Source organism: Capra hircus, unplaced genomic scaffold (assembly GCF_001704415.2).
Source record: "Capra hircus breed San Clemente unplaced genomic scaffold, ASM170441v1, whole genome shotgun sequence".
Lineage (NCBI taxonomy): Eukaryota > Metazoa > Chordata > Mammalia > Artiodactyla > Bovidae > Capra > Capra hircus.
Window position 1 is genome coordinate 5,985 of NW_017189885.1, and position 144,179 is coordinate 150,163.

General features: G+C 39.3%; 2 protein-coding genes and 1 pseudogene across 6 annotated transcripts; 1 reads left to right on the forward strand and 2 right to left on the reverse strand.

Annotated features, from left to right (window-relative positions):
* Nucleotides 1-2,681: 2,681 nt before the first annotated feature.
* LOC108634720 (zinc finger Y-chromosomal protein) lies at nucleotides 2,682-80,010 on the reverse strand. 3 transcript variants are annotated; one of them, XM_018044895.1, is made up of 10 exons: nucleotides 79,918-80,010; nucleotides 28,596-28,663; nucleotides 27,603-27,691; nucleotides 23,122-23,177; nucleotides 21,359-21,928; nucleotides 8,123-8,272; nucleotides 7,573-7,716; nucleotides 7,049-7,204; nucleotides 6,226-6,366; nucleotides 4,123-5,456 (listed from the first exon to the last, which is right to left on the reverse strand). In XM_018044895.1, exons 5-10 carry the CDS (start codon nucleotides 21,909-21,911, stop codon nucleotides 4,273-4,275), a joined length of 2,328 nt encoding a protein of 775 aa, XP_017900384.1. In that variant the 5' UTR covers nucleotides 21,912-21,928; nucleotides 23,122-23,177; nucleotides 27,603-27,691; nucleotides 28,596-28,663; nucleotides 79,918-80,010; the 3' UTR covers nucleotides 4,123-4,272. The 3 variants fall into 3 exon arrangements, with proteins under 3 accessions (XP_017900383.1, XP_017900384.1, XP_017900382.1); XM_018044893.1 differs by lacking the exon at nucleotides 23,122-23,177; XM_018044894.1 differs by lacking the exons at nucleotides 23,122-23,177; nucleotides 28,596-28,663; nucleotides 79,918-80,010 and having other exon boundaries at nucleotides 2,682-5,456; nucleotides 27,603-27,693.
* LOC108634719 lies at nucleotides 55,093-56,528 on the forward strand (annotated as a pseudogene).
* Nucleotides 80,011-97,165: 17,155 nt separating the features above from the next.
* LOC108634721 (eukaryotic translation initiation factor 2 subunit 3, Y-linked-like) lies at nucleotides 97,166-142,253 on the reverse strand. Of its 3 annotated transcripts, none has more exons than XM_018044897.1 (12): nucleotides 142,122-142,253; nucleotides 141,429-141,492; nucleotides 140,010-140,137; nucleotides 139,797-139,918; nucleotides 132,584-132,678; nucleotides 130,846-131,004; nucleotides 129,836-129,970; nucleotides 128,097-128,191; nucleotides 127,724-127,859; nucleotides 125,255-125,424; nucleotides 111,563-111,735; nucleotides 97,166-97,574 (listed from the first exon to the last, which is right to left on the reverse strand). In XM_018044897.1, exons 1-12 carry the CDS (start codon nucleotides 142,191-142,193, stop codon nucleotides 97,511-97,513), a joined length of 1,413 nt encoding a protein of 470 aa, XP_017900386.1. In that variant the 5' UTR covers nucleotides 142,194-142,253; the 3' UTR covers nucleotides 97,166-97,510. The 3 variants fall into 3 exon arrangements, with proteins under 3 accessions (XP_017900386.1, XP_017900385.1, XP_017900387.1); XM_018044896.1 differs by having other exon boundaries at nucleotides 127,724-127,868; XM_018044898.1 differs by lacking the exon at nucleotides 111,563-111,735 and having other exon boundaries at nucleotides 127,724-127,868.
* Nucleotides 142,254-144,179: the final 1,926 nt, after the last annotated feature.

Here is a 144,179-nt window from a genome sequence, read left to right on the forward strand (position 1 = left end):
GAGTCACAGAGTTGGACATGACTGATCATACAACATGCTTCTAAGTAATGCAGATACTAGACATCTTGGCTGGCAGTTCAAAAATAACTGTTCTGAAATAGTGTATCTTTTAAGGTATCAACTGGTTGTGAATTTTGATTTCAGATAATACAGCTATAAATTATCTGGGAAGTAGGGATCTGAAAAGCAAAACTGGCTCAGTTGTGTCCAATTCTTTGCAACCCCACGGACTGTAGTCCATGGACTTCTCCAGGCCAGAATACTTCAGTGGGTAAGCTGTTCCTTTCTCCCAAGGAACCAGTGCAGGTCTCCTGCATTGCAGGTGGATTATTTACCAGCTGATCTGCTAGGAAAGCGAAAGAACACTGGAGTGGGTAATCTTATCAGGTGTTACTTACAAAGGCTGTATGTGTGTCTGTGTACATGGGTCAGTTCTGTACAACTCTGGGACCCTCCAAACTGTAGCCAGCCAGGGCCTCTGTCCGAGTGGTTCTCTAAGCAAGAAGTCCTCTCCATTGGACAGTGGATTCTTTACCTCGGAACCACCTGGGATGCCCATTTATAAAGTAGTGTATTATAAATAAGTTATTCAGTTGCCATGGTCTCATCTGACTTATGACAAAGTAACATTCATCATTTCAATAATTTTTAACTCAAATTTAAATATTTATGGTTTGAGCTATCAGACAAATACATGTTCCTGTAAAGGGGAAGAACTTCAAGATCCTTATTTTCAAAATCAAAGACTTTTGAAACGAAATAGAGGTGATGGTTGCAAAGCACTGTTTATGAATTAAAGGCCAACTGTACACTTTAAGTGACTTAGGGACATCCCCGGTGGTCTAGTGGCTAGGACTCTGCACTCCCAATGTGGGGGCCCAGGTTCCATCCCTAGGCAGGGAACTAGATCTCACATGATCCAACTAAGAGACAGTAGAGCCGAATAAGTAAATAAAAATATATATTAAAAAAAAATCTGACATATATTGGGTCAATTTTATCTCAATAAAAATCTGAATGTCCCAATCATTTTTTAAAAATTTCCCTTAACTGTGACACCATAAAATTATTATGTTTTCATGTGCTAATTCCAATGTGATGGTATTAGTAGGTGGGGCCTTTAGGACCCAATTTGGTCATGAGGATATAGCCCTCACAAGTGAAAATATGCCCTTCTTCATATCTCCCTCATTCTACCATCATGTGAAGACATAAACAGAAAATGGCGGTCTGTGAAGGAGCAGTCAGTATCTGTCTTGACCTTGAACTCCACAGCCTCTGTAACTGTGAGAAATACTTCTCTGTTGTTCATGAGCTAACCACTCTATGGTATTCCACAACAGCATTCTAAATGGACTAAGACAATTCCTGATAATTTAAGAGTCTAGCTTCTAATTTTACCATGACAATAACCCACTCTGTCAGTGTTTATAACGCACCTCCAAATTGGGCACAAAAGGATAACTTAAGGACAGGTTCTTTGCTGTGAATATAGTAATCATCACCACTGATTCTTGTGCTCTCATACTGAAATGAACTCTAAGTGCTCTAAAACAATTTTATACATGGGAAACCACAGAATTTGGAAACGTTGAAAAAATAAATCTTTTCCAAAAACGAAAAAAAAATTCAAAGACATGATAATTAACAGGATTCAACAATCAACTACTGTAAAGTATTACCTGCAAAATCACAGGAAACATTTCTAACCAAGTCAAAAAAGGAAGGGCAACTAAGTATTTTGAACACATTCCACTGCTACACAGAGAATTTAAAAATCCAGAAAAAACAGTCCACTGTTTTATGTTTATTAGATTTAACAAAATTGTATTTTTCCCCCCTTAAAGAAGTATTACTTTGTACTGGTCACAGACTAAACACTGATATCAGGAAAATAAGTCTGATTTTTATTTTTTCATGTTACTCTTACGTACACATTTATAATAGTGTCACATTTCTCTGTATGAATTTCTTATTAAGTATTTTACAATGTACAGAGGAAGGAACATACAATATTTAACAAGTTATTTCAACAAATAACTTACGTTTTCTAAAAACTGGTACCTCTTTAAAACATTACACTGAAACATACTTTTTTTTAGCTTTGCTATCAGTTGTTTTAAGACAACTTCAACTAATATCAGCACATAACAGTAAGTACAATTTAATTTTTTCTTTATGAAGAGAAATATTTTACCATATTTACTTGACCAAATCCTTAAATACCTTTTGAAGGTTTCAATGTGCTTTAAAACAACTGTGACTCCAGAATATATGAGAAATATGTAAAGTTCTGTGTTCTTTATCTTTCAGTGTATTCTTGAAAATATAAATAGCTATTTATCTGTATTAATTTTACAGAATGTTCTAAAATTCATAAATGTAAACTTTCATTAAACATTTTCTGTTACTTAAGGGATTAACAAATTCAAGGGAGATTTAAAAGATTCTTACACACAGAAACAATTTTCCAGAACAGGACAACAGATGGATACTAAAACATGTGGATACTAAAACAGGTGGGGACATACATGGAGGCCAAGAAGGCAGAGGTTCCAAAATCCATCCTGTGACTGTGGCTGGCATTAAGTTTAAATTCCTATGTACCTAAAGCACTTGATTTAGAATGAGAATAAATTAACTTAGCCTTGAGTGGCTGTCAATAAACCCAAACAATTTGATTTCTAACCCTATTAATATAACTTTTGAACATGAATATTAATGGCACACAGAAAGGCAGAAGGTGAAACTTTTACAGGCGTAGAAGAAAGCACCGTATGATGAAGTTGTAAGGTACTTATCCCAAGAAAAAAAAAATTTCTAATCTCCCCCAATGTGCTAGTGTATATATGCCAGTAGCTAATTTGAGCACTAAAACACTAAGAAGAGTTTAACTGTGGTATAAAATTTGTATTAACATAACCAAATTGTAATTAACTGTTTGAATTCATTTTATATGTTAAAATGTCAACACTTGTCAAGTTATTTTGCAGTAATCTTCAGTATATAGAGCTACTCTTTTGTTATTCTACCTTCTTATTCACTGAGATGACAGTTTTTTTTAAAAGCTTCTCAGTCAGAACTGAGAGACAAATGTCTTGATACTTGATACTCCATTAGCTTTTCAGAAATTTTTTAATGTATAAAAGATGAAGCTGTTAAATAAGCATTCTATCTAGACATTACTTTCCTTTTCCAATTACCAAAGATGGTTATTGTAACTTTTTACAATAACTAGTGTCATTCCCCCTACACCAATTTTTCCGCTAAATTTTAACCTCTGAATTACAAGCTAGGGAAAACACTCTTTGATATACCCTGAATCTTCCAGGTTATAGTACCTTTAATTCTCCCCATTATAGACTTAAAATTTGGGATTGGGTGCGGACATACATAAAGCAAGCAACAAAAAGGTACACATAAAATTTGGGGGTACCTTACACATGTAGTTGTGCAATCTATGAGACACATACATCTCTAAAAAAATTTCAACTTAGTTCAAAGTATCATCTGCAGAACACAACTATTCCAAAACAAAGGAGTATAGACAAAAGAATAAAAAAACAGGAAAAACAAAACCTTTCAATATGACTTTCTAAAAGCATGCCATGCTGGCAAAAAAAAAACCCACAACACTACAAAGAGGGTAAAACGTAGCACACTTTTTCTGTTAAACAGGTTAAAAATTAAACACAATCCTAGCCAATATTCTATATTCAGCAAATGTAGAGTTTCAACTGGGAAGTTTCATGGTCATGTGGCCTGAAAATGTTAAGCCAGACAAGGAAATGACTTTCGTGCTGTAATTTAGACCTGACAGTAAAATCTCTCATTGAAATTAGCAGATGTTTCTGTTTAATGCTAAAATTTGTATGGGGAAAATGAGAGAATGACTACTTTTAGAGTCACCAATACTATGTTTTTTTTAAATCTTTACATGGTCTTAGAAGAGTACCATACAGGTGAATAAAAAAGAGTAAAACTTTTAGGACTGAAAAATTCAATATAGACTCAAGAGATTATTAAAAACAAAATTTTGGTTGCTACTCTTCCTCATTTAAACTGAAGAGGATGCAGAACACTCTACACCAGTAGAATGTACTGATGTAGGGCACTCTACACAGTAAAATGAAAAGTTAAGAAGAAATAATCCTATCTGTACACAGTATAAATCAATATACAGTACTGTATGTGAACAAGACTGACTAGCTTTAACATGAAATTTCTGCTTTCAAGGCCAATGTCTCTACAAAGACTGTAGAAGTATTGCTGTTAGGGCAGGCCAACTTCTTTATGATGTCGCGTTATGTGCTGGTTCTTTTCTGAAGGTCTTCGGAACCCTTTCTTGCAGTACTCACAACGATGAGGATAGTCTTTCGTATGAATGGAAATAACATGCCGTTTAAAGCCTGAGGCATCTGTAGTGCTATATTCACAGTACTCACACTGATATACTTTTCTGCCACTGTGTGTCTTCATATGCTTTTTAAGCTCATTCTGTTGCCTAAATCCCTTTTTACATCTCTTACACCTAAATGGAAGATCTTTCGTGTGAATTGAGAGAATATGGCGACTTAGAACAAACGGATCTGCAATCTTAAAGTCACAATGTCTACACTGGTGCATTTTTTTACCCTTGTGGGCAGCCACATGCTTCTTGAGTTCTGATGGCCTGTGAAAGCCTTTATCACACATGTCACACTTATGAGGGTAGTCCTTTGTGTGAACTGAAATTATGTGACGTTTCAAATCGCTAGAGTTTGAACTCTTGTGGTCACAATGCAAGCACTGGTGTGTTTTGCTTTCTTGGTGGATAAGAGCATGTTGCTGAACCTCTTTGGTATCTGAGAAAGTCAGAAGACAAATGTCACACTTGAAAGACATTTCTTTACTATGCTTAGTTTTCACATGCGTTTTCAAATTAGAAGAGTCTGCAGACCTATATTCGCAGTACTGGCATTGGTACGGTTTCTCTCCAGTATGGATTCGCATGTGCTTTCTAAGCTCTGATGGGTGACGAAAACCTTTACCACACTCTACACATATATGAGGAAAGTTCTTGCTGTGGACTGCCAAAAGGTGGCGATTTAATAACCCTTGTTCAGCTGTCTCATACTCACAGAATTTACATTTATGCATTTTGCTGGCTCCTTTTTCCTTATGCACCATTTTGTGAGTGAACAAAGCCCCAGCATGGGAGAAATGCTTCCCACATTCATCACATTCGATGGCCTTCTCTGCCTTGCTGGTAAGCTTGTGGCTCTCCAGGTGATTGTGTAAACTTATCTTCTTATTGGTAGTGTAATCACAATCAGTACAGCGGTACTTCTTTTTGGTAAGGTGTTCAGGATGGTTTTTCATGTGCCTTTTCAAAAAACCTCTCGACTTAAATTTTTTCCCACAAATCATACAAGGATAGACAGTCAAGGGATGTCCATCAGGACCAATAATTATTGCTAAGAAACGAGAAGAAAGGAGCATGAGTGATCAAATGAAGATCAGTTGTCATCTCTTCAAGCATATAAAGTGAGTTCTGAACACATTTACAAGCACTCTTTCTTATATATTACACTTTTCAACAAAAAACATAGTTAGCATAGTAATAAAGTGAATTTGGTCCAGAAAACTCAAAATGACTGTATTAATTAAAATATAATAAAAACCCGATTAAAATACATGAAGCAGGAAAAATTGAAAGCCATACTTGCTTAGATATCTGGGGAAAACATTCATAAACCTCAACCATTTTGGTTTTGTCAACTGTCAAATTTATATTGACAGTAAGCTACAATCAGAGCCATAAAAAATTCTAATGTGCAAATCACTAGACAAGCAATACAGGAAAGAAATATATTCAATTAACAGCTGTAGTATTTGTCCTGCTACTCTGTGACTGTGCCTGCTTCATGCTGACACAAAACAACTTTAAATTTTTTCATTTAAAGTTAACCAACATAACATTTTAGTGATTTACTTGCATTTCCAATAAAGTAACCTGATAGTTTGCAATGTTTTTCCTGAATTACATTCTGATTCAAAACTGTTTATTTTTATGAAAGGAAATCATTCATGAATATCACTTAATTCTTAAAAACTGTATTTTCAAATTCAGTGCATGTATTCTAGCACCTAAAATGCCATCACAACACCTTTACGGAATATATACTGGAATTTCTTCTGAGAGCTCGCAAAGCATGCTGTGCTGTGGAACTCATGTGCCCTCACCTGTTTGGTACTGCCTGGAATCAGGTCTTCTCCTTTTCTTTGGCTTTTGTTTAGCCAGTCTGCCAAGTCCAGCAGACTCATCTATGTGCAAGAGAGCACTTGCAGTGCCATTCCGATTTTCAATTCCATCAGAATTATTACCTAACAATGTGCATTAAAAAACAAAATTATACAGTATTATAAATGATAAAGAATTAGGGACTCTTTATTAATGACAACAATGTAAAGCCATGATACTCATGAATGAGAGAAATTCCCTATCTAGGTATAAACATTGGGCATATTTGTTTAAGATGAAAGAAAATGCCTAGCTTCCAAATATAGCATCATTTTCCCCCATTAACTTTCATTCTCATTCAAACAAATTACATACTAAAGATGAAAAATATGGGTCTGAAAATCTACGTGCATGTATGCTCAGCCATGTCTGACTCTTTGAGACCCCACAGACTGTAGCCCACCAGGCTCCTCTGTCCATGGTATTTCCCAGACAAGAATACTGGAGTGGGAAGCCATGCCCTCCTCCAGGGTATCTTCCCAACCAAAGGATCAAACCCAGGTCTCCTTCACTGGCAGATGGATTCTTTACCACTGAGCCACCTGGGATGCCCTCTGGAAGTCTTCATACTTCTTAGAAAACATAAGCATAAAGTAAGTTCCTATTAAAGTTAAAGACAAATGATAGACTATCATTTTTCTCAGTTTTTACTTAAATCAGTTCACTGATATTCATATTTCTGAAACCTATGACAATGAAACCTATTTTTTTATTCTGAAATCATGTTCAAGAACCATACAATCCTAAAGTCGCAATGTGACTTACCATAAGCTGCTGCCCATGCTATTGGCATGAAGGTTTTGATTTCACTGTCATCCATTTCCTGTTCATGAACAGTGGTAGCAGCTGCTGCAGCAACAGCAGCATCTTCCTCTCCTACAATCACTTCCATATAAACTTCATCTGCAATTTCAGCAACATCTGAATACAAAATTAACAGAACCACTTTTGTGACCAAGTTTACAGATGAGATAGGAAAAATATTTTTATTTGAATTCTGTTAATAAGCAGAAAGTTCAAGTGTTACATACTTAGAATATTACTTTCACATAGTAAATACACTATAAACATTTATTCAATGAATTATTTTCTTGGTTTTCACCATAATTTGTTTATAAAATGATATCTTGAGTAAACATCAAGAATCAATGATATTTTCTTTGTACTATGACAGTACAATAATGTTTGCCATAGTACTACTTTTCTTCCTTCAAATAGTGGTACAGTTTTAAAAATTTAAAGCATATAGAAACATAAAATGCTCTCCCACAAAAAGGCCACCTACTTACTTAAATCTTCATCTTCTTGTTGAGAGTCACTGACAGTCATATAAACCATCTTTTCCCTTGGCATACGAATACTGTTACTCTGATCAAGGAGTTCAACTCCATGATCATTCTCAGGCTCACTCTCCACAATGTCAACAGTCCCACCTATCAGGGAAGATGACAATTCCAAGTATTTATGTGAAAAGTTCATTTCCTCCTGTTTCATCTTAATAAGTAATTAGCTCTTTCAATACTTTTGTATATTAATACAATAAAAACCTGTTTTAAAAGTTATCTTCAGAAACAATTACAAGTATTTTCAGCCTAAAACACCCTAAATTAATTAGGTTAAAGTGTTTGATGGGAATCTCCCCATGTTTAGCAGGGGAAAAGAATCTCTCTCCCACTGCAGGAGAGGCAGGAGATGCAGGTTTGATCCCTGGGTTGGGAAGACACCCTGGGGAAAGAAATGGCAACCCACGCCAGTATTCTTGCCTAGAAATCCCCTGGACAGAGAGCTGGACACAAGTGAGCACAAAGCACACATAATGTGCTCAAGGTTTCTCCTTACCTAAGTCATCCTCTCCAGGGTCAGCTTTAAAAATATACACCTTGATGACTTCAGGGCAAGTGCCATCCACCTTACAAGGATCAATTTCCGACTCTCTGTCTATGGTCATACCAGCAGAACAGTCCTGTTCAATTTTGCCATCATCATCCACTAAAAAGGCAGGAAAAGACATAACTTACTAACAGCAGAAACTTAAATATTACCATTTTCAAAAATTCTCTTTTTCCAAATATAATCTCTAAATTGATTCATGTAAAACTCAATGATTCTACCTAGAAAGTAGATGATTCAATGAATAAATCTTGAAAGTTTCCTAAAATTCTGAAAATTCTGCAAGCTATTAAGGTAAAATACTTAAAAGTAAAATGCTGGCAATTTAGGAAACCAACACAAGTAATGAAATAATATATTTTACCTTTAGATACACATATCAGTAAGGTTAAAAGCATTTTATAATCTCAAAGATCTTGTGGAAAATGTCCTATTAGAAAAATCAGCAAGTAATAGCCTTAATATAAAGATTTTTATTGGTGTTACCTCATGTTTACTACTCCTGAGTATGGTCTGGTTTTATCAGTTTGTATTAGAATTATATGTATTTTTTAAAATTCCGAATATGTTTTTCAAAAAAGCACACTGCATTGGTCAGGATAAACATCAAACTGTTTCAAGTAGAACTATATACTCACAGACATGGTATGCACATGCATATAATACATACAAACACACATACTTGAGTTTTGTAGAAAGTGGTAAGTCTGGGTCACTGCTTGAGAATGCAGTAAATCCATAATTCAACATACTCCTATAAACCCTAAAGAAGGTTAGGTGTTTTGCAAAAAAGAGAAACAACTCTTTCCTATAAACTGACACTCACATGGTTTCCAATATTAGAGACTTGAATACAAAGAACAAATACATCCTATTTTGGACTTTATAACAGAAGAAAAAATATGTGGCAGCATTATGCTTAAGGTTTGAGAACTTAAAAATCTCTCAAAGAAACATTCTGGATAAAATTAATATGAAAAATATAATTCCCAAATCATGTAATCTTTCATGCATTGCTATCTGTGGCACAAAAGAAACTCTGGCAAAGACTGATAAAAACCAAGCCAGTAAAATTCAATTCATCATCAACATGTGCATTAAGCAAAGACTAAAGGAGTCTTCTCTCTGCTTTGGCCACTAACTCATCTATCTCATACAACTGCAGAGAGAAACAGAACCAAAGCATAGAAAAAGAACGTGATAATGCTAATAGCATACCTAACATTTATTAAGTGATTATCTATCCAATCACTGAATATTTAGCCGGGAGATTTTAAAGTATTTTTAAAATTTTAAAGGAGAGGAAAGATGTTTGTGCAAGTCGGATGACTTTTCTGAGGTCACACAGCTAATGATTTAAATAAAGCATGTGTGCTCAGTTCAGCTCAGTTGCTCAATTGTGTCCAACTCTTTGTGACCCCATGAATCACAGCAATCAGGCCTTCCTGTCCATCACCAACTCCCAGACTTCACTCAGACTCATGACCATCAAGTCAGTGATGCCATCCAGCCATCTCATCCTCTGTCGTTCCCTTCTCCTCCTGCCCCCAATCCCTCCCAGCATCTAAGTCTTTTCCAATGAGTCAGTTCTTCGCATGAGGTGGCCAAAGTACTGGAGTTTCAGCTTTAGCATCATTCCTTCCAAAGAAATCCCAGGGCTGATCTCCTTCAGAATGGACTGGTTGGATCTCCTTGCAGTCCAAGGGACTCTCAAGAGTCTTCTCCAACACCACAGTTCAAAAACATCAGTTCTTCAACCCTCAGCCTTCTTCACAGTCCAACTCTCACATCCACACATGACCACAGGAAAAACCACACCCTTGACTAAACAGACCTTTGTTGGCGATGTCTTTGCTTTTGAATATGCTATCTAGGTTGTCATAACTTTTCTTCCAAGGAGTAAACGTCTTTTAATTTCATGGCTGCAATCACCATCTGCAGTGATTTTGGAGCCACCCAAAATAAAGTCTGACACTGTTTCCACTGTTTCCCCATCTATTTCCCACAAAGTAATGGGACCAGATGCCATGATCTTTGTTTTCTGAGTGTTGAGCTTTAAGCCAACTTTTTCACTCTCTTCTTTCATGTTCATCAAGAGGCTTTTAAGTTCCTCTTCACTTTCTGCCATAAGGGTGGTGTCATCAGCATATTAGAAGTTATTGATATTTCTCCCGGCAATCTTGATTCCAGCTTGTGTTTCTTCCAGCCCAGCATTTCTCATGATGTACTCTGCATATAAGTTAAATAAGCAGGGTGACAATATACACCCTTGACGTACTCCTTTTCCTATTTGGAACCAGTCTGTTGTTCCATGTCCAGTTCTAACTGTTGCTTCCTAACCTGCATACAGATTTCTCAAGAGGCAGGTCAGATGATCTGGTATTCCCATCTCTTTCAAAATTTTCCAGTTTATTGTGATCCACACAGTCAAAGGCTTTGGCATAAAGCAGAAATAGAAGTTTTTCTGGAACTCTCTTGCCTTTTCCATGATCCAGCAGATGTTGACAATTTGATCTCTGGTTTCTCTGCCTTTTCTAAAACCAGCTTGAACATCTGGAAGTTCACGGTTCACGTATTGCTGAAGCCTGGCTTGAAGAATGTTGAGCATTACTTTACTAGCGTGTGAGATATGTGCAACTGTGCGGTAATTTGAGCATTCTTTGGCATTGCCTTTCTTTGGGATTGGGTTGAAAACTGACCTTTTCCAGTCCTGTGGCCACTGCTGAGTGTTCCAAATTTGCTGGCATATTGAGTGCACCACTTTCACAGCATCATCTTTCAGGATTTGAAATAGCTCCATTGGAATTCCATCACCTCCACTAACTGCTCATAGTGATGCTTTCTAAGGCCCACTTGACTTCACATTCCAGGATGTCTGGCTCTCGATGAGTGATCACACCATCATGATTACCTGGCTCGTGAAGATCTTTATTATACAGTTTTCTGTGTATTCCTGCCACCTTGTCTTAATATCTTCTGTTTCTGTTAGGTCCATACCATTTCTGTCCTTTATCGAGCCCATCTTTGCATAAAATATTCCCCTGGTATCTCTAATTTTCTTGAAGAGATGTCTAGTCTTTCCCATTCTATTCTTTTCCTCTATTTCTTTGCATTGATTGCTAAAGAAGGCTTTCTTATCTCTTCTTGCTATTCTATCTTTCCTCTTCTCCTTCGCTTTTCGCCTCTCCCCTTTTCAAAGCTATTTCTAAGGCCTCCCTAGACAGCCATTTTGCATTTCTTTTCCATGGGGATGGTCTTGATTCCTGTCTCCTGTACAATGTCATGGAATTCCATAGTTCACCAGGCATTCTATCTATCAGATCTAGACCCTTAGATCTATTTCTCACTTCCACTGTATAATCATAAGGGATTTGATTTAGGTCATACCTGAACGGTCTAGCGGTTTTCCCTACTTTCTTCAATTTAAGTCTGAATTTGGTAATTAGGAGTTCATGATCTGAGCCACCCACAGTCAGCTCCTGGTCTTGCTTTTGTTGACTGTATAGAGCTTCTCCATCTTTGACTGCAAAGAATATAATCAATTTGATTTCAGTGTTGACCATTTGGTGATGTCCATGTGTAGAGTCTTCTCTTGTGTTGTTGGAAGAGGGTGTTTGCTATGACCAGTGCATTTTCTTGGCAAAACTCTATTAGTGTTTGCCCTCCTCCTTTCCGCATTCCAAGGTCAAATTTGCCTATTACTCCAGGTGTTTCCTGACTTCCTACTTTCGCATTCCAGTCCCCTACAACGAAAAGGACATCTTTTTTGGGTGTTAGTTCTAAAAGGTCGTGTAGGTCTTCATAGAACCGTTCAACTTCTGCTTCTTCAGCGTTACTGGTTGGGGCATAGACTTGGATAACTGTGATACTGAATGGTTTGGAAACGAACAGTGATCCTTCTGTCATTTTTGAGACTGCATCCAAGTACTGCATTTCGGACTCTTGTTGACCATGATGGCTACTCCATTTTTTCTGACGGATTCCTGCCCGCAGTAGTAGATATAATGGTCATCTGAGTTAAATTCACCCATTCCAGTACATTTTAGTTCGCTGATTCCTAGAATGTCGACCTTCATTCTTGCCATCTCCTGTTTGACCACTTCCAATTTGCCTTGATTCATGGACCTGACATTCCAGGTCCTATGCAATGTGTGCTGTCATGTCCAACTCCTTTCAAACCCCTGGGCTGTATGTATCCCATCAGGTTTCTCTGTCCATGGGATTCTCCAGGCAAGAATACTGGAGTGGGTCGCCAGGTCCTCCTTCAGGGGATCTTCCTGACCCAGGGACTGAACCCAATCCTCATGTCTCCTGCACTGGCAGGAGCATTCTTTACTACTGGCACCACCTGTATTCTGGCCCTAAGCCAGAATACAAAACTTGACCCATGTGACTCCCAACTAACATTCTTCAACTTTCATTATTTTAAGAATATTTTCTCTGATATTTAAGGTGACTTTCAGGAAAAGCCAATAATCAGTATATTTAACCCAAGATGGCTTCTCTGAAAACTGATCAGTTAAATATGCTCATGACTCAAGTACAATTCACCTAAGGCTGTGGTGATGGTTTTGACTATGTAATTTTTTATGCTTTAAATTCTTAACAATGGTTTATAAAGAATTTATAGTTTGATATGTTTAAAATACTTTTGCAAATCACCCATCATTTCCCTTAAAAGATCAGAAAATTACCTCTGTTTAAGCTAATTCTTACACAGAAGTGAAGAATATTCTTACGTAGAATATTCAGATAAATTTGGTATTACACTCATGAAAAATGGACACTTTAGTTTCTTGCTTACTACAAATAAACACTATCACCATCCCTAAGAAATTACTTCATAAAACTGCTTTGAAACAGCATTCTGAAATCTTATGGAAGGGTAAATCCTGCTATAAACCCATACAGTAACACAACACCCAAACAAAGATAAGAATGAACAACTACATTGGCCTACAGTAACTCAGAGATCACTGATGTTCTTGATGAAAAGTGTTTTAGTGAACGCTGTGGGGGTCAGACTGAAGCAGGTGTAAGCATCTGATGTAAGATGTAAATTTCTTTAATGTTTAGTTTAAAAAAGGAGGACAAAGGAGCAGTAATCCAAAAGGACTGCAAAATCAAAGTGATTACTATCTGATAAAAAAATGTATCAGCATGTTCAAAGTCTGTGGATAATAAAGAAAATGAGATTCTGGAATTAGAAGACTGTGAACTGCTACATCAGGATCTGGGATAGAAAGAGAGACTAGAAACAAAGATCAAGAAAATTTCTTTATACTGGAGGATGCACATTATTTGAGTCCTGGAAGTAAACAGCAACAGTAAGGTAGGTGCATTGTTTGGGGGCAGAGGGCTGGACAGTAGTGAGAAATGTAGAAAGCAAGAAAATTTTTAAAAAAGTCCTGACTTGTGGTTTCAAGCACATATACACAAGAGGAGGCAAAGACTCAAGTTTAACAGAGACTGGTAAGACTGGGATAAGTACTTGATGACTGTGGGAGAACAAGTTGGTAGATGAAGAAATTAATGATGATACCAAGATTCAAAAAGCCCAGCTTGTTGAACTCTTGGCAATTATTAATAAATACACATACACACCCACTCCTCCTTCCCTGAACTGTGAGTTTATCTAAAATGTCTTGATAATATTTAATAAATACAGCTTGTGAGGACAAAAAGGTATGGTGTCCTTAACTCTGGGTCTGATGTGTACACAGCCTTTTTTTTTCCAAACCTGAGTATTTTTGCATGACTACGTATCAAACTACTATGGTATATCAGACCTAATTAAGATTATTTCCCTTAAAGTGGCTTGGGGGTTTCAAACTAAGATAGCATTAGAGGGTGAAGATCTCAGCAAATAAGGTAGGAAAATCCAGAATAAATTTGTAATTCTTTGAAGAACCAACCACTAAGACCCTTAATTACAGATGAAGCTGGCCTCTTTGGGCATACTGAAAAAAATGATTCTAAGTGTGAGTGACAGTTGCTCAACTGTGTCCAACTCTTCGACTAGAGCCCATGGAATTAGTAAGGCCACAATACTGAAGTGTGCACCTGTTCTCTTCTCCAGGGGATCTTCCCAACACAGGGATCAAACCCAGGTCTCCCACAGTACAGGCAGACTCTACCATCTGAGCCACCAGGGAAGCTCAATAATACTGGAGTAGGTAGCCTATCCCTTCTCCATGAATCTTCTCAACTCAGGAATCGAACCCCGGGCTCTCCTGCACTGCAGGCAGATTCTTTACCAGCTGAGATACCAGTGAAGCCAGGTACTGAAAAATCTAATGTTCGGTGTCTGTGAGAACATACCTGATTATTTTACAAGTGGTGGTTTGCAGGGAATCATAAAATAAAATTCTTGAGGACTGGGAAATTTAATAATTTTCAAATTCCAAAATATCACATATTTACCTGTAGCTTGTAAAAGATTCTTCCAGTTGTGTCTATGGTTTTAAAAATATGCAATAAACGGAGTTTCCTAGTGGCCAAGCAGTTAAAAATTTCAGGCTTTCACTGCTTGGGCCTTGGCTCAATCTCTGGCCAGGGAATTGAGATCCTCCAAGTCCTGTGGTATGGCCATAAAAACAAACCAACCAACCACAGCAGAGCTCTTCCTCTGCACCAAATTAAAAAAATAAAAATTTAAAAATATACGTGTCCTGTTACTACTCAACTTCTGATTTTAAAACTGACTTTAAAATTAAAATTTAAAGCCTGCATTAAATTGAGTCATGTAACAGGAAAGAAATAGAGCTTTCGAATCAGGCCACTCCAAACAGAAAGTGTAATTTCTAGAAATTAGGACTGCTTCTAATCAGAGCTACCTTCTACACATGGCATTTTAGAATTTCTTTGGCAGTTCTAAACATTTTGTCTCCCTTCTCACAGATAAAGAAATGTAAGTTCCGGGGTGGCATGTTAACTGCCGAAAGTTGGTGAGCTTACTAAGTAAAAGCCGATGGAGAAGGAATGAGAAAGATGTCTTCAAGAACTGTTTCATTATACTTTTCACCAGGTTATGTAATCTTACTTCTCTAAACTTCCGGAAAAAATTGTTCATGATTTTACATGGAAAAAAATGGTATCAAATTTGCACTGGTACTGTACTTTTTCTAAACTAACCTCATAAACTGAGCTATCTTTTACCATCTGTTATGATATGTTAAAATATAAAATGCAAACATATGGCTTATCTCTCCATTTACTTAAACTGCCTAATCCTTCAAGATCAGGTCATCATTAAAATTTATCAATCACTGCTCAGATCCCAGAAACCTAATGATTATCTACTGGATCTTCCCTCTCCAGGGTTCCCACTTATCACCCTGAGACTGCTACCAATTTATCTTCCTAAAAACATCCCTGTTCTCCTTTTCTACCAAGTAAAATAGAAATCCGGCTTCCCCATCAGCTCATCAATTAAGGAATAAATCTGTAGAAGATCCAGGTTTGATCCCTGGGTAGTGAAGATCCCCTAAAAAAAGAAATGGCAACCCACTCCAGTATTCTTGTCTGGGAAAACTCACATATAGACAAGCCTGGTGCACTACAGTCCATGGAGTCATAAAGAGCCAGATAAACTGAGCAGACACACTGCAATGACAAGTAAATGGGCTTCCCAAGTGGCTCAGATGGTAAATTCATCATCTGCCAATGCAAGAGACCCAAGTTTGATCACTAGGTTGGGAAGATCCTGTGGAAAAGGAAATGTATTCCACTGGAGTATCCCACTCCAGTATTCTTGCCTCGGAAAATTCCATGGACAGAGGAGCCTGACTGAACCCTTCTGTGGCTGGGGTCACACAAAATTTGGGCACAACTTAGTGGCTACTTAATGACTACTACTAACAATGACGACTAATAACATTGATCTTCTATATGCTTACTTTTTCCTTTGGTTAAATATCCACTCAAGTTCTTTGCCCATTTTCAAAATTAGGTTGTCTTTTTTTTTTAACTGAATTGTAAAACTTTAATATTCTGGTTCCTAGACCCTTGAATACAGGCTTCAGAAATACATAGAAAAATTTTCTCCAACACTGAGTTATGTTTTCAGTTTCTTGATAATGTCTAAGAAACAAAAACAATTTCAAATTTGACTTAGTTCTATTCATTTTTCCTTTGTTGTTTGTGGTTTTTGGTGCCAAACCTGAGAAGCTACTGCCATTAATAATTCAATTTAATACGTTCACCTAATTTTCTTCTCAGTATTTTAGAATTAAAACTCCCACATTTAAGTCTTTTCTTTTTTAAGGTTAGTTTTTAAAATACTCAACATTTTGTTTTTTGGTACACTGGGTCTTCCTTGCTTTGCACAGGCTTTCTCTAGTTGTAGTGAGAAGGGCTACTCTTCATTATGGTGCCCAAGGCTCTCATTGCAGTGGCTTCTTCTGTTGCAGAGGACAGGCTCTAGGCATGAGCATAAGCCGCTGTAGCATGTGGGCTCCATAGTTATGGTGCATAGACTTGGTTGTTCCATATCATCTGGAATCCTCCCATACCAGGGTCAAATCCGTGTCTCCTGCATTGGCAGGTGGACTCTTTTCCACTGTGCCATCAGTGAATTCTACATTGAAGTCCTGAGTTATTTTTGCATACGTTCCAGATAGTGGCCCAACTTCATTCATTGATATGTGGATGTAAAATTATCCCAGGACAGTTACAGTTATCCCAGTATTTATTATTATTGGCTGAAGAGACTATTTTTTACCTTACTGAACTATCTTGACAACTTTGTGAAAAATCAACTGACCACAGACGTACAGATTTCTATGTGGGGACTCTACTGCATTCACTTACATGCCTATCCTTATCCAACACTAGTCAAGTCTTGATTACTTCAGGTTTTCTTTTAACATGTGAAGGCCTTAATGTCCCCTTTATTTTTAAAACTTTAGTTAGAGAATACTTGGTTGGCAATCTTTGTTCAACTTTTAACATGTTGAATACATTATCCATTGTCTTCCAGCCTCCATTTTTCCTAATGAGAAAACTGCCGCTACTTTTTGAGGAAAGACCATTTGTATAAGAATCAACTCTGCCTGGCTTTCAAGATTTACTGTCTTGTAACAATTTAAAAGTCACCTCTTAGTTTCTATCAATTTTCTGATAATGTTTAATTCAATTTTTTAACCACTTCATTTTTGTAATTTTCTAAAACATGACCAGAAGATTGATAATTAATGACACATTTTAACTCTTATTCCTACTTCTAAGTGTTTTGCCAACTAGTTTACACATGGTATAAAGTTCAAACAGTACAAAGGGTATACAATAAAAAATGTCACCCTGCAAGTCGTATCTGCAGTGGAAATGGCAACCCACTCCAGTACTCTTGCCTGGAAAATGCCTGGATGTAGAAGCCTGGTAGGCTAGACTCCAGGGGGTCACAAAGAGTTGGACACGACTGAGTGATTTCTCTTTCTCTGCAGAACAATTGCTGAGAGCTTCTGGGTAAATATTCAGAATCTCATGCATATGCAAGCATATCTATATGAATTCCTAAAAGTATAATTTTTGTCATGGGTAAAATCACTGCAGATGGTGACTGCAGCCAAGAAATTAAAAGCTTATTCCTTGGAAGGAAAGTTATGACCAACCTAGATAGCATATTCAAAAGCAAAGACAGTACTTTGCCAACAAAGGTCCGTCTAGTCAAGGCTATGGTTTCTCCAGTAGTCATGTACGGATGTGAGAATTAGTCTGTGAAGAAAGCTGAGAGCACCAAAGAACTGATGCTTTTGAACTGTGGTGTTGGAAAAGACTCTTGAGAGTCCCTTGGACTGCAAGGATATCCAACCAATCCATTCTAAAGATCAGCCCTGGGTGTTCTTTGGAAGGAAGGATGCTAAAGCTCAAACTCCAGTACTTTGGCCACCTCATGTGAAGAGCTGACTCATTGGAAAAAGACTCTGACGCTGGGAGGGATTAGGGGTAGGAGGAAAGGGGACAACAGAGGATAATATGGCTGGATGGCACCACCAACTTGATGAACGTGGGTTTGAGTGAACTCTGGGAGTTGGTGATAGACAGGGAGGCCTGGTGTGCTGCAATTCATGGGGTCACAAAGAGTCGGACACTACTGAGCGACTAAACTGAACTGACATGCATTTAAAATATTGTTATCTGTAGGTAACTTTCCTGACAGTCCCAGTAGTTAAGACTTATGCTCCCACTGTAGGGGGTGCAGGTGTAATCTCTAGTTATGAACTAAGATCTCGCACGTCATCCAGTACAGCCAGAAAAAAAAAAAAAAATCAATAAATAGACTTTTGTACACAGATAATACAGTGGATTAGAGTGACAACACAGTGACCTTTACCTTGATGATGATTTCCTGAATTTAACAGTTTAGTATTTACTTTCTTTTATTGCTGAGTAACAGTTCCTTTGACACAGTGTACACCTGGTATACATTTCCTAAATACATTTTAGAGTCCTTATACCAAAAAACATCAGTTTCAGCCTGACAAACAAAACCTTGTTTCTGTATCTTATCAGAACAAACTTTAAGAAACCGATTAAGACTTCCTTGGTGGTATAGTGGATAGAAATCTGCCTTCCAATGCAGGGTACATGGGTTCTATCTCTAGTCTAGGAAGATCCTACATGCTATGGAGCTACAAAGCCTGTATGCCACAGCTGTCAAAGCCCCCAAGCCCCAGGGCCCACGCTCGGCAACAAGAGAAGCCACCACAATGAAAAGGCTGCATACCACAACTACAGAGTAGTTTCCCCTCATCACGACCAGAGAAAGGCCATGTGCAGTAACAAAGACAGAGTGAAACCAAAAATAAAGAAAGTATCTGAGCAGGATATAATCCCTAAAATATCCTTATTCATTTTTCAGAGACAATTTCTATGTATGTTAAACTGTTATTCTCTTTTACCATTTAAAAATAAATTCTAAAAACAACAGAAAGCACCTGGTAGTGAGCTTACAATGGTAAGGTATATAACATGTCCAATTAGCTACTGAACAAAGGAATAAAAACACAGAATTTAAGAATATCAGATAAGTGAAATAAACATTTTATCATCCTTTGTATTCTTATAAATACTAAAAGCAATAAACCATAAATTGTATGCATCATCTAAGTTTATGCATTAGGTAAGGTTTGGGCTTCATTTACTCACTCATCACAGAACCTCTTTATAGGAAATGTTCAATATAACCAGCCATAAATTGGAAACTAATACCGTACTACCAGGTCAATTGATTAAAACATCTAAACTAGATGGCGCTGTAAGGGTCATGATAATGATGGAATTTCAGCCATAAAGTTAATGTATTCAATATTCAATAAATATTCATACCTAATATGCTTAGAGTTTGATGGGAGAGATACCTAAAACAAGTAAGATGCACCAAATTCTATCCTCAAGAAAGACATGGTCAATTTAAAAGCAACAACAGCATCTAGACTGCAAGTCTATATATTGCCATTGTGCTGTAAAAGTAATCATTTGTGTCTAGATACATTACTATATAATAAAAAATGAGAATTCTTAGTCATTAAGGGAGATCTTCAGAAGGAAGAAAATTGATGAGATCAACACTAAATGTATAAAAACTTAGGCATTTAGATTTAATAACATTAACATTTCTAGAAAGAGAAGAGACATCTGTTTACATTCTTTGATCTACATATGTTGAATAAATACATTCAAAGAACTGAGATACATCCTATTATTATTAAAAGTTAATAACAGTATCTCAGGTTTCTCTATCATGTATAAAATCAGATTAGACCATAACTTCACTGCATTCATAACAAAACAGGTGCCAAGCATTTCTCTTCCCCATAGTTTTAAATAACAATAGAGAATAAAAAGTATATTTCATAGAAGGCAAAAACAAATACATACCAATGAAATAGAAATCTCTAGATAAAATCATCTTTAAAAATTTTATATTCTAATTAAATTTTCATCAAAATTAAAACCTAAATTAGTTGTAATAAATATTAACCATATCCCATTTTCTTCAGAATATACAATCAAGGTCAGAAACTGTTAATTATTAAGAACCTCAACACTTAAATCTAGAATAAGGTTTTATACACAGAAGGAGTTTAATGAATATTTATTAAACCAGCACAATTAGATTTGTGACAGCTATTAAGCAAGTTCAGTTGAGTATTAAAAATTATAATTATAAAGCTGGGCCATATGATATGCCTGATTACAAAAGAAATGTACAAATGCTTATAATCTCTGCCCCCCAAAATTGTGCAGTAACTTTTAACAGTGCTATGCTCAAGACAAAGGGATAAAGATTTATGCTCAGAATTAATGGGAATCTCTTAACTGCATCTACACAGTAGAACTTGTTTCCAAAGAAAACAATTGTCCCATGACCTAGCAATTTAGGATATCAAATAATTTAAATCAGCAGCTAGATGACAGAGCTAGTCAACAAAGTCAACCTCATTAATAAAAGGAATATATAGAAAAACTGAAGTTAGAAAAGAGCAAACTCCTACAAACTGTGATTCTACTATTACAAGTATCACATAAAAGTATAAGCTAAACTCTATTTATTTCCCAGGTGACTTTGAACAAAAAACATTTTTTTAAGATAAATACAGTGAAGAAACCCAGTATTCCATTAACAGCTATGAGCAGAATGCAAAATCAATGGTATTAAATTCCTAATCAATCTAAAATCTAAGTAAAGTAATTGTTTACACTCTTGTACATTACTACTTTATTCCACAGCATTAAACTAATATAATTCTAAGCCAAAAGAGAATTTATTTTTTAAAATATAATCACTCAAGGAGAAGAGGGACACTGGTGTGGATAAAGACCATAAAGTACAAAAGTAACTACATTTATAAAGACACAGTTTATTTTTCAAGTTGAAACTCTTTCAAATTTCAGTGATAATTATAAAACAGCAGGTAACAGCCTCATCACATCTTCCATGATTTCAGCTTTTATCTTTCTACTAAATCCTTATATAGAAAAAACTATTTATTTTTGTACCATTTAACTTTCCTTAATTCTGGCTTATCTGAGAGAAACCAAACTATAACAATAATGCAAACAAGCCTAAGAGATTTATCTTAATTTTATATAAGTTTAAGACAAGAAAATATTCCCCGGATGTAAGTTAGGAAAGATAGCCTTTGAAAACACCTTTGACAATCACTGTACCCCAGGACTTACAGGAAATCATAAGGTAGTCCTCACAGTTGCCTTTGTCATCATCCTGCTGGTCCACAGGGATCCCGTTGGCATCTATGACTGCTTCTGAGGCACAATCTGCTACCAATACTTCTTCTGACACTACGTCGTCTGTCAGAGGATCAGTGACAATTTCTGCCTCTACTACACTACCATGAACAATGTGTTCAACATGTCCAACATCAGACACATGTACAGACTCACTGGTCAAGACATGTTCTGGCATAGACATTGAGGCTGAAGTAATATCAGAAGCTAAGACGTCATCTGGGACTGTGCAATGTGCTAAAGACACTTCTTCTGTTACATCTGAGGAAAGCATTTGCTCAGGAATGATGACATTTTCAGACACATCTGCTTCTTCTAAGATATCTGAGCACTGAACATCCTCAATAACAACATTCTCAATAACATCTTGGATTACAACTGAGTCTGGATCATCAGGAACAAAATTATGCACAGTTATATCTGAATCCACAACATCTGAAACAAAAACAGTTTCTTGTACTTCCACAACAATTTGATCACCATCCATGTGTGTAGCATCAGTTCCTTAAAAATACAAAAATTAAAATGACAAATTTCAGGTAGGCATGAATGACAATCTCAAATGATGTTAATGTTATTTCATTTCCACCAGGAAAACAGACCATATACTTCGCTTTCTCAAACATTGAAACAGCTTTAAGAAATAAGGTATTAACACAAATACTGTTTTTACTCAACCCCAAACAATTAACATGTAAAGAAATAGAAAAATAAGAAAGGCAGTCATAAAAGAAAAAGTTCCCAGCAACTAAAAGGACAGGCACATGAATGAAAAGAGACAGAACACCACAGTTACAGAGAAAGTAAGAAAGACAACTAAGAATCTCTGAGGACCCATAAGACGAAAAAATGCGCAGCTGCATGAAGCAGTGGAGGTTGAGGTTGGTCTCTGTGGGTCCTGACCAAGTTCACAGTATTTTGCCTCCACTGAGCCTCTTCCTGAGCCCTTACCCTTCCATCTCCAGGGTAGTTTCCCAGAATATAAGTAACTCTAGTGTATTCCATTCTGTAGTTAAGGAGTGAAGATAGAGAGGTGAAATCAACTGGAGCTCAACAAGATTAAAGGACTTCACCAAGTTCACAGTTGTTTGCACAACACAAGAATGTCATGAGTGAGAAAAGAAGAAAATATCCCTAACCAAATATGACATAGATAAATGAAAACAAATTTGGTATCTTGGCTCTTGGACCAGTAAAAAAGATATGGAAGTCTTAGCTAACTAGCTACTCTGAGTGTTCCTGGCTGTGACTTAGAGAAGCTGAATTTACACAGATACCTAGCCCAATAACCCTACGTCAATGAGCACACTGAGAGCAGATTCTTTAACAAACAAAAAAGATCAAGAATGACTGAAGCATAATATAACATGCAATAACTCTTTAAACAAGTAAATACCCATCTAATTAGACATAGAAATAATAACAAAAGGACATTTTCTTTTTATAAAACTTCTGACAAAATATTCAATGATAATTTGTTTTCAATGTTTGTAATAATTCACATTATGCAATAGATAACTTTAAACTCCATCTTAAAAACATGACTGTGAAAAAGCATTAAAAGAGAACTGATTTTAAAAGGTCTAAATCAGAGAACAGTTAGGACATTCAATCTGTGACCCTGGACAAGTCATTTACCCTCTGAGTTTCTGTTTCCTCATCAGTGAAATGAGGACAGTAATATTTGCCATGCATACCTCATGGGACTGTTGTGATGACCAAATGCAAGTGTAAGGGAAGTGTTCTGAAAAAACTGTAATGAGAGGTTTCATAATTAGGACACGTGAAAATGGAAGACCTGATAAGATGAAGTGCCTGGCTCAAAGATAAACAACAGAGTGTTAATAAACAGGGTTAAATACAAAAGCTCCTCCATCTACCTTGGCTAATGCTCACCCAGGCTTCCTTGTGCCCTTAAGTTATTATGTGTGTTTCTCCAAAGACTGTGACTTCTTTGGAGAAACTTGTGGAGAAACACACATAGTATTTACAAATTTAATTAATTTTTATATTTTAAATTTAAATTTAATTTAAATTTTAATTTAATTTTATTTTTGTAACTGTAATTCAACTACCCTTCACTATGTTCAAGTGATCAAAGAGGGAGGCACTATTATCAAGCAGAAATTACCAAAAAGACTATCCCACACTGTTTAAGAAACATACACACATACATAGGACTTAGAAACCTCATGTTAAAAATCCCCATATTTCCTACTAAAGTTAATTACTGTTACATTAATATATAGCAGTATGATCATATAAAATTCAATGAATGAAATCCTTAAGATGAGAATGTGTAAGAGAACTTGTGTTAATCATTTTAACAATATTCTGTACTTAGAACCATGGGTAATTTGTAAATGTCAATATATTTTTTCCCACTATTATAACTTCATGAACATCATCATTCTTGTACAGTTGGAGGAATAAAGCAAGAGTCCATCTGCTTGATGCACAAGGCTCCTTTCAGGAAAACTTTTGAGAAACAGGGCTGTATAAGTAGGACACTATCAAAACAAAAGATTTCAGGTTTATACTTTATCTCTGGATCCATGATGAACACACATATGACACCATCCATATGTTATTTTAGATTAATTTTCTAGTGGCAAAGTTAATGAAAAAAATAACTTTGAGGAAAATAATTTAATAGGTTAAGAATGAGATAAAAGCACCTGGGTTAAGTGGTAAGACTGGTATGAAAAGCAGTGTGGTACACAGAGTGCCCTGACCTATCCTCCTTGCAAAATGTCAATGTCCCAATGGCTGGAATTGTGAATGTATCAAACTACGATGTATGTAGGACATGAGTAGTTTGGGCATATAATTAAAGGAATTTTTAAACAGTGTGATATCACTACAAAATTTAGGTAGGTCCAATCTGATTACACAAACCGTTAAAGCAAAGAAATTCCCTAGACTAGCATTAGAGAGTTGAAGCAGAACATTAGTTTTGAGAGACATGCAATTCTATGTTCCTGGAGGTGGGCACGGGAGGGAGGTATTGGCACATGAAAAGCAGAAGGCACACAATTAGCAAGGAGCAAAGAACAGCCAGTAAGGAAATAGGGACCTTGGCCCCACAAAGGTAAGGAAGTGAATTCAGCCAACCACATAAATTAGCTTGGAATCAGTTTCATCCCCAAAGCCCCAGAAACACTCTGCTGACACCATGATTTCAGCCACATGAAATCCAAACCAAATAGCATAGCTATGTCACAACAGATTTCTGACTATGGAAACTGTGAAATGTAGAATTTCACTGTGTTAAACTGTTATATTTGTTTAGAGTTTGGCATAGAAATGAATATAGATTTTGGATACCAGAGTGTGGAGGGGTACTCTAACAGATGCCTACAAATGTCAAATAGCTTTGATTTCCCCTTGAATAGACCACAAATAGGAATATGGATGTTAACAATTCACATTAGTGAGAACTCAGAAGGATGAAACAATCAAGGCAGAAAATTCTTGTATGGACTTAGAGAACACTTAAGTCACCATGTACAGATAGTTAATACATATCTAGACTTTAAAATACTGCTGATACTGTTTACAACAGCCAGTACATGGAAGCAACCAAGATGTCCATTGGCAGACGAATGGCTAAGAAGGCTGTGGTACACATACACAATGGAATATTACTCAGCTATTAAAAAGAACGCATTTGAATCAGTTCTAATGAGGTGGATGACTGGAGCCTATTATAGAGAGTGAAGTAAGTCAGAAAGAAAAACACCAATACAGTATATTAACTCATACATATGGAATTTAGAAAGATGGTAATGATGACCCTATATGCAAGACAGCAAAAGAGACACAGATGTAAAGAACAGACTTTTGGATTCTGTGGGAGAAGGCGAGGGTGGGATGATTTGAGAGACTAGCACTGAAACTTGTATATTATCATATGTGAAACGGATCACCAATCCAGGTTTGATATATGAGACAGGGCACTCAGGGCCAGTGCACTGGGACAACCCTGAGGGATGGGCTGGGGAGGGAGGTGGGAGAGGGGTTCAGGATGGGGGACACACGTACACTCATTGCTGATTCATGTGAATGTGTGGCAAAACCCACTACAATATTGTAGTTAGCCTCCAAGTTAAAAAAAAAAAAAACAGTGCTAATAAAAGCTCAAAACGTAGAAAGGAACATGTTATTCAAAAACCAAAAGGAACATACTGTTATGTTGTGATGGGTAGCTTATTAGCAAAACTCTATCCTGCAATTCCATAGAAAGAGTCACTTATAAAATTTAACTCAGATATTTAGCTCAGGAGCTTTCAGTGATGTTGCTGCTGTAACCTGGTTTCTTTCTGCTGGTATGCTAAATTCAAGAAAAGAAAAGTAAATTATAGAAGAATAAATAAAAAGCTAGAAGGACTTAATTTGGCATATTCTGCCTCAACAGATGAAAAAAGAAAAAAGAGTTAAACCTGGGGTGATGTGATGTCAGGACAAAACTTTCTATAGAAAAAGTAGTTTGTGACTCTATACCTCCCTGAAATTTCAGACAGACCAAACTGTCTGAGAACAAGGTCTTTCTGAGGCTGTAAATGGTGTGTCTCACACCATTTAAACAAACTAAAATGTTTCTAAGGTGTTTAGGGTATTGTCCCTCAACTATCTTGGCAAAAGTCAAAAAGAAGTGATATTATTTCTAAAAGACACATAGATAAATCTACATGTAAAGAATCTAGTAAATCTAGTAAACAAAATGCCCATGAAACACAGTAGAGACTCACAAAATTCGTACGTTCAGAGTCAATACTAGTTTGGATTATTAGCTTGGAGTAAAGAAGACAGAAAAAATACAACATAAGGAAAGTTGGCATTTCAAATTCTAGGAATAAGAAGCACACAGACAAAACTACTCAGTTGAAAAACACTATCTTTGATGAAAAAGGGAAGGATAACTCAAGGCAGCCATTAAGTGCCCAGGATCTGAAACCTAATGGTGAGTACTGCATTAACCTACCCAATTATTTTTGAACATTTATTAATACCATTTCACCCTCCTTTCACCCTGTTTGAGTGAACCAGGATATTCAAGGCTGCCCTTCCATTTACATTGAGAGTAGATAACTTGTTTCTGTATAGGACTGCAGATGAAGAGGAACTGCAAACCTTGAGCTATACCTAATGAACTATACCCAGAGTATCATGAACATTTGATTTAGATGCTATTTTAGATTTTTTTCTAAATGCGGGAGACCCAGGTTCAATCCCTGGGTTGGGAAGATCCCCTGGAGAAGGAAATGGCAACCCACTGCAGTACTCTTGTCTGGAAAATCTCATGGAGAATCCTGGTAGGCTCCAGTCCATGGGGTCGCAAAGAGTTGGACACGACTGAGCAACTTCACTTTTTTTCTCTAGATTTTTCTTAACTTCAGATGAGCATTTTGGATACCAAGTCTGAGACCCTCAGGAGAGGATGAACAGATTTTAAGCTTACGAGAGGCTTAAATGTTTGGGAACCAGTGATAGGCAAAATGGTCCCTCAAAGACATCCAAACTAATTCTTGGATCTAGAAAATATGTGTGTGACATAAAAAAGAAATCTTGCAGATGGAATTAACGGTGTCAATAGAAGATACAGGCAGATTATCCTGGGTGGGTTGCTGGCTAGAGTCAAGAAAATGTGACAAGAAGGAATGTTAGATTCAAAACATGATAGGGGCTCAATTTGCTCCTGCTGAAGAGAAACACATGTAAAACATGAAAATGAATATAGGCAGTCTCCAGAAGCAAATGAGAAAGGCAATCAGCAAAGAAATGAAGCCCTGCCAACACTCTTCAGTTTGGCTTTGTGAAATTCTACATAAATGACAGTTCAGTAACACTGTATATGAATTTCCAACCTACAAAAATGTGAAGTAACAAACTGATGCATTTTACCGGTCACCAAATTTGTGGAAACGCATTACAGCAAAAGGACAAAACCAATACCAGCAGAAATAACTAACAGGACTTAAGTGGGAAAAATGAAAATGAAGTCAACAGCTAAGAATTTGATACTGATGGTATTGATGACAAGACTGAGCTGGCAACGAGATTTTTACAGGATAAGATACCTAAGTATGAATTAATTACAGATCTGAAAATCCATCCTATAGATAAACAATTCCAAATCTGGCAAATGGAAAGTGGAACAACCAATAAACAGATATACCTATTCCATCAAAACATGAGTTTGGCTCCTGCGGCTGTAATTCAAGTTCATCTTCATCCATGGCCTCTGATTCTCATCAGTCACAGCTCCTAAACCAGGGAATAAAGTATACCAAATATTAAACTATTTAATGTTAAATAGCACATATATATTAAATATTAATTAAACATTACATTAAATATTACATATGTCATCATATTTATACTTCTGAAATGGGCACATTTATCAATTAATCAGAAACCTATCAATGTAAAATAAAGGAAACATCATGATTTCCCAAAGTATTTGGACAATTATATCATAAGAAAGGGTAGTAAGTCAATCAGGTTGACAGTGTTTGGGGACTTTCTCTTTGTTTTAATCACAGTATAACCTATACAAACAACTTTTTTTAAATTGAACAGCTGAGTGCAATTATTATGTAAGTTTCAAGTATACAAAACAGTGATTCACAATATTTGAAAATTATATTCTACCTATAATTTAAAAATACTGACTGTGTTCCCTGTGTGGCACAACATTTCTTTGAGCTTATTTATTTCACACGTAATAGTTTGTACCTCTTTATTTCCTACCTTATCTTTCTTCTCCCCTTTGCACTGGCAACCCATAGTTTGTTATCTATGAGTCTGTTTCTTTTCTGCTGCAATTCAGTAATTTCGTTTATTAAAGTGCATAATATTAAGTGTTTAATTTATATATGTGTATTTTTGTATTAGCATAACTCAAGAGTAAGATACAGAACATTTTTGGACCCCAGAAAGCAACCTCTAGCTTCCTCTCCATTAACAGTAACTGACTCTTTTAAGATTCAACTTTAACAAACTTTATATTGAGGGAATTCGAGCCAAATTCTTATTACATCTTCGAATTTAATACAGACTATCATTTTTCTACCAATGAATTACAGAAGGGTAAAAGATAAAAATTTTATTACAATGATAAACATGCTTGAGATTTCTGCTTAGCTTACAATCACTTCCCTTCACTGACCTTCTGACTGCAGAAATAATTCTCAGAGTGTATCTATATTCTCCAGGAAACAAATGATTTGGTAGCAGCTAGAAAGAAAAAAAAATCATCTTTGAACATAATAAAATCAAGGTTCTACTTGTAGGATGTCTGAAACCATAAGCAAGAGTTTCTCTTTCTCCTAGGGACTGAAATCATAACATCTAAACATAAAGATGATGGTCATCTACAAAAGTTAATCTATGGTAGAAGAAATAGCCAGTTAAAAAAGAAGTTAAACTACAAGAATGCAAAGTACCTAGCACATGCCTAAAAAACAAGTGCGTAAAAAGAGGAAGCAGAAAGCATGATTTACTTAGCACCAGTTCAGTTCAGTTGCTCAGTCGTGTCCAACTCTTTGCGACCCCATGAACTGCAGGTATCTCTGTCCATCACCAACTCCCGAAGTCCACCCAAACCCACATCCACTGAGTCAGTGGTGCCATCCAACCGTCTCATCCTGTCATCCCCTTCTCCTCCTGCCCTCAATCTTTCTCAGCATCAGGATTTTTTCAAACGAGTCAGCTCCTTGCATCAGTGGCCAAAGTATTGGAGTTTCTTAGCACCAAGTACCACATAAACTTAAGGCTGGTTTTTCCTATCTCCACTCTCTTAATTCACCTTCAATCCTGCTATCACACATAGCATTATTTTTGTTGACAATATACAGAATGTCTGCTTGTTAAAATTTCAAATAATGTAGTGTAGTGGAGTATATTTTTCTCTTTTGGGTCCTTAATCCTGGAGGAACTGCCCCACCCACATGTAGGTAAATCCTACTGAAATCAAGTCTCCTTTTTGAGTCCACCTTTGATATGCAAATCAACCAATCAAAGTCTGCAAGCCTAACCATTATCTACCAAACTGCAAGCAGGCTTCTTTGCTAAGACTTCTTGGGGTTCTGGACAGTCAACATCCACCTGAGAAGGAGCGCTGGTTGTACATCCAGAAAACCAAGCGGCAGGGACGCGGGAGGCGAAAGTCGCAGCTACTGCACTCGCCAAACACCTCATCAGCTGAGCTGCTCAGACGTGGGAAGGGCACAAAACCGAGTCTGAGCCTCTGAGGACTACCTGAGTGCCTGAACCTGAGTGGCTTAGACCCTGGGAGGTGCATGCAGTCCAGGGCCGGCCTCGGACGGTTCCAGGCAGAGCAACCTCGAGCCTGAGCAGTGTGGGCAGGGAGGGTACATGCACCATGAGTGGGGGCAGGCCCATGTGGCTGAGGCACTGCAAGCACACGCAAGTGTTATTTGCTTGCAGCGTCCCTCCCTCCCCACAGCGCAACTGAACAAGTGAGCCTAAAAAGGTGTCCACCACCGCCTTCTGTCAGGGCGGAAATCAGACACTGAGGAGACCAGCAAACAGAAGAAGCTAAAACAGAGGGAACCACCTTGGAAGTGACAGGTGCAATAGAGTAAAACCTTGTCATTAGTACCGACTACATAGGAAGGGGCCTATATAAGCCGAGGAACTAGCCGAAAATGTAAGCCAAGGAACTAGCCAAAAATGAACTGACCCCCAAACTGCCCACAGCACCACCAGAGAAAGTCCTAGATATATTTTTACTATCATTTTAAAAAATTTTTTATTAATTTTAAGTCCTCTATTACTCTTTTAATTTTTATAACCTACTGTTACTTTGCAGAAAGAAAAGCGACCCTATTTTTATACGCAAATTTCATATATATATATATTTTATAATTTTGTGACATTTTTTCTTTTCTTTAATATTGTATGTTTGAAAATCCAACCTCTACTCTAGATTTCTAATCTCTGCTTTTTGGTATTTGTTATCAATTTTGTACCTTTAAGAACCCGATCTTCAGTACCCATTTTCATTTGGGAGTGAGATTACTAGATTGACTGCTCTCTCCCTCTTTGGACTCTCCTTTTTCTCCACCAGGTCACCTCTATCTCCTCCCTCCCCTTCTCTTCTCTGCTCAACTCTGTGAATCTCTTTGCGTGTTCCAGATGGTGGAGAACACTTAAGGAACTCATTACTGGCTGGATCTGTCTCTCTCCTTTTGATTTCCCCCTTTATAGTCCTGGCCACCTGTCTCCTTCCTCCCTCTTCTCTTCTCTGTGTAACTCCATGAACATCTCTGAGTGGTCCGGACTGTGAAGCAAACATAAGGAAGTGTTACTGGCTAGGTTGCTCTCTCCTCTTTGGATTCCACCTCACCTCATTCGGGTCACCACTAACTCCCTCCTCCCTCTTCTCTTCTCCATGTAACTCTGAGAACCTCTCTGGATGTCCCTCACTGTGAAGAAATTTTTCATCTTTAACCTAGATGTTTTATTAACAGTACTGTATAGATGGAGAAGTCTTGAGGCTACTGTGAAAATATGACTGAAAACCGGAAGCAGGAGGCTTAAGTCCAAATCCTGAGAACATCAGAGAACTCCTACCTCCAGAGAACATTAATCGACAGGAGCTCATCAAATACCTCCATACCTACACTGAAACCAAGCACCATCCAAGGGCCAACAAGTTCCAGAGCAAGACATACCATGCAAATTCTCCAGCAACACAGGAACACAGCCCTGAGCTTCAATATACAGGCTTCCCGAAGTCACTCCAAACCCACTAACATCACGTAACTCATTACTGGACACGTCACTGCACTCCAGAGAGAAGAAATCCAGCTCCACCCACCAGGACACTGAAACAAGCTTTCCTAACCAGGACACTTTGACAAGCCACCTGTACAACCCCACCCACAGCGAGGAAGCTCCACAATAAAGAGGACTCCACAAACTGCCAGAATACAGAAAGGCCACCCCAAACACAGCAATATAAACAAGATGAAGAGGCAGAAGAATACCCAGCAGGTAAAGGAACAGGATAAATGGCCACTAAACCAAAGAGAAGAGAGAAGGAATCCACCTGAAAAAAAATTCTGAATAATGATAGTGAAAACATCCAAAATCTTGAAAACAAAATGGAATCGCAGATAAATAGCCTGGAGACAAGGACTGAGAAGATGGAAGAATGGTTTAACAAGGACCTAGAAGAAATAAAAAAGAGTCAATATATAATGAATAACCCAATCAAAAACACTCTGGAGGAAACAAACAGTAAAATAATGGAGGCAGAAGATAGGATTAGTGAAGCAGAAGACCAGTTCAGTCGCTCAGTCGTGTCCAATTCCTTGCGACCCCAAGAATCACAGCACGCGAAGCCTCCCTGTCCATCACCAACACCTGGAGTTCACTCAGATTCACGACCATCAAGTCAGTGATGCCATCCAGCCATCTCATCCTCTGTCGTTCCCTTCTCCTCCTGCCCCCAAATCCCTCCCATCATCAAAGTCTTTTTCAATGAGTTAACACATTGGCATGAGGTGGCCAAAGTACTGGAGTTTCAGCTTTAGCATCATTCCTTCCAAAGAACACCCAGGACTGATCTCCTTCAGAATGGACTGGTTGGATCTCCTTGCAGTCCAGGGGACTCTCAAGAGTCTTCTCCAACACCACAGTTTAAAAGCATCAATTCTTTGGCGCTCAGCGTTCTTCACAGTCCAACTTTCATATCCATACATGACTACTGGGAAAACCACAGCCTTGACTAGATGGACCTTAGTCAGCAAAGTAATGTCTCTGCTTTTGAATATGCTATCTAGGTTGGTCATAACTTTTCTTCCAAGGAGTAAGTGTCTTTTAATTTCATGGCTGCAATCACCATCTGCAGTGAGTTTGGAGCCCAACAAAATAGTCTGACACTGTTGCCATTGTTTCCCCATCTTTTTCCCATGAAGTGATGGGACCGGATGTCATGATCTTTGTTTTCTGAATGTTGAGCTTTAAGCCAACTTTTTCACTCTCCTCTTTCACTTTCATCAAGAGGCTTTTTAGTTCCTCTTCACTTTCTGCCGTAAGGGTGGTGTCATCTGCATATCTGAGGTTATTGATATTTCTCCTGGCAATCTTGATTCCAGCTTGTGCTTCCTGACATTGCCTTTCTTTGGGACTGGAATGAAAACTGACCTTTTCCAGTCCTGTGGCCACTGCTGAGTGTTCCAAATTTGCTGGCATATTGAGTGCACTACTTTCACAGCATCATCTTTCAGGATCTGAAACAGCTCAACGGGAATTCCATCACCTCCACTAGCTTTGTTCGTAGTGATGCTTTCTAAGGCCCACTTGACTTCACATTCCAGGATGTCTGGCTCTCAATGAGTGATCACACCATCGCGATTACCTGGGTCATGAAGATCTTTTTTGTACGGTTCTTCTGTGTATTCCTGCCACTTCTTAATATCTTCTGCTTCTGTTAGGTCCATACCATTTCTGTCCTTTATAGAGCCCATCTTTGCATGAAATGTTTCCTTGGTATCTCTAGTTTTCTTGAAGAGATCTCTAGTCTTTCCCATTCTGTTCTTTTCCTCTATTTCTTTGCATTGATTGCTGAAGAAGATGGAATAGCAGAAATAAATGAATCAGAGAGGAAAAAAGAAAATAATTAAAAGAAAAGAGGACAATTTCAGAGACCTCCAGGACAGTGTTAAACGCCCCAACATTCAAATCACAGGCGTCCCAGAAGAAGAAGACAAAAAGAATGTCCATGAGAAAATACTTGAGGAGATAATAGTTGAAAACTTCCTTAAAATGGGGAAGGATGTAATCACCCAAGTCCAAGAAACCCAGAGAGTCCCAAATGGGACAAATCCAAGGCAAAACACCCCAAGACACATATTAATCAAATTAACAAAGATCAAACACAAAGAACAAATATTGAAAGCATCAAGGGAAAAACAACAAATAGCACAAGAGGATTCCCATAAGGATAACAGCTGATCTTTCAATAGAAACTCTTCAGGCCAGGAGGGAATGGCAGGACATACTTAAAGTGATCAAAGGAAAAATCTACAACTCAGATTACTGTACCCAGCAAGGATCTCATTCAAATATGAAGGAAAAATCAAAGCTTTACAGACAAACAAAAGCTGAGAGAATTCAGCACCACCAAACCAGCTCTCCAACCAGCTAGAGGATCTTCCTTAGACAGGAAACACAAAAAGAATGTATAAACTCGAATCTAAAACAATAAAGTAAAAGGCAATGGGATCATACTTACCAATAATTACCTTAAACGTAAATGTGCTGAATGCCCCAACCAAAATACAAAGACTGGCTGAATGGATACAAAAACAAGACCCCTATATATGCTGCCTACAAGAGACCCACCTCAAAACAGGGGACACATACAGACTGAAAAGTGAAGGGCTGGAAAAAGATATTCCACCCAAACAGAGACCAAAAGAGAGCAGGAGTAGCAATACTCATATCAGATAAAATAGACTTTAAAACACAGGCTGTGAGAAAAGACAAAGAAGGACACTACATAATGATCAAAGGAGCAATCCAAGAAGAAGATACAACAATTATCAATATGTATGCACGAACATAGGAGCACCGCAATATGTAAGACAAATGCTAACGAGTATGATAGGTGAAATTAACAATAACACAATAATAGTGGGAGACTTTAATACCCCACTCACACCTAGAAATAGATCAACTAAACAGAAAATTAATAAGGAAACACAAACTTTAAATGATACAATAGACTGCTGCTGCTAAATCGCTTCAGTTGTGTCCGACTCTGTGCGACCCCATAGACGGCAGCCCACCAGGCTGCCCCATCCCTGGGATTCTCCTGGCAAGAACACTGGAGTGAGCTGCCATTTCCTTCTCCAATGCATGAAAGTGAAAAGTCAAAGTGAAGTCGCTCAGTTGTGTCCAACTCTTAGCGATCCTGTGGACTGTAGCCTACCAGGCTCCTCCGTCCGGGGGATTTTCCAGGCAAGAGTACTGGGGTGGGGTGCCATTGCCTTCTCCTATACAGCAGACTAGTTAGACCTAATTGATAGCTATAAGACATTTCTCCCCAAAACAAGGAATTTCACCTTTTTCTTAAGCATACAGGTAAACTTCTCCAGGATATAATCTAGCCTTGGTAAACTCAAAAAACCTGAAATCATTCCAAGCATCTTTTCTGACTACAGTGCAGTAAGATTAGGTATCAACTACAGGAGAAAAATTATTAAAAACTCCCAACATATGGAGGCCGAACAACACACTTCTGAATAATCATCAAATCACAGAAGAAATCAAGAGAAATCAAAATATGCATAGAAACAAATGAAAATGAAAACACACAACCCCAAACCTGTGTGACACTGTAAAAGCAGTGCTAAGGGGAAGGTTCACACCAATACAAGCTTACCTCAAGAAACAAGAAAAAAGTCAAGTAAAAAATCTAACTTTACACGTGAAGCAACTAACAGGGAAGAAATGAAGAACTCCAGGGTTAGTAGAAGGAAAGAAATCTTAAAAATTAGGGCAGAAATAAATGCAAAAGAAAGAGAAGAGACCATAGCAAAAATCAACAAAGCCAAAAGCTGGTTCTTTGAAAGGATAAATAAAATTGACAAACCATTAGCCAGACTCTTCAAGAAACAAAGGGAGAAAAAGCAAATCAATAAAATTAGAAAGGAAAATGGAGAGATCACAATAGACAACACAGAAATACAAAGGATCGTTAAAAGACTACTATAGCGATTATATGCCAATAAAATGGACAACTTGGAAGAAATGGACAAATTCTTAGAGAAGTACAACTTTCCAAAAATGAACCAGGAACAAATAGAAAATTTTAACAGACCCATCCCAAGCACAGAAATTGAAACTGTAATCAGAAATCTTCCAGAAACAAAAGCCCAGGTCCAGACGGCTTCACAGCTGAATTCTACCAAAAATTTAGAGAAGAGTTAACACCTATCCTACTCAAACTCTTCCAGAAAATTGCAGAGGAAGGTAAACTTCCAAACTGATTCTATGAGGCCACCATCACCCTAATACCAAAACCAGACAAATATGCCACCAAAAACAGAAACTATAGGCCAATATCACTATTGAACATAGATGCAAAAATCCTTAACAAAATTCTGTCAAGCAGAATCCAACAACACTTTAAAAAGATCATACACCATGACCAAGTGGGCTTTATCCCAGGGATGCAAGGATTCTTCAATACCCGCCAATCAATCAATGTAATATACTACATTAACAAATTGAAAAATAAAAGCCGTATGATTACCTCAATATGCAGAAAAAGTCTTTAACAAAATTCAACATCCATTTATGATAAAACCTCTCCAGAAAGCAGGAACAGAAGGAACACACCTCAACATAATAAAAGTTATATATGACAAACCCACAGCAAACATGATCCTCAATGGTGAAAAATTGAAACCATTTCCCCTAAAGTCAGGAACAAGACAAGGGTGCCCACTTTCACCACTACTATTCAACACAGTTTTTGAAGTTTTGGCCACAGCAATCAGAGCAGAAAAAGAAATAAGAGGACTCCAGACTGGAAAAGAAGAAGTAAAACTCTCACTGTTTGCAGATGACATGATCCTCTACATAAAAACCCTCAAGATTCCACCAGAAAATTACTACAACTAATCAATGTATATAGTAAAGTTGGAGGATGTAAAATCAACACACAGAAATTCCTTGCATTCCTATACACTAATAATGAAAAAATAGAGAAATTAAGGAAACAATTCCATTCACCATTGCAACGAAAAGAATAAAATACTTAGGAATAAATCTACCTAAAGAAACTAAAGACCTATATATAGAAAACACTGGTGAAAGAAATTAAAGAGGACCCTAATAGATGGAGAAATACACCATTTCATGGATCGGAAGAATCAGTATAATGAAAATGAGTACACTACCCAAAGCAATCTATAAATTCAATGCAATCCCTATCAAGGTACCAACAGTATTTTTCACAGAGCTAGAAGAAATAATTTCACAATTTGTATGGAAATATAAAAAAACCTTGAATACCCAAGTCAATCTTGAGAAAGAAGAATGCAACTGGAGGAATCAACCTGCCTGACTTCAGGCTCTACTACAAAGCCACAGTCATCAAGACAGTATGGTACTGGCATAAAGACAGAAACATAGATCAATGGAATAAAATAGAAAGCCCAGAGATAAATCCACGCACCTTTGGACACCTTATGTTTGACAAGGGAGGCAAGAATATACAATGGAGAAAAAACAATCTCCTTAATAAGAGGTGCTAGGAAAACTGGTCAACCACTTGTAAAAGAATGAAAATAGATCACTTTCTAACACCATACACAAAAATAAACTCAAAATGGATTGAAGATCTAAATGTAAGACCAGAAACTATAAAACTCCTAGAGGAGAACATAGGTAAAACACTCTCCAACATAAATCACAGCAGGATCCTCTATGACCCACCTCCCAGAATATTGGAAATAAAAGCAAAAATAAACAAATGGGACAAATTTTAATTTTAATTAAAATTAAAAGCTTCTGCACAACAAAGGAAACTATAAGCAAGGAGAAAAGAGAGCCTTCAGGATGGGAGAAAATAATAGCAAATGAAGCATCTGACAAACAGCTAATCTCAAAAACATACAAGCAACTCCTGCAGCTCAATTCCAGAAAAATAAACCACCCAATCAAAAAATGGGCCAAAGAACAGACATTTCTCCAAAGAAGACATACATACGGGTAACAAACACATGAAGATGCTCAACATCACTCATTATCAGAGAAACGCAAATCAAAACCACAATGAGGTGCCATTTCACACCAGTCAGAATGGCTGCTATCCAGAAGTTTACAAGCAATAAATGCTCGAGGTGTACAGAAAAGGGAACCCTCTTACACTGTTGATGGGAATGCAAACTAGTAGTCACTATGGAGCACAGTGTGGAGATTCCTTAAAAAACTGGAAATAGAACTGCCTTATGACCCAGCAATCCCACTGCTGAGCATACACACCGAGGAAACCAGAACTGAAAGAGACACATGTACCCCAATGTTCATCGCAGCAGTTTATAATAGCCAGGACATGGAAGCAACCATCTGTCCATCAGCAGATGAATGGATAAGAATGCTGTGGTACATATACACAATGGAGTATTACTCAGCCATTAAAAAGAATACGTTTGAATCAGTTCTAATGAGGTGGATAAAACTGGAGCCTATTATACACAGTGAAGTAAGCCAGAAAGAAAAACACCAATACAGTATACTAATGCGTATGTATGGAATTTAGAAAGATGGTAACGATAAACCTGTAATGTGAGACAGCAAAAGAGACACAAATGTATAAAACAGTCTTTTGGACTCTGTGGGAAAGGGAGAGGGTGGGATGATGTGGGAGAATGGCACTGAAACACGTATATTATCATATGTGAAACGAATTGCCAGTTCAGGTTCAATGCATGATACAGGATACTTGGGGCTGGTGCACTGGGATCACCCAGAGGGATGGTACGGGGAGGGAGGTAGGAGTGGGGTTCAGGATGGGGAACACATGTATACCCACGTGGCGGATTCATGCTGATGTATGGTAAAACCACTACAATATTGTAATTAGCCTCCAATTAAAATAAATAAATTTATTTTTAAAAAGGTCATGGTAAGTATAGTAATAAATCTGGTTCAATCATAAAAATATGGTAGATACTTCTAAATATATTGTCACTGCTTCCTCTCCCAAAGCTTTCTAGCTTGTCTTCTTTTTCCTCTCAAAATTGCAACTACAAAAGACAACTGAGAAAATGTCTTATGAGCATAAGAAAAAGTAAAATAATGTACTATTTAAGGCATTTTCAAATTTCCCTTCAAAACTCATTTTATTACCTCTAATAAAAGTTTAATTTGGATACATCATGGTAGAGTAAGTTTTCTACAATTCTCACACAAAAAACACTGCCACTACTCTGTGACCACCCAGAGTGGGATGGGGAGGGAAAAGGTAGGGAGGTTCGAGAGATGAAACATGTGTATCTATCGCTGATTCATAGGACATATGAACATCTATGGCTGATTCATGTTGATGTATGGCAGAAATTAAACAATATTGTAAAGCAATTATCCTTCAACTAAAACTAAATAAAAATTTTAAATATATTAAAAACAAATCAAGGACACATAACAACCAACAGAACACAGTAACTTTCCAGTAATCAACCCAAAAGACATGGAGCTCTGCAATATGCCATAAAGAATTAAGAATCAAGTTCAAAGTGAAAAGACAGCCTTCTGAATGGGAGAAAATAATAGCAAATGAAGCAACAGACAAACAACTAATCTCAAAAATATACAAGCAACTTATGCAGCTCAATTTCAGAAAAATAAACGACTCAACCCAAAAAATGGGCCAAAGAACTAAATAGACATTTCTCCAAAGAAGACATATGGATGGCTAACAAACACATGAAAAGATGCTCAACATCACTCATTATTAGAGAAATGCAAATCAAAACCACAATGAGGTACCACTTCACACCAGTCAGAACATCTGCGATCCAAAAATCTGCAAGCAATAAATGCTGGAGAGGGTGTGGAGAACAGGGAACCCTCCTACACTGTTGGTGGGAATGCAAACTAGTACAACCACTTTGGAGAACAGTGTGGAGATAATTGCAAATAGAACTACCTTATGACCCAGCAATCCCACTGCTGGGCATACACACCGAAGAAACCAGAATTGAAAGAGACACATGTAGCCCAATATTCATCGCAGCACTGTTTATAATAGCCAGGGCATGGAAACAACCTAGATGTCCATCAGCAGATGAATGGATAAGAAAGCTGTGGTACATATGCACAATGGAGTATTACTCAGCCGTTAAAAAGAATACATTTGAATCAGTTCTGATGAGATGGATGAAACTGGAGCCAATTATACAGAGTGAAGTAAGCCAGAAAGAAAAACACCAATACAGTATACTAACACATATATATGGAATTTAGAAAGATGGCAATAACGATCCTGTATGCAAGACAGCAAAAAAGACACAGATATGTATAACGGACTTCTGGACTCAGAGAGAGAGGGAGAGGGTGGGATGATTTGGGAGAATGGCATTGTAACATGTATACTATCATGTAAGAATCGAATCACCAGTCTACGTCCGACGCAGGATACAGCATGCTTGGGGCTGGTGCACGGTGATGACCCAGAGAGATGTTATGGGGAGGGAGGTGGGAGCGGGGTTCATGTTTGGGAATGCATATACACTCGTAGTGGATTCATGTCAATGTACGGCAAAACCAATACAGTATTGTAAAGTAAAATAAAGTAAAAATAAAAATTAGAAAAAAAAAAAGAAATCAAGTTCAGTGAACTAAAAGAAAACACAGAAAACTAAACAAAACATTGGAAGCTACACATAAACAAAGGAAGTGCAAGACAGTGATCATAAGAGAGAACCTAACATTTCTGAAAGAATACAGAGAGCATCAACAGTAAAATGGATTGAGGAGAAGAAAAAATTTTGATAACACGACCTTCATATATATCAGTCTGAGATAAAACAAAAACTATGGGATATCATTATAGAATGCAACTTACATACTACTGGCATCCCAGGAAACGAGGAGAGAAATAGGGGAACAATGGCTTCAAAGAACTAATGGTTTCTCTAACCTGTAAACATCTAGATATCCAAATGTCCTATATCCCCTGAATTTCATCCTAAATGATGAAATTGAGATCATCCTAAAATGATCTCAAGACACATAATTCAACTTTCTAAAAGGAAAACAGAATTTTAAAAGCAGCAAAGAGAAAATTTTCTCTAATACGTAATCCCCATCAAGTGTATAGATGTGTTGCTCAGACGAAACAATGTAAGCTAGAAGCTAATATTAAAAGAAAATTTTTTAATTGGAGAATAGTTGCTTTACAGTGTTGTGTTAGTTTCTACTGTACAACAAAGTGAATCAACTGTATGTGTACATTTACCTCCTCCTCCTTTTGGAATTCCTTCCATTTAGGTCACTAAGAGCATTGAGTACAGTTCCCTATGTCTTACAGTAAGTTCTCATTAGTTATGTTTTTATACACTGTATACACTTTCAATAGTGTCTACCTGTCTATTCCAATCTCCCAATTTATCCCATTTCTCCCCTCCCCAGGCTATTTTTCATGTTCGCCTGAAGAACTCCTTTCAGCATTTATTATAACACAGCTGTACCGGTGACAAACCCTTTTGCATCTGTTTGGTAAATTCTATCTTTCCTTCATTTCTAAAGGACATGTAAGACAATAATAAATTATTCTATAAATCATAGACAAAAACTATTAAAAATAACATTAGCTACAATTTTTAGATGAATATACAACGTAAGAAAGATAAACTGCAATAACAGAAACATCAATGTGAGGAGTAAATGAACAGACCTTTTCTATGCAATAAAGTTTTAAGTTGACATCAGCTTAAAACAGGTCATTAGGTGCATGACATTATTGCTAAGCCTCATATCGTTAATCAAAAACCTACAGTAGATATACAAAAGATAAGAAAGAAAAAAGTTACCACTATGAAAACTAATCAGTTCCCAAAGTGAAGTGAAGTGAAGTCGCTCAGTCGTGTCCAACTCTTTGCAACCCCATGGGCTGCAGACTACCAGGCTCCTCTGTCCATGGGATTTTCCAGGCAGTAGTCCTGGAGTGGATTGCCATTTCAAAAGAAAGCCGCAAAAGAAGGAAAAAACAAAGAAATCCAGGAAAGAGTAAGATACTAAGTCTCCAAGTATCATTAACCACCCTGATGTTAAATGGACTAAATTTGCCAATCAAAGGACAGAGTGGCTAGATCAATTAGAAAAGAAAAAGAAAAAACAAAAGACTCAACTACCAACTATATGCTGCCTACAGGGCACTCAGTGCATGAGTCAAGGATAACACAGGTTAAATGTGAAGAGGTGGATAAAGATATTCCTTTCAAGTGGAAATTAAAAAACAGACAGATAGCTTTACATTAGACAAAACAATAGTAGCTCAAAAATGGAACAGATGGTCTTTGCTGCTGCTGCTGCTAAGTCAGTTCAGTCATATCCGACTTCAGATGGCAGCCCACCAGGCTCCTCCATCCCTGGGATTCTTGAGGCAAGACCACTGGAGTGGGTTGCCACTTCCTTCTCCAATGCATGAAAGTGAAAAGTCAAAGTGAAGTTGCTCAGTCGTGTCTGACTCTTAACGACCCCATGGACTGCAGCCCACCAGGCTCCTCCGTTCATGGGAATAATGATAAATGGTCAATGCAACCAGACATACATCAAAAATATGTATAAAACCAACACTGTATCTTGCATTGCATACTTCAATATATTAAGCAAATATTAAATGGTGGAGTCTTACTATTGTAATGTATTTCTTGTTTCAAATTCATTAGTATTTGTTTTGAAGGAAGAAATATACTAAAATAATTTATAAGTCTCCAGGGGCTTCAATATTACAACTTTTAACAGATAGATCACCCAAATACAAAACCTACAAGGAAACACTATTTGAACTACACATCAGATCAAATGGATCTAACACACATACCATCCAAAAGCAACAGGATATTCCATTCAAAAGCAACAGGATCCTCATTCTTCGGACTATTTTTCACACAGACCGTAACATATGTCCCAAATCTTAACAAATGTAGGAAAAATTAATTTATAGCAAGTATCTTTCCTTACAACACTGGTATGAAATGAGAAATCATCAAAAATCTTTCAACAAACCAAAAAATCTTTCTAAAAACAAAACAAAATTTGGTAGCATTTAGAATTCTACAAAACATTTAGCGGCAGACTGAGTTATCCTACTCAAACTCGTCCAGAAAATTTGAGAGATGGGGAAACTCCCAAAAGCATACTTTAAAGCCACCATCATCCAGACTGCAAAACAAAACAAAGATGCCACAGAAAAATAAAACTACAGGCCAGGGGATCGTACTAAGATGGCGGAAGAACAGGACAGGGAGACCACTTTCTTCCCCACAAATTCAAATAACATTTGAACACTGAGCAAATTCCAAAGAACTTCTGAATGCTGGCAAAGGGACATTAGGCACCCAGAAAAGCAGCCCACTGTCTTCGAAAGGAGGTGGGACAAAATATAGAAGATAAAACGAGAGACAAAAGGGGGATGGATGGGAGACCCTCCTGGGAAGGGAGTCTTAGAAGAACTTTCCAAACACCAGGAAACCCTGTCATGGGGGCGGGGGTGGGAGGGGCGGCAGGTCTGTGGGGAGTTTTGGAATCTCAAAGGGAAACATAACCAGGAGGAAAACAGAGAAACAAATAAATAAAATAAAACCCACAGATTATGTGCCTAATGGGCAACTCCCAGTGCTTAGATATGCCACCAGCACGCAACAGCTGAACAGGGAGGCACGGGCTGCATTGTTTAGGGTGAGGACATGGCCTAAATGTCTGAGGTCTATCTGAGGAACCTAAGGTGAGACAGCAACCCCAACTGTGGGTTAGCCACAGAGAGAGGGGGGGAAAAAAGAGAGAGAGAGAGAGAGAGAGAACTATCCAGCGAAAAGCCCTAAAGTGATGGGAATCCCAGACCCCCTGACCTGCCTCCTGAGAAATCTGTATGCAGGTCAGGAAGGAACAGTTAGAACTGGACATGGAACAACAGATCAGATCCAAACAGGAAAAGGAGTACATCAAGGCTGTATACTGTCACCCTACTTATATAACTTATATGCAGAGTACATCATGAAAAACGGTGGCTGAAGGAAGCACAGGCTGGTTATCAAGATTGCCGGGGGAAATATCAATAACCTCAGATATGAAGATGATATCACCCTTATGGCAGAAACTGAAGAAGAACCAAAGAGCCTCTTGATGAAACTGAAGAGAAAAGTGAAAAAGTTGGCTTGAAGCTCAACATTCAGAAAACGAAGATCATAGCATCCGGTCCCATCACTTCATGGGAAATAGATGGGGAAACAGTGGAAAGTGTCAGACTTTATTTTGGGGGGCTCCAAAATCATTGCAGATGGTGACTGCAGCCATGAAATTAAAAGACGCTTACTCCTTGGAAGGAAAGTTATGACCAACCTAGACAGCATATTCAAAAGCAGAGAAATTACTTTGTCAACAAAGGTCCATCCAGTAGTCATGTATGGGTGTGAGAGTTGGACTATAAAGAAAGCTGAGCACAGAAGAATTGATGCTTTTGAACTGTGGTGTTGAAGAAGACTCTTGAGAGTCCCTTGGACTGCGAGGAGATCCAGCCAGTCCATCCTAAAGATCAGTCCTGGGTGTTCATTGGTAGGACTGATGCTGAAGCTGAAACTCCAATACTTTGGCCACCCGATGCAAAAAGCTGACTCACTGGAAAAGACCCTGATGCTGGGAAAGATTGAGAGCAGGAAGAGAAGGGGACAACAGAGGATGAGATAGTTGGATGTCCACCGACTCAATGGACATGGGTTTCAGTGGACTCTGGGAGTTGGTGATGGACAGGGAGGCCTGAATACTGCAATCCATGGGATTGCAAAGGGGCGGATACGACTGAGCAACTGAACTGAACTAAAACGAAAAAGAATACATCTGAATCAGTTCTAATGAGGTGGATGAAACTGGAGCCTATTACACAGAGTGAAGTAAGCCAAAAACAAAAACACCAATACAGGACTAACACATATATATGGAATTTAGAAAGATGGTAATGATAACCCTACTTGTGAGACAGCAAAGAGGCACAGATGTAGAGAACAGTCTATCAGAGTCTGCGACGGAAGGGAAAAGTGGGATGATTTGAGAGAATTACACTGAAACATGTATATTATCGTATGTGAAACCGATCGCCAGTCCAGGTTCAGTGCTTGAGACAGGATGCTCAGGGCTGGTGCACTGGGATGACCCAGACGGATGGGATGGGAAGGGAGGTGGGAGGGGGGTTCAGGATGGGGAACACATGTGTATCAGTGGCTGACTCATGTCAATGTATGGCAAAACTACTACAATATTGTAAAATAAGAGATAGCAAGGGTGAACATCGACATTCTAGGAATCAGCGAACTAAAATGTACTGGAATGGGTGAATGTAACTCAGATGACCATTATATCTACTATTGCGGGCAGGAATCCCTCAGAAGAAATGGAGTAGCCATCACAGTCAACAAAAGAGTCCGAAATGCGGTACTTGGATGCAATCTCGAAAACAACAGAATGATCTCTGCTCGTCTCCAAGGCAAACCATTCAATATCACAGTTATTCAAGTCTATGCCCCAACCAGTACCGCTGAAAGGCAAACCATTCAATATCACAGTTATCCAAGTCTATGCCCCAACCAGTAACGCTGAAGAAACTGAAGTTGAATGGTTTTATGAAGACCTACAAAACTTTTTAGAACTAATACCCAAAAAAGATGTCCTTTTCATTATAGGGGACTGGAATGCAAAAGTAGCAAGTCAAGAAACACCTGGAGTAACAGGCAAAATTGGCCTTGGAATGTGGAATGAAGGAGGGCAAAGACTAAGAGAGTTTTGCCAAGAAAATGCACTGGTCATAGCAAACACCCTCTTCCAACAACACAAGAGAAGACTCTACACATGGACATCACCAGATGGTCAACACCAAAATCAGATTGATTATATTCTTTGCAGCCAAAGATGGAGAAGCTCTATACAGTCCACAAAAGCAAGACCAGGAGCTGACTGTGGCTCAGATCATGAACTCCTTATTACCAAATTCAGACTTAAATTGAAGAAAGTAGGGAAAACCACTAGACCGTTCAGGTATGACCTAAATCAAATCCCTATGATTATACAGTGGAAGTGAGAAATAGATTCAAGGGCCTAGATCTGATAGATAGAGTACCTGATGAACTATGGAATGAGGTTCATGACACTGTACAGAAGACAGGGATCAAGACCATCCCCATGGAAAAGAAATGCAAAAAGCAAAATGGCTCTCTGGGGAGGCTTTACAAATAGCTGTGAAAAGAAGAGAGGAGAAAAGCAAAGATATAAGCATTTGAATGCAGAGTTCCAAAGAATAGCCAGAAGAGATAAGAAAGCCTTCCTCAGTGATCAACACAAAGAAATAGCGGAAAACAACAGAATGGGAAAGACTAGAGATCTCTTCAAGAAAATCAGAGATAAGGGAACATTTCATGGAAAGATGGGCTCAATAAAGGACATAAATGGTATGGACCTAACAGAAGCAGAAGATATTAAGAAGAGGTGACAAGAATACACAGAAGAACTGTACAAAAATGATCTTCACGACCCAGATAATCATGATGATGTGATCACTAATCTAGAGGCAGACATCTTGGAATGTGAAGTCAAGTGGGCCTTAGAAAGCATCACTACGAACAAAGCTAGTGGAGGTGATGGAATTCCAGCTGAGCTGTTTCAAATCCTGAAGGATGATACTCTGAAAGTGGTGCACTCAATATGCCAGCAAATTTGGAAAACTCAGCAGTGGCCACAGGACCGGAAAAGGTCAGTTTTCATTCCATTCCCAAAGAAAGGCAATGCCAAAGAATGCTCAAACTACCACACAATTGCACTCATGTCACACACTAATAAAGTAATGCTCAAAATTCTCCAAGCCAGGCTTCAGCAATACGTGAACCGTGAACTCCCTGATGTTCAAGCTGGTTTTAGAAAAGGCAGAGGAACCAGAGATCAAATTGCCAACATCCGCTGGATCATGGAAAAAGCAAGAGAGTTCCACAAAAACAACTATTTCTGCTTTATTGACTATGCCAAAGCCTTTGACTGTGTGGATCACAACAAACTGTGGAAAATTCTGAAAGAGATGGGAATACCAGAGCACCTAACCTGCCTCTTGAGAAATCTGTATGCAGGTCAGGAAGCAACAATTAGAACTGGACATGGAACAACAGACTGGTTCCAAATAGGAAAAGGAGTACGTCAAGGCTGTATATTGTCACCCTGCTTATTTAACTTATATGCAGAGTACATCATGAGAAACGCTGGACTGGAAGAAACACAAACTGGAACCAAGACGGTCGGGAGAAATATCAATAACCTCAGATATGCAGACGACACCACCCTTATGGCAGAAAGTGAAGAGGAACTAAAAAGCCTCTTGATGAAAGTGAAAGAGAAGAGTGAAAAAGTTGGCTTAAAGCTCAACATTCAGAAAACGAAGATCATGACATCCGGTCCCATCACTTCATGGGAAATAGATGGGGAAACAGTAGAAACAGTGTCAGACTTTTATTTTGGGGGGCTCCGAAATCACTGCAGATGGTGATTGCAGCCATGAAATTAAAAGACGCTTACTCTTTGGAAGAAAAGTTATGACCAACCTAGATAGCATATTCAAAAGCAGAGACATTATTTTTCCAACTAAGGTCCACCTAGTCAAGGGTGTGGTTTTTCCAGCGGTCATGTATGGATGCAAGAGTTGCACTGTGAAGAAGGCTGAGTGCTGAAGAATTGATGCTTTTGAACTGTGGTGTTGGAGAAGACTCTTGAGAGTCCCTTGGACTGCAAGGAGATCCCACCAGTCCATTCTGAAGGAGACCAGCCCTGGGATTTCTTTGGAAGGAATGATGCTAAAGCTGAAGCTTCAGTACTTTTGACACCTCATGCGAAGAGTTGACTCACTGGAGAAGACTTTGATGCTGGGAGGGATTGGGGGCAGGAGGAGAAGGGGACGACCGAGGATGAGATGGCTGGATGACATCACGGACTCGATCGATGTGAGTCTGAGTGAACTCTGGGAGTTGGTGATGGACAAGGAGGCCTGGCGTGCTGCGATTCATGGGGTCGCAGAGAGTCGGAGACGCCTGAGCGACTGAACTGACTGTAAAATAATCAGCCTCCAATTTAAAAAAAAAACCCACAGGCCAATATCACTGATTAACATAGATGCAAAAATCCTAAACAAAATTCTAGCCAAAAGTATCCAAAAACTATCAATAAGACCACACATCATGACCAAGTGGGCTTCACTCCAGGGATGCAAGAATTCATTCCATTGATACAAGGATTCATTCCAGGGATGCAAGGATTCTTCAGTAATTGCAAATCAATCATGTGATACACCATAATACAAATAAAAGATAAAAATCATGCGATTATCTAGTAGATGCAGAGACAGCCTTTGACAAAATTCAACACACATTTTGATAAAAATTCTCCAGAAAGCAGACAGAAAAGGAACATACCTCAACATGATGAAAGCCATAACCACAGACCCACAACAAACATTTCCTCAATGGAGAAAAATTGAAAGCATTTCCTCTAAAATAGGAACAAGACAAGAGCGCTCACTCTCACCAGTACTACTCAACGTAGTTTTGGAAGTCCTAGTCATAGCAATCAAAGAGAATAAAAAGAAATAATCAGATTGGAAAAGAAGTAAAACTTTCACTGTTGGCAGATGACACAATCCTCTACATACATGTACATGTGGCTTATTCATGTTGATGTATGGCAAAAACCATCACAATGTTGTAAAGAAATTACCCTCAAATTAAAAGTTACTTTTTAAAAAGAAAAAAAAAAAAGGAAAGAAACAAGAAATTAGTAATAAGAAAGTGGGAAACTAACTTAGCAAAATACCTCTGAAATAATCAACTTGTCAAGGAAGGAATCATATTAAAATTCAAAATATTGTAAGGCGAAAAAGAAACAAAACATACTAAAACTTATTAGATGCAGCAAAAGCAAATGACAAATTCACATGAAAAATAAACATCTCAAATAGACAATGTTATATTCCCCCCTCAAGGAACTAGAAAAGGAATAAAAACTAAGCTCAAAGTTGGCAGAAAGAAAAAAAAGAACATAGCAGAAAGAAACAAAATAGCAACCAGAAAAGAAAGACAAGTTAAGGAAACCTAGGCACTGTTTTTTAAGTAAGATTAAACTGCCAAACATTTAGCAGACTAAAAAAAAACCCTAAATAAAATCAGAAATAAAGAGACATTACCATAGACATTAGAGAAGCACAATCACTAAGAACAGGTACATGTCAACATACTGGATAACATACAAAACATGGATAAAGTCCTAGAAACATATACTTCCTAATAATACTATACAAGCCAGAAACAAATAAACGAATAAGGCAGCATAAAAGACAACACCTGATTCCCTTCAACCGCTGGGACTTAGCAGTTAAGACCCTTCTTGACCCTATTAGACCAGAGGTAGACTGGCAGATTAAGTGTTTCATCAAGTGGAAATACCAAAATACCTGGGATACCAAGTGCTTCTCAAACCAAGAAAGAAACATCAACAAGAAAGTAGGATAAATGGAAGGAAGCTGATCTAAGGCAACTGCACTAGAAAACATGATTGAAAACTTCAAAAAGGGATTTAATGGAGACTACAGGACAAAGATGATGCCCAACCAGCTCTGCATTCTCTGCTAGGCTCAATGGCCTGCAATGGGAGTCAGCAGACCACCACAGCGCATCATGGACTTAAATTTAATAAAGGCAGTCTATGCCATAGTTGGGCTTCCCTGGTGGCTCAGAGGTTAAAGCATCTGCCTACAATGCGGGAGACCCGGGTTCGATCCCTGGGTCAGGAAGATCCCTTGGAGAAGGAAATGATAACCCACTTCAGTATTCTTGACTGGAGAATCCCATGGATAGAGGAGCCTGGTGGGCTATAGTCCATGGGGTTGCAGAGAGTCATGAGCGACTTCATTTCACCACTTCTTCATGCCATAGTTACAGGAAAACCTGAACATCCCAATCAGTTCCCATACATAAAACTCTTGGCTAGGGATAGCTCAGGACCCACAGCCCCCCCCCCCCCACCACAACCACCTGCCCCCCAAAATGGGCTCAATTTTATATCCAAAATGAAGAAAATAAGATATTAATGGCCTAAAAGGTAGCCAAAGATGGAAAGGAGATCTAAAAGGATCCAGAGGGGGAAAGAACTTCCCACGCCACCATACTGGATGATGATCCCATCAACCAATGTTCCTGCAGTGCCAGGAGCCTCCCCACAGAGAACTGACCAGAGGCCGGTAAGCATCCCAGCACCTCCACCTTCACCAGTCCTCCTGAGAGCCTCACAGGTTGTAGAGCTGCCGTTTCGGCAAACTCCGACCTTAGCTGAAGCTATAACCCACTGGACTCAACAACTGCTGACGTCATGTAACCCAAGCTCAATCCTTTGCTCCCGGTAAGTACTACCGTATGAGAGGAGGGAAACACTGGGATTAAGCAGAGACTGCTCCAGCAGAGAGTCAAGGGAAAAGGCACCACAACAGATGCCTCTTAGAGAAGTTCAACAACCTCTGCTGCAAGGGGAGGACAGTAATTACCATCAAGCTCCTGTAGCTTATTACTATCAGCCTTCTCATCAACTGACATACTAAACTGGCAAGTATATCCTACCCCCTTACTCAGAAGACCCACATATATGACCAGCTGGATGGAAACCATCTTTTGCACCCACTGACCAACATGGGATGATGTCATGCAATTACTGACATCTCTCTTTCAGTACTGAGGAGAGGTATAGGATTAATACAGAAGCAAAAAAATGGTTATGAGAGATGGTTCCAGAAGGTGTTGCAAATCGAGAAGCATGGACAGAGCAACCCTTCCCCACTGATAAGCCTAACTGGGACTATAACACAGAAGAAGGGAGGATTCAACTAGACAGATCAGACAGCCATTATACAAGGGCTGAAGTGGGGAGCCCATAAGCCAATGGATGTGTCAAAACCTGCTGGGGTAATTCAGAAGGGGAATGAATCACCTTCTGAATTTTATGAGAGGCTCAGCAAAGCCTATAGACTTTATAAACCTATAGACCCCGAAGCTGTGGGCTCTCAAGACTGTTGTAAACTTGGCATTCATCTCACAGGTATACCACAGTATTAAGCGAAAGCTTCGAAAGACAGAAGGGGTGCTATCTATGTCCAGCTCACAGTTAACTGAAATAGCAGACAGTGGTCTTGAATAAGGACACAGAAACAGAAAAGAAATATGAAAAGAGAAAAAAAGAGGAACAAAAAAGAACAGTCCAAAGATTTGCAATGCTAGCTGCGGCTCTGGAAAAGTCTATCTCCAGCCCTCCAAAAAAACCTCCTCCTGCCCCAGGGACGCGACAGTCCTTCAACCAGTCCCACAGAGGCCCCAGGCCCTGTTACAGCCAAATTAGTGTGCTCAGTGCCGAGGTTTTAGCCACTGGAAGAATGAATGTCCTAAGGCAAAGAGGGAAGGGGAAGCTCCGGCAGTTGTGGTGCTTGCTGACTTGGAATTAAATAGGGCTGCCAGGGTGCAGAGATCATCAGGTACCCGAGAGCCCATGGTAACCTTAAAAGTGGGGGACCGAAACACTGACTTTACGGTGGATACAGGAGCAGAACTGTCAGCAGTAACAAAACCTGTGGCACCATTGTCCAAAAGACTACCGCTGTAACTGGGGTGTAAGGAGAATAGATATTAAAACATTTTGCCAGCCCAGAAAATGCCGAATGGGAGGGACACCAAGTGATTCATAAATTCCTCTAAATTCCTGAGTGCCCAGTACCCATGTTGAGAAAAGAACTGGTCTCCAAACTGGGAGCACAAGTGACTTTCTCCCCTGAGAAGAGGCCCCCCTTCCAAGTAGGCACTATGACTTATTTGCTCTCTCTCTCAATACACCCCCAAGATGAGTGGAGGTTGCATAAGCCTCTGAAGAAAGTACAGGGTGGGCTGGAAGAGCTTGAAGTGAAGTCAGGTCACTCAGTCGTGTCTGACTCTTTGCGACCCCATGGACTGTAGCCTACCAGGCTCCTCCCATGGGATTTTCCAGGCAAGAGTACTGGAGTGGGTTGCCATTCCTTCTCCAGAGGATCTTCCCCACCCAAAGATTGAAGCCGGGTCTCCTGCATTACAGGCAGACGCTTTACCGTCTGAGCCACCAGGGAAGCACTTAAGAGAGAGCTAACTCAATCATTCCCCGAGGTCTGGACAGAAGACAACTGCCCCTCTCCCGCCGGCTAAACATCAAGCCCCAGTGATAACATAACTCAAGCCAGGTGCCATCCTGGTTAGAAGGCGCCAGTACCCGCTACTGATACAGGCCTGGGCTGGCATACTACCTCACATCAACAGATTGAAACAAACTGGCATTCTGGTAGAGCACCAGTTGGCTTGGAATACACCCATCCTGCCAGTCTAAAAGGAAGGAGGACAGAACTAGAGGCCTGAACAAGATCTCAGGCTAGTCAACCAGGCTACTGTGACTTTACAACCCACTGTTCCAAACTCCTATACCTTACCTAGCCTCTTCCCGCTGAGGACTAAAGTTTATACTTGCCTGCATCTCAAGGATGCCTTCTTTTGTATATGCCTCATTCCAGCGCAAAGCCCATCTTTCCCTTTGAATGGGAAGATCAAGTAGGGGATACCAAACAACAGCTCACCTGGACTCATCTCCCACAAGGGTTTAAGAATTCACGGACCATCTTTGGGGAAGCCTTGGCTTCTGACCTGGACTCATTCCAGCCGGAATAGTACAGGTGTTGGCTCCTACAATACGTGGATGACCTGCTACTGGCTGCTGAGACCAACGAAATATGCTGGGAAGGGACAAAAGCCCTGCTCCAATGCTGACGGAAGCAGGTTACCAGGTGTTGAAGAAGGTAGCACATATCTGCAAGGAGGATGTAAGGCATCTAGGATTTGTTTTAAAGAAGGGCACAAGGTTATCAGACCAGTCCAGAAAAGATGTAACCCTGAGAATCCCAATACCTAAGACTCGTCAGCACCTCTGAGTGTTGGGGAGCTACTGGGTTTTGCAGAATTTGGATTCCAAGGTATTCCCACATGGCCCAGTCATTGTATGAACCCCTGACAGGGCCTGAGAAGAATCCACTAAATTGGACCAAAAAACAACAAAAAGCCTCTGATGAACTAAGGTTGGCAATTACATCACCCCCTGCTTTAGGGCTGCCACACCTTACCAAGCCATTTACTCTATATATAATTGAAAAAGACAAAGCAGCAATGGGAATGTTAACTCAGACTGTGGGAACATGGGAGAGACCTGCAGCCTATCTCTGAAGGTGGCCTGACCATGTCGCCACTGGGTGGCCCGGATGCTTGTGAGCAACTACAGCAGTTGCCCTACTAGTACAAGAAGCTACTAAATTGACTCTAGGCCAAGATCTGGTCATTAACAGTCCCACATGAGGTCAACACACCCTTATAAGGAGACCCCACAAATGGCTATCAAACTCAGGGATTATTCAATATCAAGGGCTGTTACGTGAAAATCCTAACCTCCGTACTGAGCACTTTACCAGACTTTAGACCAGCCACACTTCTTCCAGGAGAAGGAAATGGCAACCCACTCCAGTATTCTTGCCTAGAGAATCCCGTGGACAGAGGAGCGTGGTGGGCTGCTGTCCATAGAGTCACAAAAAGCTGGACACAACTAAGGCAACAAATGGAGAAGGCAATGGCACCCCACTCCAGTACTCTTGCCTGGAATATCCCATGGATGCAGGAGCCTAGTAGGCCGCAGTCCATGGGGTCGCTAAGAGTCAGACACGACTGAAAAGACTTCACTTTCACTTTTCACTTTCATGCATTGGAGAAGGACATGGCAACCCACTCCAGTGTTCTCACTTGGAAAATCCCAGGGACGGGAGAGACTGGTGGGCTGCCGTCTATGGGGTCGCACAGAGTCGGACACAACTGAAGTGACTTAGCAGCAGCAGCAAGGCAACTTAGCATGCACACATGGACTGGAGAAGGAAATGGCAACCGACTAGTGTTCTTGCCTGGAGAATTCCAGGGACAAAGGAGCCAGGTGGGCTGCCATCTATGGGGTCACACAGAGTTGGACAGAACTGAAGCAACGTAACAGCAGCAGCACACTCCTTCCAGTGGGAGAAAGTGGACCTTCTCATGACTGCGGGAAGTCTTGGAGGAAATCTGCAATAGCAGACCCGACTTCCAAGACAGATTCCAGACCCTGACTGGGTCCTATATATTGATAGCATTAGCCTGTTATCAGTGGACAATGGTTGTCAGGTTACCCCATATCACAGAAAAGACTGTCACTGAAGCTGGCTCCTTGCCACAACACTGGTTTGTTCAACAAGCTGAGTTTGGGGCTTTGATTCAATCACTCCTTTTGACAAGAAGGTAAACATCTACACTGACTCCAAGTATGCTTTTGCCACACTACATGTACACAGGGCTCTGTATAAGGAGAGAGGCCTTTTGATAACTAGTGGAAATGATATTAAAAATAAGGAAGAAATTCTGACCCTATTAGATGCTGTCTGGGAACCAGAAAGGGTTGCAGTCATACACTGCCGAGGACATCAAAAAGAGGATATCCCCCTGGGCTCAGGGAAACAGACTGGCAGATAAGACCACTAAACAAGCAGCTGAGGACTTGGGGGTGACAAGTAAAGCCCATATTAAAGCTTTCATATTGGTGAACTGCCTGAGCTAACGCTAGACTCTCCAAAATACACTGAAGCCAAAAACCAATGAGCCACAGCAGAAGGGGCCATGAAGACTGAAAAGGGATGGTGGGAACTGCCAAGTGGCAAACTACTGGTACTGGAGGAGCTAGCACCCACTCTGGTAAGCCAAACACACCAAGCGACCTATCTAGGCCATGATAAACCAGAAGAGCTAACTTGAAAATATTTCCTGGTTCCCCATCGTTCTTCCCTATGCAGGACAGAATCTCAGAACTGCACTGCCTGCTCATAGGTCAATGCCGCCTCTTGGCACAGACAAAAACCTCCAGGGATTCAGCTAAAAGGCAAGCTGCCCTTTGAACACCTGGAAGTGGACTTCACTAGAATGAAACCTCACTGACACTACCGTTACCTGCTGGTATAAATGTTCTCAGGATGGGTAGAAGCTTTTCCTACGCGGACTAAGGAGCATCAGAAGTAGCCCAGTGCCTGCTTAGGGAGGTAGTTTCCAGATTTGGATTTCCTACCAGCATTGAATCGGACAATGGCCTGGCTTTCACAGCTGATTTAGTACAAGAAAGCAGAACTTTAAACATTAAATGGAAACTACACACTGCATATAGGCCCCAAAGTTCTTAGATGGTAGAACAAAACCACTGCACACTTAAAGACACACTCTCCAAATGGATCAGACAGACAGACTGCTCCTGGGTGGACTTGCTTCCCACGGCTCTGCTCAGACTCAAGATGACCCCATAGTCTCATGGCTACTCTCCGTGTGAAACTGTACATGGGAGACCCCCTCCCATAATAAAACAGGTGTCAACCACTTTGCCTCAGGTAAGGGGGCATTAGATTTCGTGGCAGATGAAGCAGTTAGATAAGGTAATTAGTCATTAAACTTAAGTTTATAGAAGAAAGCAAGCCATTCCCCTTGGGGGAACAGATTCAAGAGTTTATGCTTGGTAAGCAAGTATGGGTCAAAGACTGGAAACATGATTCACTCTTGGTGGAAGGGCCCTTATACTGTTATTCTAACTACCCCTACTGCAGTTAGAGCTGCAGATATTGTCCCTTGGATCCATCATATGAAGGTGAGGAGGAACCCATGCAGACCCAAAAAACACTTAGCGGAGTGCACAGAGGGACCCCACCAACCCTTGAGAGATTAAGATCATCCTTAAGAAGAAGGAGGAAAAGAAAATCCAGGATGAGCCCCTTCAAGATGAAGCTGCATCATCAACTCCTGCTGCTTGGCCTCATCAATGTGATTTTGAATTTAACTTCCATTTCAACTCAGGACAATGCTTTCATCTCATGGACACAATCCTATGCGAACTTCCACAACACCTCCAACTGCTGGGTATGTGGGACTATGCCTCTGTCTGTGATGGATAGACTTTCCTGGTGGGTGTCACCTCTCTGCCAAGGAGAGTTTAAACCACTCTTCTCTTTTCTGGAATGACAAAGAGACTTTCCTTTCTCTTGTCAATCATAATCTCTCCCTGCTCTCCTGGTGCTAATTCAGAGCTACAGTCAATAGACTCAGGTCATGGGGTTACATCTGATGTAAACACCAGTTTCACAGAAATAACAAAAGCCTATACCTCATATTTAAAAGCGAAAGGAAAAACACTCCTAGACCAGCGAGAGAGGATAGGCCTCTAGGTTGAACAATTCTATCAAGTTTGAGATGAATATTTCTGGATGACACCAGCAAAGGGTCAATTAATTACTCCCACCATTAAATGCTGGGAACAAAAAGACAAAAAGTTAGCATTTGGTGACTGTCCATTAGACCCAAAAGAACTAAAATATATGGGGCACATATCCCACAAACAACGTAAACGAACATTTGAGGTCACATACCACACCAACCAGTCCATCCACTGGCTAGGCTCTGATTGGAAATATAACTCTAGAATACCCTGGGTGGCACCCAACAGAACCCAATGGCTTTGCAGGCTTAATCTTTGGCCTTGATTACCACTTGGCTGGGTAGGATACTGGCTGCACACTGGGATTCACTTTTGCCCATGGCAGCATAAAACCTAACCTACAACAAGCCCCAGTAAATCTACCTTATTTACAGGCTAGGTGGACAAGGTCTGTGTTTCAATGGTATGAGTACATTGCTGCTTTATTCATACCTTCTATAGGGACAACAGATATTACCATTAAAGTAGAAGCCTTGACTAATTTCACAAAACAGGCCCTTCTAGATAGTGCTAAAGCCATTTAAGCCTTAAATGAAGAACAAATCCAAATGAGAAAAGCAGTAATTCCAAACAGAATGGCTTTGGACATGCTCACAGCTGCCCAAGTAGGGACCTGTGCTAGAATTAAGGTTGAATGTTGTGTATATATTCCTGATTTACCTGACAATGTATCAGCTTCTTTAGATGACATGAAAAACCATGTAAAAGCAGTGTCAAATGAAAACATTTCTTTCTGGACTTCAGTCCAATCTTGGGTGAAGGGTAATTGGCAGAAAACTGTATTTACCATTGTTACAGATGCCTTGATAGTTCTGCTTTCTGGACCCTGCATTTTACAATGTAAAATGAACTTTGTAACCCAAAGGTTGGTGTCATTCTCCCAAATTGGCAGAGACCCAGGGTGCAATATATTCCTATGAATGATGCTCATACACTGAGTTAAGAGCATGAAGAGGGGCAAATGAAGATGGAAACAGACAGAACAGGCTCCATCTTGAAAGCAGGATTCGATCTTGGGATGGACTATGAACTTTGAGCTACATGCCCAGTATGTGTGGAAACGACATACCTACTGGAAAACCAGATCCCCTGGATGGAAAAACTCCAGGGCGCATACCTAGACTCTCCGTCGTCTAAAAGAATACCCTAATTTTCTGTGTAACCAAATAGAATCATAAATTCTATTATGCTTATTGGGATATGACTACAGGCCTATTGATAACTGACCAGTGTTAACTACCTAGGCCTAAGGCATATGAATCATGGGTTAACTTTGGTCATATCTTTCTTTTCATTTGTTCAGACTAGTTCCACAGAATTTGGGGAGATGGGTTTGGGCACATACACTTAGGGTACATAAGGTTTTCACAAAAACTGGTTGAGGTCCTTGGCTAAGAGGAGACACTGGCTTACCGGTGTAATACACTGCTCAGATATGCAGTTGACACCACCCTTATGGCAGAGAATGAAGAAAAACTCAAGAGCCTCTTGATGAAAATGAAAGAGTTAAGTGGAAAAGTTGGCTTAAAGCTCAACATTCAGAAAACTAAGATCATGGCATCATGGTCCAATCACTTCATGGCAAATAGATGTGGAAACAGTGGATGACTTTATTTTCCTAGGCTCCAAAATCATTGCAGATGGTGACTGTAGCCATGAAATTAAAAGACACTTACTCCTTGGAAGGAAAGTTATGACCAACCTAGATAGCATATTTAAAAAGCAGAGACATTACTTTGCAAACAAAGGTCCGTCTAGTCAAGGCTATGGTTTTTCCAGTGGTCGTGTATGGATGTGAGAGTTGGACTATACAGAAAGCTAAGCACAGAAGAATTGATGCCTTTGAACTGTGGTGTTGGAGCAGACACTTGAGAGTCCCTTGGACTGCAAGGAGATCCAACCAGTCCATTCTAAAGGAGATCAGTCCTGGGTGTTCACTGGAAGGACTGATGCTGAAGCTGAAACTCCAATACTTTGGCCACCTGATGCGAACAGCTGACTCATTGGAAAAGAACCTGATGCTGGGAAAGATTGAGGGCAGGAGGAGAAGGGGACGACAGAGGATGAGATGGTTGGATGGCATCACCGACTTAATGGACATGGGTTTAGGTGGACTCCGGGAGTTGGTGATGGACACGGAGACCTGGTGTGTTGCGGTTCATGGGGTCACAAAGAGTGGGACACAACTGAGTGACTGACCTGACCTGAACCACTATCTGCATTGTCCTTCTGAGTGAGTTTGATTCCCAGAATGCATGGCTACAACATTACAATAGTAGTTCCTGGTAAGGAACACAGAACTAATAAGCAACCACCAACCGAAAGAATTCTGGAAAGATCACAAGGAGACACCATGTGTTCAACCACCTTCCAGAATCCCTCTTGCTAGCATCCATCTTGGCTGAGCAATGCATGCGCCACCAGGAAGGACTCCCAGTCAGAATGACTGGCCAGAGACCACCGGAAACTTATCCCATCACCATAAAACCCAAGACTGCAAGCCACATGGCAGAGCTATTCCTTATTCTGCTGCTCTCTGCCCAGGTGCCCTTTTCCAATAGTCTCTTGCTTTGCCAGCACATATCTCCTCAGACAATTCTTTTCCAACTGTTAGACAACAGCCCACTCTTGGGGCCCTGGAGGAGGAGCCCCTTTCCTACAATTGGCAACCACGAAGGGACCATTTTCTTTTTACTGCGGCTGACATCCCAATCTCTCAGGGTACTCCAGGACCAGCTCACCTGCCGACAGGCTCAATCCAGCAGCTGCAACTGGGACCGTTTTGTCCCTGGTCTTCCTGACATGGCCAACTTGTCAGAGTGCCCCAACCAGGTAAGAAACAAGAGATTTTTTTTGACCCCTTCTACCTCACCTCTCTTTTCAACCCCTCCTATCCTATCCTATTTTTTCCTGTGCCCTAGTCCCAGATGAAGGAATCTGGTCGAAAGGCCTCAGCCTAAGCTGAGGACTGGAGGCTGATCTCCTCCTGATAGAGAACTCAAATTCTGATTTTGGTAGGGCCGAGTTCCAGTCCTCCCTTCTCTGGAGGCCCAGGGAAAAGTCCCATAACGCCTGGGTATCTGCAGGTGGCTGGTGACTTCTGTAAGGTTGCCCATTTTTTTTCCCTTTCTCTCCCTGACTCTTAGACTTCTTTTCTCTTCCCAATCCTTCTCTTTTAACCTGGCCTCCTTTCCTCTCTTTGAAGACCAAAAGTATTTCCACTTACTCTGTTAATACTCAGGCCTGAGGTTCTGGGTCTTTGTAAGAGATTTTCTGAGAGGCTACACTCTCTCCTCCCCATTAATTGTGCTTTCTGCTCTTGGGGAGAAAATCAGGCATTAGAAGCGCTTCATCAGGTGCCGTTTCTATAAATTCAACCTTTGTGCATTTCACTGAATGTTTCCACATTAAGTGACTGACGGGTGGAAACAGTCACACCTGGCGTTGGGTGAAAATTAACACCCTAGACATGTGTTGTGGGGTTAATTCACCTTTCGGGACCTGTCCTACAGCCCCGCTGATTGTGCTTACCACTAAACATTTCCTTGGGTGCATATACAATCAGGCAATTTGGGACCAAGAGAGAGCTTAGACTGATTCCCTGGAATTAATTATAAACTATACCACTGTTGAAATGGGAAATAAGCCTAGCTTCCCTTTAGATACCCCACTGGGTCACATTTGGCCCACTGGGAGGGATATGGTCATCCCCACCCAGTGTTATAATGATGAGAAAAAAACCTAGAATCCTGGATCAGGCTAGAAAAGTAGCTGGTGAAAGACAGCAGTATGTCAGTCTGACCCCTGCGGAAGAGATAATCCCCGGAGTCAGAGTGGGATGCTAATACAAGGGCAGCAAACACCCTAAGACACCTCATGACTTGTCTTCTACGGTCCCAGGTGTCCAAAAAGTTATTAATTATAATAAGGTAAAAGAGGTTACACAGGGAAAGAAAGAAAATCCAGCTTCTTAGGAAGACTCAAAGAGGCTTTTAAAAACTTTACCCAGGCAGATCTACAAAGTATAGAAAGAAGAGTCCTGTCGGCCTACTTCTTCACAAGCAAGGCAGCCCCAGACATAAAGAGAAAATTGTAAAAACTAGGAAAAGAACCAGAAACCCCACTCTCTGACATGGTGGTGGAGGCAAATAGGGTGCTTTTTAATAGGGTCCTGGGATAGAAAGCCAAAAGGGAGCAAAAGGAAGCCCAGAAGGATAGAAAAATAGAGAGGCAGATGCAAGACATGACCTGACAACAGGCTAAAATCCTGGCCTTGATTCATCCTGCCACTATGAGAGTCAAATGAGAGAAGGAAGAAAAAAGGATCTTAGAATCCACCATGACTAAGATGCACCCACTGTGCCTACAGCAGAGAGGATGGGCACTGGAAAGGGCAGTGTCCATATCACCCTAAGGGAAGGCATAAGGAGACACCTCCACTCGCTCCCTGTGTGTCAATCCTGGGTAACCCAGACTGAGGATGACCAAGGCTCGAGAAACCCCCATGGATGGTGAGATCCAGATCATTCCTCTTGACCCTTGGGTGACTCTAAAAACAGAAGGTAAGGATGTGAACTTTTTTTTGGACATGGGCCTGCCTTCTCTGTTCTTCCTTTCTGATTAGGACCTTTAGACTCCCTGACTAAAATGGTGACGGGGGTAGATGGAAAACCCCAAAGCCGAAATTTTACTAAGCTCCTCCACTGTAAGGTGGGCAATTGGTAAGGGACCCATCCCTTCTTACCTATGCCTGGCTGCCTGCTCCCCTAATGGGGAGAGAACTTCTTTGCCACGTCCAGACCAGAGTGACTTGGGGATAGCTAAAACTGGTAATTTCCTTTGCCTGGTGTCTGAATATCTGGAGTCATATGTAGAAAAGGAGGAGTCTATCCCTTTCTTAGATGACATTAATCCTCAGATGTGGGATGTTTCCAGCCATGGCTAGTCGTAAATGTCCCACCAGTGAAGATTTTTGAGGCCAAATGCTCCCTAACCCTGGAAAAGACAATTATCCCCTAAAACCAGAAGTTCTCAACCATCCTAGACCATTAGTTAACAAATACCAGACTACTGAAAGTCTAATCACTTGTGAGTCTCCCTGCAGTACCCCAATCTTGTTAAGAAACCGGATGGATGTTTTCGATTTGTCCACGACTGAAGAGCTGTTAACGAAGCTGTGGTTCCCATTCACCCTGTAGTCCCAAACCTGTATACCCTCCTATCCCAAGTCCCAGGAAAGGCTAAGTACTTCTCAGTCTTGAGCCTTAAGGATGCTTTCTTTTGCATTGCTCTCCATAACCCACTCCAGTACTCTTGCCTGGAAAGTCCCATGGATGGAGGAGCCTGGAAGGCTGTAGTCCTTGAGGTCGCCAAGAGTCGGACAAGACTGAGCGACTTCACTTTCACTTTTCACTTTCATGCATTGGAGATGGAAACGGCAACCCATTCCAGTGTTCTTGCCTGAAGAATCCCAGCAACAGGGGAGCCTGGTGGGCTGCCGTCTATGGGGTTGCACAGAGTCAGACATGACTGAAGCAACTCAGCAGCAGCAGCCATCCTCCTCCAAAATGCCAAAAGCTCTTTGCCTTTGAGTGATGGGACCCAAGAATAAAGCAAGGCACACAACTTTGCTGGACTCAACTACTACAAGGGTTTAGGGACAGCCCTCAGGTTTTCAGGACTTCCTTGGGGACAGAACTAAGGGAATTAACCTTATAAACAGTAATCTAATATTCTTTGTGGATGACTTGCTTATAGCTAGCCCAGATTCTCCAGCTCTCAAATGGATACTATTAAAACTTTAAATTTCTCTATGAAAAAGGGTTATCCTGTATCCCCCAAATAAACTCAAATTAATTTAACCCACATTAAGATACCTTGGATTTATAATTATAAAAGGGAAAAGAATGTTCGACCTCCAGAGGAAGTCCCTCACCTTAAATACCCCGTACCTCCAAACCAGAAAACGGCTTAGGAGATTTTTAGGAATGACTGGGTTTTTCCAGGTCTGGATCCCTGAATCTGGCTTGACCCCTATACGAGAAGTTGAAGAGGGAAAGAGGAGGAGCCACTTGACTGGGATGAGACCCAAAAGTTTGCCTTTAATGCCCTGAAAGCGTCTGTCACTACAGTTGTAGGCCTCCCAAACCAGGGAAAGCCTTTCAGGCTGTATGTCTCTGAAAGGGTAGGAACTACCCTTGGGATGTTAGGCCAAATGATGAGTCCTGAATTACAACCCACAGCTTACCTCTCAGAACAACTAGATGAGGTGGCCTGAGGGTGGCCCACTTGCCTCTGGGCAGTAATGGCCACCACTTTTACGGTTAAAAAGGCATCTAAGCTGACCCTGGTCAGCCTACCACAGTGTATATATGCCTTACCAGGTGCAAGCAGTCTTGGAAACTAAAAGGGATAGATGGATGACAGGCGGAGGGATCACCCAATAACAAGCCCTCCTCGACGCGCCAAAAATGAAATTAAGTGAGTGTCAGACTTTAAAATACCACCACCTTAAAGCCAGATCTCCATACTTCCCTTTTGACCACCATCACATTCAAATCATAGGTGAGTTAAACTCTTCTTGCCCTGACCTATCAGGAAACACCCTAATCTGACCCCGGGAAGACAGGTACACAGATGTCAGTAGTTTTGCAGAAAAAGGAGAGAGGAAAGCAGGATATGCTGTAGTGAGCCTAGAAGAAACTAGGGAAAGTAGGTCTCTTCTCCCAAGCACTCAGCCCAGAAAGATGAATTTTCTGCACTGACCAACAGTCTTGGAATTAGGGGAAGGAAAGAGGATTAATGTACATGCTGCTGCTGCTGCTAAGTCGCTTTAGTCGTGTCTGACTCTGTGCAACCCCATGGACAGCAGCCCACCAGGCTCCTCTGTCCCTGGGATTCTCCAGGCAAGAACACTGAAATGGGTTGCCATTTCCTTCTCCAATACATGAAAATGAAAGTGAAGTCGCTCAGTCATGTCCGACTCCCAGTGACCCCATGGACTGCAGCCTACCAGCTCCTCCATCCATAGACTCTAAATATGCTTTCCTCATTCTGCATACCCAAGCAGCAATTTGGAAGGAAAAATGGATGCCCAGTCCTCGAAGCTCTCCTATTAAATACAAAGAGCTCATTCTCAGGCTCCTGGAGGCAAACTTCCTGATAATTAGCTGTTATCCAGTGCAAAGATCACCAAAAGGGACAAGAAAAGGAGACCCAGTAAATAAGAAAGCTGATCAAGAGGCAAAACCAGCCTCTAGGGAAGCTACCCCGTCACCACTATCTGCCCCTTTCCCCTCCAAGGAAACTCTGACTCCAAATTATATCCCACAGGAACATTCCGGATATGCCAGCCAGGGCTGGGAGACATGGGTGGTTCCAGACTGATCAGGACCAAACAATACTACCTGACTCTTAGGTTTGGAAAACTACTAACTCTACATAAAAGTACCTATTTTGGGAGAGATAAGCTGGAAACCTTACTGAAGTCCATTCTCTACCGCCCCCAGTTGGCTAAGGCTCTTCAACAGGTCACACAGAATTGTGATACCTGTCTAAGAAATAATCCAAAAACCAGACCCTTGCCACCTCCTCTAATTAAACCTGTCCAACATCAGGGATCACACCCCCAAGAGGACTGGCAGGTGGATTTTACAGCCATGCCAAAGACCCAAGGATTCTCTTATTTGCTAGTCCTTGTTGACACATTCATAGGATGGACTGAAGCATTCCTTACAAGGACAGAGAGAGCTACAGAAATCTGCAAAGTTCTGCTGAAGGAGACAGTGCCTAGGTTTGAGCCACCCCAATTACTTCAGAGCGACAACAGGCCCTGATTTACAGCCACAGTATCCCAGAACTTGGCTGCATGCTTAAAAATCAAACATGGTCTCCATTCATTCTGGCACCCTCAAGTCTCAGGGAAGGTGGAAAGAGCCAACCAGGCCTTTAATAGGGCTCTGGCCAAACTATGTCAAGAAACACATAATAAATAGATCTATATGCTACTCATAGCCCTCATGAGGGTACAGTTCAGTTCAGTTCAGTTCAGTTGCTCAGTCATGTCCGACTCTTTGCAACCCCATGAATCGCAGCATGCAAGGCCTCCCTGTCCGTCACCAACTCCCGGAGTTCACTCAGACTCATGTCCATTGAGTCGGTGATGCCATCCAGCCATCTCATCCTCTGTTATCCCCTTCTCCTCCTGCCCCCAATCCATCCCAGCATCAGAGTCTTTTCCAATGAGTCAAGTCTTTGCATGAGGTGGCCAAAGTACTGGGGTTTCAGCTTTAGCATCATTCCTTCCAAAGAAATCCCAGGGTTGATCTCCTTCCGAATGGACTGGTGGGATCTCCTTGCAGTCCAAGGGACTTTCAAGAGTCTTCTCCAACACCACAATTCAAAAGCATCAATTCTTCAGCACTCAGCCTTCTTCACAGTCCAACTCTCACATCCATACACGACCACAGGAAAAACCACAGCCTTGACTAGACGGACCTTAGTCGGCAAAGTAATGTCTCTGCTTTTGAATATACTGTCTAGGTTGGATATTATTAGCCAGACTCAAAAATCATGTTCTGGACAACCGAAAACCACACCAATCTATCTTGGTTTCTAAATTGGACAGGCAACTCCAACCCCTGTTACTCCCTTGTAGGGGTCCCTAGCCCTAGAAACCTAAGCCTATGGTGGGAACCTAAAGGAAATACTCTCTACCTTAAGGAAAAATCCCAGAATCCCTGACAACACTTGATTCCTTCCTAAATGCCTCACTGCTGCCATTTTTGCAGCAAGTGGAGTGACAGTCTCCTCCCAGCAGCTGAAGGACTGCCCCTTTTTCATTATACTGTCACCCAGTGCACCTGGGCTTCAGTTCTAAGGTAGATGGAAATCCTGTCCCCCCTCTGGCCAACCCATTTTATTGCCAACTTGAAGCCAGTCATGATGTCTACTTCACATGTGGGGATAAAGCTTATTTATCTCTGCCACCTTTTTGGTCAGGAAGTTGCTCCCTAGGGTATGTCATCCCCCAAGAAGATTTGGTCTGAAGTAGTAATACCTCCTGCCTTTATCAGTACATATCCACCAAAGGATACATGGTGCAGTAGTAGTTACCCCTCCTTTTCCTGGCATTAGGGTTGACTGCTGGTTTGACAGGAGCTGCCACTAAGAGAACTTATTTACATAAATTTCACCAACATTTTACTCACACTGCTGTATTCACAGAAAAAAAACTGTGAGGATCCTCCAACATCTACAATCCCAGTTAAGACTCCCCAGCCACAATGGTACTACAAAATAGTTAGGCCCTAGATTTACTGACTGCAGGGCAGCGGGGCACTTGCCTCTATCTAAAAGAAGAATGCTGTTTGTTATTACCAGTCTCAGCAAGGCCAAGCAAGATATCAAGGGGTTTTTGAAACAGGCCACAAAGATACAGGATTTCAGTTCAACAGGTGTGTAGAGTTCTCCTTTTTTCCCTTCTTGGCTCCTGCCATCTCTAGCTCCAGAGATTACTATCTTATTAGGCCTCCTATTTGGCCCATGTAATACTACAACTCCTTACAAAATTTATCTCCAGTAGACTCCAACAGTTCCAAGCCAAAATGATGTTACTACAAGGCTGGAAGCTGGTTCCAGATATGAAACACCTCAACTAAGATCAGGTAGAGATTCTGCTCTACTAGGTAGGACTATGTCCATGCACAGCGGGAAGAAGTTATGGGATAAAGAGACCTCTGCCCCAATTCTCAACAAGTGTCTTGAGTATGAAGCCTCATGGGGGAGTTGTTAGGGGAGTGAAACCACCCACTCTGGTCAGGCACCCTAGTAACCATATGCATGAGTTATTTTATGACAGGAGGTCCTGGTAAGGAATGCAGAACTAGTAACTCATCACCAACCAGAAGAGTTTACGAAAGGTCGAAAGGAAACATCATGTGTCTGATCACCTTCCAGAATCCCTCCTGCAAGCATCCATCTTGGCTGAGCAATGTGTGCCACCAGGAAGGCTTCTGAGTCAAAATGACTGGCCAGAACCCGGAAACATACCCCATCACCAAAAACCTGAGACTGAACCCTGTGCAAAGCAGTTCTCCTGGGTTCCCTTACCCTGCTGCTCTCTGCCCAGGTGCCCTTTTCCAATAAAGTCTCTTGATTTGTCAGCACATGTCTCCTCAGACATTTTTTTCCCACGGTTAGACAAAAGCCCACTCTTGGGGCCCTGGAGGGGGCCTCCCTTCCTATAACAAGACCATTAACTAGTATTACACTGGATGTCACAGACTCTACAGACACTCTCAAGTAACAGATGAACTATGACTTTACATACCACTAAGAAAAACTACTGCTAAATAAACTGATATAAATGTCATAAGTTAAAATTCTATAACATATATTGGGAGTTCAGTGTGTAAAAAATTAACAACCTAAAGAAATTCATTTAGAATATTAAAACTTTTTCACATCTCATTCAGGGTCTACCCTGGCTACCGTTCTGCTCAAAGCTACTCAATATTCATGTTTAAAAATAACATTCTCCTGACAAAAATGTTCATAAAGAAATACCCTTTATCATTTGTAGAACTTCTTTTCATGTCAAAGAAGTCATAAACTTTAATGATAGCACTGTATTTTTTTGACTAAAGTCATCATTTCATTTTTGCTGAAGTTAAGCAGTTACCATTCAAAACTGGAAATTTTGTAATAAAAAGACTATATTATCATTGTATCATATGATATATGACTGAACTATGAAACAACGAAACCACACTTATTGCTTTTTAACTTCTTTAAATTTTTCCAACAGCAATTTATTCTACCTTCAGTGATACTGTCTGACAGGTAGCAGCACCATAGCTATTTTCCAATTAAGATACAAAATGAACAGTTTCTGAATACTGAGGGTTGTAATAAAGTATATCATGTATGCTTTCTGAACAGCAATGATTATAAGACCCCATCAACTGTAAAAGGCATTTCAATTTCAGAGATGTTGACCTCTAAGGGGGAAAGACACCTCAGAATCTGCAATGCATTCATGCATGTAATACTACAAGGTTGCATAATCAATTTTTGCTCATCAAAAGTGTTATAAATTATAACCAGAAATTATTAATTTAAAAAACTGCTATTCCCTAAGTCTATGAAAGTTATAGGCTATATAACTATTCCCTAAGAATATATTGCTATAAAAAACAATATTACACAACATCGTTAACAAAGGTTTGCAAGATACCTGTGAAAACCAATGTAGAGCATGGTATACGTTTAAGCAGTGTAAATTTAGATTCTGGAACCAGATGATAAAACTAAACTCTAACTCCACTGAGATTAAGCATTTCAACGCCCTGAGTTGCCAGGAGCCAGCGTGAGGAACTCCGCCCGTGACAAAGGTCATGAGGAAGGAGGCTCAGCATTACACAAAGGTGGGATCAAGCCTCAGGAGACCCCCTGTTCCCGAGCATCTACCCCGAAAACCAGAGTCTGCCTACTTTACTGCTTTATGCTCTCAACTACACCTCTGACTTTATGGGGGGCTGTCCCCAACCTCTCGGAGAAGGTGTTAACCTACAGCTCCAGTTAATAAAAATTCCTGGGCGTGACAAGAGTGTTTCAATTTACAAACTCCTCTAAAGGTTCTCTAGCCTGCCTGAGCAGGTTCGTCCAGCCACATGTGATTGTTTACAGCCTCCCAACCATGAGAGGCACAAGATGCTTTAAACTTTCTAAATACAGATTCTTTTGAGAAGTCAGAAAATTATTAGTATAGTATAGTGGGTTGATTAGAAATTATATTGAAGGGTTTTTCATTTGTTGAGTCAATATTTGCTGCTAAATCTCCATATTCCCTGCCCTTATAATGAATATAACTAGCATATGGGAGAAATAAGTATTAACCTTTGATACTAATCATGTTAAACCTTAGGCTAAGTAAATTTCTGTTCTTGATTATAACCCCCTGCACCCTCACCCTATAGTGAATGCAACTTTATCTGGTACCTTCGGAGGGTGGTGCCTAGTTTAAGAAAAAATCACCCCTGGAAAAAATAAAGTTTTCTGGTTGACTGACCATTATCAGAAAGGGCCATAAAATGTCAGCAGGCCTCATGGCCAGAAGATGATGTAAAACCCCTAAGACCTTTTTGTATACATTTCTATGAAGCACCTGATTTTGCTAAAAGGTAAGGACTGCTGATCCCCATGTGACTTTAAAATTTCCATTTGTCTCTCTGTGTAAAAAAAGGTACATAAAGAAACCTGAAAATAAAGAAAACGGATCAGTTTCTGCAAAGACTGACTTCCCCGTGTCGTTCTTTTTTTCCCCTTCTGGCTGAATTCCCATCTGAAGCGTGGATGCTCACCATGTCTACTTACTTGCCCTGGCTTTTAAGACCCATGTGAGAGGGAGCCCAAGATGGGGCACCCTCTGCTATTCAAGTGGGCACCAGTGGCCTACGTATGGTGCCTACGTATGGTACCTACATATGGTACAAATTCCTTGTCTTATTCCACGTAAACCAAGTTATTCAGCCTCTTTTCCTCCACTAATTTTCCTACTACACTATCCTTTTCTAATCTCTCTTTGTATCTGTAGTGAAATAAGTTGTTTCTCAGGACGCCTACTCCATCTCCCCTTCAAATTACCCTGGATCCACTGGGGCTGGACCCCGGCACCGAGTTTCAAACTTTTGCATCAAATTTAGGACAAAATATTATGTACTGAAAACTCCCAGCTTTGTGGTTAGGGCTCAGCACTTTCAGAGCCAGGGGTCCAAGTTCAAACCCTTGGTCAGAGAACAAGGACCCTTCAAGGAGCAGCTTGGCCCAAAACAATGCGGGCCACAGATATTATCACAGGGAGTTAACGCACAAATTTAAAAAAATTGTACTAGTAATCAGAGGCATCCTTGGTGGCTCAAAAAGTAAAGAATTTGTCAGAGATACAAACCTGATTCTTGGGTAGGAAAGATACCCTGGAGGAGGGCACAGCAATTCACTCCAGTATTCTTGCCTGGGGAATTCCATGGACACAGGAGCCTGTGGGACTACAGTCCATAAAAATCACAGAGTAGAACATGACTGAGCGACTTACACCACAACCAAAGAACAGTGCTGACGACACACAACAGAGTGTTTAATGGCAAGAGAAAAGATTATGATGATGATTAACAAAATGTTATGAAAGGACTTTAAAAAGTCTATAGAGGAATTGATGGCAGAGAGAATCTCCCCACAAAAACATCAAAAATTCATCTGCATGTGGAACAACTCCTCCAGAATACCTCTTAACACTAACAGAAGACCCCAGCCTTCCAGAAAGGCAAGCCAATCTCCTCAGAATGAAGTAAAGTGAAAAATAAAGATAAAAGAAGACACAAATAATTTCAGGACATGACCTGCTCCTGGGGTAGGGAGTCCTGAAGGATGAAAAGTTTCTGCACACTCAAGGTGGGGGACAGGAGGAGCTTCAAAACCTCAGAGGGCAGTGCAGGTGCTCGGAAAGCAAAAATGGAGAAAACTAACCACAGAGATCACTCCTGAGTAACAGTTCTCAGCAGAGAACTGGCTTGCACTCCTGGGCTGGGTACTCAAGCTCAGGCTTCAGACCCCACGCAGAGAACTGGGGTTGGCTGTTGTGAGGATATACTGAGGGGCTAGGAAGACACAGCTGATGGAATCTAGGGAAAACCTTGGGCATTCCAGAGAGACAAAAGATGATTGCCATGTGAATGTTCTAATTCCACGTGTTGCAGAATGCAGGACTTGACGTTCCAAAGTATTGCAGGTGATAAGGCCTCAGTGGACTGTGACCCTGGAGGTAGATTACACTAAATCCAGCATGAGTGACAGAGGCAAGACTGTATGTACTACAGATTATGATCCTATAAGAGAGATCACCTCCATGGCCACCTGACAACTGCTAGGGCCAGTGTGTGGGCCAGAGGTGGAGAACAAGAGGTGTGCAATCTTGACCCCAGTGGCCGCAGCTGTCACCAAGCTGTGAGCCACCACAAGTTGTTGCCCATACCTTCCACAGAGCCTGAGGGGCTCAACTCTGCTGAGGGACACACAACCTGCAGGCAACTCCCCTGGGAAGCCAGTCACCTGCCTCAGACCATGGTGACTTCCGGCAGTTCCTGGCCACACCAGACACTCTACACACACCACTGTGTCTGCTGTCCCCCTCGCTCTCCCCAGTCCAGTTGAGCACCTGAGCCCTAATATGTTGCTGCTCTCACCCTCCTAAGTCTGAGTGAGGAATCGATACTGTAGAGCAGTCCAAGCAGAGGCATGCCACAAACCAAGCAGAAAACCAGGGACTGGATATGTGAGCAAAGAGGAGGAAGAAATTCACTCCAGCAGATGTGGGGGACTAAATCACCACAATTAGCCTTAGACTGTGGACTTTATGGTCAACTGTGGATTTGGGAGCAAGTATAAGCTGGAGTAAGCCAAGATCTGAGTTTGAATTGATGCTACACTGCACACAACATGTACAGAGATCTTCCTAGATACACTGGAGGACTTTCAGAGTAGGCAAATTGGCAGGAGAACATATGGACAGGTCAAAGAAAAAATACGAGGACATTCTTTTTACTAACACTGTCTACGCATTTTTCTCTTTTTTCATATGGTTCTAAAGTGGTTCTTCTTTATTTTAAAAATACTGCATTGGCTTGCCGTACCCTTCTCCAGAAAAGCTTCCCAACCAGGGGTCAAACCCTGGTTTCCTGTGTTGCAGGCAGATTCTTAACCCTGTTTGAACTACAGGGATGGGGGGATAATATATAATATATGTATAATTACATTATCCCACTTTGCAACCCAAAGGACTTCCCTGTGCCAGGCTTCCCTGTTCATCAACAACTGCTGGAGCCTGCTTAAACTCATGTTTGTTCAGCTAATTGGTGATGCCATCAACCATCTCATCCTCTGTTATCCCATTCTCCTGCCTTCAGTCTTTCCCAGCATCAGGGAACCTGTACTGAATATTCACTGAAAGGACTGATGCTGAAGCTGAAAACTCCAATACTTTGGCAACCTGTGGAAAGAACTGACTCACTAGAAAAGACCCTTATGCTGGGAAAGACTGAAGGCAGGAGAAGGGGATGACACAGGATAAAATGGTTGGATGGCATCACCAAGTAAACGACCATGAGCTTAAGCAAGCTCCAAAAGTTGGTGATGGACAGGGAAGCTTGGCGTGCTGCAGTCTGCTGGGTCACAAAGAGTCGGACATGACTGAGCGACTGAACTGAGCTGATGGAAACCGACAAGTCACTTTCATTAAAGACATACATGTACTCATATACACTATAAATTTGTGGCAAACACAAAAAACTAGTGATTTTTTCAATTGAAAAAGCTAAAGGAGAAAGACAACTGAAACAATTCTGAAGAAAAGAACATATACAAAGATTTTATTACAAAGTTAGTTTTAAAAACACTGTGTACAGATATGAACAGACCAATGGCACCAAACTAGAGCAATTTAATACTTGAATTACAAATCAGTGGCAGAAAGTTTACATTAAAAAAAAAAGTATCAGAATCTAACATCAAAAATATAAAAAATATTCTAGATATGCTAATAATCTATACATATTTTTTTAAAAGAAAACTTTAAAGACCTGTGGCAGGCAGGAGATTTACTGAAGATAGAAAAAACATAAGTCACCCAAGATTTCTTTAAAATTATCTATTAAGTTCCACTCAACAAAATATGGTAGAAACAAAGCTAAAAGAAAACTCACAAACTGAAAGAAGGTTATCTGCAGCGTAAGCAATCAGCCAATCACTTTTACACAAACATAAAACTACAGCTTTAAAATCATTAAGAAAAATGTGTCAGTGGAAGGTAGCTAAGATGGAGTAGGAAGACCCTCAGCTCAGCTCCTCTTATGGACACTCCATAATTTTATCTATTTACAAAATAAGTATTGATAAGAAAAGATTAGCTTCCACAACTAAAATAATATAAAATAAGGATTATGAAAAGACAAGAGAGAAGGGGTAGATATACAGAACCATCGAAACCTACACATATCCAGAAGTGGCAGGATAATCACAACTGCAGAACTAAGGAAGAAAGAATTGAAGCACCACATTAGGCTCCATAGCCAGTAACTCTTGCACTAGGAGTACAAGTACCCAGGATACTTGGCTTTGAAAGCCAGTGGGCCTTACTTTAAGGACACCCATAGGGCTACAGGAAATAGACTCCCTTCTTAAAAGGCACAAACAGAAGCGGCAGTTTGAAAGAGTTTGAAAGACACCTAGGTCAGAACAGCCTGCTGATACCTAATCTTGGGAGACAACCCCAGAGAGGCAGGAGGCAAATGGGAGCTCAATCTGGAGACATAGTCACTGGAGGCACCCACTTTAGGGAGCTTTGTTCTACCATGCAGTAGTGGTGCTGGCAAGAAGCATCATTCTGAAATCCTCCTTCTAGCTGCCTGTCCACAGTTCTTGGAAGTTTCATGCTAAGGAACTAGCCAGGAGGGGACAAAGCCCCACAACCAGGCAACCAGCTACCATAACCAGGCGACCAGCTACCATAAAGTTCTTGAGCCTACAGCTGTCCTGGGAATTGATTTCAAATAGAAGTGCATCAGCACATAGCATGAAACCCCAGACTGGGAACCCCATGGGACTTCACAGCCAGCCATCCAGAACCAGGCCTGCCAACACCAACTCTAGGATACCTAAGGCTCTACTACCAGAGACCAGGGACTCAGTTCTGCCCACTACTGGACCAGCACCAACCCCAAGACCTGCTAATACTCCACAGCCAGATGCCCCTATAAAACCAGACATATCTATGAGTACCCAGCTGTTTCTGTATAAGGCAGAGCCTGGCAAGCAACCAGACTTGAGGCAAGTATTCCTACTAGATGACCCACAGCAGTCACCCTGGTATAACAAAAAGACTCACACAGCCCACAATGGGAGCATGCATACAGCATACAGTCCTGGTAACCAGACAGAAGTCAGCTCTGCTGGGATGCATAGAATATCTCCTAAAAAAGTCCATTTATCCAAAGTCAGGAAACATAACCAAACTGCCACATGCACTGAAGTAAAACCTCAAGGGGAACTAAATAAATTGGAGACAGGCAATCTACTCAATGAAGACCCAAGGAAATGATCATAAAGATGATCAAACAACTTGGGAGAAAAACAGATGCACAAGTGCAAAGTCACAACTTTTTAACAGCCAGGAAATATAAACAATGACCAAACAATAATACAGCAACAGTAGAAAGAATCAACAGCAGATTAGATGATACAGAGAAATTGATGAGCTGGAAGAAACTAGTGCAAATCACTCATGCTGAACTGAAAAAAGAAAAAGGAATGAAAACAAGAATACCTTTAGAGTCACGTTGGATAACTTCAAGTGTACTGATACTCACATTACAGAGAGTCTCAGAAGAGACTGAGAGAGAGCAGAGAACATATGTGAAGAGCTAAAAGCTGGAAACTTTGCTAATGTGGGAAAGGAAACAGTCACCCAAGTCAAAGACCCAAAGAGAGTCCATAAAGAACAAACCTAAACAAGAAAACACCACAAATCAAACTGGTAAAAGTTAAAAGACAAAAACATAGTATCAGAAACAAATCATGGGGCTTTCCCTCATAGTCCAGTGGTTGAGACTCCATGCTCCCAATGCACTGAAACCATATTCAATCCCCGGTCAAGGAACTAGATCCCACATGCTGCAACAAAGAGTTCACATGCCACAACAAAAGATACCAGTTGGTGCAATGAAGTCCTGGCACAGCCAAATAAGTAAATATAAACAAGCAAATTAAAACAGTTACATACAAGGGAATTGCCCATATTTATATGACTAATCTATAACTGCAAGAATAATACAATTGGGAAAAGAGAACCTCTTTCATAAAAACCATTGAGAAAACTGCACAACTATATCCAAAACAATCAAACTGGACTACTCTCTCACATTATGCACACAGAAAAAATACCCCTCAGTACTTTTAAAGATCTAAAGGTAAGATCTGAAACCATAAGGATTCTAGTAGAAAGCACAGGGAGTAAGCACTTTGACACCACTATTAGTATTTCATATACATATTTTCTCTCATAAGGGAAGTAAAAAGAATCAAATCTGGAATGATATCACACTACTAAGCTTTAGCACAGCAAAGGAAAATTATCAACAAAATGAAAAGGTCCCTAGCTGAATGGAAGAAGACATTTGCAAAGGATAGAGCTGATATGGAGTTAATGTCTAAAATGGAAAAGTCACATACCAAAAAAAGAAAGAAAAAAACCAAACTCATAAACTACTCAATCAAAAAATGGGCAGAAAATCTGAATAGACATTTTCCTAAAATACAGACAGTCAAAGTACACACAAAGATGCTCAACATCACTAATTATTAGAGAAAAGGAAATCAAAACTATAATGACGTGGCACATCCATCAGAATGGCTAGTACCCAAAAGACAACAAGTAAGTATCGGCAAGGATGTGAAGACAAATGAACACTTTCGCACTGTGGGTGGGAATATAAACTAGTACACCCACCATGAAGAGAATAATGAAGATTCCTTAAAAAATGAAAAACAGATCTGCATAAGACCCAGCAATTCCACTCCTAAATATTTATTAAAATGAAACAGTAATTAGAGGAGATACATATACCCCTATGCTCACTGCAGGAGTATTTCAATCAGCCAAGATGAATGGATTAAGATGATGATTGGATTAAGATGTAGCACATCAGCCATATAAAAGAACAGAATTAACTACTTCCATTTGTGATGTGTATAATCATAGAGGATATCAGAATTAGTAAAACATCACAAATACTGTGATTTCACTTCTATGTGGGATCTAAAGAAACAAATGAACAAACATTAAAGGAAAAAAACAGTGATAGATAAGAAAGAGGTAGTTATATGGGTGAAAGATGGAAAAAGGAAACAAATAGGTGAGGGAGATTAATAGGTAATAACTTCCAGCCGCAAAATAAATGAATTAGAACCATGAATACAGTGTGGGAAACAGAGTCAGTAACTGCAGTATCCTTGTGTGGCAACAGACTATAACAAGACTTACTGTGATGATCACACTGAAATGTAGAGATTAAGCAGAAACATCACAGATTGTGCATTAACGATCTAACATAACTGTTGCAGGTCAACTAGAACAAACATACTCACAGAAAAACAGATCAGATTTGTGGTTACTAGAGGGAGTGGTTGGGGGAGTGGGAAGTGGACAAAGGCAGTCCAAAAGTACAAGCTTCCACTTAATAAGTACTAAGGATGTAAGGCACAGCATGACAAACATAGTTGAACACTGCTGTATGTTACATATGAACCTAACAGTTATTATCAAAGGTAAAAATATTTTTTTTCCACTTATTTAACTATGTATCTGTGAGATGACTGGTATTCAATGAACTTACTATGATAATCTTTTCACAGCACATGAAACTCTTGCCTTAAACTTACACAGTGTATAATGAAACTGGAGGAAGACAAACAATGGGTCATGAATTTAAATGAGCAATTCACTGAACAGTTAAAATATATATATATGTAAAGCAATTATTAAAAAAATTAAAAATATATATATATAAAGCAGCTCCACATGACCAATATTCTATTAAATGGAAAGTTAAAGCAACACTTCATTAAAACTAATCTATAACTTACTAATGCTAATGTATCAACAGTACCAAAATACTTTCAGAAAAACTGAATTTTCTGGAAATCTAATATGTAACTTAAGAGAGACTGCTGTATCCCCCTATCCACTTCCTCATTTGTTCTGAAACACAACTGGTCATATTGGCCTCTGAAAAGAACTACTACACACTACTACACTAGAGTTATAGAGAAAGGAGAGTAAAGAAGTTCTTAGTATTTTTATGAAAAAATGTAAGCTATTCTCTCACAACACCGTAAAAAAAATTAAGAGATCCCCAGGGGTTCCTGGACCACATTCCAGGAACCACTAATCTAGACCCCTATGTAACATTAAGTGTCCTGCAAAAAGTGACTGCGTGACTTATATGAAAAAATACTAAATGAAACATTTAATGGGACGCATTTTCAGTAAGTGTAAAACACAGATGTTGTTTTGGGTATACAATGCCAAGGACATCAATTGCTTCTGCGGAAAAGAAAAAGAACTAAGATTGAGGAAAACAATTTAACTGAATTCTTTAAAAGGACTTATTTTATAAATATATACATATTTTATAAAATATACTGAAATAGGGCTTCCCTCAAAGCTCAGTTGGTAAAGAATCTACCTGGAATGCAGGAGACCAGGGTTTGATCCCTGGGTCGGGAAGACCCCCCTGCAGAAGGAAATGGCAACCCACTCCAGTAGTCTTGCCTGGAGAATCCCATGGACAGGGGAGCCTGGCAGGCTACAGTCCATGGCGTTGCCAAGAGTCAGACATGACTTAGCAACTGAATCATCACCACCACTGAAAAATACTAATAATAATGGAATAACTTTTTTATCAGCTTTCCTGGTGGCTCAGACAGTAAATATCCTCCTGCAACGTGGGAGATGGAGGTTCAATCTGAGGATCAGGAAAAGCCCCAGAAAGACATGGTTACCAACTCTAGTACTCATGCCTGAAATCCCATGGACAGACCAGCCTGGTGGTCTACAGTATAAGGGGTTGCAAAGAGTCACACAGAACTTAGCCAATAACACTTTCACTTTCACTGTATTTCTATCAGGTGTAAGGGGAGAGTGGAGCAGGGAGGAAAGTTTACTCCTGGCTCCCATTTGAACTAAGTGCCTTCATGAAGTGGACACAGTAAGTCCTATTATTTATACCCTGTCAAAAACGTATGTTAATCTAGTTTATTTCAATTGCAAAATTATTCAACTTTATGTAAATCTCTGTATTTAATCATTCAAATAACATTTAATGAAAATAATGTGCCAGATCCTTTTGCTAGGGAGACAAGGATGACTACCTGTCTGTTACAAGCAGGACTATTTCAAAGAAAACAAAATATGAACCAGAGTTAAAATATAATAAATTTAATAGGAAATTAAAGATGTCTGTATCATTCTATGTGACAAGGAAGGCAGGCTTGAAAACTAAAGTCACAAATGGAAAGCAAGCAGCAGGAGTTGTTAAGGGATTCCATGGAGAAATAGGTTTCCAACTCATAATATTGAGCACCTAACAGATGTCAAATTACACTTTATTGTAGCTATGTTAAGTACAAGTGTCAAGAAGGCAAATGAGATGTTCTAGAGGCAACTAGAAAAGCTAGGTGAGAAACTTAGGCAAGAGTGTAAGCATAATAAGGGACAGTAAGCCAGGGAAGAAAACTGGAGGAAACAAGAGGACTGATCTCAAAGGAGAGCCAGTATTTAGGTTTGGAAAAGAAACCATAGCTGACAAAGGAGGAACAGTTCCTGAAGCACAAAACACTTATATGACACACCAATTAATATACTGTGGAACAGTTTTGTAATTTGGGAAACAATGAATTCAGAAATATGTGGGAAAAAGAAATAAATTATTTTTATAAGATGAGAGAACCCAAGAAAATTTTAAGGAGAAATGAATCAGCAGAATGTTAGGCTAGATATCTGGCAGTGAAAGAAAATGTATGAAAATCTACATGGAAATAGAGTAAAAATATGAGGCTGCAGAGAACAAACGTCAAATGTCCATCTACATTTCTCACCTAAGTATTTCAACAAAATTTCAAACACTGAGCTGAAGAAAATTTTTTTAAGCATAAATAATGCAAAGAAGATTAATTTGTGAGCATATAAATTAAAACACCGTCAGAGAAAGCATTCACAAAAAGCAGTTTTTTTTTAAGGAAATGTTTTTCTACATAAATCCAAATAGTTGGCTAATAAAGTGTTCTTCCTATAATCAAAATCTACCCCTTTAAGCAAAAAACATTTTATATTTAATCATTTCTAATCGAAATGCTTTAAAGTAATACACTTACCTGTATTCTCAATTAAACATATGAGTTTAACATACTCTTAATCTTGAACATCCACTGTTGCTGTACTGGAACATCTGCTGCTGCTGTACTGTGCAGCATACAGTTCTATCTTCTTAAGAGTTGTTTCTCAGCTGTCAAGATATAAAGCAACTACTTCTACAATTTATGTTTGTCCTTCACACCTCAACAACTAGGCTATATCAGCAACCCGCTTCCCATCTGTCTCCTTCAATTGAGTTTCTAAAATTTTCTAAACCGATGGTTCATGATAAATGTGATACTCTTTCTTTCTTATGGAAGGAACACCATTGTTACAAGTCTAGAAAACATGTTTTCTGAAACCTGCGCCTAGAACATTCATAAATTAATACACGAGCCTTAAAGCTTAGTTTAGAGAAGAGTAATGATATTTTCATAAACGGAGTTGCTTTCACCAGTGGGAAGAAAGTTTGCACAAGGCTATATGACGGTCATTCATTGTGCTCTCAGGAATTACTCTTGTTTTTAAACTGACCAAACTACTGTAATTTTCAACCACTGTCAGGTAAAATTTTGTTACCTACAGAAGCCTATTTCCGAGGCAAACGTTAATTGGTGCTAAAACTTAGCAGAGAAAAAAATAGAAGACGCTAAGGACAGATGAAATAAACAGCAGCAGAACTCAGTAATTTTTCTATTAACAAAAACACTGATGAACCTACCACCAGTTTTCATTACTTCTCAACTTTAAAAGTTCTGCAATGATTGGAGTCAGAACTGCTAAATAAACATGAAGCAGAGCATAGCTGTTCCATCAGTCTGCAACTTTAGTGTGAATCTACCTTTTCCAATCTCAATTTCCAGTTCTCCCCTACTTATATATGCACTCTGGTCAAACTGTAATTTGTGGTGTTTCTGAATACGGTTCATACTTAACATTTGCCTTTTCCCCACTCCTAACTCACCTAATTAAGTACCACACATTTTCAGCAAGTACCTTTGAAAATAGAAAGCCTTTCACTTCAGGAAACCCTTTCTGAAGTTGCAAATGAGGACTTCCTATCCCTATGAAAAAAACTCTTGCAAGCATCTCCTCATTTTAGAAACTTTGCCAATCTTTACTTAGTACACAGCAAGTTCATATGCGCTTCATTTTACCAATAAACTGGCCTATCACGAAGTCTAAAGTACAAAGCAAGGCAGCTGTTATCGTAAAACTTTTCAAATAAGGCAAAACTGTCAACAGAAGACTACAAGAACCCATAAACACTGCATCATATTTTATTTCCAAAGCTTAACATATAGCACAAAATCAACACTAACCGCTTAAACGCAGTTTTCCAGTAAGTTTCCCAGTTAAGGAAAAAAAGGCTTCAGACGTTGCTTTCCAGCAATTTGCATCTTGTGACCCAGAAAAAGTAGTGAGCCCTTATTTCCCCCATCAAATATCATTTTTATTATTGAAAAAGGGAGGCAAATTTTGGAAAACTGTATGGAAGGCACCCCCAAGCGTCATGAACTACTGTACTTAACTAAAAAAAAACACATTTCTGAGATTGTCATTTGCCTCTGTGAGCCCAGGAGCCTGGACGGCCATTGTGTGTAACTACCCTCGGGGAACTACAAACCAGGGCTTAAGTCGCAGGCTCGGGCTACTGGCGGTTTAGTCAAAACACAGCGGAAGCAGCCAGCCAGTCAACGGGCTACGGCAAACAACGCAGAAAGGTGGCGCTGCAGCCCAGCGCCAAGAACCCAAGCGTCCATCATGGCGACGAGAGGAACGGCCGCTTCCGGGAGCGAGCACGCCCCCTCCGCGCGCACGCCTCCGTGCCATTCCTCTCGGGCCCAACACCGGAGCTGCTGCCACCGCCGCCGGCTCTCCAACCCCCCCTCATGGATTGTAACGGAATTTTCTCTTCTGAGGTCGCATTCAAAATGGCGGCTCCCCCTCCCAGCAACCCCCTCAAGCGCCCCTGCAACAAGCGTAGATTCGCCACCATCTTGTCCCCCTCTGCCCCCCTTGTTGATATTTACATAGTGGCCTGCGGCACCTCAAGCTGGCAACCATCTTCTCCTTGCTAGGCCTAGCCCCCGCGCGGTGCCCTGGGGGAACTCGGCGCCGACCTAGAGTCCCTTGGCTGTATCCCTAGCCACCGGGCAACTCTTCCCCAAGTCCCGCCCGTTTGCGAAACGCGCCTCCGCCGCCGCGCTCCTCCCCTGGCGTAACTGCGGCCTCCTCGGGGCCTACTCGGCGCCGAAAACGACACCGCTCGGCCTAGCACTGAAGGGCGTCACACGCGCTGCCGCCTAGGCCCGGACCAGGCCTCCCACTAGAACTAGGCCCCGCGGCTTCGGCCGCACCCCAGACTCACCAGACCCGGGTGCGGGCGGTCGGTGACGGTGGCGGGTGATGCACGCCTGCCTTTCTCTGGAGCACTGGGCCGGGCTCCTACTGGTAGGGCGGGCGGAGGAAGGGAGGAGGGGCCGAGTTCGGAGCTGACAAAAAGCGGCCCAGCTCTCCGGCACAGGCCCGCCGTCAGCACGTCACGTCACCGCCCGGGAGAGAGACCCAGGAAAATGCGGAAGGGTAGACAGGGGCCCCTGTCTCTACCAAGTTGGTTCTTCGGCGTCTCGTATCGAAACCATTTGGGCCCCGCAACCCAAGAAGCCCATGGCCTCGCGGCAAGATCTGCGGTAGGGTCTGTGGCAGGGTCTGCGGAAGACCGTATAACAACGATCTTATTTTCTCCTCCTCCGCGCTCCCGCCCGCCGCTGCCGCTCACGCGCCCCTGCCGCCGCTCAGATCGTAAAGCCCCGCGGAAAGATAGGCGCTTCACACCTGGCCGGATCTGGTTCTACCCAGAGACTATCGCGTCCCCACGCGGGTCCTGGCCCAGGTGCCTGCTTAGATGTGTGGAGTTGTCAAACACTTGCCTGAAGTAAATGCTGTTTTTTTGTAGCTAGGGAAGAAAATTTAGTAACCCATGCTATACCCTATCTTTGCTTGAAAAAAATTTTTTTTGGTAATAAAATGAAGATAGGCATGCCATTCCGGGTATGGGCAAGAGAAGGCGGCTTACTCTAGGACAACTATCAAGCCATTTGATCTTTATAAAATTGTTCATAGAACCTAAATGAACGTCATGTGGAAAAGGATTAAACTTTCAATGATTCTGCACGTTTAAAATTTTTAATGTGTCATTTTCTACGTATGTACCCTGTGTTTGAAGATTTGTAAGCCTACTGAAGTCCTTTGATAAAATTTAATATTCTTAAATAGACATATCGTAATTCGCTGGTTTTTAAGAAAACGGCATAAACAGGTAAATGTTGAACAGCATAAACATTAGGACAAGTCACAGTAAAATCAATTATAATAAGCTGACATTTATCAGCTCCAAAACCGTGTATTTTGTGTTTTTATTACTTTAAATTTCTATGTTATTTTCCACACTTAAACTTGGAATCCAAGCTTTGTTTGAACATTAGTAAAAAGGCAAACAGCGAGATCTTACAGCACGTTATTGTGGAATCCAATGTGTTAACTACTTTCTCAGTACAATTCAAAAGTGGAAAACCAACAATAGTGGAGAAATCTCTTTAAAATGTAGAAGCCTATAAAACATATTACTTCCAGAATGCGACTTGTCCTACCCTCATATACCTTGAAATCATGAAATGCTTTATAAAAAGAAAAAAGTACATCAAAAATCATCTCCAGGAAAATTTCTGGATAATAATTTTCAAAGCCACAGCTTACTGTTTTTGTATTTTCCAAGTGAGCAAATTTTGTTCCAGAAATCACAAAAGACAACATATTTTTGTTTCTAGAAAACCACAAAACGCTGTTATATTTTCCAGAAAGCAAAACTACTTTTCAAGTGAAAAAAAAAAAACTAGCATAACTTCAAAGACAATCAACATAATTAACATTGGTAACTAACATACTTTCAAAATAATAACCAGTGTTTAAATATTTCCAAAGACTTCCTTTAGTATTAAGGTAACAATGGGATCTGACATCATTCTTTCAACTGTAGCACCACAGTCGGATCACAAAACATGTCAGCATTCCTGTTAGATCTCTCATGATTACTGAGTGTTAGTTACTCAGTTGTGTCTTTGTGACCCCATGGACGGCAGTCTCCCAGCCTCCTCTGTCCAGCGGATTTCTCAGGCAAGAACACTGGAGTATCCCCTTCTCCAGGTGATCCCCTCTACCGAGGGATCGAACCCAGGTCTCCCCCATTGCCCAGAGCAGGCAGATTCCTTATCACTGAGCCAACAGGGAAACCCCATGATTACAAAAACAAAACCTAGTATGACCATTAGTATAAAGCACTTAAGTAAAGTGTGGCCATATAGGAAAAAGATGTTTTCTAATTGCAAAGGTAGGAGGTAGTTTGGGCAGTGACATTTTAAAACTAGACTTTGATATTACATTTCATGCAGCAAAAGATAGTTAATTTCTGATAGGATATTAGTAAATTACCTAGCTATATTTGTTACATGAACCTTTATTAGAATTTAAGAAAGATTAACCTATAGATGACTATACCTAGGAAGTCAACTGTATTACATAAGCTTTTTGAAAATGCAAAGTAATTTGTATTTCAAATACACTTACAGATGGAAGTAAAGAAGTATCAGCATATGAAAAATCATTTTACCAGAAATACACATATATACACATTAAATACACATTTAATACACATTAAAAACTGTACTTATGATAAAAGGAAGTATAAATAGCATGGCTGTGAAACTGTTCATACAATACAAAAGATCTTTAGTAAACTGAAGATCACCATGAGCTTCTAAAGATCAGCTATACTATGTAAAGAACCATAGCTATACTTCATTATTGAGAAATCTCTTAACTAAAATGTTCAAATTTAGCACTCACAATTTCCATCTCCACAAAACAATAAAATGCAATTTAGCTAAATTGAGACAAGAAAGATTTATTTTAAGGAATTCCCTCAGATTATAGAGCTTCTACAGTCAGTCCAAAATCTGACTGTAAGCCACCAGGTTCAAGACCAAAGAGAAAGTTGATGCTGTGGTTTGAGTTGGAAGCAGCCTTTTATCATCAAGGCTCTGACTGATAAGAGGCCCATCTACAGTATGGATTTCCTAAAACTGTAAACTTCAAAAAACACTTTCAAAGAGACAAATAATGATGAACCAATCATCTAGCTATCAGCCAAGCTGACACATTTAACCGTCACACTTAGCATGCCTTGAAAATTTATCATTTATCTTGAACAATTACCAAGTTGCATGTTGTAATCTGCTACATCCATAAAATAGTATCAAACGTAAATTTTAATCTGCAAATAAAATTTAAAATGATGACTAATGATGTGATTTTCATAGTTTTTTCTCACTTGTCAAATAAGACATTATTTAAATAATTCCTGAAAATCACCACTGACTGAATTAAACTTTATGGCTGCAAGTCACACTAGCATTACTAGGTAAAAATAAATATAGGAAGCCTAGAAAAAATTATCAGTAGCAATAAACACTGCTGGTACTCAGTCTGAGATTTTATGTATCTCCCCAAAATGCAAACATTTCCTTAGAGAAATGACAATTTCCTCATTAGGACATCTTTCACCATAACATAAGAGAATGAAGTGTTAAAAGTTTGTAATCTTTAACATGTCACAACCCAACAGTATAGGCTTCCATTTCCTAAAGATAGGAAATTTTATCGAAGTAACGTTAACCGCAAGAGTCAAATACATCACAGATGTCCAGATTTATGACATATGGTGACGTTTCAAAAAATAATCACATTTGTTAAGTATTAGAAAACATGTTATTTGCAAAGTGCCTAATTACATGCTGTTCCTGTAATGTGAAAAAAGGAAATTTCTCTTTATAAAGGGATTCTAATGAACACATCATTAACAGAAGTAGAGGGCTTCCTTGGTGGCTCAATGGTAAAGAATCCAGCTGCAATGCAGGGGACATGGGTTCAATTCCTAGTCTGGGAAGGTCCCACATGCCTTGGGCAACTAAGCCCATGTGCCACAACTACTAAGCCTGTGTTCTAAAACTGGGAAGCCACAACTACTGAGACCATATGTTATGCTACTGAATCTCATGTGCCTAGAGCCTGTGCTCCACAACAGAAACCATAGTAGTGAGAAGACTGCACACTGCAACTACGGCACAGCTCTGCGGCGCTGTAACTAGAGAAAAATCTATGGACAGCAACGAAGACTCAACACAACCAAAAATAATTTTTTAAAAAAACAGACGTACAACCTTAACCTAAACAATGATTAATGCTTAATCTAAACAATGATTAATGTTAGATATTTGCCTCCTGAAGACTATACCCGAAACCACCCATGAAGTAGTGTGTTCTACATGACTTCACCACAAATCAAAGTTGAATATGATCAATTCTGTAGATTAATTTACCAATTTAAATTTACCAGTAAATACAGGGTATAAAGAAATCCAAAGCATGAGGTATGATGATTCATAAGGACTAATTCACAAAAACCAGATGGCAGGCAATCTGAAAGGACAATGTTTTATTCATCCCCATCCAATTATTAATATTTTGTTTCTTAGCTACGCCACACAGCATATGGGATCCCAGTTCCTTGACCAAGGCTGGAAGGCTGGAAACTTGTCCTCTGCAGCTGAAATGTAGAGTCAACCACTGAACTGCCATTGAACTTTCTGATCCTTTTTTTCTTAATTTGAATTTCTGAATGGAATTATAGTTGATTTTCAATGTTACAAGTATCTACCAAGGCAATCAGTTTTAAATATACACATATATTTAAATATTTTTTCCAATTCTTTCCCGTTTACAGACTAGAGTTCTGTGTGCTATGTATACTTATTTTAGATTTAGTACAGTATATTCGTTAATTTCAAATTCCTAATTTATTCCTCCCTTGCTCCCTTGGCCAAACTTCTTTTTGTTTTTGGCCATGATATGTGAATTCCAGGATGTCAGTTCCCTGGTCAGGGACCAATCCCAAGACATGGCAGTGAATGCCCAAAATCTTAACCACATTAGCCAACTCTTAATGTGCTCAGGTTTTAAAATATTTTAATGTCAAGCTAAAATTTTAATGAAATATTATCTTAACTTGGTAATTTAATTTTCATTAGCTACACAGCTTTAATCTTCCAGAAATTAAAAGTGTCCTTTTTTTATCACTTGTTATTTTCAGTAATTTTACATATTCTGAACATTACATTCCTGTTGCTATGTATGTCCTATCTATCTTCTTGGTTTTATGGAAATGAAACCTACCCATTTTCTTTCCCAAGTTTAAAACTTAGTTGTGTGTCCTGGAAATTTCCCGAAGTGAACCATGACATCCCAGTCACTTATCTTCTATTTGATCTAACACAGCTTTTCAAATGGAAATCAGAATCACTTCATTCCACAATCAATGTCCACATTCAATTTCCAGAGAATCTAATTTTAAGTGTGTGGAACCTGAGCCTTGGTTTATTTCTCAAAAGCTCTATCAGATTATATTAATGAATAACAGTAAGTCAGTTCAGTTGCTCAGTCATGTGCAATGCTTTGCAACCCCATGAATCGCAGCACACCAGGCCTCCCTATCACAAACTCCTGGATTTCACTCAGACTTACGTCCATCAAGCTGGTGATGCCATCCAGCCATCTCATCCTCTGTCGCCCCCTTCTCCTCCTGCCCCTAACCCCTCCCAGCATCAAAGTCTTTTCCAATGAGTCAATGCTTCGCATGAGGTGGCCATACTAATGGAGTTTCAGCTTTAGCATCATTCCTTCCAAAGAAATCCCAGGGCTGATCTCCTGTAGAATGGACTGGTTGGATCTCGTTGTACCCCAAGGGACTCTCAAGAGTCTTCTCCAACACCACAGTTCAAAAGCATCAATTCTTTGGCACTCAGCTTTCTTCACAGTCCAACCCTCACATCCATACATGACTACTGGAAAAACCATAGCCTTGACTAGTCAGACCTTTGCTGGCCATGTCTCTGCTTTTGAATATACTATCTAGGTTGGTCATAACCCTCCTTCCAAGGAGTAAGCATCTTAATTTCATGGGGGCAGTCACCATCTGCAGTGATTTTGGAGCCCCCCAAAATAAAGTCTGACACTGTTTCTACTGTTTCCCCATCTATTGCCCATGAAGTTATGGGACCAGATGCCATGATCTTCATTTTCTGAATGTTGAGCTTTAAACCGACTTTTTCACTCTCCTCTTTCACTTTCATCAAGAGGCTTTTAATTCCTCTTCACTTTCTGCCATAAGGGTGGTGTCACCTGCATATCTGAGGTTATTGGTATTTTTCCCAGCAATCTTGATTCCAGCTTGTGCTTCTTCCAGCCCAGCGTTTCTCATGATGAATCACAAATATAGGGTGTTCAATTAGTTGTAAAGGACAATATTAAAGTGTATTTCAAGTAATAAACTATTTTGCAAAGTTTTTATTTGACATCATACTTTTAAAGGTATCTAACAGATTACACAATATGTAAAAGCAATACGTAATATTGCTCTTTGCATATATTGAGGTTTTTGCAAATTGAAGGTTTGTGGCATCTTTGCATTGAGCAAGACTATCAGCATCATTTTTGAAATAGTGTTTGCTCACATGTCTCTGTAACACATCTTGGTAATTCCTGAATATTTCAAAATTTTTAATTATTACATGTTATGGTGATTTGTGTTACTAATCTTTGATAGCACTATTGCAAAAATGATAACAGTTCACTAAAACCTAGTTATAAAATCAACATTCTTTTGAATCTTTATCAAATATACCATTTATTTTACGACTATTTTTTTTTTCATTTAGGACCACAGTTTAGTTTTTTTTTTTTAATTTTAATTTTTTTATTTTTTAAATTTTAAAATCTTTAATTCTTAAATGCGTTCCCAAACATGAACCCCCCTCCCACCTCCCTCCCCACAACATCTCTCTGGGTCATCCCCATGCACCAGCCCCAAGCAAGCTGCACCCTACGTCAGACATGGACTGGCGATTCAATTCTTACATGACAGTATACATGTTAGAATTCCCATTCTCCCAAATCATCCCACCCTCTCCCTCTCCCTCTGAGTCCAAAAGTCCGGTATACACATCTGTGTCTTTTTTCCTGTCTTGCATACAGGGTCGTCACTGCCATCTTCCTAAATTCCATATATATGTGTTAGTATACTGTATTGGTGTTTTTCTTTCTGGCTTACTTCACTCTGTATAATTGGCTCCAGTTTCATCCATCTCATCAGAACTGATTCAAATGAATTCTTTTTAACGGCTGAGTAATACTCCATTGTGTATATGTACCACAGCTTTCTTATCCATTCATCTGCTGTTGGACATCTAGGTTGTTTCCATGTCCTGGCTATTATAAACAGTGCTGCGATGCAGACCCGGAGAGACTTTACTTACGACTATCATTCTTTATGAATTATGCATTTACCAGCCAGTGATGAAGGCAGTTAATTTGCTACATTATTTAAAATTTTTTAGTTTCCTTATTTTTCCTGTTAGCCAGTTTTAGGAATGCTTTATATCTTCTTTTCATTCTTTTTTGTGCTTATCTTTTCCTGTTTCGACTCTTGGACTTTTTGTGACTTAGCCTGCCAGGCTCCTCTGCTCTCCATCTCCCTGTTTGCTCAAACTGAAGTCCATTAATTCAGCGATGCTATCTAACCATCTCATCTTCCGCTGCCTCCTCCTTTTTGTTTTCAATCTTTCCCAGCCATCTGGCACAATGTGGTCCACTGGAGAAGGGAACAGCAAACCACTTCAGTATCTTGCCTTAAGAACCCCATGAACAGTATGAAAAGGAAAAATGATAGGATACTGAAAAGGAACTCCCCAGGTCAGTAGGTGCCCAATATGCTACTGGAGATCAGTGGACAAATAACTCCAGAAACAATGGAGGGGTGGAGCCAAGCAAAAACAATAACCAGTTGTGGATGTGACTGGTGTAGAACTAAGGTCTGATGCGGTAATGAGCAATACTGCATAGGAACCTGGAATGTCAGGTCCATGAATCAAGGCAAATTGGAAGTGGTCAAACAGGAGATGGCAAGAGTGAACGCCGACATTCTAGGAATCAGCACACTAAAATGGACTGGAATGGGTGAATTTAACTCAGATGACCATTGTATCCACTACTGCGGGCAGGAATCCCTCAGAAGAAATGGAGTAGACACCATGGTCAACAAAAGAGTCTGAAATGCAGTACTTGGATGCAATCTCAAAAACGACAGAATGATCTCTGTTCATCTCCAAGGAAAACCATTCAATATCACATTTATCCAAGTCTCTGCCCCAACCAGTAATGCTGAAGAAGCTGAAGTTGAACGGTTTTATGAAGACCTACAAGACCTTTTAGAACTAACACCCAAAAAAGATGTCCTTTTTATTATAGGGGACTGGAATGCAAAAGTAGGAAGTCAAGAAACACCTAGAGTAATAAGCAAATTTGGCCTTGGTATATGGAATGAAGCAGGGCAAAGACTCATAGAATTTTGCCAAGAAAATGCACTGATCATAGCAAACACCCTCTTCCAACAACACAAGAGAAGACTCTACACATGGACATCACCAGATGGTCAACACCAAAATCAGACTGACTATAATCTTTGCAGCCAAAGATGGAGAAGTCTATACAGTCAACAAAAGCAAGACCAGGAGCTGACTATGGCTCAGATGATGAACTCCTTATTGCCAAATTCAGACTTCAGTTGAACAAAGTAGGAAAAACCACTAGACCATTTAGGTATGACCTAAATTAAATCCCTTATGATTATACAGTGGCAGTGAGTAATAGATTTTAGGGCCTAAAACTGATAGATAGAGTGCCTGAAGAACTATGGAATGAGGTTTGTGGCATTGTACAAGAGACAGGGATCAAGACCATCCCCATGGAAAAGAAAGGCAGAAAAGCAAAATGGCTGTCTGAGGAGGCCTTACAAATAGCTGAGAAAGGGAGAGAAGCGAAAAGCAAAGGAGAAAAGGAAAGATACAAGCAGCTGAATGCAGAGTTCCAAGGAATAGAAGGAACACATAAGATACCTTCCTCAGCAATCAATGCAAAGAAATAGAAGAAAACAGAACGGGAAAGACTATCTCTGTAAGAAAATCAGAGATACCAAGGGAACATTTCATGCAAAGATGGGCTCAATAAAGGACATAAGTAGTATAGACCTAACAGAAGCAGAAGGTATTAAGAAGAGGTGGCAAGAATATACAGAAGAATTGTACAAAAAAGATCTTCATGACCCAGATAATCACGATGGTGTGATCACTGACCTAGAGCCAGACATCTTGGAATGTGAAGTCAAGTGGGCCTTGGAAAGCATCACTGCGAACAAAGCTAGTGGAAGTGATGGAATTCCAGTTGAGCTCTTTCAAATCCTGAAAGATGATGCTGTGAAAGTGCGGCACTCAACATGCCAGCAAAGTTGGAAAACTCAGCAGTGGCCACAGAACTGGAAAAGGTCAGTTTTCATTCCAATTCCAAAGAAAGGCAATGCCAAAGAATGCTCAAACTACCGCACAATTGCACTCAACTCACACGCTAGTAAAGTAATGCTCAAAATTCTCCAAGCCAGGTTTCAGCAATACGTGAAGCGTGAACTCCCAGATGTTCAAGCTGGTTTTAGAAAAGGCAGAGAAACCAGAAATCAAATTGCCAACATTAGCTGGATCATAGAAAACCAAGAGAGTTCCAGAAAAACATCTATTTCTGCTTTATTGACTATGCCAAAGCCTTTGACTGTGTGGATCACAATAAACTGGAAAATTCTGAAAGAGATGGGAATACCAGACCACCTGACCTCCTCTTGAGAAACCTGTCTGCAGGTCAGGAAGCAACAGTTAGAACTGGACATGGAACAACAGACTGGTTCCAAATAGGAAAAGGAGTACGTCAAGGCTGTATACTGTCACTCTGCTTATTTAACTTATATGCAGAGTACCTCAAGAGAAACGCTGGACTGGAAGAAGCACAAGCTGGAATCAAGATTGCCAGGAGAAATATCAATAACCTCAGATATGCAGATGAGACCACCCTTATGGCAGAAGTGAAGAGGAGCCAAAAAGCCTCTTGATGAAAGTGAAAGAGGAGTGAAAAAGTTGGCTTAAAGCTCAACATTCAGAAAACGAAGATCATGGCATCTGGTCTCAACATTTCATGGCAAATAGATGGGGAAACAGTGGAAACAGTCAGACTTATTTTTTGAGTCTCCAAAATCACTGCAGATGGTGACTGCAGCCATGAAATTAAAAAACGCTTACTCCTTGGAAGAAAAGTTATGACCAACCTAGACAGCACATTCAAAAGCAAAGACATTACTTTTGCCAACAAAGGTCTGTCTAGTCAAGGGTGTGGTTTTTCCAGTGGTCATGTATGGATGTGAGAGTTGGACTGTGAAGAAAGCTGAATGCCGAAGAATTAATGCTTTTGAGCTGCGGTGCTGGAGAAGACTCTTGAGAGCCCCTTGGAGTGCAAGGAGATCCAACTGGTTCATTCTGAAGATCAGTCCTGGGTGTTCTTTGGAAGGAATGATGCTGAAGCTGAAACTCCAGTACTTTGGCCACCTCATGAGAAGAGTTGACTCATTGGAAAAGACGCTGATGCTGGGAGGGATTGGGGGCAGAAGGAGAAGGCTACAACAGAGGAGGAGATGGCTGGATGGCATCACTGACTCGATGGGCATGAGTCTGAGTGAACTCCAGGAGTTTGTGATGGACAGGGAGGCTTTGCGTGCTGCGATTCATGGGGTTGCAAAGAGTCAGAGACAACTGAGTGACTGAACTGAACTGATCTAATCATCCCATCTTCTGCTGCCTCCTCCATTTTGTTTTCAATCTTTCCCAGCTATCTGGTTCTTTTCTAAGTTGGCTCTTCACATCAGGTGGCTGAAATATCCGAGCTTTAGCATCAGTCTTTCCAATGATGCTTTACTCAGAGTTGATTTCCTTTAGCATTACCTTGTTTGATCTCCTTTCTGTTCAAGGGACTCTCAAGAGTCTTTTCCAACACCAGAATTTGAAACCACCAATTCTTTGACACTCAGCCTTGTTTATGGTCCAGCTCTCAAATCCTTACATGACTAATGTAAAACCAATAGATTTGACTTATATGGACCTTTGTCTGCAAAGGGATGTCTTTGCTTTTTAATATGTTGTCCTGGTTTGTCATAGATTTCCTCCCAAGGATCAAGTCTTTTCATAACTGCAATCAACATCTTCAGTGATTCTGGAGCCCAAGAAAAGAAAATCTGTTACCATTTTCAATTTATCCCCTCTATTTGCCATGAAGTGATGGGACAGTATACCATGATCTTCATATCTTGAATGCTGAGATTTAGGCCAGCCTTTTCATTCTCCTTTCACCTTCATCAAGACATTTTAGTTCCTCTCCACTTCCTGCCATTGGAGTGGTATTATCTGCATACCTGAGATAATTTCTCTTGGCAATCTTGATTAAAGCTTGATTCATACAACCCAGCATTTTGCATGATGTACTTTGTATACAAATAGGCAGAGATACAGATATACAATATAGAGACTTGACACATTCCTTTGTCAATTCTAAGCCAGAGTCCACCCAAACCTATCTCCATTGAGTCAGTGATGCCATCCAACCACCTCATCCTGTCGTTCCCTTCTCCTCCCACCCTCAATCTTTCCCAGCATCAGGGTCTTTACCAATGAGTCAGCTCTTCACATCAGGTGGCCAAAGTATTGGGAGTTTCAGCTTCAATATCAGTCCTTCCAGTGAACAACCAGGACTTACCTTCTTTAGGATGGACTGGTTGGATCTCCCTGCAGTCCAAGGGACCCTCAAGAGTCTTCTCCAACACCACAGTTCAAAAGCATCAATTCTTTGGATCTCAGCTGTCTTTATGGTCTGACTATCACATCCATACATGACTACAGGAAAAACCACATCCCTGACTAGACAGGCCTTGTTGGCAAATAGGCTTTTTAACATGCTATCTAGGTTGGTCATAAGTTTCCTTCCAAGGAGTAAATGTCTTTTAGTTTTATGGCCACAGTCCCCATCTGCAGTGATTGTGGAGCCCCAAAATATAAAGTCTGCCACTGTTTTCACCGTTTCCCCACCTATTTGATGGGACTGGATGCCATGATCTTAGTGTTCTTAATGTTGTGCTTTAAGCCAACTTTTTTACTCTCCTCTTTCACTTTCATCAAGAGATTCTTTAGTTCTTTTTAGCTTTCTGTCATAAGGGTGGTGTCATCTGCATATCTAAGGTTACTGATATTCCTCCTGGTAATCTTGATTACAGCTGTGTTTCATCCAGCCCAGCGTTTTTCATGATGTACTCTGTATATAAGTTAAATAAGCAGGGTGACAATATACAACCTTGATGTAATCCTTTTCCTATGTGGAACCAGTCTGCTATTCTATGTCCAGTTCTAACTGTTGCTTCTTGACCTACAAAGAGATTTCCCAAGAGGCAGGTCAGGTGGTCTGGTATTCCCATCTCTTTCAGAATTTTCCACAGTTTACTGTGATCCACACAAATGCTTTGGCATAGTAAATACAACAGAAATAGATGTTTTTCTGGAAATCTGCTTTTTCAATGATCTAGCAGATGTTGTCAACTTGAGCTCTGGTTCCTCTGCGTCTTCTAAAACCAGCTGTATAATCACAAGGTATTTGATTTAGGTCATAACTGCATGGTCCAGTGGTTTCCCCTGCTTTCAATTTAAATCTGAATTTGGCAATAAGGAATTCATGATCCAAGCCACAGTCACCTCCCAGTCCTGTTTTTACTAACTGCATAGAACTTCTCCATCTTTGCCTGCAAAGAATATAATCAATCTGATTTCAGTATTGACCATCTGGTGATGTCCATGTGTAAGAGTCTTCTCTTGTGTTGTTGGAAGAGAGTGATTGCTATGACCAGTGTGTTCTCTTCGCAAAACTGTATTAGCCTTTGCCCTGTTTCATTCTGTAATCCAAGGCCAACACCTGTTATTCCAGGTGTTTCTTGACTTCCTACTTTTGCATTCCAGTCCCCTATAATGAAAAAAACATCTATTTTAGGTGTTAGTTATAAAAAGTCTTGTAGGCCTTCACAGAACTGTTCAACTTCAGCTTCTTCATCATTATTGGTCAGGACATAAACTTGGATTACCATGTTATTGAATGGTTTGCCTTGGAAACAAACCAACTGCATCAAGCAAGTACTGCATCTGACTCTTTTGTTGACACACCAGGTTAGTCACCCATTTGTAAATACTGGAATCTGGGAATGAACATACTGTTTGCAAGCTCACAGTCCTACCGCCTAGATTTACTATAAAACTGTCCCAATATCTCCTCAGGGGTGCAGCCTGCAGCTCCAACTGTTTCAGATCATTATTCATCTGATCCAGGCACCACCTTCTAAGTTACCCTACATAAACTTACCCACTGATGATTTTTCATGCTTCTCAGTTCAGTAGGCACTTTAGTTCCCCCTATTCTCCATCAAATGTATTCCCGCCTAACAGCAGTAAACATAGTTTTTAAGTGCACATAGAACATAAAAAATTTATCAAATTCTAGACCATGATGAACAAAATTCACAATTAAAACTCAGAAAATGTACTTTCTTGGGCTACAAAGAAATGAACTGAGAAACCAGTAAAAGAAAAGTACCTGAAAAAAACTCAGCCATGTGGTATCTAATCTAATACTGCTGAACACTCATTGATAAAAGTTTCAAAGGAAAAATTTTTATAAAAACTAAATATGAAAACAGTATGTTTTGCATCTGTGGGATCCAAGTAAAGTAGAATATAGAGGAAAATTTATAATACTAAATGGTTGTGTTAGAAAAAAATAAAAAATTAAGCTTCCACCTGAAGAGAACAGTCACTTAGATTCAGAGAAAGGAAATGGACCAAAGAAAAATTTTTTTTAGTGCAGAGATCAATATTCAAAAAGGAAAATAGAGGAAAAACGCTGGTCATTTGATAAGACAAATTCATAAACCCCTAGTTTAGCTGAGTACGGGTGGAAAAGGGTAGAAATTTAAAATTAAACATGTTGTAACACTAAAGACTCAAACGTAGTATGAAGATAATGGCTCTCACAAATAATTTTTGTCAACAAACCCACAAATTACATGAAATGAATAAATTTCTGGACACAAATTACCAAAACTTCCTCATGAAGAGCTTATACTTAAGAAAGCAACTTAAGTTGAAGGTTAAAACATTTCCATAAGTGCAAAAAATAAAGAGCTTTTATGGCTTTAAGTAAATTCTTCCACTCACTTCAGCAAAAAATACTATCAATTCTGCACAAATTCATCAATCCCAAAATACTGCTAAGGGAATACACCTTCAGTTCATTCTAAGTCAGCATATCTAATTTTAAATTAACTGAACAAAATCATCATAATAAATAATAAAACCTCAATAAACTCCGCCCCAAATAAAAGCGGTCTAAATTTAGTCTAAGTACTTAATTTACAAATGATACTTCTGAACTCTTGGTACTTCACAATTCTACTAAACTACATTTAGTTTTCCATTCTACCAAAGCACTTTTTTCCAGGAAGAACTTCTTGCTTCCACTTTTTCCTCTCGCAGTACTAAAACCTAGTTTTAGACTCATATCATTTAAAAGTAAAGTAATAAAGAAGTCCTTCTTGGTAAAATTTTATTACCCTGGATGGCTCAGAATCTAATTATCACCACTGCTACCATTTGAAAAAAAGAAGTGGCAACCATCTTCGGTATTCTTACCTGGGAAATTTCATGGACAGAGGAGCCTGGCGGGCTATAGTCCATGGGGCTGCAAAGAGGTGGACATGACCTACACTTTCAATTTCATGCTACCATTACCAGCAGAAATATCCTTTGTCTATTATTACTTCCTTTTACTTAGTTCTTTGTGTTTGGGTCCTCTGCATGTTACCTGTATCAGCCCTGAAAGTTGGTGCTACTTATGTCAGAAACAGGCAAATGACACATTAGAAATCAACATCCCATGTATAATTTTCATCATTCATGACTTTCCAGAGAGAGCATTAAAGTAGAAACGTTAGGAAAATCTATTTCAACTCCCCCCTCCATGATTATCCTTTGAAATTGCTCCTTCCAACTCACTTCATTTCTAAACACTGGACTGCATGATTTTGCTTTAATTATAGAATGAGCAGCAGACATTTTGATTCCTGTTTCAACTGCATGAGTTTCTCAGACAGAAATAATACATACAAAATTAAATTCAGAAGAATTATTGAAAGATTATTTCTAAAAGTTTTGCATATTCTCCCAATGATCTTACTGGGCTAAGTACTACTTTAAATACTGGGCACATGATCTATATAGCATGTCTGCAATTTGTTCGTAAAAAAAAAAAAATCACAAGCTATGTCCTAGTTATGATGTAGAAACCAAACTTAAAAGTGTTTGTTCATTATAGTCTGTGCTCACTCAAATTTAAGTATTCTCTGATCTTTTATGGAAATAAAAGTTGTAAAATCTCCTAAATGTTTTACTTCTGACTACAATTACAGTTGAAACCAAAGGGCCAAAGTTATGCTAGGTAGATACGAATCAAAACTATGCTGATACAACCATACTAACAGCAAATAAGTCTTACTAGCCAAAAACAGTATTACAGACATTCATTTCCTTAGTTAAATGATACACAGTCTACTTTACCTAATCTTACTCTCAATATATATAAAGCAAAGACAGATGACCGAAACAAGGAAACTGAGACTCCTCCCTCATAGAAGGAAATCTTGTAACTAGCATTAACATAAAAAGCAAGTAAAGTATGAAAACAGTAATAAAATGAGCAGAGGAAAAAGACTCTGAAAAAATGAATATCTCTTGAAAAAGATTTAGGAAGTTCCATCTTGATACCATGGCACCCACAACTGGAAAATGTAGCTTCCAAAAGAGATGTGTAATGTCACAGTTAAGGGTATAAACTCTGAATCCAGATAATTTAGATTTGAATTCTAATTCTGCTACTTATTAGCTGCAAGGCTTGGAAAACTTTCTTAGCTTCCTTATGCCTCAGTTTCTTCAACAGTAAAATGGGGTAACAGTGCCCAGGCTCAATGGAATTTTCTAACAAACTGCTATACATAAAGAATAGAACAGAACAAGCAAAGTACACAATAAAAGTGTAAGTTTTTTCTTATAGGCAAAGGTTAGTTTATAGGAATTGCTAAAATGAATTAAATCCCTTTTGGACTTTTACCAGCTTCATGACGCTACTGAAATCATGTACAGAACTTTAAACCTGTAGATAAACCTGTTCTTGACCTTAAATTTATGACCCATATGCCTCATCAGCTTAAATGTTAATATCGCCTTTATATTTCTTTAAAAACAACATATTCAATACTGTAATACATTTAAGTCTCCCAGCCTACTGTATCTCAAATTATTAGTTTTTAAATATGATTGGCTTAAGTCAATTTAAAATGTATCTGGGCTAAGGAAACATCATTATTTGCAAACTGCTTACATCATCAGCTCTGTGTCTTCTGCAAGTTCTAATTTTTTTCAAATGTGAATTAAAATCATGAATATGCCAATTTTAACAATTATTACTCATAATGAATTTTTTCACACCATAAGGTAAATGAGATCTTACTTCTTGACTAGACTGAACTTATGCCCCTTGCTGTGGGAATGCTGAGTCTTAACCACTAGACCATGGAAGCCCTTCTAGTGAGTATTTTAAGGAAGAAGGAAAAAGTGTGTGTGTGTGTGGGGGGGATGTGTGCAGGGTTGGGGGGACGGCGGGGGGGAAGAGAGAAACATGCTATTTGAAAAAAAAGGAAAAAAACGCTAGTAATTAGAATCCATATTATGCTATGTTATGCTATGCTAAGTCGGGTCAGTCGTGTCTGACTCTATGCAACCCCATAGACGGAAGCCCACCAGACTCCCCCGTCCCTGGGATTCTCCAGGCAAGAACACTGGAGTGGGTTGCCATTTCCTTCTCCAGTGCATGAAAGTGAAAAGTGAAAGGGAAGTTGTGCAGTCATGTCCAACTCTTGGCGACCCCATGGACTGCAAGCCTACCAGGCCCCTCCATCCATGGAATTTTCCAGGTAAGAGTACTGGAGTAGGGTGAGGCATATGGGTCATATGGGTCAAACAACTGGGGTAAAACATAAAATTGGCTTAAGCTTCCTGTGTTTCAGTCTAGGAAAATAGTAAGGGGTGAGAAAGGTCTGTCCATGTAATTAATCCCTTATGCTCTAAGTGTTACTCGCTCAGTCACATCTGACTCTGTGATCCCATAAGACTATATAGCCTACCAGCTTTTCTTTTGCATGGGAATCTCCATGCAAAAGCACTGGAGTGGATTGCTATTCCCTTCTCTAGGGGATCTTCCCCAACCAGGGATCAAACCTGAGTTTCTTGTACTGCAGGCAGATTTTTTACTATCTAAGTCACCAGGGAATCCCCTAGTTTAAGGGACAATTCAATTTGAACCTATTAATTCTCACTCTACATTTTAAAAAGAAGGTGACAAAATATGGGATTAAAAAGAAATCTGGTTTTGAAGGAGACTACGTCTGCAGGTTTTGAATGGTGTGACAGCCCCCAGAAATACTCAAAGGCAAATCATGAAAAACTAAGAGAAAAACTTTATTTCAAACAGGTTCAGTGGTATGTGTACACTAGCAAAAGCTGGTTGTAACAGCAACTTCATTTGAAACCTGAACTGATGCACAAAAGTGACATTGCTAAAATGTGGGTTGAACCCATCAACATGCTAATTCTGACATTTATCATAAACCCTATTATTTACTTTAGAATAAAAACTAATTTCCATTAGAAAAAAATGAAAACTTTAACAGCTCTATTAGTGAAATGAAATATATTTGCTGGTACTGCTTTGAAATTCTACCACTAGCTTGTTAAGAGAAATTCTGACTTCATCCAAATATATTATTTAACTGATAATCTTCATTCATCATCTACTGTTGGCTTGATGGTTACTCCTCTTCTTATCTGACCCCAACCAATTAAACTGCAAAGTGAAAAATAAAAGAAATTATGAATTTTAAGTTCATTTCATTAGCATAAGTATAAAATTTTGACAAAACTGTTGTTACTACATTTTCCTCTAAATTCAAAATTGCTGTTCTATGAAGAATAGTCTGTATGTTACCTTGTTAGAATCCCAGAGCCTCATATATGGATTTTGGCCACCACAAATGACAAGAAAAGTAAACAAGAATTTGCTATAACACATATACTAACGTCTCTCTAAAAACAAAAAAACTACCCTTTCAGAATTAGGAAACAGGAGCACTTCAGGTCCCCCAAGGTATAATGTCCCAAGACAAAAAAAAAAAAAAAAAAAAACCACACACACACACACACACCAACTTATTTAAAAAGAAAAGAAGTCATTACCAATTTTTCCCTTAAAAAATGTGTCTTTTATAGCACCTCAAAGGAATATAATAGCTTTAAAGGAAAATAAATGAAGAGAAAAAGGTGAAGAACTAGAATAGACAGTCTATAAACAGATTATTCTCAATAGCACAGTCAAACACCACACTGGACTGATGACTAAAGTTTTCCTTCTAAAAGAAAACCACCTAAATATGAATAAAAAATACAGTTCTAAAGAATATAAAAGAAAAAGAAAGTTAGTAAAAATGGGTGATACAGGTTCCAGATATAGAACATCAAGTAAGTAACATTCTGACCAAAACAGCAGCTAAGGATAAACTAACAAAACAAAGCTACAGTTACAAAAGAAAACACTTTCGTGGCATTTTTGCTCACCCAGTACCTTATAGCCAAGTAGAATCCAATCAATCCACAGTTCCCCTCATGAGACAGAAGGAAACTAACAGCATTTGTTTTCAAAGGTCTGTCCTGTTTCAGGGCTGCTCAAGAGACTAGTTTCTGCCTTGTTGGACTTGGAATACCTGCAGAACTCTGGCATAGTTGTACTATGATGTTAAAGATGCCTGAAAGCAGTTGTGTGAGACCAGGTAAATAAAAGTGTCAGAAAGAGTGTAGGTTAAAGGTGCCTGAGGGATTAAGGAATATGAGCAAAGGAATATAATAAAATGGGGGTCACAGAAGAAGCAAGAGTGAGACTCAGGGATATTAAGACATAAAAAGTTGCGTACATAGACAAATCAGACAAAAGAATACAGCTCCAGGGAAGATGAAGCTTAGATACTAGGTTGATGTTTTCTTTCTGAAGTTTTTCAAGACTAGAAGAAATGCCTGTTTTTATGTTTTTTTCTTTTCTTCAAATGCCTAATCTTAAATAAAACAAGGCATATAAATATACGGGGAAGCAAGATCACAGTCCATGTAAGAGAACAAAATAAAAGCCAAGATACTAAATGCAGAGGCCCTGGACTTACTTGAGAAGGACTTTGAAGCAAATGTCTTACATAGTTTCAAAGAGCTAAAGGAGAAACATAGACCCAAAAATCATTAGCAACATCATACATCAATAAAATTAGACTTTACACATAGAGAATTTCTAATACAAAACAAATTATAAAAAGTATTTCCAAAACAAGAAATGAATAGAAAACTATATTCAAGTTCTAAAGCCAGAAAATGCAAGGACAACTGGGAAACTCACTAGACTAATAAATCAGCAGATTCGAACAGTATCAGCAAGGATGAACAAATCTTGAAAACAGGTAATCTAAATTACTGACATTGAGAAGAAAAAGAAAACACAAAAAAGTAACATCAACTAAATAACCTAAAATACATCACTAGAATCATAATTATGAGAGTCCCAGAAAGGAAGAGATGAACAGTTTATCTGAAGAACTAATGACTGGAACAATACATGAATATATATAAGAAGCTCAACAATTTCCAACTAGGAAAACCCAAACAGATAACAAGACAAACTATGATCTAACCATCCAAGGCAAAGACAAACATAAAATGTTAGAACAGCAAGAAGAAACAGTCAGTACATAATAACAAATGTTCTACAAGATTATCTCTGAGTTTCTTAGCAGATATCTTGCAGGCCAAAGGACAATAGGATGATACACTCAAAGTATTAAAGCAAAAAAACTACCAAGCAAGAATGCTAACTTTAAAAATACTTTCAATATTAAGAAATGAAGGTTTTTCACAGATAAAATTCTTGAATTCATTCTCAGTATACTTAGTTTTTAAATAAATGCTAAAGGAAATCCGTCAAGTTGAACTGAAAAGATAGTACATAGTAACAAAAGATCTCTGAAAACATACTGCTCCCCTGGTAAAGCAAAGAATACAGACAAAGAAAACTGCAATATTTAATTCTGGAGCACAGAATCTATATATTCAATATGTAAAAATTAATAATATACACCATATACAAAGATATAATTTATCTATCATATCAACAACCATTAACTGTACAAACAGATCTTTAAAAGAGAGGGTGGCATGAATTGGGAGACTAGCAAAGAAAGATACACTACCATACATGAAATAGATAGCCAGTGGGTACTGGCTCTATGACTAGGGGAGCTCAAATCTGGTACTCTGTAACAACCGAGAAGGGTGGGTTGGGAGGGAGAATGGGAGAGAGTTTACTGAGGAAGGGGACATATTTTTATCTATGGCTGATTCACAGTGCTGTATGGCAGAAACCAGCGAAACACTATAAAAAATTATCTTCGAAATAAATGAATTAAAAACAAGAAAAATGCGTGCTTTTGATGTTTACACCAGCTGCAATATAGAAGCAACCTAAGTGATTGTAGAAAAGGCAGAGGAACTAGAGATCAAATTGGCAACATCCACTGGATCATCAAAAAAGCAAGACAATTCCAGAAAAACATCTATTTCTGCTTTGCTGACTATGCCAAAGCCTTTGACTGTGTGGATCACAATAACCTGTGGAAAATTCTGAAAGAGACAGGAATACCAGACCACCTGACCTGCCTCTTGAGAAACCTATATGCAAGTCAGGAAGCAACAGTTAGAACTGAACATGGAACAGACTGGTTCCAAAAAGGACAAGGAGTACGTCAAGGCTGTACATTGTCACCCTGCTTATTTAACTTATATACAGAGTACATTATCAGAAACGCTGAGATGGAGGAAGCACAATCTGGAATCAAGATTGCCAGGAGAAATATCAATAACCTCAGATATGCAGATGACACCACCATTATGGCAGAAAGTGAAGAGGAACTAAAAAGCCTCTTGATGAAAGTGAAAGAGGAGAGTGAAAAAGTTGCCTTAAAGCTCAACATTCAGAAAACGAAGATCATGGCATCTGGTCCCATCACTTCATGGGAAATAGATGGGGAAACAGGGGAAACTGTCAGAGTTTATTGTTGGGGGCTCCAAAATCATTGCAGATGATGAGAGCAGCCATGAAATTAAAAGATGCTTACTCCTTGGAAGAAAAGTTATGACCAACCTAGAGAGCATATTCAAAAGCAGTGACATTACTTTGCCAACAAAGGCCCATCTAGTCAAGGCTATGGTTTTTCCTGTAGTCATGTATGGATGTGAGAGTTGGGACTGTGAAGAAAGCTGAGCACCAAAGAACGGACGCTTTTGAACTGTGATGTTGGAGAAGACTCTTGAGAGTCCCTTGGACTGCAAGGAGATCCAACCAGTCCATTCTAAAGGAAATCAGTCCTGGGTGTTCTTTGAAAGGAATGACGCTAAAGCTGAAACTCCATTACTTTGGCTACTTCATGCAAAGAGTTGACTCACTGGAAAATACTCTGATGCTGGGAGGGATTGGGGGCAGGAGGAGAAGAGGATGACAGAGGATGAGATGGCTGGATGGCATCACCAACTCAATGGACATCAGTTTGAGTGAGCTCCGGGAGTTGGTGATGGACAGGGAGGCCTGGTGTGCTGCGATTCATGGGGTCACAAAGAGTTGGACATGACTGAGCGACTGAACTGAACTGAACTGAAGTGTCCATCAACAGATAAATAATAAGGAAGCTGTACTGTATATACATATAAACATATGGGAAAGGGGAAGGAGAGGGTGAGATGAATGGAGAGAGTAGCAAGAAAACATATACATATGAAAGAGAAAACAGATAGCCATTAGGACAACCTAGAGAGGCAGGACAGGTGGGAAGTGAGAAGAGAGGTCCAAGACAGCAGCGACATGTATATACCTGTGGCTGATTCATGTTGATGTAAGGTAGAAACCAACACCACACAGTAATTATCCTCCAATTCAAAAAAAAACAGAGTAAGACATTCCATGTGATTTAAAATTAACCATATCATTTGGCATAAAATGTTCTAATGGTGTTATATGTAATTGCATAACAACAACAAAATACACAAATGAAAAATGATGGGTTACTTTTAAAAGAATTTAGGAATAGGACTTCCCTGGTGATCCAGCAGTTGAGACTCAGTGCTTTTACTGTTGCAGGTGCGGATTCAATCCCTAGTCAAGGAATTAAGGACCTCACAAAGAACATGGAAATAGGGTGGTCTAAAGAAGGCAGATGAACAGGATGGGAAGGCCACTTTCTCCCCCATAGATTCAACAAAAGAGATTATCTGACTGCTGACCAACTTCCACAAAACAACTTCTGAACGTTAGCAGAAGACACTAGGCACCCAGAAAGGCAGTCCATTAGCTTTGAAAAGAGGTAGGACAAAATATAAAACAGTTAGGGACAGAGACCAGGCCCAGGGAAGGGGTCATGAAAGAGGAGAAGCTTCCAAACACCAAGAAACCCTCTCACGGGCAGGTCTGTGGGGAGTTTGGCAATCTCAGAGGGCAACATATCCAGGAAGGAAAAAAAACATAGATTATGCTCCTAATCATTACTCCCAGTGGAGAAGTAGCCCAGACACTTGCATCTGCCACCAGCGAGTGGGGGCTGAACAAGGAAGCTTAGGATGCATGCTTAGGGTAATGCCCTGAGGACAATTTGAGAGAACTAACGTGAGGCAGCAACCCAAACTGAGGTACAGCCAGAGAGAGGGGGAAGAAAAAGAAACAGAGATAGAACTTTCTCCTGAAAAGCTCTAACCTGAGGTAGAGCCTGGCCTGTTCACAGAACATAGGATTGAGTGAATACCAGAGGAGAGCTAGCCAGCTGTGGACATGCCCATTCCCACGCTCGAGGCAGACACACAGGCTGGCAACAACCAAAGCCAGAAGGCAAGGGGCAATTGAGGGCCCATAGATGGCATGCTCCATAAAACCATGAGCAGGCTCCCATTTGCTAACCAACTCTTGGGATCCTGGACAGTTGACATATGCCAGGAGGATTGCAGCCAGAGATCAACTCCCCAGAGAAGACACCTGAACACCTGAGAAGGCATTCTTGTTGTGCACCCAAGAAACCAAGTAGCTGGGACCGGGGAGGTGATCAAGATGCATCACCCACCTGGGACAGTGCACTCGCCAAACACCAGGTCACCCGAGCTGCTCAGATCTGGAAGGGCACAAAATGCATGCCCAACTAAGTCTGTGCCTTTGTGGAGTACCCAAGAATCTGAACCTGAGTATCTTAGATCTGAGAAGGGCACACAACCCAGGGCCTACTTTGGACCGTTCCCCTACAGAGCAACCTGCAGCCTAAGCACTGCAGACAGGGAAAGTACACACATTGTGAGAGGGTCAAACCCAGTGTGGCCCATGTACTGCGAGCACTCCCCACACATTTAATTTTCATATTTGTAACCTATTATGGCTTCCCTGGTGGCTCAGAGGTTAAAGCGTTTGCCCGCAATGCAGGAGACCTGGGTTTGATCCCTGGGTCGGGAAGATCCCCTGGAGAAGGAAATGGCAACCCACTCCAGTACTCTTGCCTGGAGAATCCCATGGATAGAGGAGCCTGGTGGGCTACAGTCCATGGGGTCACAAAGAGTTGGACACGACTGAGCGACTTCACTGTCTTTCACATAGTTTTTCCAGTGGTCCTGTATGGATGTGAGAGTTGGACTGTGAAGAAAGCTGAGTGCCAAAAAATTGATGCCTTTGAACTGTGGTGTTGGAGAAGACTCTTGAGAGTCCCTTGGACTGCAAGGAGATCCAACCAGTCCATTCTAAAGGAAATCGGTCCTGGGTGTTCTTTGAAAGGACTGATGCTAAGCTGAAACTCCAGTACTTTGGCCACCTCATGCGAAGAGTTGACTCATTAGAAAATACTCTGATGATGGGAAGGATTGGGGGCAGGAGGAGAAGGGGACAACAGAGGATGAGATCGCTAGACTGCATCACCAAGTCTATGGACATGAGTCTGAGTGAACTCCGGGAGATGATGATGGACAGGGAGGCCTGATGAGCTGTGATTCATGGGGTCACAAGGATTCGGACACGACTGAGCGACTGAACTGAACTGAACCCTGCCTGACCCTATTTTTAAAGCAAATTTCATACATATTTTTAAATATATTTTGTGATTGATCTTGTTTTGTATTTTTAATATTGTATTTTTAAAAGTCTAACCTCTAGATTTTTCATCTTTGCTTTTTGGTATTTGCTATCAATTTTGTACCCTTAAAAATCTAATCTTCAGTACCCATTTTTGTCTAGGGGTATGACTGCTGGCTTGATTCCTCTCTCCCCCTTTGACTCTCCCTTTTCTCCCCCAGGTTACCTCTATCTCTTCTCTCCCCCTTCTCTTCTCTATTTAACTCTGTGAATCTCTCTGGGTATTCCAGGCTGTAGAGAACATTTAGGGAACTGATCACTGGCTAATTGGCCTCTTCCCTTTTGACTCCACCCCTCTTCTCCTACTAGTTAGCTCATCTCCCTCCTCCCTCTATTCTTTTCCATGTCACTCTGTGAACCTCTCTGGGTGTCCTTCACTGTGGAGAATCTTTTCACCATTAACCTAGATGTTCTGTCATCTGTGCTGTATGCATGGAGAAGTCTTGACACTACTCCAAGAGTAAGACTGAAAGTCAGAGGCAGGAGGCTTAAATCCAAAACTCGACAACACTAGAAAACTCTAACTCTGGGAACATTAATTGACAAGAGTTCAAACAAAAGCTTCCATACCTACACGGAAATCAAGCTCTATCCAAGAGCTAACAAGTTGCAGAGGAAGACATACCGTGCTAATTCTCTAGCAACCCAGGAACATAGACCTGAGCACTAAAATACAGGCTACCCAAAGTCATACCAAACCTACAGACATCTCAAAACTCACTACTAGACACTATCTGCACTCCAGCTAGAAAAAATACAACTCTACCCACCAGAACAAAGACACAAGCTTTCCTAACCAGGAAAACATGATAAGCCACTAGTCCAACTCCAACCACAGGGAACAATCTGAACAATAAAAAGGAACTACAAACTTCCAGCATACAAAAAGGCCACCCCAAACCCAGCAATCTAAACAAAATGGAAAGGCAGAGAAATATTCAGCAGGTAAAGGATAAATGCCAACCAAACCAAACCAAAGAGGAGGAGATAGGCAGTCTACCTGAAAAAGAATTCAGAATGAGAGTACAGATGATCCAAAATCTTGAAAACAAAGTGCAGTTACAGATAAACAGACTGGAGAAAAGGATTGAGGAAATGGAAGAGACGTTTAACAAGGATGTCGAAGAAATAAAAAACAGTCAATCAACATTGAATAATGCAGTAAGTGAGATCAAAAGCTCTCTGGAGGGAACCAACAGTAGAATAACAGGGACAGAAAATAGGACAACTGAGGTAGAAGATAGAATGGTGGAAGTAAATGAAGCAGAGAGGAAAAAAGAAAAAAGAATTAAAAGAAATGAGGACAACCTCAGAGACCTGTGGGAGGATGTTAAATGTCCCAACATTCGAATCATAGGAGTCCCAAAAGAAGAAGACAAAGAGTAAGGCCATAATAAAATACTTGAGGCGGTAACAGTTGAAAGCGTCCCTAAAATGTAGAAGGAAATAGCCATCCAAGTCCAAGAAACCCAGAGAGTCACAAACAGGATAAACCCAAGGCAAAACACCCCAAGACACATATTAATCAAATTAATAAAGATCGAACACAAAGAGCAACTATTAAAAGCAGTAAGGGAAAAGGAACAAATAATACACAAGGGGAGTCCCATAAAGATAACAGCTGATCTTTCAGTAGAAACGCTTCAGGCCAGAAAGGAATGGCAAGACATACCATGAAATGACATACCATGGCAAGTCATGAAAGAGAAAAACGTACAACCCAAATTACTATACCCAGCAAAGATCTCATTAAAATATGAAAGAGAAATCAAAAGCTTTATAGACAAGCAAAAGCTGAGAAAATTCAGCACCACCAAACCAACTATTGAAAACATGATAAAGGATGTTCTCTAGACAGGAAACATAGAAGAGGTTTATAAACTCGCCCCAAATCACAAATGAACTGGATGAAAAGATACAAAAGCAAGACCCCTACATACACTTTCTACAAGAGACCCACCTCAAAACCACGAACTATTACAAACTGAAGGTGAAGGGCTGGAAAAAGATATTTCATGCAGATAGAGACCAAAAGAAGGATGCAGTAGCAACAGTTATACGTTACAACAGACTTTGAAATAAAGGCCAAGAAAAGAGACAAACAAGGACACTAAATAATGATCAGAGGATCAATCCAAGAAGAAGATGTAACAATTAGAAATATATATGCACCCAACAAAGGAGCACAGCAATACATAAGGCCAATGTTAACAAGTATGAAAAGGGAAGTTAACAGTAAGACAATAGTAGGAGATTTCTTTAATACCCACTCACAACGTGGACAGAAAACCAAGAAGAAAACTGGCAAAGAAAGACAAAATTTAAATGACACAAAAGACCAGTTACACCTACTTCGTATCTATAAGACACTTCACCCTAAAACAACGAACTTTACCTTTTTCTCCAGTGCACATGGAACATTCTCCAGGATAGATCATATCCTGTGGCGTAAATCTAGCACTGATAATGAAATAATTTCAAGTGTAGTTTCTGATCACGATGTGGTAAAATTAAATGTCAACTGCAGGGAAAAGTCTGTTAAAAATATACACATATAGAGCCTAAACATCAAGATTGTGGGGAAAAAAAAAAAACCAACAAATCACAGAAGAAATCAAAATATACATAGAGATGATGAAAATGAACACAATAACCCAAAACCTATGGGATTCAGTAAAAGCAGTGCTAAAAGGAAGGTTCATAGCCATACAAGGTTACCTCTAGAAACAAGAGAAAAATCAAACAAATAACCTAATTTTACACCTAAAGAAAAAGAAGAAATGAAGAACCCTAGAGTTAGCAGAAGTTTCCTTCTAAAATTCAGTGAAGTTTCCTTCACTAAAAATTATACCAGAAATAAATGCAAAAAAAAAAGAACCAAAGGAGACTAAAACAAAAATCAACAAAACTAAAAGCTAGTTCCTTGAGAAGATAAATAGACAAACCATTAGCCAGACTCATCAAGAAAAAAAGGGAGAAGAATCAAATCAACAAAATTAGAAATGAAAATGGAGAAATTACAAGAGATTAACACAGAAATACAAAGAATCGTGAGACTACTATCAGCAACTATATGACAATAAAAGGGAAGAATAAATAAAACTTCCAATAAAACTTGGCAGAAATGGAAGAATTCTTGGAAAAGTATAACCTTCCAAAACTGAGCTAGGCAGAAACAGAAAATCTTAACAGACTTATCACAAGCACAGAAATTGAAACTGTAATAAAAAATCTTCCAACAAACAGAAGGCATGACCAAATGCCTTCACAGGTAAATTCTACCAAAAATTTAGAGAAAATTTAACACCTATCCTACTCAATCTCTTCCAGAAAACTGCAGAGGAAGCTAAACTGCCAAACTCATTCTCCTCAACAAAATTCTAGTGAACAGAATCCAACCACATATTAAAGAGATCATACATCATGACCAAGCGGGTTTTATCCAAGGGATGCAAGGATTCTTCAATATTCACAAATCAATGTGATACACCACATTAACAAATCGAAAGATAAAAACCATATGATTATCTCAATAAATACAGATATATCCTGTGACAAAATTCAACATTCATTTATGATAAAAACCCTCCAGAAAGCAGGCACAAAAAGAATATCCCTCATAATAAAAGCCATATATGATAAACCCAAAGCAAACATTATCCTCAATGATGAAAAACTGAAAGCATTTCCCCTAAACTTAAGGAACAAGATAAGGGTGCACAATCTCACCACTATTATTCAACACAGTTTTGGAAGTTTTAGCCACAGCCATCAGAAAAGAAACAGAAATAAAAAGACTCGAGGTTGGAAAAGGAGAAGTCAAACTCTGCAGATGACATGATCCTCTATACAGAAAACTCTAAAGACACCACCAGAAAATTACTAGAGCTAATCAATGAATACAGTAAAGTTGCAGGATATAAAATTAACACAGAGAAATCCTTTGCATTCCTATACACTAACAATGAAAAAACAGAAAGAGGAATTAAGGAAACAATCCCATTCACCACTGTGATGAAAAGAATAAGATACTTTGGACTAAATCTAAGTAAAGAAACAAAAGACCTATATATAGATATAAAATACTGATGAAAGAAATCAAAGAGGACACAAATAGATGGAAAAATAGACCATGTTCATGGATAGAAGAACAAATACAGTGAAAATGAATGTAACACACCAAAGCAATCTATACATTCAATGTAATCCCTATCAAGCTACCAGTGGGATTTTTCACAGAGCTAGAACAAATAATTTAACAATTTGTATGGAAATACAAGAAACCTTGAAAAGCCAAAGCAATCTTGAAGAATAAGCATGGAACTGGAGGAATCAACTTGCCTGACTTCAGGTTATACAGTCATCAAGCCAGTATGGTCCTGGCACAAAGTCAGAAATATAGATCAATGGAACAAAATAGAAAGCCCAGAGATAAATCCACATACCTAAGGACATCTTAACTTTGACAAAGGACACAAGACTATACAATGGAGAAAAGACAATTACTTTAACAAGTGGTTCTGGGAAAACTGGTCAACCACTTGTAAAAGAATGAAACTAGAACATTTTTAACACCATACACAAAAGTAAACTCAAAATGGATTAAAGATCTAAATATAAGACCAGAAATTATAAAACTCCTAGAGGAAAACATAGGCAAAACACTCTCTGACATAAATTGCAGCAGGATCCTCTATGACGCACCTTCCTGAGTAAAAGCAAAAATAAATAAATAGGACCTAATTAAAATTAAAAGCTTTTGCACAATGAAGGTAACTATAAGCAAGGTGAAAAGACAGCCTTCAGAATGGGAAAAAATAATAGCAAATAAAGCAACTGACCAAGAATTAACCTCAAAAATATACAAGCAACTCATGCAGCTCAATACCAGAAAAATAAATGACGCAATAAAAAAATGGGCCAAAGAACCAAACAGACGTTTCTCCAAAGAAGACATACAGATGGCTAACAAATGCATGAAAAGATGCTGAACAGCACTCATTATCAGAGAAATGCAAACCAAAACCACAATGTGATACCATTTCAAGTCAGTCAGAATGGCTGCTATCCAGAAGTTTACACACATTAAATGCTGAAGAGGGTCAGAGAAAAGGGAACGCTCTTATACTGTTGGTGGGAATGCAAATTAGTACAGCTACTATGGAGAACAGTGTGGGGATTCTTTTAGATGTGGCATACGACCAAGCAATCCCACTGCCGGGCATATACACTGAGGAAACCAGAACTGAAAGAGACATGTGTACCCCAATGTTCATCACAGCACTGTTTACAATAACCAAGACATGGAAGCAACCTATGTGTCCATCAGCAGATGAATGAATAAGAAAGCTGTGGTACATATAACAATGGAATACTACTCAGCTATTAAAAGGAATGCATTTTAATCCATTCTAATGACATGGATGAAACTGGAGCCTATTAGACAGAGTGAAGTAAGCCAGAAAGAAAAACACCGATACTGTATACTAACACATATATATATGGAATTTAGAAAGATGGTAACCATGACCCTGTATGTGAGACAGCAAAAGAGACACAGATGTAAAGAACAGACATTTGGACTCTGAGAAAGCAAGGATGAGATGATTTGAGAGAATAGCATTGAAACATGTATACTACCATATGTAAAATAGATCGCCAGTCCAGGTTCGATGCATGAGACAGGGTGCCGAGGGCTGGTGTACTGGGTTGACCCTGAGGGATGGGATGGGGAGGGAGGTGAGAGGGAGGGTCAGGATGGGGAACACATGTACACCCATGGCTGATTCATCTCAATGTATGGCAAAAACTACCACAATACTGTAAGTAATTAGCCTCCAATTAAAATAAATTAATTTACCAAAAAAAAAAGAACACGGGAACAAAGATAAAGAGAATCACAACAAAGTGAGTCATGATCATCAAAATGGAAAAAAACTAGGAGCTCCCAAGTGATCCAGTAGTTGAGTCTACCTGGCAGTATAGGAAAGACACATTCATCCCCATCCAGGAATTCACACATGCTGCAGAGGAACTAAACCCATGCACCATAACCACTTAAGCTAGTGGTCTAGAGCCTTCGAGACACTACTTAGCCCACATGTTGGAACTAGTAAGCCCAAGCACCACAACAAAAAGTAGCCCCTGCTCACCACAACTAAAGGAACCTCCTGCACAACAAAAACCTAGTACAACAAAAAATAAACAAAATGTTTAAATGTATATTCAAAACCAAAAAACAGTAATGGATCGTAACCGACTGAGTAATTTATACACCTTTGAGTCCATCCACATTATAGTATCTAAATAAATAAAAAAAGAGAACTGGCAAATGATAAATGTGTAAAAGCAACACACAGTGAAGATCAATCCCAGAGAGAAGATCAAACAAAAATAATCAGGTGGGAAAGGGGTAGGCAATTTAATGAGAAGCAGGCTATCTGCCATCCCATCAAGGGTTCTCCTAATAGACAATCAAAACAAACAAACAAAAAAACCTTACAACAGCAAAATCAGATGGCTTATAGGAACAAAATTAACCTCTCCAACCAAGTATAGCCAGATATTCTGTGCCCTTATGATAAGGACATAACACAAACTATAAACCAATATGGACTATGACATAATGTAAATGTAATATTATAAAGTATCAAACTGAAATTAAGAAAGATTGTATAAATTAACTGATTTGTACTACTGAAATTTTAATTCATGTTAAGACAAGAAAAAAAGTTCCATATTACAGAGAATACACGAGGGGATTCGCTGGCAGTCCACTGGTTAAGACTGTGCTTCCACTTCAGGAGAAGGTCCAGGTTTAATTGATCCCTAGTTGGGGAGGTTCCACATGCCATGAAGTACACAAGGTGAGAGGAAAATAATGAAGGAAAGAAGTAACTCAAATGTGCAAACTTAAAAGAAAGAAAAAAACTAAAGGAAAATGAAATGGAAATAAAACTGGGAAGGAAATACATGATACTGGGCTGAAGAAATGAAAAGTCAGTAAAGGACAATGTTAAGACAAAACTGAAAACAAAACTGTACGTTTTAAATTCTGCCAATGTTAAAATCTTTGAACTAGTTGAATAAGAGAATATCCTTATTCTTACTAAGAATTCCAGACTATACTACCTACTCAGTTATTTTGAAAAAACTAAGGTATATACAAATATGTATATATATACACACACACATGTATATACATATACATATGTATACATGTATAGACACATGCACATGTAGTAATATGAATGTGAATGATATATAATATGAATAATAATAAAATGAATATATATTTAAAATGTCAAAGAAAACAGAATGATTGATTCTGAATTGTTTGAATTTATACAAACTATGTTTGAGACTTAAATGAAAGCCAGTCTCAGTACATGGGGTAAAAACTGAAATGTAGCTTTACCCAGCAGGGAGAAGTACAGATTTTAGTGATTCATATACACTGCTGAGTTAAGCCTTGAGAAGCACTGAATTCAAGGAAGAGTTTGTACCCGTACATGCATACACCATTAAGAACAAATATACCACAACAAAATGTATATTGTTTTGAAATGAAAAGTGAAAGTTGACAAACGTACCGCCAATGTTTCTCAACTCTTCGGCTAAGGGCTATTTTTTCTCCCACTTCTGTGCACACAGGATTAGTGAGAACTATTTTACCCAAATCAGCTTTGACGGCACTAACTCTTCCTCCTGTTGAAAGGGATCCTATGTTCACCATGAGCACTTCATTCTTGGACAACTTTTGTACCTTAGGAGGGGGGAAAAAAAATCCTTAAATAAAGGAAGTACTTTACAAAATTAAGTGTGAATTTACTAAATAAAATTCTGCACTATATATATCCTACAAGGGTCAAAAAAAAGTTTATTATTTAGCACTTACTGAATACAAACAGGATCTAAGTTACTGAGGAAAGCATAGATCAATGAAACAAATTCTGAAGAGACTTTAGACAGAAAGTATCTACCACATTCTTAAAAAGCATACCAAGATAATAACAACATAACACATAGTTTAGCAGGTTCTGAAGGCCTAATTCCATTCATAGATAACTAGGCACTTAAACGTCCTGGTCTCTGTAAAACTGAGTAACACCTACTACCATAATTATTAGCAATTATACTGTTAAACAGGCTTTTCGGGTAACTTAAAAGGTAAAGAATCTGCCTGCAATGTGGGAAACCTGGGTTTGATCCCTGCATCAGGAAGAGACCCTGAAGAAGGGCATGGCAACCCACTCCAGCACTCTTGTCTGGAAAATTCCAAGACCAGAGAAGCCTGGCGGGCTATGGTCCGTAGGGTTGCAAAGAGTCAGACATGAATGAGTGACTAACACTTTCACACTGCTAAACAACCTCTTCCAACAATACAAGAGAAGACTCTAGGCGTGAACATTACCAGATGGTCAATATCAAAACCAGATTGATCACATTCTTTGTAGTCAAAGACAGAAAATTTCTATAAAATCAACAAAAAGAAGACCTGCAGCTGATTGTGCTCAGCATGAATACTTACTGCCAAAATGGGATTTAAACTGAAGAAAGTAGGGAAAACCACTAGGCCATTCATATATGACCTACACCAATTTCCTTAAGATTATATAGTGGAAGTGACAAACAGATTCAAGGGATTAGATCGGACAGAGTGCCTGGAGAACTATAGACAAAGGTTTGTAACACTGTATAGGAGGTGGTGACTAAAATTATTCCCAAGAAAAAGAAATGCAAGAAGGTAAAGTGGTTGTCTGAGGAGGCCTTACAAATAGCTGTGAAAAGAAGTAAAAGTCAAAGAAGAAACTGAATAGACATATCCATCTGAACACACAGCTTCAGAGAACAGCAGGAGAGAGAAGAAAAACTTAAATGAACAATACAAACACTAGACGAAACTAAAAGACAGGAAAGACAAGAGACCTCTTCAAGAAAATTGAGAGCAAGAAAAAATTCAGGCAAGGATGGGCACAATAATGGACAGAAATGGCAAGAACCTAACAGCACAAGAGAATAAGAATATATGACAAGAATACACAGAAGAGGGAGGGAGGTCCCATGATGGTGGAGGAATAGGATAGGGAGACCACTTTCTCCCCCAGAGATCCATCAAAAGATCAAATGAACGTGGAGCAACTTCCACAAACCAACTTCTCAATGCTAGTGGGGAACACCAGATACCAGAAACGCAAGGTTATCTTTTCAAAAGAAGGTAGGACAAAAGATAATAGATGAAAAGAGAGACAAGGGATTAAGGGACAGTGACCTCACCTGCAGAGGGAGTCATGTAGAAGTTTCCACACAATAGGAAACCCTATCACAGAGAGGGTCAGTGAAGAGCTCTGGAATCTCCGAGAGCAATATAATGGGAAGAAAAAAAAAAAAATCACCACAGAATTTTCGCACCAAACCGCATTACAAGCAGAAAAGCAAAAGGCTCACACAACTCACTTCTGCCCAAATATAGGAGGGGCTAGGCAAGGCACAGGATACATCACTGGTCTTTAGGGTAAGGACCAGGCTTGAGTGCTCAGAGGACAATCTGACGGGGCCAATGTGACACAGCAACCCAATCCCTGGGAATTCCAGAGAGACAATGAAAAACAAAAGACCTTTCCAGAGGAGACTCTACATCTCACCATGACCCCTGGCACAATCACAGAACAAAGGATTGCAAAGGGAATACCAAGAGGAGTAAGCCAGTGGCCCTCCCTCTCTGGAGGCTAACAGGCAGGTACACCACAGCCAGAGGCAGAAGGCAAGGGACCTCTGCAATCTCAACCCCAGATACTTCTCCCACCAAGCTGTGACCAGGCTGCCAGTCACTAACCATGTCTTCCTGGGACCCTGGATGGTTCATATCTGCCATGAGTATTACAATCTAAGACCAGTTACCCTAAGGAGACACAAGGTACACATGAGACTAAGCCCTTGCAGCACACCCAGGAAAACAAGCTGCTGGGACCAGAGAGATGCATGAGACACACTGCCCATCTGGGTCTGTGTGCTCATGGTACATCCAGGAATATGTGCCTGAGAGGCTTGGGCCTGGGAAGTGCACGAAAGCAAGGGCCTTCCCAGGACAGGGTCCTTGCAGAGGACCTGGGAGCCTGAGTAATATGGACCTGGGAAACACACACCAGTTTGGGCTGCAGCAACCCCCATGTGGTCCATTCACTGTGAGCACTCCCCACACATCCCGGCAGTGTTTGCCTGCAGTGTGTCGCTCTCCACAACACAAATGAGCAAGTGACCCTGAATAAATGGTCACCTTTGCCCCTTCAACTCAGGGCAGAGATTAGATACTGAAGAAACTTACAAACACAGGAGGCAAAAATAAGCAAAGAAGAGGGAACCACCTGGAAGTGGCAGATACAACAGATTAAAATCCACCGGTTAATCGGAGACTGTGCATCTAAGGGTCAAGAACAGACTTTGAGAACAAGTACAAGCCAGAATAAGGGATTATTTGACATTTAACTGACCCCACACAGCCCACAACAGCTCCAGAGAAATTCCTGTAAACATTTCACTATCATTTTTAATTTTTTAAAAAACTGTTCTTTAATATTTCCTTAACATTCATATTTGTAGTCTATTACCTTTCTTTAAAATTAAAGCCCCTTTTTAAACAAACTCCATACAAATATTTTTTTATTTTTTTGACAGAATTTGTTTTGTATTTTTTATATTGTACTTTACTGTAGTATACTGAAAGTCTAATTTCTATCCTAGTTTTTTAATCTTTGCTTTTTGATAATTATTATTAACTTTGAGCCTTTAAGAGTCTATTTTATAGTACCCATTTTCACTTAGGCATTCAACTGCTGTCTTGACTGCTCTATCCCCCTCTAACTCTCCATTTTCTCAACCTGGTTATTTCTATCTCCCTGTTTCCTCTTCTCTACGTAATTCTGTGAACCTCTCTGTGTATTCCTGGCTGTGGAGAGTTGTTTCAATACTAACCTTGGGGTTTTGTCTTTAGTGCTGTGAGGACAGAGAAGCTTTAATGCTACTGTAGGAGGGGGACTCAAACACAGAGGTGGAGGCTCACCTCCAGAACTTTAGACCATTATAGAACTTCTGACCCCAAGGAACACTAACAGACAAGAGCTTACCCAAAACTCTCCATGCCTACACTAAACACAAGCTTCACCGAAGAGCCATCAAGTTCCAATGCAAGTTCCAATACAAGATATTTCATACACCATATCAAATCCACAGACACACCAAAACGCACTACTGGACACTTCCTTGCCCTACAGAGAGACAATGTCCAGCTCCTTTCACCAGAACACAAAACAAGTTCCCCCTAACAGGAAACCTTCACAAGCAAAGGTCCAACCCCACACACAGGATCCAACCACACCCACAATAAGAGGAACTACAACCCTGCAGCCTGCAGAAAGGAGACCCCAAACACAGCAAACTAAATGAGAAGGCAGAGAAATATCCATTAGGTGAAGGAACATGATAAAAATTAACCAAACCAAACAAAAAAGGAGAAAGGGAGTTTACCTGAAAAAGAATTCAGAATAATGATAGTAAAGGTACTCCAAAATCTTGAAAACAAAATCGAGTTACAGACAGACTACAGACTCATATTAAGAAGATGCAAGAAATGTTTAACAAGGACTTAAAAGAAATAAAAAAGAGTCAAGCAGTAATGAACAATGCAAAACTGATTAAAACACTCTGGAAGGAACCAAAAGAAATCAAAGGAACTCTGAGGCAAAAGAAAGGATAGATAATTGAGCTAGAAGATACAATGGTGGAAAGAAATGAAGCAGAGCAGAAAAAAGAATAGAAAGAAATGAGGACAACCTCAAAGACCTCTGAGACAATGTTAAATGCCCCAACATTCAAATCATAGGGTCCCAGGAGAAGACAAAAGGAAACGGCATGAGAAAGTATTCGAAAAGATTATAGTCAGAAAACTTTCCTAAAATTGGGAAGGAAACAAAAACCAAGTACAAAGAGCCCAGAGAGTCCCATACAAGATAAACCCTAGGAAAAACATAACCAGACACATATTAATCAAACTAACAAAAATTAAACATAAAGAGCAAAATTAAAAGCAGCAAGAGAAAAGCAACAAATAATATACTAGTGGATCCCCATAAGGATAACATCTGATCTTTCAACAGAAACTCTGCAGGTTAGAGGGAATGATAGTACATACTTAAAGAGATGAAAGGGAAAAATCAGAACCAAAATTACTCTACCCAGCAAGGATCTCTTTCAGATTCAGAAGGGAAATCAAAAGCTTTACAGACAAGCAAAAGCTGAGAGAATTCAGCACCACCAAATTAATTCTTCAACAAATGCTAAAGGATCTTGTCTAGACAAGTTTGTTATAGGTTTCTAAAAAAGAACCCCAAACAATAAAGTAAATGCTAATGGGAACATATCTATCAATAATTACCTTGAATGTAAATGGATAAAATGCTCCAATCAAAAGACAAAGACTGGCCAAATGGATACAAAAACAAAACCCCTATATACGCTGTCTACAACAGACCCATCTCAAACCTAGGTGTACATACAGGCTGAAAATGAGAGGGTACAAAGAGATAGTTAATAATATGGAGCAAAAAAAAAAAAAAGGCAAGAATAGCAACACTCAGAGCTTAAAACAAAGGCCTTTCTAAGACGTAAAGAAGAATACTACATAATGATCAAGAGATCAATCAGAAGAAGATAAAAACAATTATAAATATATATGCACCCAACATAAAGAGTACCTCAATACATAAGGCAAATACTAACAACTATTAAAGGGGAAACTGACAGTAACACAATAATAGTGTGGGACTATAATACCACACTCACACCAAGGGACAGAATATCTGACATAAAAATCAACAAGGAAACAAATTTTAAATAATACATTGGACCCATTAGACGTAATATCTACCAAGGATTTCACCCAAAAACAATGTATTTCACATTCTTCTCCAGCGCACACAGATCATTCTCCAGGAGATCACATTCTGGGCCACAAAACAAGGCTTGGTAAATCTTCAAAAACTGAAATCATTTCAAGCATCTTTTTGGATCCCAATGCTTAAGATTAGATATTAATCATAGGTGGGGAAAATCCATAAAACACAGAGACGAAACAACACACTTCTAAATCACCAACAGATCACAGAAGAAATCAGAAAGGAGATCAAAATATACACAGAAACAAATGATGAAAACACAAAAATAAAAAATATCAGATTCAGGAAAACCAGTGCTCAGGAAAACCTCTGAAGAGGGAAATTCAGAGCAGAACAAGCCTACCTCAAGAAACAAAAGAAACACTAAGAAACACCCTAACTTGACATGTAAAGCAACTAGAAAAAAAAAATACCATAAAAGAAATGAAAGAGACTACAGCAAAGATCAGTAAACTAAAAGCTGGTTCTTTGAACATAAGATAGACAAACCGTTTATCAGATTTATCAGGAAAAAGAGCAGGTTCAAATCCATAAAGTTAACAAGAAAAAATTCCAGAAATTAAAATGAACAACAGAGAAATACAAACTATCATCAGAGACTACTATGAACAACTATATGCCAACAAAATGTACAACTTGGAGGAAATGGACAAATACTTATAAAGTCTAATGTTTCAAAACTGAATAAGAAATAGAATATATGAACACTAGATCACAAGAATGGAAATTTAAACTGTAATCAAAATCTTCCAATAATCAAAAGCCCAGGACAAGATGGCTTCACACATGAAGCCATCACAATGGCTATCAAAAATTAAGAAAGCATTAACACCTATCCTACTGAAACTCTTCCTGAAAACTGCAAGGGAAGAAAAACACACAAACTCATTCAATGAGGCCACCCTCAACCTGACACCAAAACCAGACAAAGACACCACAAAAAAAGACTACAGGACAGTATAACTGGTAAACATAGATGCAAAAACCCTGAATAAAATTCTAGCAAACAAAACCCACAAACATATTAAAAAGATGAGACATTATGTCAACTGGGTGTGCTTCCAGGGATGCCAAGGATTCTTCAATATTTCCAAATCAATCAATACAATAACATATTAACAAATTGAAAGATACAACTGTATGATTATTTTAATAGATGCAGAGGTACCCTTTGACAAAATTCCACACCTTTTAATGATGAAAACGCTCCAGAAGCAGGCACAGAAGGAACATATCTCAACATAATAAAAGCCATATATGACAAACCCACAGCAAACACTAATGTCAATGGTGCAACATTGAAAGCATTTACTCTAAAATCAGGAACTAGACAAGGGTGCCCACTCTCATCACTTCTATTCAACACCGTTTTGGAAATTCTAGCCACAGCAATCAGAGAAGAAAAAGAAATCACAGAAATCACAGGAATCCAGATTGGAAAAGAAGCTAAACTCTCATTGTTTGCAGATGATATGATCCTCTACATAAAAAACCCTAAAGATGTCACCAAGAAACTATTAATCAATGAATACAGTAAAGTAGCTGCTAAGTCACTTCAGTCATGTCCAACTCAGTGCAATCTGATAGTTGGCAGCTCACCAGGCTACCCCGTCCCTGAGATTCTCCAGGCAAGAACACTGGAGTGGGTCACCACTTCCTTCTTCAATGTATCAAAGTGAAAAGTGAAAGTGAATTCACTCAGTCGTGTCTGACTCAGTGACTCCATGGATTGCAGCCTACCAGGCTCCTCCATCCACGGGATTTTCCAGGCAACAGTACAGGAGTTGGTTGCCATTGCTTTCTCCGAGTAAAGTAGCAGCATATAAAATTCACATACAGAAATGACCTTCCATTCTTACATGCTAACAATGAAAAATCAGAAAGAGAAATAAAGCAAATAACCCCATTCAACACTTCAACAAAAGGAATAAAATGCTTAGGAATAAATTTACCTAAAGAAACTGAACATCTATATAGAGACTATAAAATTCAGATGAAAGAAATCAAAGATGACACATGTTGGATTGCAAGAATCAATACAGTGAAAATGAGTATACTACTCAAGCATTTTATTTCTTTTGTTACAATGTTGAACAGGGTTGTTTCCTTCATTTCTCTTTCTGATTTTTCATTGTTAGCATATTCAATGCAATTCCTATCAAACTACCAATGGTATTTTTCAGAGAACTAGAGCAAATAATTTCACAATTTATGGAAACATGAAAGACTTCAAATAGCCAAAGCAGTCTTGAGAAGGATGAAACTGGAGGAATCAACCTTCCTAACTACAGACTGTACTACAAAGCTACAGTCATCACCATAGTCTGATACTGACACAGACAAAACTATAGATCAACAGAACAAAACAGAATGTCCAGAAATAAGTCTATGTACCTATGGACACTGTATCTTTGACAAATGAGGCAAAAAATATACAATGCAGAAAAGACAGTCTCTTCAACAAGTGGTGCTGGGCAAACTGTCAACTATATGTAAAAGAATGAAATTAGAACATTTTCTAACACCATACACAAAAATAAACTGAAAATGGACTAAATACCTAAATATAAGATCAGAAACTTTAAAACTTTGAGGGGAAAAATAAAGACAGAAGACTCTTCAACATAAATCATCACATGTTTTCTATGACCCACCTCCCAGAGTAATGGACAGAAAAACAAAAATAAACAAATTGCACCTAATTAAAAGCTTCTGCACAATGAAAGAAACTATAAGCAAGGTGTAAAGACAGCCTTCTGAATGGGAGAAAGTAACAAGCTGACGAAGAATTAATATCCAAAATATACAAGCAGCTTATGCAGTTCAATACCAGAAATATGAACAACCCAATAAAATAATGGGCAAAAAACCTATATAGACATTTCTCTCCAAAGAAGATACACAGATGACTAATAAACTCTTTAAAAGATAGTCAACTTCACTTATTATTAGAGAAATGCAAATCAAAACTACAAATGAGGTATCATGTCATACTAGTCCAAATAGCCATCATCAGAAAGTTTACAAGGAGAAGGCAATGGCACCCCACTCCAGTACTCTTGGTTGGAAAATACCACGTACGGAGGACCTGGTGGGCTACAGTCCATGGGGTCGCTAAGAGACGGATAGGACTGAGGGACTACACTTTCACTTTTCAGTTTCATGCACTGGAGAAGGAAATGGCAACCCACTCCAGCGTTCTTGCCTGGAGAATCTCAGGGACGGGGTAGCCTAGTGGGCTGCCATCTATGGGGTCGCACAGTCAGACATGACTTAAGTGACTTAGCAGCAGCAGCAGCGAAAGTCCACAAATGCTAGAGAGGGTGTGGAGAAAAGGGAACCCTCTTATACTGTTGATGCAAACGCAAACTGGTATAGCCACTTTGGATAACAGTGTGGAGATTCTTGAAAATCTGGGAACAGAACTGCCATATGATCCAGCAATCAATCCCACTGCTGGTTACATTCCAAGGAAAGCAGAACTGAAAGAGACACATGTACCCCAACGTTCACTGCAGCACTGTTTACAATAGCTAGGACGTGGAATCAACTGAACTGTCCATCAGCATATGAATGGATAAGGAGGGTGTACACATACACAAAGGAATATTACCCAGTTATATAAAGGTATGCATTTTAGTCAGTTTTAATGAGATGGATGAACCTGGAGGCTATTATTCAGAGTGAAGTTAAGTCAGAAAGGAAAAGTCATATACTGTATATTAACACAAATACATGGAATTTACAGAGATAGTACTGACCATCTTATATGCAGGGTGCCAAAGGAACACAGTTGTAAACCACCACTTTGGGACTCGATGCGAGAAGGCAAGAATGGGATTTGAGAATAGCACTGAAGCGTGTATGTTATTATATGCAAAACAGATGACCAGTACAAGCTTGAGGCATGAAGCAGTGCACACAAAGCTGATGCTCTAGGACAACCCTGAAGGACAGGCTGGGAAGGGAGGAGGGAGAGCAGTTCAGGATAGAGAGAACATATATACCTCTGACTGATTCACACTGATGTAGGGCAAAAATCATCACACACACACAAAAGAACACATGGACAAAATATACAATTAAAGTCTTAATGACCCAGATAACCTCAACAGTATAGTCACTCACCTAGAGCCAGATATCCTTGAGTGTGAAAGTAAGCGGGCCTTAGGAAAAATTACTATGAACAAGGTTCGTGGAGGTGATAGAATTCCAAGTGAGCTAATGCAAATCCTAAATGATGATGCTGTTACAGTGCTCCACTCAATACATCAGCAAATTTGGAAAATTCAGCAGTAGCCTAGGACTGGGATACAGAGTGTTCATTCTCATCCCAGAGTCAGGCATTTCCAAAGTATGTTCCAATTCTACTACAACTGAGCTCATTTCACAAACTAGCAAGGTAACGCATAAAATCCATCAAGCTAGGTTTCAGCTGTATGTGAACTGAGAACCTCCAAATGTACATCTAGATTTAGAAAAGGGAGAAGAACCAGAGATCAAATTGCCAACATCCACTGGGTCATAGAAAAGGCAAAGAAATTTCAGAAAATCATCTGCTTACTGACTAAGCTATAGCCTTTACCTATGTGGATCACAGCAAACTGGAAAATTTTTTAAAGGGCAATACCTGCCTCCTCCAAGACCTGTACGTAGGTCAAGAAGCAACAGAACCAATCATGGAACAACTGGTTCCAAATTGGGAAAGGAGTAAGTCTAGGCTGTATACTGACACCTTGCTTGTTTACAAAACACAGGGCTGGATGAATCACAACCTGGAATCAAGACTGCTGGGAGAAATAAAAACCACCTTAGATATACAGATGATACCACACTAACGGCAGAATGTCAAGCAAACTAAAGAGTCTCTTGATGAAGATGAAACAGAAGAGTGAAAAAGCTAGCTTGAAACTCAACGTTCAAAACACCAAGATCCTGACATCCAGTCCCATTCAGTTCAGTTCAGCTCAGTCGCTCAGTCATGTCCAACTCTTTGCAACCCCATGAATTGCAGCGCGCGAGGCTTCCCTGTCCATCACCAACTCCCGGAGCTCACTCAAACTCACATCCATCAAGTCGGTGATGCCATCCAGCCATCTCATTCTCTATCATCCCCTTCTCCTCCTGCCCCCAATTCCTCCCAGCATCAGAGTCTTTTCCAATGAGTCACTCTTTGCATGAGGTGGCCAAAGTACTGGAGTTTCAGTTTTAGCATCCTTCCTTCCAAAGAAATCCCAGGGCTGATCTCCTTTAGAATGGACTGGTTGGATCTCCTTGCACTCCAAGGGACTCTCAAGTCTTCTCGAACACCACAGTTCAAAAGTATCAATTCTTTGGCGCTCAGCTTTCTTCACAGTCCAACTCTCACATCCATACATGACCACTGGAAAAACCATAGCCTTGACTAGATGGACCCTTGTTGGCAAAGTAATGTCTCTGCTACTTCACACCAAATATAAAGGGAAAAAATGGAAACAATGACAGATTTTCTTTTCTTGGGTTCCAAAATCACTGTAGTTGGTGACTGAAGCCACAAAATTAAAAGACAGTCACTCTTGGAATGAAAAGCTACAAAAAGCCTAGACTACATTATTAAAAAGCAGAGACATCAGTTCGTTAATAAATGCCCATAGAGTCAAAGCTACAGTTTTTCTAGAAGTCGTGTATGGATGTGAGAGTTGAACCATAAAGAAGACTGAGTGTTGAAAAATTGATGCTTTCAAATTACAGTGTTGCAGAAAACCCTTGAGAGACCCTTAAACTGCAAGATCAAGCCAGTCAATCCTAAAGGAAACCAACCTGAACATTCATTGGAAGAACAGATCCTGAAGCTGAAGCTCTGATACTCTGAACACCTGATAAAAAGAGCCAAGTCACTGGAATAGACCGGACACTAGGGAAGATTTAAGGTGGGAGAAGGGGGCTACAGAGTAGAAGGTTGCATGGCATGATGAACTCCATCGACCCAAGTTAGAGCAAACTCCAGGAGTGTGAAGGACAAGGAACTCTGGTTTGCTGCAGTCCTTGGGGTCACAAAGAGTTGGACATGGCTTACCAACTGAACAACATACTGCCTACTGATGCTTCTACAGTATAATGTCAAAATTCACACCAGCTTTTTTTATATATAATTTTATTTATTTGTGGCAATGCTGGGTCTTTGTTGCTGTGCAGGCTTTCTCTAGTAGGGGTCAGTAGGGATTACTCTCTAGCTGTGGTGTGTGGGCTTCTCACTGTGGCAGCTTCTCCTGCTAAGCAGAGTCTAGGTGGGCAGTCTTCAGCAGTTGCACATGTGGACAAAGCAGTTGTGGCACAGAGGATTTCCTGCTCCCACAGCATATGGTATCTTCCCAGATCAGGGATCAAACCTGTTGTCTCTTGCACCGGCAGCCAGATTCTTTACCACTGAGCCACCAGGGTAACCCCTACACTGTTGTCTTTAAGACCTTCATGTTTCATTTAGTCAGACTATAAGAAATATAAATACTAAAACGAACTCTAAAAAGGACTTTATGATCACATACAGAATTTTAAATACTGTACAGGAAGAATATTCTCAATCTAAGGTTGCATACTTCAAAGCAAGGTATAGGAACAGCTCCCTGTGCTATAGAGCAGCTTCCCACTAGCTATTATTTTAAGCACTCAAACAACAAATACTAAAGCTTAAAGAAAAGCTAGGGAATACAATCTAATAGTGATAACATGATACAAAGACTTAACTACTATAAAAAACCCAGTGTTAAAAGCTAACAGAGTACTCTGTATCACTCTCTGCCACTTGTTTCTCTGAGCTTATTGTATCTTCAGATCTTTTAATGTCAAAATATGTATTACACATCATTCCTTTTTAAATGTCATTTTCCCGTTGTCACATGTTTGGGAACACATCTAAGAATTAAAGATTTTAAAATTAAAAAAAAAAAATTAAAATTAAAAAAATAAATAAATAAATAAATAAAATGACAACTCTAAAATGAAACTGCTGGTGCCAGGAGCCAGCAAGGGAGATCCCACCCATGACAAGGTCATGCGAAGAGTCCTGACAAGCAAGGCCTCTGGACTCAATGGACCCCCTGGACCTGCTTGAGCATCTACCCCAAAACCAGAATTTGTCTTACTATTTTATGTCTTTCACCAACTCTTCTGACATTAACAGGGGGCTGTCGCAGACCACCTTTCTCTGGAAAGAGTTAACTTAGGGCTTTAGTTAATAAGTCTCCTGGACAAGATAAGAATGTTTCAATTCAAACCCCTATTAGCATTCTAGCTTACTTGGCAGGTTTATCCAGACTCTTGCAACATTGTTGAGCCAATGTTTGCTGCCAAGTTCTCACATCCCTTATCCATTGTGTTCCTGGGAGTGAATATAGTCAGGATGTAGAAAAATCAAGCAGCAGCTTTAGCATTAGCAACATTAGACTTTGAGTTAATAAGTTCTTTCTTTGCTGTAACCTGCTGAATCTGCTTCATAAAAACGTAACTCTGTACTTTAAGGGTGACGCAGCCTAGGAATTTAAGAAGAAACACTTTAAGGGAAAATTATTGTTCTGGCCGACCAACCTCTATCAAAAAGAGGTCATAAAATATCAACAGGCCTCCGGGCCAGAAGATAATGTACAAAAAATAAGACTCTTGCAGGAAGGAACCTGGTATCAATAAAAGTTAATACTGATGGAATGTTGAGTTGACTCTGCATCTTTCACTTTCCTCAACGTACAACTCAGAGGTATAAAAGCCCTCTCTGAAAATAAAGTAATGGGCCTAGCTAACCGAAGAAGCTTGGTCTCCCTGTGTCCTTCTTTCTTTCTCTCCTCTATTTTCTTATCTACAACTTTCTTTATCTCTCTAAATCATTCTCTTCACTGACACTGTCACACTTCGGATACCCTGGATCCAACCAGGGCAGGACCCCAGCATGCTGGGACAGTGAACACTTAAATATGTTACAAATTTATACTCTCTCAGAAAATTTAAGTACTTAGTTCTCTGTATCTCTGCCAACAAAGTCTGACTCTTCTTTTATAAAAAGTCACATGTTTTCTGCCTGGAAAATTTCATGGACAAAGGAGCCTTGCTGGATGCAGTCCACTGGGTCACAAAGAGTTAGACATGGCTGAGCTCGCACATTAGACATATGGGCACAAACACTTTTTTCCATTAAATAACAAAACAAAATTCTGGCTTGGTTTATGGCTCATTGGTACACAGAAACTTCCAAAGTATTCACTCCCGAATACTTTTTTTGTGATTATACTGTCACTGTAACAAATGAACAAAACTGCTTGAAACATCATGCTTTGTCTGTGCTTCTGAATTACAAAAAGCACTTACCTTTGCTGCTTTCTTGTCTCCTTCTGTGCGTACACCAAGAAGTCGTCTAAGTAGAAAATAGGAAATTTCCAATTCTGTGAAAATCTCTGGTAAAGCTCCAACTGCACCAAGCACCTGCCCCACCATTCTGTCAGCCCGGCACAAAGTGGGGTCAATTTTTGTTCCAACTCCTAAGATATAAAAAATACATATTCCAATTTGCTATTTCTTAAAACACTTGCAAAGGTAGTCATACCAGCACAACTTCTATCTACACATTCTAACCCAATTAACTCATAACATGTAACAACTACATAATCAAAATGCCATACATTTCTCATTGAAATCCCTGCTTTATCCATAAATACAAGAACAATGGGAAAAAAAGGGTTTACAGAAATTAAAGAATTTTTTAAAAGTTTAATTTAAACTATAAAGGTAAATAAATGTCATGTAATTAATTAAGTCTGAGAATTACAAAGTTTATAATGATTGTTGCTGTTCAGTCACTCGATTGTGTCTGATTCTGACTCCATGCACTGTATATAGCCACTAGTATCCTCTGTTCATGGGATTTCCCAAGTAAGAATACTGGAGTGGGTTGTCATTTCCTTTACAAAGGGTCTTCCTGACCCAGGGATTGAACCTATCTCTCCTGCACTGTTAGGTGGATTTTTTATCAGTAAGCCACCAGGGATATTACTTCGCAGGGATATAATACATAATTGTTAATGCTGGTTGGCAGGTATACAGGGTTCTCATTATACTATTGTTCGTACACTAATGCAACCAAGTAACAAGAAAATCTCATCCTCTGTCTCTCCTTTTCTTCCTTCAATTCTTCCCAGCACCAGGGTCTTTTCTAATGAGTCAGCTCTTCACATCAGGCAGCCAAAGTATTGCAGTTTCAGCTTCAACATTAGTTCTTCCAATGAACCCAGGACTGATCTCCTTTAGGATGGACTGGTTGGATCTCCTTGCACTCCAAGGGACTCTCAAGAGTCTTCTCCAACACCACAGTTCAAAAGCATCAATTCTTCAGCACTCAGCTCTCACATCCATACATGACTACTGGAAAAACCACAGCCTTGACTAGATGGATCTTTGTTGCAAAGTAATGTCTCTGCTTTTGAATATGCTGTCTAGGTTGGTCATAACTTTCCTTCCAAGGAACAAGGGTCTTTTAATTTTGTGGCTGCAGTCAACATCCGCAGTGATTTTGGAGCCCAGAAAAATAAAGTCTGACACTGTTTCCACTGTTTCCCCATCTATCTGCCATGAAGTGATAGGACTGGTTGCCATGATCTTAGTTTTCTGAATGTTGAGCTTTAAGCCAACTTTTTCACTTTCCTCTTTCACTTTAATCAAGAGATACCAACCTCTGTTGGCAAGTGCTGTCTCTGTTTTTTAAAATGCTGTCTAAGTTGTTCATAGCTTTTCTTCCAAGGAGCAAGCCTCTTTTACTTTCTTGGCTGCAGTCAGCATCTGCAGTGATTTTGGAGCCCAAGAAAATAAAGTCTGTCACTGTTTCCATTGCTTTCCCACCTATTTGCCGTGAAGTGACTGGACCAGATGCCGTGAACAGTGTGAATCTGACCAGTTTAAGTAAGGGTGTATTATATTTAATATTAAATCATTACACTTTGCTATTTAACTTATCATTTTCAATAAACTGAATAAATTGGGATTCCCTGGTAGCTCAGCTGATAAATAATCCTCCCACAATGCAGGACACCTGGATTCAACTCCTGGGTTGGGAAGATTCCCTCGAGGAAGGCATAACAACCCACTCCAGTATTCTTGCCTGGAGAATCCCCAAGGACAAGGGAGCGCGGGGGGCTAAAGTCCATGAAGTCACAAACATTTGGACACAACTGAGCGACTAAGCATACCACACTCAATAAATTAGTGTTTTGTGTTTTCACAGTGTAACTGCTTTAGTGCTGTGTTGATTTCTGTTGTACAATGTGAATCAGCTTTACGTATACGTGAAGCTTTCCCTCTTGGTTCTCCCACCAACAGTCCACCCCTCTTGACCATCACAGAGCACCCTGTGTTCTACAGTGGTTTCCTAATAGCAATTAAAATGTATTCTTTACATATAAAACTCCTGCCACCACAAAGAGAGCACGGCTTATGGGATTTTAGTTTCTTAATGAGGCATTAATTATGCTGCTGCTGCTAAGTCGCTTCAGTCGTGTCTGACTGTGCGACCCCAAAGATGGCAGCCTATCACGCTCCCCCATCCCTGGGATTCTCCAGGCTGAGTCCTAACCACTGCACCACCAAAAAATTCCCTTCAAGTTTTTTTTAACAAACATGAAATTGTTTTAAACTACAGTGAACAATTAAATTATGTGTATACCTGTGCATCCCACTCCTTCATATTCACTTAAAATACCTAATTAGAGATATAGACAGTGTATTTCACAAAAAAGTGACATGAACAGGTGCTATCAGAAGCCTACAGATGTTAAGTGAAATTCTTACCAATAAGACCACCTGGAGCAGCATACTGAAGATCATTGTGTTCCGCAAAAAGTGATACAATTTTGGAAAAGATTGGTTTACACATGAGTTTTCCTTCATTGTCTTTGGAAACAATGCCAGGTCTGACTTCTATTTCCTGGTTCAACTGAAACATTGAGTTATAAAAATATGTGGGACAAGATAATTACCTTTACATGTTAAGAGTCCTAACTAGTACATCTCTAAACACAACCACTATTCAGTTACCTAGCTTATAACCTATGCATGATTTAAAGACATATTAAAACAATGTGTTTTAAAGTTAATTTTGAAATTTTATTTTTACCATCTTTAAAATATGTTCTAGTTAAGAAAAGTTCAAAATCAAGTTCACCTTTAACACTCCTTTTAAAATACTACCACCAGCCACACCACCTTTAAGATCATTAACTTCACAGCCAGGTTTGTTGACATCAAAGGACCTAATAACTGGGAAAGGGAAAAGGAAAAAAGGAAATAAACCACAAAGTTCATCCTGTTAGTTAAATCAGATGCTTACTCATGCTAACTTTGTGAGTGGAGTGTGTCTATGTTCAGAAGTAGCTAAGACCTACACCTTAGAGTTGAGTTTGTGGAAAACATCATTATTCCAAATCTAATTATGGTCTTAAATATTGGAAAAGTGAAAATAAGTCAATCAATTAAGTGACATGTTGAAGCTCTATTTATACTATGGAATTAAACAACTATTACAAAAGAAAAGACAAATAAATACTTCATACAGATAAAATTAAGTGAAGGGTTGATTATTCTAGGCTAAATAAAGTGTGGCCTCCTTCCCTGCAATTCATGCTAAAGCCCCTAAGCTTTTGACCCAGTACCTCAGAATCTATATTTGAAGACAAGGCCTTCAAAGAGGTAACTCAAGTAAAATTAGGTCACTGAGTAGGCCCTAAGCCAGTCTGACTCATGTCCTTACAAAAACAGGGGATCTGGACAAAGAGGTAGCAAGGATGCATACATACAGAGAAAAAACTGTGTGACAAAAAGCACCATCTGGCCATCTGCAAGTCAAAGAGGAGAGGCTTCTGGAGGAAGAAAATCTGGAAGGACCTTAATGTCTGGCCCATGTATATGTGAGAAGTAAACCCATTATGTGATGTTTTATTACGGCAGCCCTACCAAACTATTACAGTGATCCTCACATAAATTAAAAAAAGAAGTAGCTATGAAATTCATTTCCGGAGTACAATCCTACATTCATTAAATGACTATACACGCACCTAGGTTTATATAATGATATGAACAAAAAGACATTTGGAAATACACATGCTATCAGTTCTGTGGAACTGAATTCTTCTCTCATATACCTTTATATTAGAACTTATGTGACAAAAACTTATTTTTAAAACTACAAAATAATTCTAGGACTGTATTAACTTATAAAAAGCGGCACTTATCAAAGAGTGTGCTTCATAATCACTCAAAAGAAGACTCTCCATAAAACACACAGGATCCCCAGCAGAGTGTACAGAAAGGTTCAAGTTTTCTGCAAACTTGTTTTCAAAAAACACAACCTTAATGTAATCATCAGTACTGGTACTACAAAATTAAGGCAAAAAGAACATGAAAATCTTCATAAACAGTATGCTAAAACAATTTGTACAGAGGTTCTATTTTCCTGTTCTTGTTTAAAACATTATTCTGTATAAAAGAACACTATTGTTACTCTAACACTATATTACTCTAATCCTGATTACCTAATAAAAATTAACTTTTCTATTTCATTAATGATTCTGTTCTCCAATCTAGCATTTTAGAATCAATCTATCTAATACAGAAAACTTTAAAATTCACTCCGTTGACTTATGTATATATATATAAAAATACATATATATGACTCATATATATGTATACATATATATAAATGCATATATATGACTCATATATATACACGTATACATATATATATATATATATGTTGCCTGTGGTATAATAAACTCATTCCCTATGTTAAAATTCAAAATAGCACCCAAACATTCTAATATATCATTACCTCTGTGCCCTTAAAAGTAAATCTACAATGTAGAAAAACTCAGTCAACAGTTAAAGGCTAATAGCTTAAGTCCTTACCAATGAGTCGGGGTTCTGAAGTAAAGTCTCTTAGAGGTACTGGAATTTTCTTAACAATATACTCACAGACAACTTCAATATTATATTTTAGTTGAGCAGAAATTGGAATAATAGGAGCTCCTTCTGCTACTGTACCTGTATGACATAATTCAGAAAGATCAAAATTCATCCATTTTTCAAAATTTGCTCCAAAGATTACTGAAGATAACTAAAGCAGATATCTAGACATCATAAACAGATGTCAGCAAAAGATGGAAAGCTACCACCCTGTTAGAAAAGCACAGTGTTTTTTTTTCTAATGCTAAAAAAGGAGTCTACAGAATGGACCAAATAGAGAACTTACAGGTATAACTTTTATCACACAATCTGGCTAATTAAGATAGACCATCTAACAAATAAAATAGCCAAATGTAAAAAATAATATGTATTATGTCTTGCCCCAAACAGAAACCATATGTTTTAAAGAAAAGAACATTACAGATTAAAGAAATGATTGTCACTTGCAGTATTACAAAGAGATTCTTAAGAAGACAGTGTAAATAATCAGAAAACAGACTAACATATATATATATATATAATTTTACTATTACTGGGAAAGAATTTAAAAAACTGCATTGGCCCTCACTCTGAAAACACATATACTGAGATTAGAATTATACAGACAATACTAGCATGACTTCAATGCAAGGATGACACACAAATATTAGCTCTTACATATTTTCACTACCATGATGATTAAGTTAACAGTCATTTTTAAATAAAACAAAAGTAATGTGCTGCCATCTGGAAGAAACCGAACTGGTAATATTTGCAGACTATTACCTTTTTCCCATCTAACATGAAAGTCAAACTCTAACAACCAACTCAAATTTCACTACTTCTATAAACTGGCTAAAAGGCATTTAGTAACATAGAGAAACAGGGATTAGAAACTATAGATTCATTTTTGATGATTAAATGTTTACCTTAAACCTTGATTCATACACTTATTAACTATTACAGCACCCTACCTTGTACAAATGCAAGGATCTGTTCATACTGTTCTTTAGCCTGGCTTTCTTTTACCAAATCAATTTTATTCTGCAAAATCAAAATATGCTTCAGTTTCATAATTTCTATGGCAGCCAGGTGTTCAGACGTCTGAGGCTGAGGACAGGATTCATTACCAGCTAAGGAGATTATGAAGAATTAAAACACAAAAAAGATGTGTGATCAGAGTTAGTTCACAAGTTTAAACCCAACATTTGACTGCCCTGGATCCCCTCATCTTTTAACTCCTATTCCTGACCCTACACACAATACTTGGGATCAACTAACTTGATTTCCTTCAGGCTATACTTAGGTATTACATACACCCCTCTAGTTCTATGTAGTCTGCAGCATATTCTGGCCTAGTGTAGCTCCAAAACAGTTAAGAGTAGAAAAGTTGCATTGTGCAGTCTATGAACTATAATCAACCAACCATAAATGTGGACAACCACGAAGATGTTCAATGAAGCCCGTATCTGGCATTCACACCCTTGTGAAATCCTTCCCTTTAAATGTAGGGCAGATCTAATGAAGAGAATACTACAAAAGGAATGGAACAACACTTCTCAGCTTACAAAGACAGTGACTTCCAACCTGGAGGCTGTTTGTTTCCTCTCAACACAGCTATCCAGTCACAAGGACAGATGAGAAGGTTACTTAAGATCACGTGAGAAGAAATGAAGGTCTGACAATGTATTATTAAGAAGTATATTTTGTCAGTATCCCAATGATCATTTCCCTTTAATTGTGATATTTAGTTGCCTTGTCCCATACTTATTATGCAGGCTTGTTGAAAAGCACAGTCTTACATCAATGGAGTTCTCATTTCCACAGTCTCTCACCATAAATCACATGGTTGCTCTTTTTGGCATGGCTACCCTCTTTAAGGGTATCCGGTGTAGCAATCTTACTCTTAACATTAGATGTACTCAACTCCTGCCCTGAATAAGGACAATTCTGTCAGAAGTGACATGGCTTATAGTCAAGAAGCCCAAATGCAAGGACTAAACCTTTTTTGGGCGGAAGCTAAATGCTTTTTATAAAAGACTGTCTTTGCTGGCCTCTGCCCCTTTGTACCCTTCCTTTCACTGAACTTAATTCTGCACCTTTGCATAATTCAAAAACTCGCCTTTCACTGAGTTTTTTAAAAACTCTAATAAGTTATCAAACTTAAGGATGATGTAGAGAACTCCCTGAATTTGTACTCTGGGTATCAGAAACAACAGTGGTCTTCTGTGAAGACAATGCCCTTGAACTTTACATTTGACCCTTAAAATTCACCTTAAGATCTCACAAAAGAAAGCACAACTTCAGTTTTGAAAACATTCACACAGCCCTTGACTTCAGTATTTCACATGATTGTGCATGTTTAAAAAGCCCATTCTGTCAGTACTGCACTGAATAGCTCACAGCCATTTCTAAATTACCTTCTACTTGCCCCCAACATACTACTATTTTAAAAGCCTAAAAAAACAGTAAGAAAAAGGCATTGTCTTAAAAAAAAGTTTCCCCCACACTTCTCTTAAAATTCTCTCAAGATAACAGCCCCATTAGAACTTACCTTACTATTTCATGATAGCTAACAAGCACTCATCTATACTAATTTGGATAATCTACCTATTCTCAATTATGGACATGAGAGACTCTACCTCCCCTTTATATATTCCATGCTGAATGGACTCCAAACTTATTTATGAAACCAATTCTAATGTTACTTACCGATTAACAGAAGAGCTGCATCCATCACTGCTGCACCATTCAGCATAGTAGCCATCAAAATATCATGGCCAGGACAGTCAACAAAGGAAACATGTCTAATAATCAAGAAATAATAACCAGCTTTAATATCAACTAGTACTTAAACATCCATAGACTTCTAATAGCTAGATTATTTTGAAAGAAATTAATCCTGCTACAGAGTGGCTATATACCATGATGCTTGCAAAAGTTTGAAATGACACTACCATCTTTGAAATTAAAATGACTGAAGACCTATTACAAAACAGATAAAATTAACTATATACAGATATAACTTAACCAAAGATTAGGCTCTAATCAGCTTGAGATATGTCCCAAGGTGAAAAAGATACTGACTTTATAGATGCATAAATGGGAATAGTAAACTAACAATAATAAACAACTAGGCATATTCTGGATTTAAAGTCAAACCATGAATTATAGGAAATATGCTTATTTGCCTGCAAATATGATCTCCATAGCTTTAGACTACTGTCTTCTGGTAGCTCTAATGGTAAAGAACCTGGCTACAATGCAGAAGATCTGGGTTTGATCCCTAGGTTGGAAAGACCCCCTGAAGAAGGGAATGCCAATCCACTTCATTATCTTGCCAGGAGAATTCCATGGACAGACCACTGAGCAACTAACACATTCTAAAACTGTTTTCAACTGCTGAGTTGAGATTTATCTGTTCTAGTCACTTCTGGACATGTTGTCGGCAAATATTATCTCTGGGTCAGTAAAAGTCTTCTGACCCTTGCAACAGATCTTTTGCAGAGCAATTACTTCTAATTCTGATGTACTGCAACTTACCAATTCCCCCCCCACCCCCCACGGAATACAACATGCCATAATATCTTGAAAGATCAGAGTAAATCCCAAGTTCTAAACTTTTTTTGCCTACATTTTCTCTTAAAGGTTTCTTATAGTTTTATCCAATTCATTTAATATTCAAATATGGCTGTATTTCCAGTATGTACTCAAAATAGATGAGCTCACACAAATGTTCAAAGAAAATATACATTCTGAATCCAAAGTATTACATTTAAAACTGGGCTTATTTTTTTGCCTTTAAACAGACGCTCCATCACCTGTTTGTTGAATACCCTATTCTCTTCTGCAGAACTCCTTCCCACGTTTGCCAAAACTCAGCTGGGACATATTGGAGGGGTCTAATTCTCGGTTTCCTACTTTGCTGGGATTTTGATAAAAGCTGCATTAAACCTGTGTGTTTTGGCTGAGCTTTCAATCCATGCAGATTATATTTAGAATTTCCTTGACTTCTTTCAGAGCTGTTTAATTTTCACGTTTTAGCTTATATGCTCATAAGAATTATTTCCCCTTACTTTTCCTTTTGTGTAATGTCTTTCTGGTTCTGATAAATGTGAAGTTTTTCTCATAGAATGAGGAAGTATTTCTTCTATCTTCTAAAGCAATGGTTAAAGTATTTCATCTTTTGGAGACTTTAGTAGTTTAAATTTGGGTGGGTATGTAAGTGTTCATTGCTAGTACACTGAAATACAGTGAGCTATTGTGTGATGAACTTGTATACTGCAACCATACTTATGAAGCAACATTTCTTTCTGATCTGTATGCCTGATATTATCTTTTCTTAAAATAGTATATATACAAACAAACAAAAAAAACTTTGCTGGTATTTTGATATGGTTAGCATTAAGCCCATACAGCAATTTGAACAATCTGATTAGGTTTATATTAATTACAGAAATTCAATCAACAAATAACCTCCACCAGCAGAAAGCACCAGGCCTAAATGGGCTCACTGGTGATTTCTTCCAAACATTTAAGATATTATGCTGATTCCCTGCTGGATCTTTAAGGAGATAACAGCAAATGAAATACTTCCTCATTTTATAAGGCACACATTACTCTATACCTAAACCAAACAAAGACACCGCAAGGACGAAAAACTACAGTAAAATTTCTCATGAACATACATATAAGAATCTTCAACAAAATATTAGCAAATCTAATCCAACAATATTACCATGTGGGATTCAACTAAGGTATGCAAGGCTGATTCAATATCTGATAATTCATTAATGCCTTCCATCACACCACAGGTTAAAGGAAAATCACATACTATCAAGAAATGCACAAAAAGCATAAACTCATTTGTAAACCCTTACCAAACTAGGAATAGATGGCAATCTCAAGTAAATAAAAAGTATCTACAAAAACCCTACAGCTAATGTCATACTTGATGGTTAAGAAATTCAATGCTCTTTACTAAGATAATTAAAAAGCACAAATGTCCTTTTTCTCCATGCCTTTGAACACAATAATGGAGTCCCAGCTTATATAATAAAAATATGAAAATGAAATAAAAGGTATACAGATTAAAAATGTAGATATAAAATTGTCTTTGTAGATAACATGACTGCCTATGCAGAAAAACTGTTAAAGACAACCAAAAAAAAAAAAAAAAAAAACCAAAAGTAACGAGTGATTAACATAAGATTGTAGAGTCAAAGTTAAGTTATACAACTCAATCACTTTCCTAAATGGATGCAATGAACAAGCAGAATGTGAAATTAAAAACACAAACCATTTACATTGTCACCCCTAAAAATAAAAATGCTTAGGTATAAATCTAAGAAATATGTGTAAGATCTGTACAAGGAAGACTAAAAAATTCTGATGAATGAAGTCAAAAAATTAAAGAGATTCCATGCAATAAATAGGGAAACAATACCATCAAGATGGTAGTTCTTTTCAAACTAATCTAAAGATACGATCCAATCTGAATGAAAATCCCAGGAAGTCTTTTTATGCATATCAACAAACTTATTCTAAAGCTTCTTTGCAAGGCTTCCCTGGTGACTCAGTAGTAAAGAATTAACCTGCAAATTCAGGAGAAGTGGTTTTGATCCCTGGCCCAGGAAGATAGTACATGCCACAGAGCAACTAAGCATGGGCATTACAACTACTATGCTCCAGAGTCGGAACCACAACTACACAAACCACAACAACTGAAGTAAGTGCTCCATAAAAGTCACCCCAATAAGAAGCCTAAGCACCAAAATAAACAGCGGCCCCTGCTCACCACAAGTAAAGAAAAGCCATGCAGCAACAAAGACCCAACACAAACCAAAATTTTAAAAAAATAAAGGTTTATATGCAGAGGTGAGTCTCAGAAAAGCCAACAGTACTCAATGACAATAACAATATCAGAAGACACAAGCCCACTTCAAGTCTTAGTATAAAGGTATAGTAACCAAGACATTGCAGTATTTAAAAAACAGATAAACATTAACAGAACAGAACAAAAACCCAAGAAATAAACTTGTGCTGAGTTAACTGATATCTCAAAGAGATGTAAGGGCAAAGACAGTCTTTTTAACAGTGCCTTAAGAACTGACATCTACATGTTAAAAAAAAAAAAATACATCCAGGCAGAGACCTTGTACTTGGTACAAAAATTAGCTCAAAGAACAATTATAAAACTGTAAAACTCCTAGAAGAAAACACTGGAGAAAACATGGATGACCTTGAATGCGATCACTTTTCAGGCACAATACCAAAACCACAAAAGAAAAGAACTGATACACTGGCCTTCCTCAAAATTAGAAAATGCTGGGAATTCCCTGAATACCCGGTGATCAGCAGGACTCAGCAGAGTGCACAGGTTCAATCCTTGATTGGGGAACTAAAACCCTACAAGGTGCAAGGCAAGGACCCCCCCCAAAAAAATGAAAAAAAAAAAAAAAAATTCTGTAACTTAAAAATTTTGCTCTGTTAAAGACACTGTCAAGAGAATAAAAAGACAAGCCAAGTAGCAGAAGATATTTTCAAAAGATGTATCTGAAAATGAACTACCACCTAAAGTGTACAGATAACTCTTAAAAATCAAAATATAGAACTTGGTTAAAAAAACAGGTCCAAGAAACCCCACCAAAGATTTACTGATGAAAAATAACCACATGATTATTTGATTCCACATGACATAAGAGGAAAATGCTAATTAAAACAAAAAACTTTACTAGAATGGCTAAAATTCTAAACACCAACATCAGCAAATACTACAAGGATGTGGAAAAATATGAACTCATTCATTACTAGTGGGAATGCAAAATGGTAGAGCCATTTTTAAAAAGATTGCTGTTTTCTCACAAAAGCAAATATCCTTTTGCCACTTGGTCCAGCAGATACAATTGTTTACTCAAATCAACTGAAAATTTATTTATGTCTACATACACAAAAAAATTTGCATATTTATAACAGCTTTATTCATAACTGCCAAATCTTAAAAGCAATCAATTATCCTTTCGTGAGTAAATAGATATATACATATGCTCAGATACACCCAGAGAACAAATTATTCAATGCCATTAAGCAAGTTACCAGTCACAAAGTGATGCAAAACGTTCAGTTCAGTCGCTCAGTCACGTTTGACTCTTTCTAACCCCATGAATTGCAGCATGCCAGGCCTCCCTGTTCATCACCAACTACTGGAGTTCACCCAAACTCATGTCCATCAAGTATGTGATGCCATCCAGCCATCTCATCCACTGTTGACCCCTTTTCCTCCTGTCCCCAATCCCTCCCACCATCAGAGTCTTTTCCAAAGAGTCAACTCTTTGCATGAGGTGGCCAAAGTACTGTTTCAGCTTCAACATCATTCCTTCCAAATAACACCCAGGACTGATCTCCTTTAGAATGGACTGGTTGGATCTCTTTGCAGTCCATGGGACTCTCAAGAGTCTCCTCCAACATCACAGTTCGAAAGCATCAATTCTTCGGCACTCAGTTTTCTTCACAGTCCAACTCTCACATCCATACATGACCACTGGAAAAACCATAGCCTTGACTAGACGGACCTTTGTTGGCAAAGTAATGTCTCTGCTTTTCAATATGCTATCTATGTTGGTCATAACTTTGCTTCCAAGGAGTAAGCATCTTTTAATCCCATGGCTGCAATCACCATCTGCAGTGATTTTGGAGCCCCCAAAAATAAACTCTGACACTGTTTCCCCTGTTTCCCTGTCTATTTCCCATGAACTGATGGGACCAGATGCCATGATCTTAGTTTTCTGAATGTTAAGCTTTAAGCCAACTTTTTCACTCTCCTCTTTCACTTTCATCAAGAGGCTTTTTGTATATCATTAAGTAAAAGAGGTCAATAGAAGGGTAAAATAGCAACTATTTACTATTCTAGAAAAGGCAAAACTAGATAAACGAATCTGAAGAAGAGAAAGGCTACCCACTCCAGAATTCTGGCCTGAAGAATTCCACAGACTGTATAGTCCATGGGGTTGTGAAGAGTCAGACAGGACTCAACAAATTTCACATCACAGAGAAACAAGTATCAGTAGTTGCCAGGGGTTACAGAGGCGGAAAAGATGAATATGCAGGATACAGAGGATTTTCAGTAGAAGGACGAACACACAGTAAAAGGACAAACACATCATTATAAATTTCTGCTCATTTGTAAAACGTAAAACAAGACTGAACACTAATGTAAATCACAGATATTGGATACTGCTGTGTCAAAACACATTCATCTGAAAATGAGAGTGCTCTGCTTGCAAGCTATAAGAGAAATCTGTACCTTCTACACAGTACTCATTTGAACCTTTAGATATAAAGCTTCTTTAAAAAATAAAGTCTACCAAAAAAAAAAACAAAACCAAAAGAATCAACTACTAGTAAGCTCAAAAGCCTTGACCGATCTCTAAAATACTGTAATGAGTGGAAAAGTCAATTTCAAAGGCGATATACTGCGTTTTGGTGGGCTGCTGTCCATAGTTGGACATGACTGAAGCAACTTAGCATGCAAGCACGCATTGGAGAAGGAAATGGCAACCCACTCCAGTGTTCTTGCCTGGAGAATCCCAGGGACAGATAAGTCTGGTGGGCTACCATCTATGGGGTCACACAGAGTCGGACATGACTGAAGCGACTTAGCACCAGCAGCCGCAGCAGATACTGTGTTCAACATACACAACATTTCTGAAATTTAAAAACTCAGTTAGATAATAGACTAGTATTTAGTATTTGCCAAGGATTAAGAACAGTGGGGGATAATGGATGAATCTTTGTGGTGAAATAATGTTTCTGTTATCCAGGAACATACATATCATAAAGTAGATGTATATATGTACACCAACAGAGAGTGCCTTGTTTTGGTATTACATTGAAGTTTGAAGTAGTACTGTGAATACTGGAGAAAGAAATGGCAACCCACTCCAGTATTCTTGCCTGGAGAATCCCACAGACAGAGGGGCCTGGCCAGCTAGAGTCCCTGGGGTCTCAAAGAGTTGGACACAACTGACTGACTAACACTTTACGACTACTGGGGAAAAATCAATTAAGGCTTGCCAACTTTCGGTTATTCTACAATTATTTCAAAGTTAAAAATGAAAGCACATGGAGCAGAGCAGTTGGAAAATCAAATATTACATTTGCAACTAATAATTTTAGGTATAAAATGCTTACAATAAAAAATTTTAAACCATGTATTAAAAATGTAGATTTAAAAAATAATTTTAGCTTTTAACACTTTTATTATAGAAGCTTAAGAGATTTCTGATGTTTTCAGGGTATAACTGTAACCATATAATGTCAGATAAACTATTTAAACAAGCAACAATATACATTAAATAAACTCCAACTGCATTATCAGAATGGAAATTTTCACTCAAAAAAGGAATTTACAGAAGGATCTCCACTGTCTTGGAAGACTGAGTGAACCTGCCAGCCTAATGCAAAGAACTCAGCACCTAAGAACAAAAATTACTATGCTTTTAGAATTATTACCATTCTCAAAAATTGAACATTAATATCCTTATGATGTAAATTTTCTTTGGGTATTCCTAACACCTACATATGTTAGATGACATGTCAGTGTTCTGAGGAATCAAGATATGCAACATTCCAAAAACGGATACCTACAGGCAAAACAAAGACAAATATGTAACAATATTGGAAGACTGAACAGAAGCACCCCCATGCTTGTATTTCTTAAGAGAACCCCAAAAAAACACATTTTACCTTATATTTAAACAGAATCCTTAAAAAGGTTATCAGCAACAAGTGTAAGCTCTAAATTTTATTAGAAAATGTTTTGGCAAAAATCCATCTGCTTCAAGCTTAGATTTGAATCATTAACTTCTCAATTAAATAATTCAATAAGCACAAAGGAAAAAATGTGTATTTAACAAAAAGTAATCACCTGACTAGTTTGAAGTTCCCTTTGGTCCCTGGAATGTCTGTAGGAAACTCATCAGGTGTACTACTCCCACAAGATCTGTAACACTCTGGCCGAGGACAATTTGCATCATCAAGTTTGTAAATCTAAAAATTATAATGAAAATAAATTTAAATTCTCACTTGCATATTTGAAACCCAAGTAAAATCGTTTCTTCTTCCACAACATACTATGTACCTTGGCATTAGCATACCCAAGCTTGATTGTGATATTTCTTTCTAGTTCATTTTTGAATCTGACAGTGTGAACTCCAGAAATAGCTTTCACCACAGTAGATTTTCCATGAGCAACGTGACCAATTGTACCTACAAAGACCAAAAAACACAATTTATATGCATAGCATTATACCAAGTATTTCAGTAAAGTTAGAAAAACAAAAGGCATAATTCACTATAAATATTTCAAACTACAACCAACAGAGATTTCATTTATGCCCTCCATATATTCTTTCAACACAAAATTTTTTCTGAAACATGAGCAAATGTAACTATGTACCTGAAAATTTTATTTAAAAATCATATTATTCAACTTGTTATCAATCTGAAAAAAGGAGTTCACTTGAAATAAACATTCATCTAAAAACACAAAATTTTGTATATTAATAAATTTTCCAGTATTTTGATTGAGGTAAACATGCACAAAGTGAAGTGAAAGTTGCTCAATAGCATCCAACTCTTTGCAACCCCATAGGCTATACAGTCTATGGAATTCTCCAGGCCAGAATACTGCAGTGGGTAGCCTTTTCCTTCTGTGCATCTTCCCAACCCAGAGATCAAACCCAGGTCTTCCACACTGCAGGTGGATTCTTTACCAGCTGAGCCACAGTGAAGCCTAAACATGGACGAATCCATGAAAACTAGCAAACAACTTCAATTTGATTACAGTAAACAAGTAAATGTTCAGAGTGAGCATCCCAAGTGGCTCAGCAATAAAGAATCTGCCTGCAATCCAAGAGATGGGGGGGTCCAATCCCTGATGTAGGAAGACTCCCTGGAGAAGGGAATGGCAACCCCCTCCAACATTCTTGCCTACAGAATCCCAAAGCAGAGAAGATTAGCAAGCAACAAGTCCACGGGGTCACAAGAGTCCACACACTTAGCAACTAAAACAGCAGCAGCAAGCAATACAATGTCTTACAATTTTCCACCACTCTAAGGTGTAAGTCTTATTAGGCTTTACTACTAACAGAGCTAAAACATCTACACTCAATCAACTTCTCCCAAATTAAGTGTCAATTAAGAAAAGAAGTAAGACTATTCTAAAAGATTAGATACTAAATAAGACATTTCAAATTCTGTTAAGAAATCTGTTCTTAAAATATTCTCTACAAAAGGAATTTTCACCTCTTCTTTAACATTCTGCTATACATGCATACACCGTACTGTCTCTTCATACACCTATGTCTTTGCCTGGATCCAAGTGAAGAGTACTGTTTCCCAAGAAATCGAGCAGGTACTTTGCTCATAATGGCTAAAATCTATCCATTATGTATCTGAGTCTTCCTACAGTTCAGTTAATTGAACAAGAGTTTAAATGTCATCGGAGAGCAATCAATCCTCAAGAAGGACAGCAGTGTACACAACAATGTATTCTTACCTATATTAATTGTCGCTTGTCTGCTGATTACTTCATGAGAGAGTGGTGTCAACCTGGTAACATCCTGCAATTAAACATTTTAGTTTTAACTACCTCACAAAAGACAAACCGTAATTTATATCTCGTTTTGTATCTAGTTTACCATTATCTATTCAGCGCTCCACTGTTTACCAAAAGTACCTTTCTTGCAAAGGCAGTCTTGATTTCCAGTCAGAACAGGGATGCCTGGCGTGCTGCAGTCCATGGGATCGCAGAGTGAGATACGACTGAGCGACTCAACAACAAAAGTCAAGTCCTAAAAGCCCTTTACATTTACAGAAGAGCCTATACTTCCACCAGCTCTAGAAGATCTGTCAGACCAGGGCCTCAAATTTCAAGAAAATTAACACTAACGACAGTGTAAAAACTCCTTCCAGAACTGAAGGTATTAACAGTCTTTCCCGGATCTTCAGAGGAAAAGACGTTAATATCTTGACTTTCCGGCCCAAATCTTCGCGTTTCGAAGCTCCATGATTTCACACCGCCAGGCTCAACTCGCATACCTGGATGAACGCTTCAAAGAACGCCCGGGTCCAAGTTTCGGGCGTAACTCAGGCTGTCGGCAGCCCGGTACTGCCAGGATTCAACGCTTCCCAAAGGTCAGGTCATACCCACTCCTAAACTCATTCCAATCCGCCTAAAAGAAAACCTTACCAGTGTGGAGAGATCCTGGCGAGAAAGATGTGACTGACCCAGGGTCACACACGACTCCTCACCCCGCGCCATTTTGCCGAGCGAGCAACGAAACCGTCCGCGAAGCTTCCTGACCGTTCGCAGGCCCCCTTGTGCCGGCGGGGCTGCGCAGGCGGGAGAGCGACTACGTCTCGCGCCCGGGAAAGGAGAATGGTTGTGTAACAGAGTGGTCACTAAATGGCCTTATTTCTCCCGGCTTTACGTATTACCTGCAGAAAGCCTGACGATAAAAAGCGAGCCAAAGATTTAGGGGCCTATTCACTGGCGACCTAATAGACATTTGTGCAGGCAACGCTAAGGGCAGCCCCACAAAAGGAAGCTCGGTAGGATGACGCAACCCCGCCTCGGGATAAGTCGGCAGCAGCTGTTTCCGTTTCCCTAGCTGATCGCTTGGAACGGTTTCCAGGGACCTGCTACCCGTATTTTTTGGTTGCAGTTTCCACAATTTATTATGGTGAGGTCGCCTGTGGTCTGGGCCTGTCTTCCCCGAAAGGACGGCTTGTAATAAGCCACACTCAGGCTCAGCAAGTTCCTTTTGGGGGATTGCGGGGTTGGAGAGTGAAGGCTTCCTTAATAGCTCGTTAAAGAATACGCCTGCAGTGCAGGAGACCCGGGTTCGATTCCTGAGTCGCGAAGATCCACTGGAGAAGGAATAGGCTACCCACTCCAGTATTCTTGAGCGTCCCTTGTGGCTCAGCTGGTAAAAAATCCTCCCGCAATGCGGAGACCTGGGTTTGAGCCCTGGGTTGGGAAAATCTAGAGAAGTTAGGAAGCTACCCAATTCCAGTATTCTGGCCTAGAGAAGTACATAGACTGATGGTCCATAAAGTCGCAAAGAATCTGACGGGACTGAGCGACTTTCACTTTTAGGGAAGAGGGGAAAAGCGCCTTCTGGGAAAGTTTGATGGAGGGCTCAGGTGTCCGGATGTGGCAATAGCGTTTTTGCAGTACCTTTAGGGTTCTCCAAGTTTTTAGAAAACAGATAAAGGGAAATATACTTGTTTGGAGAATATCTGGACAAGTGATTTTACCAGATATTTCAATAAACAAAGACTGCTAAGGGAATCAAGTCATCATCATCTGCATTCGCCTGCAAATATGTGCCCTGATGCGGTTTGAGATGGGCTGGAGAGAAATAGGAAGTCGGCCCCAAATGGTTAAGATGCACAATCTGGGAATGATTTTAATGAGTTCAAACTTTATTTTCCCATTCAAAAAAAAAGCCCTATATTCCTTAATTCAGAAGGGTGTATTTCTTTGGTTAGAAATTGATGTGACTATCTCTGTTTTGTTTGGTTGGCTTTTTTTTTTTTGGCAAAGGCTTCTGTATACCTTGCTCTTCCTTTCCCTCTCTGTAACAATTCCTCAGAGCTAATAATCCCTCCTGGGTTATAATCATCAGTGCTGCTGTGTTTAGTTGCTTTAGTCATGTCTGATTGACTGTGATCCCTATGGCCCATACCTCACCAGGCTCTTCTATCTGTAGGAAGGCTTCAGGCAAAAATACTGGGGTGGGTTACCATGCCCTTCTCATAGTCCTCAGTAAGTTAGCCAAATAAAACGTTCTTAGCTTTTAGGCTGCGCCTTTTTTCCCCCTTTTTGTTCAGTGTGACAGTACTAGCTACTGGCAGTGGCACACAGGGCAGACTTTTTTTCTTCACTGAACTCTGGATCTGGATCCTTAGTACCAGCAGAGGCCACCTGTGCCTGTCCACCCCTTTGGAGAGTCCAAATGAATTAGGGTCCTTCTCTTCTGGTACTCAGATATGCCATTTTTTGAAAATCCAGTGATGTAGAACTCCTTGGATGTGTTGGTTACCCTTGAAACTTTTTTCAACTTGATACCTTGACTAGTTCATTTGAAAGACACTGGGAAGATTTTTGCTCAGTTTGCTGCTAAGTCGCTTCAGTCGTGTCCGACTGTGTGCGACCCCATAGATGGCAGCCCAACAGGCTCCCCTGTCCCTGGGATTCTCCAGGCAAGAACACTGGAGTGGGTTGCCATTTCCTTCTCCAGTG

Excerpts from the sequence above, each read along its gene's own strand:
- LOC108634720 (XM_018044894.1), bottom strand. The coding sequence starts at position 27,663 with ATGGATGAAGATGAACTTGAATTACAGCCGCAGGAGCCAAACTCATGT. Across the intron at positions 8,273-21,358 it reads GGACTACCTTATGATTTCCT|TGGATGATGATGGCAAAATT; the intron begins GTAAGTCCTGGG and ends CTGCCTTTTTAG. Across the intron at positions 7,205-7,572 it reads ACAAGAAGATGAAGATTTAA|ATGTTGCTGAAATTGCAGAT; the intron begins GTAAGTAGGTGG and ends TTTTGTATTCAG.
- LOC108634721 (XM_018044896.1), bottom strand. The coding sequence starts at position 142,193 with ATGGCGCGGGGTGAGGAGTCGTGTGTGACCCTGGGTCAGTCACATCTT. Across the intron at positions 128,192-129,835 it reads TTCAGAACCCCGACTCATTG|TTATTAGGTCCTTTGATGTC; the intron begins GTAAGGACTTAA and ends TCCCTTTCCCAG. Across the intron at positions 97,575-111,562 it reads AGAGTTGAGAAACATTGGCG|TTTAATTGGTTGGGGTCAGA; the intron begins GTACGTTTGTCA and ends TTCACTTTGCAG.